Genomic DNA, 144179 nt, shown 5'->3' on the forward strand with positions numbered 1-144179 from the left:
GGCGTTCTCAGACAAGGCTAGCAGTGAGATAAAGCAGACTAGACAGACTGTCCGTCTGCCCCTCTGGTAGCGGTAGTGTTTAGAGAAGGAAACAGTCAAGTCATCATTGCGTGATCTGTGGATCGATTAGTAGCAGAAGAACACAGATAATAAACATGACGGGGAATCTATTCTTGCATCTGATAATCTTTAAGTCTGGCAACCCTCTCGTATGTGAACATGTTTAGAAAATGTCAGATCTATATTACCGGCAGCGCGTGACGATGTGATTAGTTTTTTCAATGGGGCATACAGTACATGGTTAAATTAGGCAGACGTGCTCAAAGTGGGATGAGCCCCTCAAAGTGGCGCCCAGGGAAACTCCACTAAATCGACCCTTACTGGTCTGCAACTCGGAGTGACCAAATGGACCCTTACAAGTCTATTTGAATACTCTGAGTTATGGGGCTCCTTGAGATTAAAGTGATCGTGGCATTACACAATGTTTCCACTGAATGTTCAAAGTTCAGGTTGTGTGGGTGTAATTGAGGTCATAAAACCTAAAAGAAAAAATAAATGTAAATGAATGTCATGAAACCTTTCAGACATTTGAGAACCACTGAGATAAGGGAAGGAAGAGTGACCTTGACCTATCTCTCTCTCTCTCTCTCTCTCGTCTTAGTCTCCCTCCCCCTCCCTGAATGTTGAGTCAGACAATGGTTTCTGTAGGTGAGGCCGTTCTTGCAATGATTTAAAGGGACACTTCACCCTTTTTGCAAAAGAATATGTGTTAATGACGTTTAGAAGCTTTAGAACACTTTCCTGGGGGTCTTTATGTGTGTAATATGTGGTTTTAGATATTTTAGATTGTAGCAGTGAGCCTGTTGTCTCTGATGTCATGGACACTGGGCTCACTTCCTTCCTGGACTACATGTTGTCTCAGTAAGACAGCTCTCCCCCCTATCCACAAGGAGGAGCAGTGCACCAAATAATTATGGGAATTGTAGTCCAGGAAGGTAGTGAGACCAGTGTCCATGACATCAGAGACAACAGGCTCACTGCTACAATCTAAAATATCTAAAACCACATATTACACACATAAATACCCCCAGGAAAGTGTTCTAAAGCTTCTAAACGTCATTAACATATATTTTTTTGCAAAAAGGGTGAAGTGTCCCTTTAAGATGCAACAGTGAGACAACCGCCGAGTTCGGCAGAGGTTGAAATATGTTCTCAGTCCCCATGATTACTCTCTACAGTAGGTTGAGCCTTCCAGTCATCCTGGTTCTCCTTACTGTACATCTGACTGATTTCACTCATTTGGATTTCATAGAAGCCAGCATTTATTCTATGAAAGCAATAGAAGCTTCATGTTGTTGTGCAGGCTATTTTCGGTTATTATTTTAAGATGAGAGTATTTTAAGTCGTCAAATTTTGCAATATGTTCAGAAGCATCTTCCATAAAACCCCCAATGATTTCTTCACAGCAGGAACAATATTGCTAAAACATCATCATTGTACATAGTGTGGGGGCCGGGGGGCTCCTTTCGCACTGATTGACAAATCGCACATTAGGACTTGTCAATGCAACATTTTTCGGTCGTGAGATTTTATTTTGCTTTAATCCATGCACTGCTCTCCTTTCTAACCTTTGCGTTGCTGCCTGTCTATAGGTGTGGATGCAGCTCGCGTGCGGCAGGCAGGTCAGATAGCTGGTCAGAGCAGCACCAGGCGGATCGGAGACTACAGGGTCAAGTTCAACTACACAGACATCGACCTGCTCAGGTGAGAGGAGAGGACAGAATTGGCAGATGTAGCCTGGAAACCAGACACATTTTCCAAACAGACAAAACAAAATGTAGTTTGACCCCGGCGCTCGGTTGTGATTGGATTTCGCTGCACCCGAAGTTGGCCCAATAGGCCCAGTATGTAAATATGGGTGGTGGGTTTTAAAATAATCCGCCCCTTGGAAATGCAGGTTCCACACACAGATTCCAGACTAATATGATCTACACAATGATATGTCTGACGCACATGCTCTCTCGCTCACACACACACTCACACATACAGTGTGTACCTTGTTTGTCTGTGTTAATGCTACAACAACAACAAGTGCAACATCTTCCTCAGTCTCTCCCTCTCTTCTGGCCTGTCCGTATTGTGTGTTTTTTGAGTGGGGTCCAGCTCTTCTATTACCGTTGCTGAGTCCCTTGAAATTCTATTATCCGGCCACACCCCCTCCCGTCTCATTTCCTGTTCCTGTGTATAGCCCGAGACAAGCACATGAGGCCCAAATCTTGAACCATCGTGATCCCTTCTATAAAATGCTCTTAACCCATTCTGACCTGAGATCAGATTCTAAAAAATGTCTTCTACATCCTGACAGTTTTCATTCTGACCTGAGATCAGATTAAAAAAATGTCTGTCAGTCGCTCTTCGATTTTTTCAAAAATAGCAGACCTACAAGCTCGTAGCGCGCCACTCGGTGGCGCGCTATGAGCTTGTAGATCTGCTATTTTTAAATAGCTGAAGCATGACGTAATGCTAACACCAAAAGGGGTTCCCGCCCAGAATGGGTTAATAGAATTTCCCCCTCAGCGCCTTGAAAGCAAAGCACAGGAAATTGGAAGTTGGAAAAAGGCGTTGAGATGGTTTTCGATCCGTCAGATGAAATAAAGGTTTGTCATGTTTGGGTTGTAGGCACTTATCTTATCTATTTCTTTCTGTCTCTCTTTTTCTTTCTGTCTCTCTCTCTCTATGCCTTTATCACTTTTTTATACTAGTCTACTGATCACTTTTTATAGGTCTAATCATGTCTCTTTATCCCATGAGGCCTGAGGCCAATTCTTCTAATGCCTTCTAAATCAATAGTTCACACACTTTCAAGATTTTTCAAAAATTAAGTTGAGGTGTTGTAATTTGTTGTTATTATTTCCATTTGGAATTGGAGACCAGCATAATTTGTTTAGATTGACCATTTTGGAAACAGTACAGCTTGGTTAAACCTTTTTTAGTTTTTTTTTTAGCTTAACATACATCTTCTGAAAGATAGGTTTAATTGTGTGTGTTATGTCGTTTATTGATATAGTAATTAAGCTAGTTAAGGCTTTACCCAACAAATGCATCATGGTGAATGTGCTATATACTAACATTTAATTTCATTCACATGTGAACTCTCCATTATTTATGTGGTGTTTGTTTTAGCTTTTTATTTTATGTCAACACATGAACAACAATCCTTCAGTGTTCCTTAATCATCCTGAAATGTGTAACCATGAACAGCTGCTCTCGCTGTTATTTTAGTGCAAGAATGATGATCAGAATGTAACAACATTGTTGTTTTCCACAAGCTTGTATTGTAATTGTATTGTAAGCTTGTCTATTTTCAGTGAAGACAATTAGTATAGTGGGGGGGGAAAAAGGAGAAGATCTTATGGAGCTCTGGGGGACTTGAAAAAGACTCCGGATATGGAACATAATACTATCAAAACAACTCTCCCACGAGTCCTTACTTAACTTAAGTTAACACAAGCGTCTAACAGCACAGCACACACAAATACAGATGTCCTTGTATGCTATAGTGAAAGCTTGTTGGAGGAACGCATTATACCATTTCCTATTGGCAAGGTAATGCTCAAATAAAGCTATTAAGAGAGGCACGCAGCAATCACACAAAAAATGTCTTTCTAGGCAGACGGACCATGTCAGGCAAAACAGCAGAGGCGAGGTGGGGATGCGTGGGAAATGTTAGTCATTTGAGTCAAGCCGTTTATGGAGCCCTTGCTCCACTTTTGGAAAATTAGGAATTGGGTTTATTGAGTTACAAACAAGCAGCAGGGAGGAATGCGACTGGCAAACGTCACATTTGGAGGGAGAACAAAAAGACATGGATATTAGGAAAATGTCTGGACGAGTGTACATTATGACGGCAACGTTAATAAAGGTCTCCGGCAGGGTTCACTTCATTAACAGGCGAGAAAGTCTGCATTCGGTGGAAAGTCTGCTTTCCTCATAGCATGGAAATGAAAACACTCGCCCATTTCAGACCTATCAGCTTATCTACAGTATGCCATGATCATTCGTTAACCAAATTTAAGCTGAATTTCCACTTAATGCTGAATACTTCTAAATGTATTCTAGTGTTTTAGGTCATATTTGGGCCATGAATCAAGTACAATATTCATTTCACTGAATGTGTATTAAAAGGGCCATGCATTTGTGTGTATGTTTAGCTCAACGTCTAGAAGTCATACTGTAGATACTTTATATACTTGACATTACCGCTCAGAATGTTCCATTGTCTCTGTCGACCTTCCAAGAAACCACTCATTTCCATTCAGTGCAGCATGGCATGCAAATCAATTTGCAGAGACTTGAAAATTGCTTGAGATAGATCAAATACAACACAGTGAACTTTACATGGCCTTTATTTTAATGAAATTCATATATCCATGACTTAATAATGGTGAATGAATATTAGCTGTAGAAGCAGATTATTTTAATGTGCGCTTATCACCTGGAAGTTTGAAGTTACAATATTAGGGAAGTATCAATATTACTCGGAACATATAATAAATAAATGTGTTACTTTGGAAAACAAAAGGTCAGTAATGTTAAGTATGCATAGCTCACTGGGCAATTTTAAATATCAATTATTCATTTTGGTTTAGACTTAAAGCAAATAATGGATTATCTCTTGAAGATTCTAAAACCCCATTGCCCCTGTTTCTTGTGCTGACTCCCACTGATCTAGCTGTACAATGAAATCACCATGGAATGGAATTGATCTCTTATTTTAAGTATGTCTGTCTGTCTTACCCCCCCCCCCCCCCCCCCCCCCTTCCAATCTTTCTTTATTGATTTTCGACCTGGTTCCCACTTGGTCATCCTCCCATCGTCCCACTGTATACTGTCATGCATGTGGCATCATCAGCATGGCCAAAGGTAAACCAATCATCGCAGAGCCAGAGATCCATGGCAGCCAGTCATTGGAAGGTGTGACGGGCTTCCTGTTGCTCATGTCAGAAGGACTCATCACTGCCCTGGAATCTGCCCTCGGCCCCGAACAAGCCAATCAGGTAAAGCTAGCTTCAGGGCTATTTATTCACCTCAGTCCAGTTTTCAGTCAATTGGTGAAACCACTGAAAAGTACAATAATATGACCTCACGGGTTGCTTTAACCTTCTTATATTAATTTGCTTTGTGCTTTTGCTAGTTTGCTTTCACCTCACAACAGCACTGTTGCCGGGATCCGTGATATAAAGTAGAATTGCACGCAGGTGATTTCATTCATTATGCTGGTTCAGGATCAGCAGCGTGTACCACGCAAGGCAAGCCCTGTCCTGGCTTGCGCTGATCCTGAACCAGCATAATGAGCAGCGGCACTCGGTGCCGCGCTACGAGCTCGTGGATCTGCTATTCTCGCAAAATCGTGAAAAATGTGGCGCAAATCTTTGAATAATATATATTCTTTCAGAGCAAACGTTTTTAACTCAAATCTTTGCTTCTGGGGGATCCCTCCCTGGAACAACATATTTTCAGATGGGGGTCGGTGGCGAATTACATATAATTTTTGGGGTCTTTGACATGAAATAGTTTGAAAACCACTGATAAAAAAAACAGTTTTTCTCTGAAAACTGCCATGATTTAGAATACATTTTGTAGAATCTGGTCTAGGTCCCAAGTGGTAAATCGTCAACTAAAATGTCTTTCTGTCCTCATGACAGCAATACTCCTGTATCGTCCTCTGGTACGTGTCCTTCTCACAACCGCCTGTTCCTGCTGTCCCACGTCTCTCTGTCCCCTGTTGCTCCTGTCCCCTGTCTCTCTGTCCTCTGTTGCTCCTGTCTCTCTGTCCTCTGTTGCTCCTGTCCCCTGTCTCTCTGTCCTCTGTTGCTCCTGTCCTCTGTCTCTCTGTCCTCTGTTGCTCCTGTCCTCTGTCTCTCTGTCCTCTGTTGCTCCTGTCCCCTGTCTCTCTGTCCTCTGTTGCTCCTGTCCTCTGTCTCTCTGTCCTCTGTTGCTCCTGTCCCCCGTCTCTCTGTCCTCTGTTGCTCCTGTCCTCTGTCTCTCTGTCCTCTGTTGCTCCTGTCCCCCGTCTCTCTGTTCTCTGTTGCTCCTGTCCCCTGTCTCTCTGTCCTCTGTTGCTCCTGTCCTCTGTCTCTGTCCTCTGTTGCTCCTGTCCCCTGTCTCTCTGTCCTCTGTTGCTCCTGTCCCCTGTCTCTCTGTCCTCTGTTGCTCCTGTCCTCTGTCTCTCTGTCCTCTGTTGCTCCTGTCCTCTGTCTCTCTGTTCTCTGTTGCTCCTGTCCCCTGTCTCTCTGTCCTCTGTTGCTCCTGTCCTCTGTCTCTCTGTTCTCTGTTGCTCCTGTCCCCTGTCTCTCTGTTCTCTGTTGCTCCTGTCCTCTGTCTCTCTGTCCTCTGTTGCTCCTGTCCCCTGTCTCTCTGTCCCCTGTCTCTCTGTCCTCTGTCTCTCTGTCCCCTGTTGCTCCTGTCCCCTGTCTCTCTGTCCTCTGTTGCTCCTGTCCCCTGTCTCTCTGTCCTCTGTTGCTCCTGTCCCCTGTCTCTCTGTCCTCTGTTGCTCCTGTCCTCTGTCTCTCTGTCCCCTGTTGCTCCTGTCCTCTGTCTCTCTGTCCCCTGTTGCTCCTGTCCCCTGTCTCTCTGTCCCCTGTTGCTCCTGTCCTCTGTCTCTCTGTCCTCTGTTGCTCCTGTCCTCTGTCTCTCTGTCCTCTGTTGCTCCTGTCCTCTGTCTCTCTGTCCTCTGTTGCTCCTGTCCTCTGTCTCTCTGTCCTCTGTCTCTCTGTCCTCTGTTGCTCCTGTCCTCTGTCTCTCTGTCCTCTGTTGCTCCTGTCCTCTGTCTCTCTGTCCTCTGTTGCTCCTGTCCTCTGTCTCTCTGTCCTCTGTTGCTCCTGTCCTCTGTCTCTCTGTCCTCTGTCTCTCTGTCCTCTGTTGCTCCTGTCCCCTGTATCTCTGTCCCCTGTTGCTCCTGTCCTCTGTCTCTCTGTCCCCTGTCTCTCTGTCCCCTGTTGCTCCTGTCCTCTGTTGCTCCTGTCCCCTGTCTCTCTGTCCCCTGTTGCTCCTGTCCTCTGTCTCTCTGTTCCCTGTCTCTCTGTCCCCTGTCTCTCTGTCCTCTGTTGCTCCTGTCCCCTGTCTCTCTGTCCCCTGTTGCTCCTGTCCTCTGTTGCTCCTGTCCCCTGTCTCTCTGTCCCCTGTTGCTCCTGTCCTCTGTCTCTCTGTCCCCTGTTGCTCCTGTCCCCTGTTGCTCCTGTCCCCTGTCTCTCTGTCCCCTGTTGCTCCTGTCCTCTGTCTCTCTGTCCTCTGTTGCTCCTGTCCTCTGTCTCTCTGTCCTCTGTTGCTCCTGTCCTCTGTCTCTCTGTCCCCTGTTGCTCCTGTCCCCTGTTGCTCCTGTCCCCTGTCTCTCTGTCCCCTGTTGCTCCTGTCCTCTGTCTCTCTGTCCTCTGTTGCTCCTGTCCTCTGTCTCTTTGTCCTCTGTTGCTCCTGTCCTCTGTCTCTCTGTCCCCTGTTGCTCCTGTCCTCTATCTCTCTGTTCTCTGTTGCTCCTGTCCTCTGTCTCTCTGTCCCCTGTCTCTCTGTCCCCTGTTGCTCCTGTCCCCTGTCTCTCTGTCCCCTGTCTCTCTGTCCTCTGTTGCTCCTGTCCTCTGTCTCTCTGTCCCCTGTTGCTCCTGTCCCCTGTCTCTCTGTCCCCTGTTGCTCCTGTCCCCTGTTGCTCCTGTCCCCTGTCTCTCTGTCCCCTGTTGCTCCTGTCCTCTGTCTCTCTGTCCCCTGTTGCTCCTGTCCTCTGTCTCTCTGTCCCCTGTCTCTCTGTCCCCTGTTGCTCCTGTCCCCTGTCTCTCTGTCCCCTGTCTCTCTGTCCCTGTCCTGTCCCAGGAGCTGGTTGCCATGGTGGCAGCAGAGCTGGCCCAGCAGAGCACCCTGGAGGCCGTGTCCCAGTCCGTGGTGGAGCGCGTCAAGCGGCTGCACCACGACGTGTACCTGGCCGGCCGCCAGAGGGCGCCCTACTGCTCCCGCCACGAGGACATGAGCCTGCTCATCCGCACGCTCAACTACACGCTGGCCGACGGCGCGCTCACGCCCACACAGGGTAGGATACGGATGGATAGGGGGCGCCATTTGGCAGATCACCGACCGGTGGGACTAATGCCCAATATAGTAACTGTAATTGCCGTCGGGTAGAAACCTTGGTATCTCCGTATTTCAACATTTGAATCAATGTCGTTTCGTAATTTAAAACCGTACTTCGCGAGAGAGTGTCATGGACAAGTACCAAAGGTAGCCTACAAGCTAGTGTTAAACTTGCTTTTTGAAAAATGTCCGAGTTCACTATCAGAGTTAAATAAACACTGAGCATTTGTTGATTGGGGTCCCAGAGATGAATACAAATTCTCAAATGGGGGTTCGTTCGGTGGACCAATGGTCTAAACTGGAGAGGTCCTTGGAAAAAATCTGGTTTTGAGACACTGCTGTGTGTCATGCAGGTGGTCGCATCTACCCGGTGTCGGTGCCCTACTCCAACAGCCAGAGCACCAGTAAGACCAGCGTCACCCTCTCTCTGGTCATGCCCTCCCAGGGGACCCTCACCAACGGGACCAACACCGCCTCCACCCTGGGGGACCCTGAAGGGACCCCCACGCCCGGGTAAGCTGTTCCCCTGTCCACGGGTTCCTTCTATTGCCTTCCAATGGGAATATTGCACAGATATTCCGGTCCGAAAACGCAGCAGTGTGCAGGGGACCCTTAGTGATATGTTTTGGTTTAAAATATTATGTAATCCTGGGGGCGCTACACTTCCTCTACCAACCTGGGGAGAGCAACGGACTGACCTCATGCTTCCTGCTATGCATGAGGAGTCCAAGGCGCTTCTTTACACCTGACGGGCGTAAAGATGCTTTTGTTCTCCTCCTAATTTCTTTTCTATAATAATGATTATCATTAAGCACTATTTTGGCTTAATGGTCACTGCTCAGTATTATTACTCTTAGACAGTACAGTACCTAAATGATGCCCTAAACCAGGGGTTCTCAACGTTTTGTGCTGGGGACCCCAGGACATGCTTTGGCCATGTCTCGTGACCCCTGCCCCGCCCCCTCCCCAATACAAATTGGCCGCTACACTAACCTGCTATAAGCAATAATATGCTTGGTATTCAGATAGCCAGCAATGGGTAGAACGGCAAACGCTCACAAAAATAATTTAGTCTCTGTGACACATCTAGGGGCCGCAATCTGCATTCAAAGATGTTCCTATAAGCTTTGTCATTGGTCGAAAGAAACCCGGTCGCAGTGACTAACCAATCAGGAAGCACACAGGCAAATCGACCAATGAGAATCAGCATGGTTCTGTTTACCGTACATACTGTCACTTTGTAATTTTCCACTGAGGAAGAGCTTGATACTTTAAATGTCACCTTTAAGTTTTGTGGTAATATAATAATATTTACTATGGGAGCATGATCCAGTTTGCAGACTCTGCCCACTTGCCCAGCACCTGTGATTTAACCCTTTCTGACCTGAGGTCAGATTCATACGAGGTTTTCACTGGACACACACTGGTCTGATTAACCCATTCTGACCTGAGATCAGATTCTAAAAATGTCAAGTCGTTCTTCGATTTTTCAAAAATAGCAGACCTACAAGCTCGTAGCGCGCCACTCGGTGGCGCGCTATGAGCTTGTAGATCTGCTATTTTTCAATAGCTAAAGCATGACATGATGCCGACACCAAAATGGGTTCCCGTTCAGAATGGGTTAATCATGTCGATGTGCATGCCTTTTATAAACCTTTTGTACAACGTTTAAGGTTGCGTACACATTGATCTGTTGTTGTAAAGGTCAAAAGATGTGCCTGTCTCCACCAGATTTATGTCCGTTTTGTCAAACAAAAGTTCAGAGGCTGAACCTTTTGAAATTGGATATGTTTCAGACTAGTTGCTGTGCTCTGAATAGGCTACGCATGAACAGACTGAGAGGGACAGCAATACTCTGTCCAATTTATGTCCGTTCTGTGATGGATCGTTGTTGTCGCAGCCCAACACAGAACCCAGAATCCTCCTGTGCAGCTAGAACATTTGACTCAAGCCAACCATCTGGTTTCCACCAATGTTTGTCCTGAATCAATGTTTGGTTTTGAAGCATGCGCGTGCTTCCAAGACTTCTTTGACCTCTTTTCTATAATCCATTATTGTGCTCCGTCTCTGTCATATGTCACAAGCCGGCCATTGTGCTCTTAGGGATAAGGGATATGGACATTGGACAAAATCAAATATCACATTAATTATGTTTGAATTACGTCTGCATCGATCATGTGATGATGTAGTACTAGTAGGGATGATTATTGGTGCTTTCACAAAATATTTACACTATAAGGTTTTAACCACCAGCAAAAGACTTAAAAAAGTCCCAGAGATTATATACGGTAGTTTCCTATCAAAATATTGATATAATATCCATATATTGCCCAGCCCTGCTTCATGCTCCACCCTATCGAGGACAAAGTATGGCCACCGTGTGAACGTGACATATTCAAGACTTCATTGCATGTCTGCTCTCTGCATTCATCCTCTGTCTCTCGTTTGGACCTGCCATGTTTTCCACATGGTGTCCCGCTGCGTTCCCTCCCTTCCCTTCCCTCTCCTCAGCTCGCTCCACGCCTCCGCCCGCCTCTCTCCCGTTGACGTCCTGCAGCCCATAATTGAATTGTCCCCCTTTCCCTCCCCGCTCCCCTCCTCCGCCTCTCTCTACTCTCTCTCCACCACGCCTCGTCCTCCCCTCCCTCCTCTATCCACCTCCCTCATGTGTTTCTCTACCCCTGACTTTGACATCGAACCTCCGACCCTCGCTCCTCCGGCCCTCCTCCCCGCCTACTCCCTCCCCGCTCTCGCCCCTCTCTGCTCCTCTTCATCCATCGCCCCGACCCTTCCCCTCCTCCCCTCCACCTCCACCCTTCTCCCCAGCAGCCAGAGCCCTACGGCCACCCTCCAGTCCACCAACACCCAGACACAGAGCTCCAGCTCCAGCTCGGGGGACGGCAGCCTGTTCCGGCAGAGGGGCAGCCAGGCGGCCCAGCCGGACGAGACAGGCAGGGTGCCGCCCTATGTGGACTTCAGCCAGTTCTACAGGCTGTGGGGAACGGACCACGATGGCCAGAGCACCCTGCAGGCGGGCCTGGGGCCCCAGTGATTGAGGAGGTGCATGGTGACTGGGTGGGGTATATGGGGTGGGGGGATGTCAGATGGAGCGTGGCAAAGGCTTGAAGACGGTGAGAGACGTGCTTTGGGTTACGAGGAGGAGTGACTGATGGATGCTGCTCTTAACCACGGAACGAGAAAGGGAAAAGTAGTATTTTTTTGGTCCCCGGGGGGGGGGGGGGGGGGATTGTGATTTTGATGAGCGCACGGCAGGAGCTGTTAGTTGTTAAGTGTCTCACTCGGGGACACTTTGACACGTATACTGGGTGAGCCCACTCAGCTGTGCCTGCCTCATCTATCATGTAATACGATTGCTATGAACCTGGACCCTGATCGTCTTAGATCTTCAACATGTCAGAGGAGCAGGAGGACAGACCAGGACAGAGGACAGACCAGGACAGAGGACAGACCAGGACAGAGGACAGACCAGGACAGAGGCCTAAACTGCGTCCTGGTTCTGCCGCGCCGACGGATAGCGAGCATCGGATGCCATGGCAGCAAACTCCATTCCTAAAACCCACCCAACTGGAAAAGTGCAATTGGCCATTATATGTTTAAGTTTCAGAATGATGGGTGGCTGGAGAGGGCAGAATGGATTACAGGTAGAGTGACTGAAAGAGGTAATGGCAGCATCAGTCATCCAAACGGAACCATCACTCCTTGATGTTTTTGCCCTCATTGTGCTCTCACGGCCGCTCCACAATAATGGCCAAGCACAATAAATGTACAGAAATGTCATCTTTTGGGACTGAACAGATGAAATATCCCAAAGACTAAAATAAATAAATAATATGAGCACCGTCAAAGAACAAATCAATATTATCCCGGTTAACGCCATACTGGTCTAAGCCCGTTCCGGATGCCATCAAGAAACACTACATACTAGTAAAATAAAATCTTCAGTGTTTACTAGACTATCGCGGACCATGCAACTATGTAAATCTGGAACACAATGTTGGGAAATGGGAATACATACATGCCCCGCCCACTTATGCAATACCCGTTGTACCTGTACTCACTTTGCCCGTGTACCCAAAGCGATACCCTTTATCACTGTTATGATGGGGCGCAGGCCTACCCTTTATTACTGTTATGATGGGGCGTAGGCCTACCCTTTATCACTGTTATGATGGGGCGCAGGCCTGCCCTTTATCACTGTTATGATGGGGCGCAGGCCTACCCTTTATTACTGTTATGATGGGGCGTAGGCCTACCCTTTATCACTGTTATGATGGGGCGTAGGCCTACCCTTTATCACTGTTATGATGGGGCGTAGGCCTACCCTTTATCACTGTTATGATGGGGCGCAGGCCTACCCTTTATCACTGTTATGATGGGGCGCAGGCCTACCCTTTATCACTGTTATGATGGGGCGCAGGCCTACCCTTTATCACTGTTATGATGGGGCGCAGGCCTACCCTTTATCACTGTTATGATGGGGCGCAGGCCTACCCTTTATCACTGTTATGATGGGGCGCAGGCCTACCCTTTATCACTGTTATGATGGGGCGCAGGCCTACCCTTTATCACTGTTATGATGGGGTGCAGGCCTACCCTTTATCACTGTTATGATGGGGCGCAGGCCTACCCTTTATCACTGTTATGATGGGGCGCAGGCCTGATACCCTTTATCACTGTTATGATGGGGCGCAGGCCTGCCCTTTATCACTGTTATGATGGGGCGCAGGCCTGCCCTTTATCACTGTTATGATGGGGCGCAGGCCTGCCCTTTATCACTGTTATGATGGGGCGCAGGCCTACCCTTTATCACTGTTATGATGGGGCGCAGGCCTACCCTTTATCACTGTTATGATGGGGCGCAGGCCTACCCTTTATCACTGTTATGATGGGGCGCAGGCCTACCCTTTATCACTGTTATGATGGGGCGCAGGCCTACCCTTTATCACTGTTATGATGGGGCGCAGGCCTACCCTTTATCACTGTTATGATGGGGTGCAGGCCTACCCTTTATCACTGTTATGATGGGGCGCAGGCCTACCCTTTATCACTGTTATGATGGGGCGCAGGCCTGATACCCTTTATAATATAACAAAATACATACATAAATGGATGCACCTGGGACGTATCCTCAGTGATGTATCCCAAGGTCATCGGGGTTTCGGGTCTCTCAACATCATACCCCTCACTCAGGTGACCCAGCCGGGGTGATCAAGTCCCGACTTACGTCCCAGTAGCTACCCTCGATAAGTCCCATTAGGGAAAAACCAGGGCCACACAATCCGTTCCTCCTGAACTACTCTGCTGGGACTGGGAGGTACCATTCTGGCGCATGGAAGGACTAGGCTCTGTGGGTTGACACCTGTCCGTGCCCCTCCTACGTCTCACCAGGTCCACTCCTGCTCTCACCAGGTCAGGCCCTGTGCGTTGCACCAGACTCCCAGCACCAGGCACTTCATGGTGCTTCATTTATCACTGTTATGATGGGGCGCAGGCCTACCCTTTATCACTGTTATGATGGGGCGCAGGCCTACCCTTTATCACTGTTATGATGGGGCGCAGGCCTACCCTTTATCACTGTTATGATGGGGCGCAGGCCTGCCCTTTATCACTGTTATGATGGGGAGCAGGCCTACCCTTTATCACTGTTATGATGGGGCGCAGGCCTACCCTTTATCACTGTTATGATGGGGCGCAGGCCTGCCCTTTATCACTGTTATGATGGGGCGCAGGCCTACCCTTTATCACTGTTATGATGGGGCGCAGGCCTACCCTTTATCACTGTTATGATGGGGCGCAGGCCTACCCTTTATCACTGTTATGATGGGGCGCAGGCCTACCCTTTATCACTGTTATGATGGGGCGCAGGCCTACCCTTTATCACTGTTATGATGGGGCGCAGGCCTACCCTTTATCACTGTTATGATGGGGCGCAGGCCTACCCTTTATCACTGTTATGATGGGGCGCAGGCCTGATACCCTTTATAATATAACAAAATACATACATAAATGGATGCACCTGGGACGTATCCTCAGTGATGTATCCCAAGGTCATCGGGGTTTCGGGTCTCTCAACATCATACCCCTCACTCAGGTGACCCAGCCGGGGTGATCAAGTCCCGACTTACGTCCCAGTAGCTACCCTCGATAAGTCCCATTAGGGAAAAACCAGGGCCACACAATCCGTTCCTCCTGAACTACTCTGCTGGGACTGGGAGGTACCATTCTGGCGCATGGAAGGACTAGGCTCTGTGGGTTGACACCTGTCCGTGCCCCTCCTACGTCTCACCAGGTCCACTCCTGCTCTCACCAGGTCAGGCCCTGTGCGTTGCACCAGACTCCCAGCACCAGGCACTTCATGGTGCTTCATTTATCACTATTATGATGGGGCGCAGGCCTGCTTGGAAACGATGAAAGTCTGGAAGCGTGCAAGTTCAACATGCACATGCCCCACCTGTTTATGCAAACCTGTTGTACTTGTTGTCAGAGTATACCCAGTATGGTACACATTTAATATTTGACTAAATATGAAGATAAGGGGGATCTCTGATGTCTGTCGTCAGAAACTGCTCACATTGTGTTGACGTGTGCATATGTGAATTGAGTTTTTCCGTTGGTCCAACCACATAGCCTTTGGCCCTGCACACCCTTGTGTCATACCAGGTCAGCTGGTTAGAAATGTCATACAGACAGACACAAATGTTTTGTGAATTTAAAGATGGACAACTGAGACTGTATAAATGTGACAAAATGGCCCTGGGTTCCAGATATTTTCATTCCATTTGTACAGTCCGAGTTACAATTGGATACATTAACAGTCAAACAGCGATCTCCCCGTTAGAAAATACTGAGGGTTTTGTATCCATAGTAATGGATATCCTCTTGAAAGGGGCAGAAAATGCCTGAAAATTGACATTCCTGGTGAATAACTGCATGTACCTCATGAACTTGGCTTGAGGAGACCAGTCCATAGCCATAATATTACAGGGAGTCGTATTCAGTAGGGGCATAGTTAAACATACATATGCAGCACATTGCTCATTTAGAGGGTATTTTCACCAGGTGGGTCTCTTCCTGAAGAGGAGATTCCATCCAATAAAGCTTATTTGTCCCTATAGAGAACTGAGGTGGAGTCAGGAATGCTAAGGGCAATGAGTGACTTGCAGTTCAACCATGTTACAGTACTTCCCTTCCCGCTCTCTCTCTCTGGTACAATTAATATACACAAATGGAAGTTTGCAATTTCTCCACTTGTCATGGAAAATACAGCATGTATCTATTCTGTATGTTTTATCATGTATTATGTATGTTGTTTTTTTTTAATCTTATATGTATGCTGGGAGATATAGTGCCTTGCTGAAGTAAACTATTCAATAATGTACAGTGTGTCTTGTGTTGTTGTGGTTGGTGGTCTAATGAATTAAGTGGAGGGGGACGGAAGGAATTGCTGAGGAAAAATGCTTTTCTCTTGCCTTGCTCATCGAATGTCCATGTGGGAAATTGAGACGTGATGAGACCAAATCGATTTAACGGTGTACTTTACTAAAGAAATTATAATAATTTAATTTCAAGCTCTTGTTGGTTGTATTAGGCAGTTCATTGTGCCATAGAAGATGTCAGCAAAATTATTTTATTTGCTCCCCCCCCCCCCCCTCATACATTAACAGGAAACCACCATGACTGCATATCTGCTTAAATCAAATCTTTGCCCGTTACTGGTGATGCCATGCTCCACTATTGAAGTATACACGTCCTGTAGCATGAGGTCAGTCCGTTGCTCTCCCCAGGTTGGCAGAGGGAGTATAGAGCCCAAGATTCCATTAGATAATTGACACTGGGTGCAAAAATGGGTTACAAAAACCATGGGATATTTATTTTATTTTTTAAGTACATGTCCAATGTGAGAAAAAAGCACTATAGCTATATCTAATGATAAGAGTTTTATCTATCACCATCATTATTTAGTACTTGGTTCAAGGTACAAGGTACTTCAAGGTGTGGAAAATATTATATATTAATAGCAGCAGTGACTGCTTGTCCTTTATGTGCAAGGGGTCAGCTCTATCTTCAACAGAAAATAGCTACATTTTCAGGTTGGGATACCAATTTTATCCATTCAGACGCATCTAAATTAATACTGTATTTGTCGTCTGCACGTAGGTAAATGACACTAGAAAATGCAATATGACAATTATATAGTTTAGCACTGAAGTGTGTATCAGCCCCTTCACCGTGCTTCGCCACCAGAGGGCAGTAGGGAGCTTGCTTCGTGGTTCTTTCCATCATCCAGGTCCCTTGCTGCCTGGGAATGCATCCACCTTCTATTTTAGGCAGATTCTCTGTAGCTTAATATTAAATACTACACCGCACCACTACCAAATGATGCAAGTGTCATTGGGCAACAAGCAGAACTGGTCGTGGTTGGAGAGTTTGACCAGTGGGCTCTAGCTAATATACCCAGGGGGTCTCAAGTTCAATGCCAAGGGACTGATAACAGCAGTGTCCTTGAACAATTCACTGCATCATCAGCTACGAGTGGCACACCCAGTGTTCTGACCACCCAGATGGAGGGCGTTTTGTCATGACCTGCAACCTCAGTTCAGTGGTTCTCAAAGTGGGGTCCTTGAGGGAGGGGTTCCAAAGGTCTCCAACAAAATTGGAATCTTTTTTAAACATTTTTACACACACAAATCTTGTAATCTTGGTCCCTGGGCACAATATATTTTAGATGGGGGGGGGGGGGGGTCCACGACCAAATACAATATATTATGTTAATTTGTGGTCCTTATTATGAAAAGGTTGCCACTGCTCTGGCCCAAACATAAAAGATGTAACTCATACTGAAGGTGTGACTGGCGTCTCAGATGACTAGACCTCACTGCTGTCCTGTTTTCCTCGCTATTATGGAACAATATGGGGCTCATATTATGAGCACAAATAGCCACTTAATGTACATACAGTAATAGGCCTCCTAGATGCTTTAGTGCTCTATGATGCTACCACTAGTGTCTATAACAGTAACCACTATCAGTGTTAAAGGGACACACACACGCAACTGATTCTGCTCATCATTGGCTGTGCCAGCCTGCCACTGCCAGGTTACATGCAACTTGCATGCAACTACAAATAATACTTAACTTAATCTAATTCTAAACTTCACATTAATGTGGTCTTGGAGATAAATAAACTGAAATAAAAAAACAAAATTGTACACAACAATCTGCAGTTTAATATTGCTAGCAGTATAGGCGGCCTACTTAAAAGTTCCCCCATCCCTCTCGTCTCAAGACCATTTCTCTATTTCTATCTCTCTGCAATTTCGCCTCCATTCTCCAGTCAGTCAGTGTTCAGTGTTCCCCCTGCCATGGTCGCCCCCATCGCGGCTGCTGGCGCGCCCCACTGATAAGCACTATAACGGGGAGGAGCTGTAATCTCCTGCGGTCCCTCCTCTCTCTCTCTCTCTCTCTCTCTCTCTCTCTACCCCCTTCTTCTTGTTGTTGCCCCACCACCAGACTCAGAGCCAGAGGTTAGCCTGAAAATAAGTGAGGGTGAGGGGAGAGTGGAGGGAGGGGGGGTCTTATTTTGATATGAGCGGAAAAGTCGTCACATTGGTTTGGTTGCAGAAAGGCTGTTGGAGGAGGATAGAGAGAGAATAGAGGCTGCCGCATCACACACGCACGCGCGCTGTACGTACACACACACGCGCACACACACACACACACGGAGAGCGAGAGAGGACGATCGAGCAGGGGGGTGGCGACAGGCTGCTCATAAAAACGTCAAACACGGTGTAGTAGGGGGGACGATACTAGCAACGCTTTCCCGTTGCACCTCTTCATCACAATGAGCACATCTCGACCGGCTGCGATGGATCCGGTCTGACCGATGATGGCGACTCGGCGCACCGGCGACACATCGTTTGGTTTCCCCTCTCGGTCCAAGAGAATGCTGTGCCGTGTGCTCGTTAGGATAAACAAGACCGAGGCTATTTGTTGAACCTGAACGCGCTGCTGCTGCTACGAGTCCACTGTAGACCTATTAGACCGTGGACGGTGGACCGTTCGTTCAACGGAACCGAGTCTCTGCAAAACAAAAACAAATAATCGTCTCTCATCTGGCGGAATAAACGGGGAGAGAGCTACACACTGCGGCCGCACAGCACAGCACAACACCAGAGAGCCGACTTCATCGCAGTGAGTGCTGCTGCGGTGGGATGACTGACCCCGGCCCGGTTATCAAACGTCAACGCACCGAGACTTGAGCATCGTCGGGACTCAGGGCGACTCGGAATGGCATAGCAGCCGATCATCTGCTGAAGTACACGACCATCACAACGGCTCGAATCCAACATGAACCTCTAAAGGACGCTCAACACAGGCGATGGGTAAGAGATGGGTTGTGTGCGTGCGTGTGAGTGCGTGTGTGTGCGTGTGTGTGTGTGTGTGTGTGTGTGTGTGTGTTGGATGTGGAAAACGAGGGGGCTTGTGCCGTGCGAATCTCTGCCATTGCACTTTGTATGTGTGACTGCAATGTAGCGCGGGTAGCATGTGTGTGAGAGAGATGCGGATCGCTTTAATTAAGTTGTTTATTATACTATGTCACAAACGTGTGGTGAAATGATGTGTGGTCTTTGGCCATAAATTCAAGCCTAACTATCAGGCTATTGTTCAGATGCAGCTGGGGTCCACTGCCACTATACCGTGATTTAGACAGACTATAGAGCCCTGAGTGAAATGCTATCCCAATGGCTTCTATTCAAATCTGCACATCTACTCTAGGCTTGTGATGTCTTTAATGATCTCTCTTGCCTATAAAGTAGTATTCCATGATTAGCCAATTCAGCTGGTCTACCAGTTCCAGTGGATTTGTCATGAGGTCCCTCTGGGGCATATTATATGCTGGTGAAATACTTGAGTGTACAAAGCTAAACCAAAATAAATTAACACATCATGTTACTCTTTAGTTTACAGCCAATGCCATGATACCACAGCCGTGGAATTACTGGAATATAGCATGGGACCACCACCACCAAGCTCCATATTATTTTCTCAATTACTTGTTGTCAAAATCCAAACCAGTAATCAACTATAGGCTGCAGTAATACATGTGTGTGTGTGTGTGTGTGTGTGTAAGCTCTGGCTTTCTCCCCCGTCTATAAGCTTACTTGAATGATTTATTCAGCCGCCAAACCCTCATTATTTTTGCATGTCATCTCCTCCCAGACAAATGTGAGTTGACGGCCCTGGGCTTCTTTGTGTTTTTCATTCAGTGGCCACATACATCAGCCCAGGGGATAGCCCTAGTTTACATGTTAACCCATTCTGACCTGAGATCAGATTCATACGAGGTTTCCACTGGACACACACTGGTCTGATTAACCCATTCTGACCTGAGATCAGATTCATACGAGGTTTCCACTGGACACGCACTGGTCTGATTAACCCATTCTGACCTGAGATCAGATTCTAAAAATGTCAGTCGTTCTTCGATTTTTCAAAAATAGCAGACCTACAAGCTCGTAGCGCGCCACTCGGTGGCGCGCTATGAGCTTGTAGATCTGCTATTTTTCAATAGCTAAAGCATAACATGATGCTAACACCAACATGGGTTCCCGTTCAGAATGGGTTAACTCACCTACAGACTCCCACAGACTGAATCATTCCCATTCTGTATGCAGTGGATGCCGGGCCCTTCCCCAGACAAAGCCCACTTTCATCTCATCTCTATTCAAAAGCTATAGTCAAAAACCTACAGTTTGCCCTGCAGCTCACTGGATCTTATTTTCCTTTCCCCACGGGGGTTACGCCTGGTTCCTGGCCCCGCTGATCAGGGGTCAGGTATTGATCGGAGCCCCATATGGCTAAGGATGCTAATATCAGATTGGTGGTTTAATTTAAAGCCAACCTTGGTTGGGGAGATAATAAATAATGTTGAGTAGCTTCTGGTAAGATGCATGTCGAGGGTAATTATTGGTACGGGGGAATTAGTCTGTTCTCAAGGGAGTGATAATGTTGCTTGATCCCCCCTGACTCCAGAACATTCTGATTGTTCTGTTGCACTGTGGAAATAATGAGTGAGGGGTAAAGTCCTTCATGTTAACCCATTCTGACCTGAGATCAGATTCATACGAGGTTTCCACTGGACACACACTGGTCTGATTAACCTCATTCTGACCTGAGATCAGATTCTAAAAATGTCAGTCGTTCTTCGATTTTTCAAAAAATAGCAGACCTACAAGCTCGTAGCGCGCCACTCGGTGGCGCGCTATGAGCTTGTAGATCTGCTATTTTTCAATAGTTAAAGCATAACATGATGCTAACACCAACATGGGTTCCCGTTCAGAATGGGTTAAAATGTATCTGAGCGTGTACAAATGTAACCAAATGGACCATTTGGTTACATTTGACAGGATCCTTGTGCTAGTTTTGGGCATCACTGATGCTCTGTAAGGGGTTGGGTGGAGTAGGAAGAGGGGGTTACTATTGGGGCTTTCTGCAAGTGATGTTGGACCAACAGCCCAAATCAGCAAGGCAGCATCAGGATGTGACACATTATAAGCAAGGGCAAGAAGAGGCGTTTGTAAGGAAGGGTGCTGGTATACTGTGCAATGGCCATGGATTTGAAATTGAATCTTGAGAGGCAAAGCACTCTCTTTGCTGAAATGATGCGTGGATGGGAGAGACCCATAGGGGGAAAAAAATGTAGAAAGAAAGAGTGGGCTTTTGGCGCAACAAGGATGAGAATTGAGTGTTATCCAGTCATTCCTTTTGAAAGTGTGTGCGTGCGTGCATGGCTGTGTGCGTGCATGTACTCCAGAGACCCACCTGAGCCCTGCATCTGAAGCCCAGTACTTTTGCCAGATTAGATTTGTAGTACATTCATATATATCTCTCTCTCTCTCTCATCTCACACACTCTTGCTCTCCCTTCTCATGCTTCTCACCTCTTTCCTTCACACTACCTTAAGCTGTATTTATATAGTTCGTTGTACGTCAGAGAATAAATTAGGCTTCATCGTACATTTTATTGTTTTGTTACTGAGCACCGCACCCTTGGTCATTCTCTAGTTCTTTCTTGCTGCATCTCTGTCTCTCGTTTCTCTCTCTCACACACACACACACACACACACACACACACACACACACACACACACACACTTTACAGTCCGCTTGCTCTTTTCAGTGCCTGCGACTCAAATTGCAAGACAGACACAAATGGCTTTTCTGGCACAGTGAGGCTGCTCGTTAGTATTGCCAGAGGTGAAAGCGGGACAGAGTGGAGCAGAGTCCTCTGTCTCTCTTCCTGTCCCATGTCAGCGTCCTGTTTTTGCACAATCCTCCTGGTGAAAGATGACCTACTTCACCTCAGGCAGCCGAACCTTTCACTATAGGGTGGGACACTGCTCACCGGTCATGTGAAAAAAGGACACAATTCATTAGATGGCATTGGCAATTGTGAGCAGTGTGTTTTTTTTTTTCTCCCTTGACTTCTTTATGTGCAGTCCTGTTGTCCGTAGGGCAGTCTGTTGGGGGACATTGATGGGACTGGGAGTGGTGGGAGTGTGCCAGCCCCAGAGTAAAGGGTGAAGCGAGGAATGCAGGCGTTGTTGTTGCCTGGATCAACACAGGTCTCCTCCAGGTCTGTTGAAGAGGGTGTAAAAGTGTAAAAAAAAAGAAGCTAAACAGAATCCAGCTCTGGTGAGTCGCGGGCGTGTGCACGGAACGAGCACGCGTGCAACAAATTCATGGGACCGCGCTCATGTAAATAATACGCTTGCGTTGTCGCTCCGCACGTTTTATCGCTCCCCGTTTGCAAGGCCCTTTAGGAACAATGCGAATTCGAAAATAATGAGTCACAATGACGTGTGGGATTTGAGATTTGTCTCTTGGATTTACTTGATATCGATCGATTTGATCACATGCAACACACATGCATATTATGCGTGTCCGCACACACACGCACACGCACACACACACACACACACATACACACACAGCCTACGTGACCAGTCCACAAAAATCTTAGAACTGATACTGAGATATTATAGCGACTCGAACCACAAATCTGATTATTTTTTCTTTTTTAATATACAAACATTTCCACATATGCAAGTAATTGCTGTACTTCCCAAGCCATCACATTTATAAATTGTCTTCCATGGTGTTGTTATCTAGTCCTGATAATAAGAAATATATAAAATAATTAAATTCCATCATGGAGACATTATTTGGCCCAAGGCCAGTGTAAATTCCACTATCTCGATGGTGTTGCGTTTAGCAGCAATGCATTCAGCATTATTCCAGTGCAAGTGGACAGACTGCAAGTATACTGTGCCAGAATAATGTTCAGGAGCCCCAATACTCGCCAACCAATCACAGTTGATAATGGAGTGGAGTGGAACTGTAGATATGGGTCAGCTGGGGATTTGGAACAAAGTCTGTTTATTTATTTGCTAAAGATTAGTATTTTGATCACAGTTTCTGAACGAATCCCTTTCACCCCTTAATTATCCGGTGTTCTGATTTTCTGATGCTTTGTTCCCTAATGACTGCCATTTTCCATATCCTATTTGTCATGTAACCACTTTCAACCTGACATCTGTTTTTACAAACATGAATTAGCAGCTCTGACAACAACTATTTTTGCTATTCATTGTACAAGGAGAAGGAACTTAAGAAAGTATACAATGCTTAATTGGTTAAGTGTCCAGGATGTGTTGGTCCCTACAGCTCCCCCTAAAGGTAACATTAAGACTAACGGCCTGCTGCTGCTGGGAATAAAGCTATGTTCCACCTCTGCTCTGGCATCTGTCAGGAGTACACACACAGCTCCAAGTTTGGGAGAGAGCAAGGCACACATAGAGACACTGCACTTTCTCAAAAAATGAAATCCTCATTCTCTGTTTCTCTTGCTGTGTCTCCCTTTCTCTCTCGCTCTCGGTGTCTCTCTCGCTCCCATCAGCGTAACATTCACCCCTCTGAGTCTGCCCACGCACGTTAGAGATCCTCTGCCTGAAGAGAGAGCCGAGAGTGGAGAAAGGAAGGGTTGAGGTGGGGGCGAGTGTGTGTGTGTGTGTGTGTGTGTGTGTGTGTGTGTGTGTGTGTGTGTGTGTGTGTGTGTGTGTGTGTGTCTTCCTCCACTGCTTGTTCTGATTGTTCAGAGTCCTCATTAGATGGGAGGCCCGAAATTGTTCAAAGTTCCACCGCCATTCACCTATTGCGTCCGGCAGCATAGCTAAAAATACTCTCCTCCAGCATGACACAAGACAAGCAGTGTGAGTGTTTCTCCTGTTCTAGTTTGACTGGAAGGAAGCTCGCATATAGTCAGACTCACCGTGGTTATGTGGTTACTAGTGTTTAGGGTACGCTTGCAATTTGCAAACAACCTTTCTTGCAGCACTATAAAGGAGTAAGGCATACAAGGGTCTTGTGCTCAGGAATCCCTCTGTGGTTAAGTTACATAATGGTGAACCCTGCAGAAGCACAATATCAGCCCTCAGTGAAAGGATAGGTGTAGGTGTGTGCTATTCTATTTACTGCTCTGTGCTCAGATCTGGTCCAGAGCCTGCCTACTGTATCATACTACTACTGTCATTTGCACGACAACAACACGCATACGTGCACGCACACAAGACCGTTTCTGTATCCCCCCCCCCCCCCCCCCCCCCCCCCCCTGCGAGTCGCGACCCAGAAAATAAGTAAATAAGCACATATCTGACATCTGAATGTCAATATAATGAATGAACGTTCAGGCCTGCTTTGGGCCAGCCCTAAACTGTATCGTGAAGGTAAAAGAAAAGCTTCTGACCTACAAGGGTGTTGCTTGTTTTCAGGCAGACGACATGCATCAAGCCGAGCATCACCTTTTTGTCTGATGATACTTAGTCACTGGGATAACGTACAGTACACAGACATGCAGTGCATGCACACTGGGTCAGGGTCTCTTGAGAGGACAACCATTGTGAGGAGGATAAAGTATGGATTCTCTAGTGTGTCAGGGTATGTCTGGCTCTGCTGTATACAGAGAGAGGGGTAGAATGGAGCTTGGAATAGACTGCTGCTGTTTGTCAGTGAGTGGAATGTCAAGAAATATTTTTTTGTCAAATAACTTGGCACCTTCTCCTCACTGCTCCACCCTCGCGTCTTGTGCATATGTATGCCTTTTGCACATTCACATTATTGTGGGCTCGCTGCGAGCCCACTTTATGCTGCACCATTTATCTACTATTATTCTCATTTATCCACTATATTCTCACACAAAAGAGAACTTGATTCAAACTGTACCCACAGGTTTGAAATCACTGGTCTACTACTCACTGTCCCCCTCTCCCTTTGGCTGGGTGGAAGTGATGTGCGCCTGCTTCAAGCCAGTCAGACTGAAAGCCTTACTGTTGGCAGGCACACCTGCCTTGTTCATGTGCACGTAAATCAGTGGTGGGGTCTTGGAAGACGTTCCAGGGGGTCCATAGCTAAGCCATATGGTTCATTTGCTGGTTATGGTGGTTCGTGGCCTGTAATGCATGGCAAACCGAGGTCCTCCATGAAATGAAATGGTTTGAGAATCACTGAGGTAAATTTCACAGGGATGGTCATTGGTTTGTGCATTTTGTCAGTGTAAAAAAAGCATACACACACTTGTTCCCTTCCGTTCCCCGCACTCTGCCTTTCACAGCCGTTCGGCGTGCTCCCCCCTTTTCTAAATAACGCAGTTGTTCCATCCCCCCCCCCCCCCACCCTGTCATCACTCCTCTCTCCCCCCCTCTCTCTCTCTCTCTCTCTCTGTAGCTACTGTGTAAAGGTTCTTGTCACAAGGCCAAGCAGAGTTTACTACCAGGCCAAAATAGAAACTGCCTGTCGTTGAGGAACACTCTCGCTTCTTTCATCATTTTTTCCCCCTCTCCCCCCCTCTGTCACCTCACTGTCACCCTACAGCTATGTCCCGCTGTGCCCCGCTGTGCCCCGTGCGGGAACCCCTCCAGCGGAGAATAGAAAATGGCCCTGACCTGTGCTCAACCCAGCATGTGTGTTTATGTAGGCTATACAGTGCCGGGGCGTACCACTATACAGTGCAGCTGGATGACGCTAACATAAGGCAGACTTGAGTCATATAATAATAATTATTATGGCCTTAATCATTTGTACCGTTTGTTTTTAGTGGGCCTTCAAGTAGTAGATGGGTTACTTAACATTTGACCACACAGGAGGGGTGTGAGAAATGTTTTGCGAAATCAATGTTGTGTTCTTCTCTGTGATGGTTGCTTCATGTGACATGAGGAACACGCGCTCTTTGTTTCAATATATTTTGTGAAAGAGAGAGGGTGTAAACTTTGTTGTCCCCAAGGGAGAATTTGTCTTCGACACTGTGCTCACAGTACTTCACATAATAAAACATCAACATCAAACAAAAACAGAAGAAGGTTTTGACACGACGCTAAACGGTTGCTTCACATAAAACCATAAGCATCTCAAAACGAGACTCTTGACTAAAACACTTTAAATTGACAACACATCGACTTAAACACTTTCAACGTGGCGTCCCTATTTGAGCTTGTAGATCGGATATTTTCTCTATTCGTGTATAAAGGGCAGATGTTTGTTCACCCACTTTAACCCATTAAGACTTAAGACCTTAGAAGAAGTAGGTCTAGAATGGCTTATTGTCGGTATCAGCTGGTAAATGGTAAATGGTGCATTTATATAGCGCCTTTATCCAAGGCGCTTTACATAGATTGTGCATTACATTCACCCATTCATACACCGATGGCAGCGGAAACCATGCAAGGCACCAACTAGCACATCGGGAGCAATTAGGGGTTCAGTGTCTTGCTCAAGGACACTTCGACAGTAACTCTGGGGGAGCCCGGGTTTGAACTGGCAACCTTGCGGTTCCCATCCAGGCACTCTACCCCTGAGCCACCGCCGCCGCCGCCGCCAGGAGTCTGTCCCTGTTACAGTGCGTTAGACCCCTGGGAGATGGATTGCTGAGGTGGAGCGCCACACGTACCATCAGCTCTCAGTACTTCCCGCACGACTTGCAACACCCATGCCGTAACACTGCGTTGGCGGTGCCTGGGATCGAACCCATACATTTGTGGTCCAAAAGACGAGGGGCTCCATTTTCGTCACCGCTAAGCCCCTTATCCCTAAACTTCTTTGCCTTTTTTTTTTTACTTTTTTGCAAAACATTTTTTTATTGATCAAATGGCCACAGTCTACAAGCTCACAACGTGTCAATGTAGATTGGCTATAGTTGAACTATTCAAAAATGTTTAAAAAAAAAAAGGCAAATAAATTTAGGGATATGAGGTTTAGCGGTGACGAAAATGGAGCCCGAGAACTCTACCGACTGTCTGAGCTACCCGGACACATTAAGACCGTAGGATTCTACTCATGCCCTCTAAATTGTAAGTTTTTGTGCCAAGAAGGACTCCCAAAATGATATTTGGCCATCTGAAAATGTTTTGTGTCAGGGAGTCAGGGACCCCCCCCCAGAAGTCAAGATTTGTGGCTTCCTACTGTATCTAAAATCTAAAATGACACGTGATGCTTTGCTAGTTTTCCCCGGTTTTAATGGGTTCAAATCATGAAAGCGCTCACGGGCCACCCATCTGATGTTTGAGCCCACCCATCTGATGTCTGAGCCCACCCATCTGATGTCTGAGCCCACCCATCTGATGTTTGAGCCCACCCATCTGATGTTTGAGCCCACCCATCTGATGTTTGAGCCCACCCATCTGATGTTTGAGCCCACCCATCTGATGTTTGAGCCCACCCATCTGATGTTTGAGCCCACCCATCTGATGTTTGAGCCCACCCATCTGATGTTTGAGCCCACCCATCTGATGTTTGAGCCCACCCATCTGATGTTTGAGCCCACCCATCTGATGTTTGAGCCCACCCATCTGATGTTTGAGCCCACCCATCTGATGTTTGAGCCCACCCATCTGATGTTTGGGCCCACCCATCTGATGTTTGGGCCCACCCATCTGATGTTTGGGCCCACCCATCTGATGTTTGAGCCCACCCATCTGATGTTTGAGCCCACCCATCTGATGTTTGAGCCCACCCATCTGATGTTTGAGCCCACCCATCTGATGTTTGAGCCCACCCATCTGATGTTTGAGCCCACCCATCTGATGTTTGAGCCCACCCATCTGATGTTTGAGCCCACCCATCTGATGTTTGAGCCCACCCATCTGATGTTTGAGCCCACCCATCTGATGTTTGAGCCCACCCATCTGATGTTTGAGCCCACCCATCTGATGTTTGAGCCCACCCATCTGATGTTTGAGCCCACCCATCTGATGTTTGAGCCCACCCATCTGATTTTTGGGCCACATGCATTTTCAGAGAACATTATAGGCCTACTTAAGTTCCTATTTATTTGTTATCCCAATGAAAACAACATTTTCAAGGTTTCAAAGAAAAATAAATATACCATGATTTATTTTTGTATACGGTATATATTTTTTTACATTATTTGTAATGTTACTAGCGTACAGTCGCTCTTTGCCAAGAAAGGGGGGCCCATACTGTAGATTGGGAATCGCTGCGTCTTAAGTGGTTAAAAAATATACCGTAAAGAATGTAAGTGCTAAATTGCTTGTGTTGTGTATTTACTGCACATTCATTGCTTTATTGCGCTAAGAGATTTAGGGCTGTATTTTGCGTGTCTTAAGTACCAGGTCTTATTACTTAATTTAAGACCTGGAGGCGTGGTCAATGCTCTTTGGCCACTCAGAATAGCCAAATGGCATTGATCACGCCTCCAGGTCTTTAGTTTACTCAAGTTAGGGAATAAGACCTGGTACTTAAGACACGCAAAGCTGTATTTTGCATGTCTTAAGTACCAGGTCTTATTACTTAACTTAAGACCTGGAGGCGTGGTCAATGCTCTTTGGCCACTCAGAATAGCCAAATGGCATTGATCACTCCTCCAGGTCTTAAGTGAAGTAATAAGACCTGGTACTTAAGACACGCAAAATACAGCCCTTAGCATCAGAGCTCCGCAGCGTGAAGGAGGCTGGAACAAGTGGTTTGAATTGCACCATGGCAAACGGCCTCTCCTTCCTGGTGGCAGGGATTCGTGTTCAGAGAAGAGGGGGGTCTTGGGGAATCTACAGTGACTTTTGTTGCTCAGTTTATGACTGTTTATGACAGTTTATGACAAAATAATATGAGTTCATATAGGGATGAACTCATATTATTTTCTCCCCTCTGTTACCTTTTATAGCAGTTTTGTGCATGCTGGTAAACATGATACATGCAGGACCACCGAGGTGTGAGTGGCTTTACAGGGTGATAAATGCGATGAAGTGAGAAGATCCTCATGACATCACATCACCGGGGATGCTGTGTGTGTGCGTATACGTGCGCGTGATTTCTTTTTTTTCATGGACAGCCTTCACGCTACGCTGAACACAATTTGAGTTGTTGCTTTACAAAGATGTCTGGTTACTTAGAAAAACTTATCTCAGAATGATACTAAACAATCAGTTTTGAGCGATCATCCGTGGCATGCCCTTGGTCCTCCAAGGCTGTTCCTCAGCATTATTCTATGTATAAGGCTGCCTGTCTGTCACAAGGAGAGAGATTTAAAAAACACAGCATGCTGCATGTGTACAAGAACACTGCATCCGCATGCTGTGGTCCAAAGGATTGTGAAAGGAGAGAAGCTTTAGGTTTTTTTGTCCTTCTTGTTTTTCGATTGGTTCTACTATAGCATTTGTTTTGAAAGTTAGTATGAATTAGTAGACTAGATTTATATCACTTTTTTTTAAAACATATATTTGATATATATAAGATATGCCCCTAATGATTGCTCATTTCCCATTACGTTACTTTATTATAAGTTAGTGATACTGATAATACATTACATAATACTATGCAGGATGGGCAATTAACCAAATTAAACCAAATTAACCATATCGAAACAGCCATTTAGAGCCAATAACCTAACTAATCAAAAACATCAAGAAGCGGTTTGTTTTATTAACCCATTCTGACCTGAGATCAGATTCATACGAGGTTTCCACTGGACACACACTGGTCTGATTAACCCATTCTGACCTGAGATCAGATTAAAAAAATGTCAGTCGCTCTTCGATTTTTCAAAAAATAGCAGACCTACAAGCTCGTAGCGCGCCACTCGGTGGCGCGCTATGAGCTTGTAGATCTGCTATTTTTCAATAGCTAAAGCATAACATGATGCCAGCACCAACATGGGTTCCCGTTCAGAATGGGTTAAACATATATTTGCACAAGATATGCCCCTAATGATTGCTCATTTCCCATTACGTTACTTTATTATAAGTTAGTGATACTGATAATACATTACATAATACTATGCAGGATGGGCAATTAACCAAATTAAACTAAATTATAACCATATCTAAACAGCCATTTAGAGCCAAATAACCAACTAATCAAAAACATCAAGAAGCGGTTTGTTTTATTAAACATGGGAATAGATTTTTATAATAGAGTAAATGGTAAATGGTGCATTTACCAGCTCAGTGGCCTTGTGGTTAGAGTGTCCGCCCTGAGACTGGGAGGTCGGGGTTCGATCCCCGGCCGGGTCATACCAAAGACTGTAAATAATGGGACCCAGTGCCTCCCTGCTTGACACTCAGCATCAAGGGTTGGATTGGGGGTGGGAAGTGAGGACGCTGGCGTCGACTGTTCGCCGCTTCACCTCCCAATGTATGAATGAATGAACCATTGTAAAGCACTTTGAGCGCTTGGAAAAGCGCTATAAAAATGCAATTCATTAATAGTGCTTTTATCCAAAGCACTTTACATAGATTGTGCATTACATTCACACATGCATTCATACACCGATGGCGGAGGTAACCATACAAGGCACATGGGGAGCTATTAGGGGGTTCAGAGTCTTGCTCAAGCACACTTGGACACTAGTGGACACTAGCACACTCTACCGCTAAGCCACTGCTGCCAACCCTGTATTATACCTAATGTATTATAATATACACTTTGTTGTGTAATGGTGACATACAAAATTTGTTACAAGGTCAACGTACCGCATCACAGCACATGTTTTTGTAATACTTCACTTTTTTTTATTTGTATTCTTTATGTGACCATTTATGGTGTTTGACAAATTCCTGCCATTTACTCTGATCTTGCTATTTGTATACTAGTCTCTGTGGATATTAGGGTGTCTGCTGAGTTCCTAAATACTGTACATTTCTGGAACACCATGCACACACATTTCTATCTCTTTTAGGAGACAGCTAGAGAGAGTGTGAAGGAGAAAGCATGTGTGAGTAGTAAGGACAGAGTGCAAGATATGGTGCAAAATGAGGAGGAACGGGGGTGGATTCATGATGAAAGCAAGCAGCTCAGTGATTCACTGCAGTTCTGCTTGTAACGATGCGTCATGGCTAGTTTAGACTTCACAGTGATCAGTGAACTGATGAGTGAAAAGCTTCCACGGAATTCTCGACGGGTGACACCACCGTATGATATGACGAAGTACGAGTTGGTGTGTTCTCACGCAGAGAACACACACACACACACACATTATATAGAGGTGACGAAGTGAATGGCAGGAGGAAGATGGAAGTCGACCGCTGTTTCTTCTTCTGCCAACTGCCTGTCTCTGGCTGGCTGGATGGATGGATGGATGGGAGGGAGAATGAGTGCAAGGGGAGGAAGAGCAAAGACATTTTCATCAGGATTATCCTCATGCAGCAGCGAATCTCATCTAGGGAAGTGGCCTCGTGCCTGTTAAACACACACTGCATGTGCAGAGCCCTTGGAGGCCCAAAAGCTGGATATTGGGTAGTTTCTGTGGACTGGTCACGTTATTTGTAGCCTAGGGGGTTGGTGTGCGTGTGTGTGTGTGTGTGTTTCCTTACAGCGTGTTCGTCCCTCTTGATTGCATTGTTTGTGCCGTTTGAAGCTTTCCACAAACACCGTGCCCCCTTACAGACGGAAGCACAAGAAGCCAGAGACGGCTTACAGCTTACAATAATCACTTAGAGTGGAAATCATTGTAAAGTATCTTGATATAGCATCATGGTTGTTTCGAATTAAGTAATCCTCGGCTGTGGCCCCTAAAGAGCTTTCCTCGACTTTAAGAGTGGCGACGACTGATGATCCTATAGTTGATTTACGAGCAGCAAAGCTCACAGAGAGCAAGTTGACACAAGTATCACACGCCACGTTCTGAAGCTTATTAAAAAACATAGAGAACATACTGTCGCTGTCGGGTGCATGTCCAAAAGCATTAATACTTTCCAGTGAATATTTATTCACAAGCTTTTTGTAATCCCTTTCATTGGTTAAATATTTATCACATAGACCGACTTAACCATTTTCAACTCAAGTTTCTACACTTTTATTGCGAACGCAGTGAGCACTTACTATGAGACCTAGCAGATCATGTCTGTCTGTCTGTCTGTCCCGCTATCCAAATATGGAGTGTGTTGCATCAGCAATCACTCAGCTCCATATATGGGCACAAAAGGGGCCAGGTCCACTCAGCTCCATATATGGGCACAAAAGGGGCACCATATAAGGAGTCCCCAAAGCAGCTATACGTCCAAAACCCAAATATGTACGAGCTGCGTTCGCTTCCCGCGTTTGCGCGTCTTACTCGTTATTACAAACTCGGTGTGTATACCGGACGGTATACGTATTATAAGTCACATTATGTGACCAGAAGATCTGTGAGTCAGATTTAAAGAAAGAAGTGGATGGAATATACGTGATGTTCCAGAAAGGCAGATTATACTTCAACATTTGCAGCTCTATCCTTGAGTCCATTCAGTGTCGCAATAAAACGGCTCATGGCAACACTAACATCAATAAAGCAGAGGTCATTAAGCACATCATCTAAAATCATCTAAAAAAACCCAATGGAGGGCTGTGAGGATAATGGAAGTGGCCTCCAAATAATTGGCAAAATGCTAAGATTGTAATGATGATGATAATAAATATTAATCATATTTATATAGTGCTTCTCTCAGTACCCAAAGTTGCTTTACATACTGTTGTGATTTTGGTTTACCAACCATGTAGTTCTTTAACACTTTCCCGACCTAATTGATAAAGACCTCTTTCTTTCCCTGCTGAACACACTAAACCCGACTTTATTTTTATTTGGTTTATTAACCATTTTTTTTAATAACTTTTAAGACATACATGGTTTCCCTCAGTGGCTCGGACACAACGTGATACGTCACATGTTTGGATCACGTGACCGGAGGAAAAAGGCCCAAAACAAATTCTGGGAAATGGAGGCTCAATGCGTTCCAGCGGTGAATCATGGCAGCCTCTGTGTGGCTCTTTGGTTGTTTGTTTTGGATGGTGGTTTTGGAATATATCTTTTTAATTATAATTATGAATACGAACGCAGGATTTTAACGTTAATGATCGCGAAAGGAAGCTACGTTGACTGTCGAGGTTAGTGAAAAACACCAGCAGTGAAGCCCATATTACGATAAAAAATAACGGCGGTCGGCCTGGGCCACGGTCCAGCGCCAGCCAGGCACCTAGGCTGGTAATCCAGCCTGAGGGCATGTCGCGGGTTCGAGTCCCGATCCCGACGACCTTGGCAGCATGTCTTCCACCCATCTCTCTCTCCCCCTTTCCTGTCATAATACTGTAAAAATCTTTCAATAAGGCAAAAAGCAAAAAAATAATCTTTAAAGTAAAAATATCAGCAGTATCACGCGACAAGTTCTCAAGTTTAATACACACCTGGACAATATTATACAGTATTGGACACAAGGCGTGACCAGAAGATATGAGGAATAGAACATGCATCTCGTATCATTGTGCACAGACAGTCAGTCTATCTTTCAAGTTTCAAGTTTATTGGTCATTTAAAATAAACACACCTTATACAATATATTCAGGGTTTCTTTTGTTGACCAAAAAGGAGTGCCAACTGCCATCTGATAAAGTAGTCGATTAGTCGTCCTATCAGTGATTTTATATAAGGCTGAAGGTTCCTCAGGCTCAGACAGCTCTTTCTGTCAATGGCCCAACCTCGTGGAATGAACTTCAAAACTCCTTAACCCATTCTGAACGGGAACCCATTTTGGTGTTAGCATCATGTTATGCTTTAGCCATTGAAAAATAGCAGATCTACAAGCTCATAGCGCGCCACCGAGTGGCGCGCTACGAGCTTGTAGGTCTGCTATTTTTTGAAAAATCGAAGAACGACTGACATTTTTTAGAATCTGATCTCAGGTCAGAATGGGTTAATCAGACCAGTGTGTGTCCAGTGGAAACCTCGTATGAATCTGATCTCGGGTCAGAATGGGTTAGAACTGAGCTCCCTGCCATCCTTCAGTCCTTCAGTCAGTTCAAAGGAATGCTCCAGAACATTTTTCACCGTGATTTGCTCCCGCTTCAATTGATTTATTTTACTGGTTGTTCTGCATTTAAGTTCCTTTGTAATTTATCCTGATGTATTATGTTGTGTTGATGTATTGTTTTGACTGAATTGTAACCTCGGCTACATTGAAAATGATGGCTTGCCCTCAACTGTATTTCTAAAGTATAAATAAAGGTGATGATGATGATATCGGGGTATCAATAAGGCGTATGCACGATTCACCACGTGTGTGACGTATGGGTCAAGCAGATAACGTTCATAATTCATACAAGGAAAAAGAAGGAACCAACATTATTGCTCTCTCCCCATGCGTTCGGCCTGGTGGAGACAATAAAAAAAGCTCTGCTATTTTCAGTATTTTTTGCCTATTGTGCGAATTAGTATAAAATAGTGCTTATGTTTTGAATTGATTCTTTGACACATAACATTTCTTTTAGAAACTATTTAAAACAACTCTCTCCTCAATTATCATCGAAAAAGTAATCTATACATAATATTCTACGAAAGTCATCAATAGCTGCAGCGCTTTGCAGGGAGAATCCTTTCCCTGTCACTGACATCAGATCGTTCTGATATAATCTATTATGTATTAAGTATCACATTAACACGGTTGAACAGGATACACGGGCGAAGTCTAGCTCGTCTTTGAACAAACACTGTACTGTAAGTGTATCTTTTAACCCCAACTTAAACCCTTTATACTTCGTTGACTGGGTTCCCCAGGGCTCCATGCTTGGTCCCTAAACCTTTATCCCTCTAGATCGGATTTCTTTGTTGAAAATGGCAGATCGACAGCTCACTACACGTCACACGGGACACTATAGGGTTCATGTGGTTAATGGTTTTTACACATTGAGTGTTGTCTATATAGTTTAATCCATAATAGTTTGGTTATTGTATGAAATTGGCTTTGGGAAAGGAATATAACCCATTCTGACCGGGAACCCATTTTGGTGTCGGCATCATGCTATGCTTTAGCTATTGAAAAATAGCAGATCTACAAGCTCGTAGCGCGCCACTCGGTGGCGCGCTACGAGCTTGTAGGTCTGCTATTTTTGAAAAAACGAAGAGCGACTGACATTTTTTTAATCTGATCTCAGGTCAGAATGGGTTAATCAGACCAGTGTGTGTCCAGTGGAAACCTCGTATGAATCTGATCTCAGGTCAGAATGGGATAAATGACACCTCTGCTCTAATCCATGTTCCTGTTCCTTGACTTTACAACCAGCTCCTTTTCTCTCCCCAGCCTGATGTGAGAATGTAGTGCTTCATCAGCAAGGATACATTTTAAGAATTCTCTCTAAATTCAGATAAACAAGACAATTGTTCCATCTCTGTGCAATCTGCGGGGGCATTTTAGTTGTTCTGTGAGTTGAACCAATATTCATGTAGACTCCCGGAATGTCTGGGAGAAGTACGGTGTCTATATATTATATCACGCTGTTGGCTTGAAAATCAGTCATTTCCAATTATCGACGAGGAGATATAAATTAGGCATTAGTGTTGTGCTCCACGCACTGTGATATACACGCGACCTTTGTCCGTTATGCTTAATCGAGGATGCTAAGCTGTCTTATTTGTCTTCCAGCCAATGGGGTGACACACAAAGGGGTGTCAGGTCCTGAATTTACACACCACTAGCCATCTCATTGTTCTGGTAAAGGTTGTGCAATCAGACACCGTCCCCATTAGCAAGCCACTCTTTTATTGGTTGTTCCTTGGTCCATTTCCTAGCTGCACACAATGGAAACCTGTGTAGGTGTCGCTGCATGGGCTGGAGCTGTGAAGTCACACGCTGCCATCGGGACAGGGCTGTGAGAAAAGGTCAGACGAGAGATCAGATGTGTTTTGACTGTTTAAGCCAGTAATAAATATTGGGGTCACACACACACAAAGCCCCTTGTACTGTTTATTCAACAGGATTGAAAAGCCCAATGTATCAAACGGGCTCATGATGTACAGGTTGAGGTCCGTCGTGTTCCTCGTGTGAGGACTGGGTGTCCATGCCGTTTTTTTCCCTTAATTTTTGGACAAATTCCCAGTTTTCCCTTTCACTTGTAGTTCCTGTCACTGTGACCAGTGGTATCAGGCTTCCTCCTTTTGTTCCTTATACAGGTCTGTAACTCAATTAAAATTAAAAGGTTTTAGGGGGGGGTCCCCAGATTATTTGACTATAATAAGGCTGGCTACATCAAAATTGAACTATTTTCACAATATTTGTGAAACCCGAGTCAAACTAAATCTAATACCTACAATTCCGAGCGCTTGTCAGGGTGCGGCGGGCGTCCCCAGTTCAAATATGATTGTTTTGGGGTGTAAAATATTATTTTGTGGGGTCACAGCATGAAGGATTTGGGGAACCTTTGGTGTAGACGACATCACATCCTCTGATACGCATGAATGAAGTCACACCAGCTGCTTCTTTTCACCAGCAGAATGTTGAGGAACACACTCTTCTTCTGGGTTCGGCTCCCTACTGAACGGGTGCAGTGTCGGAGAACAGCCTCCCCACCTGGCAGAAACGCAGTCTGTGGGTTCATTTTTAGCGTCTGTCCAATTCCATACATACTTTTCATCATTCTGCAGTAATTGGGCCACAGATATAATGTACCGGCGTAGGCCACATCTATTGAGATTATGATTCTTACTCTTGTTATGGACAAACGGGAACACCGTTGCCATGAATGAGGACACGATTTGCATTGTAATTGTCAAAATGGTGGTCAATTGACCACCACATGTCATTGGGGGGTTTTCATCTTTCAGTATCTTTTTTGATTATTGGGGGTCACGATATAATTGAAAATGATTCCAGTGACTTTCGGTTAATTTCCAGTTTCCGCTGCTTTGCAATCTAGAACCATCCATGTGTTGAATCTAGAACCATCCATGTGTTGAATCTAGAACCATCCATGTGTTGAATCTAGAACCATCCATGTGTTGAATCTAGAACCATCCATGTGTTGAATCTAGAACCATCCATGTGTTGAATCTAGAACCATCCATGTGTTGAATCTAGAACCATCCATGTGTTGAATCTAGAACCATCCATGTGTTGAATCTAGAACCATCCATGTGTTGGCGAAGAGCACAATCTATCAAATTCAACTGAAAAGACCACATGATGGAGATCTCCATCAACGGCAGGGAATGTGGTAAAGTAAAACCAAAAATAAAAGGACTGTAAAACCTTTGGGGACAATAGAACAATTTCTCTTTTTTCCTCTAGTGTTAAAGTTCATTATCTCAAAAGCCTACAACTGGTGCAAGTATGCATCCATGGCTTCAATAAATGTGTAATTAAATATTAATTGTAGCCTACATATCTTTGTGTGAACACAACTTCTAGTTGCACGTTTCATAATCCTATTATAATTTCAGGTATTCAGGCATATAGTGCTGCACTAGTCATACATGGAATTATGATTTTCATAAAGCCTCTAATTTGTAATTGACAATGACGTGAATTGTAATGCTCACAAGAAAATAATCTGTGCTTCAAATGTTGGCCCAGTGCCAGATGTATATGACTAGTACAAATTATTTCATGTTATTGTGATGCATTGGTATGTGTAATATGTAAGGGTAGGGTATTATAGACCATATCTGTTCAGTTCAGTTTTATTTTTCGGAATGGTGGACATACAGTTCACACATAAAACATTATTTCCATTTCTTTAAATACTTTTTGAGTGTCCGTTGCTAGGGAGAAGCCATAGGCTATCCATTATCTATATATAAATTAATATGATATAAATTATATGATATAGTACTTTATTGTCAGTTCACACTGAAATTTGTCTTGCGACCCAGCAGCCAAGTATGCAGAAACACATATACACACATTTGACATAACACAAAGAACAAGTCAATTTACATACATAAAGACATGACGACAAGAGCAATATCCACCGCCTAGATTACCCCGTGGCTACTACAACTCCTGATTAAGCCTCAAAGTCGACTGGTGGACAAAGGACCTCTTTAGTCTGACCTTATTGTATGCTGGTACACCATATCTCCTCCCTGAAGGCAGCAACCTATATTCTCCATACAACACATGCTTAGTATTAGAGGTGATATTCCTTGCTAACCTTAGGATGCTGTTATCATACGTGGATGTATAAAGTTTCTGAAGTGGTTGTCCAACAATCTTTGAACAAATGTTCAGTTGTTGCAGCAGTTGAGTTGATGAATGTTGTGGCCATTTATGTGTGTTATGTGATTTTCATAACAGTGGCACATTGACATTATCATAGTCATAATTCTCAGGTAGACTTTATTATATATATTTTTTTACTATTAAGTATTATTTACTTATCATGGTATTACATCAACATAATGACACTGTTTTAAAAACATCCATCGGTGTTGATGTGCATGACTTTCTGGAACTCAACAACAAGCGCTTGTGATACAGCACTCTTGTAGACACATGAGGTAGATGCAGAGTTGAATGGGTTCATTGTTCTCTACTGGCTGTGTCATGGAGACAGATAGGCGAGCCAGCATGGACACAGACATGCATGCACACACACACACACACACACACACACACACACACACACACACACACACACACACACACACACACACTTCATTCTCTGTGCACAGACACAGACTTATACTTGACCCCTCAACGCACTTGTGCGCTCTCGCACACACACACACACACACACACACACACACACACACACACACACACACACACACACACACACACACACACACACACACACACAATGTGAGGTACTGTTGAGTCAACAGGAGTCTTGTTTCTTAATAAGTCACACAGAGCAAGGTTCTATCTCCAGAAATGAGTTAATCCACAATAGCACAATGTGCTTGTCTTCTCCTCGCATTCTGTTCACCAGCGCGTTGGTACTCTCTGTATTGGATTTGGTTTAAATGCAATTAAAGTCACCCGCTCAAGTTATATGACTGAACACATTAGGAAGACACTATACATCACATTTATAACATTCTGTTGTGCTAGATATCATAATGGTAAAACTTACATCTGATATTTCATGCCTCATCGTTTAAGGAAGATGCGGCAGAATAGTGCTTTGTCTATGTTCTGATTGCACAGGAGTAACGATTATGTTACTCATTATGGTGATTGTTGCCAACAGGACGTATAGAAGCTACAAGCATCATAACCATCCATTGCACAGGCATGCATGGAGCCATTCTGTAGACCTGCTTTTATCTAAACATTACATTACATTACAATTATACCACCATCTATCTGTTCTCCTACTTTGATATACTTTAGTATCCATACAGTTCTATCTGTGATTGTTACCTACTGACCTAACTGACCCCTGTTTAAACCTGGTTGGTCTGATGGTTATAGATTGTGTTGGTCTGATGGTTAGGATTGTGTTGATGTCAGAAGCGTAGCGTCCATTGGGCCACTCAAGCACAGGCCCAGTCAATTGAGATCTTGCCCAGTCTAGCTTAAATACTGGGGCGAGGAATTAAGAAAAACAACAAAAGCTAGCCTAGATCAGTGGTTCCCAAACTTTTTCATGTCAAGGACCCCCAAATTGACACTTATCAGCGGACCCCCATTAGAAAATATCCCCCATAAGATTTTGATGGTTCTAGCAGTGATTTTCAACCATTTTAATTTCAATGACCCTCAGTTTGACATTCGTCTACGGACCCCCATTTAACCTGAGGTCGATTAAAAAAAAAGGCTTCTAATTCCTAAAGATTTTCAGAAAAACCCATGTTTATATGTCAGTGGTGCTCAACCTTTTTCATGTCAAGGACCCCCAGAATTATCTCTATCTCTAAATATGTAGTTCCAGGGACCCCCCCCAGAAGCAAATATTTTAGTTAAAAATGTTCGCTCTAAAATATATATTCAACGATTTGTGCCACATTCTCACGATTTTTCAAAAATAGCAGACCTACAAGCTCATAGCTGAGCTTTTAGATGTGCTATTTTCCAATAGCTAAAGTATAACATAATGCTTAAAATACCAAAAGGGGTTCCCGCCCAAAATGGATTAATGACATTTCTATCTCTGGGACCCCCAATTTATTATTGTAAAAATCAACGTTAATTTAACTCTGAGAGTTTACAAATGGAACCAAATGAACCCGTTAAAAGTAAACTATCATTTAGCTGGGGGACCCCCTGGAACTCCCTCAAGGACCCCTGGGGGTCCCGGACCCCACTTTTGGAACCACTGGCCTAGATTGGCGGTAACCTCGCGTCACCAGACTTTCTACCTCACCTCGGAGTGACCTCGTCAGCCCCTCACCCTGTGTCCCTCACCCTGTGTCCCTCACCCTGTGTCCCTCACCCTGTGCACATTTCCGTTGTAGCCAACGTGTCCAAAATCACACCAACTCCCACATTAGCAAGTCGGCAAAACCGGTTGCGCATCAGTCTGCCTGCTGTTTTAATTGTGGCGGGACGACGGAGCTAATACAAGTAGCCATTTGTAACTATATGTAACCAAGTGAACCCTTATGATACATTTGCTTACATGTGTTGTACACACTCTCAGAGTTAAATTAACATAATATATTTGTACACTGTAGCTAACAACTCCTTCCCCTGTGTGCTTGTCAATGTCACCTGAGCAGCCACAGTTGTGTTAAGCTGTAAAAGGGATTTCCCTCCACCAGAGAGCAGAAAATGCTCCCTTTCCCTTATGTTACACACATTGGCTCTCTTTCTCTGTCTTTCTCTGTCATACAAGCATACAGCATCCTCTTCTGGGCTATTATAGCCTACATACAATGCATAAACACCACAGATAAATCTATTCTATATCTCATTTCAATTGGAAGAATACTGCATACAGGTCCATATAAGCTGTTTATATATCTGGTTCCAAAGGCCACCAGCCCTAGAAAGAACATCACATGAATAGAACGTGTATACAGTATATACTATACATAGGGCATGCTCACATTCTTTTGCGCAAGATGACAAACACAAACATCCCACACACAGTATGCGGTCAGTCAGTTTGAGTCAATGTAATACACACTCACATTTCACTCAAGTCGAGCTCGAAGGTCCCAGCTTCCTGCTCAGCCATAACACCATGTCACCATGTTTTATTTTCACACAAACAAATACACATACTGTACACAAACAGGCGGAATGTATGTTTATTCGGCAAGTTTGCTGTATGTATTGTACGGTATGAATAACAATAATGCACTTCTCCTCATGAGAACATTGACACCTGGGGACTACCCACTAGTACCCAGTTCTGTTCTGTCACCTTCATGTTGTTGGCCACTAACTAGGACTGACTGACTACAGCATTGATGATGATAAATAGCAAGAGGGGCCAACTTTGCTTTACTTCCCGTATCTACGTGAGGTGGGCGGTATAACATTATTAGGAGACGGGAAGAATGTTGGAGTCTATTCATTTCCAATGGGAGAGTGAACGTGAACACAGCTTCTGAACCATTCCTTAACTCCATGGTCACTGAACTAAATACTGGACCCAATCATCACAAGGCACACAATATTTACAAGATATTCATAGTAAAATGGCTTCTTTTTTGCGAGACAAATCAGGAGAAAATCTACTTTGTTATCGACAAAGCAACAAACTCTTGCGAGATTTGAGAGGAGTCCGGAAGCCTCTCTCTGTCCATCTGGAATTTTGACGGACAACACATAGGGGGCTCTGGCCCCATATTTAAGATGACAATATGTGAATATTATAACGACAAGCATTGTCTTCCAATGCTTAATAATATAATTTTCCATAACTGTCTTAGACTCTTGGTTGATGGGGGCTGATTTGACTGAAATGGGAATCATGACATTTGCCATATAATGCTCTCAATGCTCATCCACATGACGTTGTCAGTGGTGTTGTCAGCCTGGGAGAGGGGAGGGGGAGGGCGAGGGTGGTGGGAAGGTCAGGGGAGAAGCAAACCATGTCTACTATATTTAGGAGACTATTTGTAGGCCATTTTGCCTCTAGTGGCTCCAATGAAGTTCGCCCATCTTCATATATAGACCATCTTTGGTACTCATTCACTTTCCTTGGCTGGTCTAGGATTTGAACTGCTGACCTTCTGCAGTCCCAAGCTAGCTCATTTTATTAACCGCATAAGCTCTATCAAAGACGATAGGACATGTGTGTATATATATATTTTTTTTATTACATTTATTGTCGCATATTCTACTGTGTATACTTAACCTCCATAAATTAACTTGTTTAATATACTTTTCATTTTTAGTTTTTTTTTGTTGCTACTGGTACAACTAGATACCGCAGGGTTGTGGCTCTTTCGGAGCGGGAACGTTGCGGGTGGGAGAGTTAACTAACATACAACACTTTATGTATTTATTATTTTGTATTTACATATAATATAACATAATTATGTTTTGTATGCTAATGTTTTATTGACCCTTGTTATTTGGAAAATATATATTAAAAAAAAAAAGATGATAGGAGAAACCAAGACTTCCCAGCTTGGATTGATTGGCTGTATCTGCAGTCACGTGGGTTTTGATTGGCTGTATCTGCAGTCACGTGGGTTTTGATTGGCTGTATCTGCAGTCACGTGGGTTTTGATTGGCTGTATCTGCAGTCACGTGGGTTTTGATTGGCTGTATCTGCAGTCACGTGGGTTTTGATTGGCTGTATCTGCAGTCACGTGGGTTTTGATTGGCTGTATCTGCAGTCACGTGGGTTTTGATTGGCTGTATCTGCAGTCACGTGGGTTTTGATTGGCTGTATCTGCAGTCACGTGGGTTTTGAAGACCAGAAGTCTCTTAACCCATTCTGAACGGGAACCCATTTTGGTGTTAGCATCATGTTATGCTTTAGCTATTGAAAAATAGCAGATCTACAAGCTCATAGCGCGCCACCGAGTGGCGCGCTACGAGCTTGTAGGTCTGCTATTTTTGAAGAATCGAAGAACGACTGACATTTTTAGAATCTGATCTCAGGTCAGAATGGGTTATAATCAGACCAGTGTGTGTCCAGTGGAAACCTCGTATGAATCTGATCTCAGGTCAGAATGGGTTAATTTCAAGAAGTGACCGTGAGCACAGCTTGCGGGCCAATCGGTTTGCCCCATAGATGGTAGACACTGATCAAGAAAATATGGGGTCCGACAAATCAGGAGGAATAGATCTTTGTTCAAGAAAGACCTGTCTCTGTGTCAGCAACGCACTCAACTCGAGATCAACCACTGATCAATTAAGAGCTGATCTTCCATTACGATTAAGAGCGTTTAGCTAAATGCCTAAATTCTAATCAATAGGACGAGATCTGACTGAGGTGGAATGACCAAGCACACTAAGGGCTGTATTTTGCGTGTCTTAAGTACCAGGTCTTATTCCCTAACTTGAGTAAACTAAAGACCTGGAGGCGTGATCAATGCCATTTGGCTATTCTGAGTGGCCAAAGAGCATTGGCCACGCCTCCAGGTCTTTAGTTTACTCAAGTTAGGTAATAAGACCTGGTAATAAGACACGCAAAATATACAGCCCTATGAATGTTGGCCCTATATATCCCTCATTGATGATGATGGGACAGGTAAATTAGAAGGCTATTTTAAAAAAACTATTTGACAATTTGTGACATATTTAGTCCGACATGCCAGGTTGAATGCGGTTAACCTTGGGCCAACTAGGTTTTCAGTTTCAAACCCATATCCTCTCAATTCCTGTCACGTTTGGTGTCCACAGTATCTCTCTATTTCTGTCGCCGCCTCTCATCCCTGCCTCCAGAGTCGCTCCAAGAGCATGGCGTACTGCCTTCTCAGCGGGTCTCCAGCCATTAGTGCCAATCTAGCATCTTAACATTTGCAGCGTGTGGGCGTGCAAAGTATTTTCTCTCTCTCGCACTGCGTCAGCGTCGCCTTATTGCTTCCTGGGCTGCTGTGCGGATGTTAAAGGAGAATTCCATGCTAGAAGGCTTTCTTACCTTTTATTTGTAGTCCAAAGAGGTCCTGGTGTTGTTTTGTGCAAAAGCGCATTTTTGGCTATTTCCCCTACCATGAGCCCTCAATGAATTGAATTGAATTGAATTGAATTGAATGGGGCATTGGGGTGTTGTGCTAATTTGCTTATTTCCATCGCTCAAAAATCAATTTTTATACCGGTATCCTCTCTTCATAATGTAAATAGTATCCCAAGCGGCACACTTTACTACTTATTTCGATGGAAATAAGCGAATTAGCACAAAAACCCAATCCCCATTGAGGGCTATAGGGGAAATAGCCAATTTTGCATAACATATAACGACTACAAATAAAGGTAAGAAAGCCTTCTAGCATGGAATTCTCCTTTAACTGTTAATAGTATTTGTGAGAGTTTGTAGATGCATGGTTTCAAAGACAATACGTGATCTGGATCAAAACCTTTCGTCGCAGCTCTATGAATATGAAATGTCTCTCTCTCTCACAACGCTCCGCATCCCAAAGCTATCCTGGATGGAGTAGTTCATTTGACTTTCAAAGGTTCAATTTGAAAGCAATTGTTTTCTTGGTGAATTTTATACAATTCATGCATTAACCCATTCTGAACGGGAACCCCTTTTGGTGTTGGCATCATGTTATGCTTTAGCTATTGAAAAATAGCAGATCTACAAGATCATAGCGCGCCACCGAGTGGCGCGCTACGAGCTTGTAGGTCTGCTATTTTTGAAAAACCGAAGAACAACTGACATAGAAACATAGCTTTTTCAGAAAACTGTCAGGATGTAGAAGACACTTTTAGAATCTGATCTCAGGTCAGAATGGGTTAAAGCAAGGCTTTGTTAAATGGTAGCCAATATTGTGTGTGCATGTATACTATTCCTGTGTGTACTATATGTAGGAGTGCATACTTGTGCATAATTTGTTCTCAAAGACCCATTGAAGAGGCCTTAGTTGCATGAATAATCCTCACTGTTAAAGCTTCCCTACATTATGTATTTTTCACAGAAAGAGAGACTGTTTGTGTAGAAACGCATACATTTTATTTTACCATCCATCTGGGTTTGTGTTGAAATTGCACATGAACAACAAAAAGGCCTGCATGCAGACAGACTGAAATATGAAAATGGAGGCTCTTTAGATCGTAAGCCTTGAATTTAGAGCGCAAAACTTATATCTTTCATGTTGAACTTGCACCACATTTCTTATTGTCACGTCTGTTCCATCGTTGTCAGCACTGCAACAGATAGTGGATTTGAAAACGGGCCCATTTGCTCATGGTGCAGTTGTTTGCTAGCCTGGCCCAGCCAGCGTGCTTTCAGGTCTAGAGGGGCTGGCGTGCATGGAGCAAGCGCTGGAGAAATATTGGTTTAGCGATCAGACCCCACGCTTTGGCATGGGGGGGGGGTCGAATCAACATATGGAATGAATTCTGTACTGGCCATATATGGAGCATATGTCTTGAGTGTACAGGGTTTGATGAGGTCAGATCAACATATGGAATGTCAGAACAGGTCAGCTCCATGTATGGAGATCTAAGGGTGGCCGCAGGGGAAGTGTCTTGAGTGTACAGGGTTTGATGAGGTCACTCTGGTCATATATGGAGCATGCTTTTGAGTGTACAGGCTTTTGTCTCGCGCCTTTCTGGGGGCTTGGGCTCCATATATGCAGATCTAGGTGATGATCAAGTCTTCTCCCTGTATGGCTATCCAGTGTTTGATGAGGTCAGTGTCGCGATCTTCATATATGGAGACGGCCATATATGGAGCATCGACCATAACGTTGGTGTGACATGTCACGAGGCGTAACAGGCTGACGGCCATATATGATGGCGTGACCTGACGGGAGAGACGATACGGACCGACAGACAGGTTTTTCAGGTTTTCATAGTAATCTGCGACCTACAGTCGCAATAATAACTTTATATATACGGATGTAGCTCAAGGTTCTTTATAGAAATTGCAAAAAGGTCAGCTGATGCTTTATAGCAGCTCTACTGCAGCTTCACAGCAGCAGCTAACTAAATTAACTGGAGAGCATAAACCTGTGTGTGGGTGTGGGTGTGGGTGTGGCTGGTGGTGTGTGGATGTGGGGGTGTGTGTGTGGCTGGATGATGGAAGCTGGTATAGTATGGGAACCATGGTTAGAGGAGGAGGAGGAGGAGGCCAGGGTTGGGGATTAGCCCACTTGCATTATGGACCCTTTTTAGAGTTTCCCTTAGAGGACATCATAACCGGTTCATATTGCCGCATGCGGAACACCACTCTGTGGTCACACTGGACAGGTCTCGTACACACATGCATGCACACACACACGTACATACATGCAGCAACAGCCACCATTGGTTGGGACAATTCTAAGCCCTGCTAGACTTAACATTACGTGTGTGTGTGTGTGTGTGTGTGTGTGTGTGTGTGTGTGTGTGTGTGTGTGTGTGTGTGTGTGTGTGTGTGTGTGTGTGTGTGTGTGTGTGTGTGTGTGTGTGTGTGTGTGTGTGTGTGTGTGTGTGTGTGTGTGTGTGTGTGTGTGTGTGTGTGTGTGTGTGTGTGTGTGTGTGTGTGTGTGTGTGTGTGTGTGTGTGTGTGTGTGTGTGTGTGTGTGTGTGTGTGTGTGTGTGTGTGTGTGTGTGTGTGTGTGTGTGTGTGTGTGTGTGTGTATTTTCTTCCCAAAAGGACTTTCAAACTAGGAAGGGTATATATATGGCCTGGTCAGCCTGCAATGGCATGCATAAGATCTGCTCATCCCAGTTTAGTAAGATGTTTAGGAGACATGGCTCTGAGACACGGACACTTTCAAAGAAATTAGAGAAACACTTACACCCGCCTTCTAATGAGAGCGTAAAATCTGTCTTGGAAGAGCCACCCATCGACTGATCTAATATACTGTAACAATCGGCCTTTTACATTGAAAGGATAATTATTGCTAAAGGAAAAAAACAACGGGATCGTCGGGTTAACTCTGTGGTATTTTATAGAAGCCACCAAAGGATGTTGTTTAGCAAACAGAATGGCAAGCAATATACACAGTTTACTTTGGGAAACGACAGAAATCACTACTCAAACCCCGTCCCCCTCCCAACCCAAATGAGTCCCATGCAACCCCTTAGGGCCACAACATCATATATAAACAATAAACAAGTTCAACTAAATAAAAGAGCAGTCGTGCGACTCACGTCGGTCCTCTTCTTGCTGTGCAGACACACTACCGTCTTTAACAGTTCCGCACGAAACGAAAAGTCCTCTCCAAACGGAGTAGCGAGCGCTCGGGGTGGTACCCCTATTATAATCCAACAAGGACAAGACATTTTGGAACGATCTCACCAGATAGTGACTCTGCCGGCGGGGGGATTGGGGCTTAAGAGGTTTTAACCCATTCTGACCGGGAACCCGTTTTGGTGTTGGCATCATGTTATGCTTTAGCTATTGAAAAATAGCAGATCTACAAGCTCATAGCGCGCCACCGAGTGGCGCGCTACGAGCTTGTAGGTCTGCTATTTTTGAAAAATCTGATCTCAGGTCAGAATGGGTTAATCAGACCAGTGTGTGTCCAGTGGAAACCTCGTTTGAATCTGATCTCAGGTCAGAATGGGTTAAGAGGTTTTAAGGAGGGTTAAACGGTATAGGCCTATCTGGCGCCACGGTGCTCCTCTCTGTCAAATGGTTCGTTTGTCCATTTGAGTTCCTATTCTCTGTGTCACTTCCTCTATAAATAAAGTTGGGTGACACCAACAATCATTCAATTACCCCCTGTATCAGACCCGTACCTCTCATGTGAACCAGAAATGTTATAATTAACTGTATAAAGTCACTCCACATGTGCATACATCACACGTACATGATAACATGCATAGGTCAAGCAAATAAATACAAAAACATTATGTGCATTTGTACGGCAATCTTCCCCGTGTTTCTTCACTAGTCCGATCGATCCAGAAGAACACAGTTTGCCGGCCACTGCTACAGAGCTGACAATTATGTTATCTTCCCTTCTCTGGAGTCCTGCCTCAATGCAGACCAGAGGTAGAAAACTGTCCCTGGGTCCTGGGTTCGATTCCCGCTCGGGGCACTGTGGGTGCTGGCGGCGTGTTTCCTCCTCCGCGTCATCAGTGCCCATACCCGAAGGCGGGGATGGCGAAAGGGCCTTTCTGTGTGGAGTTTGCATGTTCTCCCCGTGTCCCCTAGGGTAGGTACCCTCACAAAAACATGCAGTAATCCTGGTCTCTAAACTGCCTCCCCCTGGCCAGCCGGGGCGCCTGATGGAGGGGAAAGGAACTGGTTGGAATAACGTGTTCCTTCCACGCGCTACGTCCAACCAGGGAAACTCCCCCCTGTCAGGTGTAAAGGAGCAACTTGGACACTCAAGCATGAAGGAAGCATGAGTTAAGTCCGTTGCTCTCCCCAGGTTGGCGGAGGGTGTGTAGAGCCCAGGATCACAGTAGATGATTGGCACAGGGGTGAAAAATGGGTTACAAAATCGTGTGATAAAAAATATATATAAAAAAAAAAAAGAAAACTGTCTTTCCCTGATGTCATCGCGAGGGACACATGCATCAGTAAGCAGGAACTGGGGATGGCAATGAAGGACCGGAAAGTCTGGCAAACTGGCATTGTGAAATCCATGATCGCGGTCGAAAAATGATTTCGTTATTGAGTTATTGATTACTTGTTGATACTGTACATAAAAATAATAATATAAAAAAAATACACTTCTTGATTAATTGAGAAATTAAGTCAATAGAATATTCTCTATGACAATTAATCAATACTATCGAAAATGGTCAATAATAAGAAGTGATAGAAGGACGTGTGGTGGTGGAGTCTGAAGAGATGAGTTGTCAGACTGGAAAAGTACGATGGAGTCTGCACCGCAATCATGACTGGGGCGGGGGACATTTTTACACTCATCGTGTGTGTGTGTGTGTGTGTGTGTGTGTGTGTGTGTGTGTGTGTGTGTGTGTGTGCGCGTGTGTGTGCGTGTGCGTGTGCGTGTGTGTGTGTGTGTGTGTGTGTGTGTGTGTGCGTGCGTGCGTGCGTGCGTGCGTGTGACAGCTGTATGCAGTGTAATCACCACTATTCAGTACAGAGAGCACTAGGCCAGCATGCATCATTAACAAGTTGTCTTCCCAGGTTTAACGAGCTGCCATTAGCCAGACGTCTCTCTCAATCTGTCCTCCTCTGCCGTTCGCCTCCAAAGATAGCCAGCACCTCCTGATGAACCGCATGCAGCAGATGTGCTTCTTTATCCCATTCTGACCTGAGATCAGATTCTAAAAATGTCTTCTATACGTCCTGACAGTTTTCTGAAAAAGCTATATTTCTATGTCAGTCGCTCTTTGATTTTTTCAAAAATAGCTAAAGCATAACATATTGCTAACAACCAAAAGGGGTTCCCGCCCAAAATGGGTTATTACAGTAGTTCAGTCAGTGTTTCGCAAACTGTCGGTCAGGACCCATATGTAGGTCGCGGACCCATTTTTATCGGCCCTGAGCAAATACACTATTTTTTCCCCAAAAAAATCCTGCAGATTCAAACATTTCCACGAAAATAAAGAAAATGAAAAAAAATCCATGAATAGAGGGGAAGAACTACTTTTTAACCCATTCTGAACGGGAACCCATTTTTGTGTTTTAAGCCTTGTTATGCTTTAGCTATTGAAAAATAGCAGATCTACAAGCTCATAGCGCGCCACCGAGTGGCGCGCTACGAGCTTGTAGGTCTGCTATTTTTGAAAAATCGAAGAGCGACTGACATTTTTAGAATCTGATCTCAGGTCAGAATGGGTTCATCAGACCAGTGTGTGTCCCAGTGGAAACCTCGTATGAATCTGATCTCAGGTCAGAATGGGTTAAGAAGTAGTGAAAATAGCATAGCTACCACTTGTAGATCGGCCATTTTCACTAGTTTGTGTCCTGAGCTAAACATTTTGGAACCACTGCAGTAGTTCACCATCTTTGCCTGCAGGGAATTTGTCTTTTCTCCTTCTCTATGTTTACCTGCCAACTTTAACTTGCCAACTAAATTCTTCCAATGCAGGCCTCATGGTATGTGTTGGTACTAGTAGTTTGTGTGGTGTGCAGGATAGTGTTCCTGCTTGGACACCAGAGTATACCAACATGGCGACAGGCCCGGATTAACAATGGAATTTATACTGAAGCTTAAGCTCCAGGGCCCACAGTTTGCACAGGGCCCTGTCTGTGCGAGACCTATTTTACAAATCTGTTGCTTCCGTCGAAAAATGTAACGCAAAACACAGGAACCCCCGGCTAGTGTTTTTGGCCATCCAACAGTTTCTTAACCCATTCTGGTGTTAGCATCATGTTATGCTTTAGCTATTTAAAAATAGCAGACCTACAAGCTCATAGCGCGCCACCGAGTGGCGCGCTATGAGCTTGTAGGTCTGCTATTTTTGAAAAATCGAAGAGCGACTGACATTTTTAGAATCTGATCTCAGGTCAGAATGGGTTCATCAGACGAGTGTGTGTCCAGTGGAAACCTCGTATGAATCTGATCTCAGGTCAGAATGGGTTAACCACTCTGTGGGGGATCGAGGAGACTCAAATATAGCAGATCCAGCGTCATGGCGATCGTGCTGGCGTTGCGCTGAACGCACACACACGTTCATTCACTGGACGAAAAAAGTGTTGTTCTTGATTGTGTTATACGTGCACGCGGATCACATGCACACGCGTGTGAATTGCGCGTGCACGGGGCCTTTTGATTTGGTACGGCTCCAGAGCCCTCGGGGGGGGGGGGGGGGGGGGGGGGTGGATTCAGCGCTGCATGGCGATCCCGTGTTTATTTGTGCTTTGTGAAGAAATTGAGCTTCCCAAAGTTGTTTGTTTTTCTTCAAAGATCTTAAGATCTTCTCATCTTCATCTGTAAAGACGTGAGGTGTTCTTGGACCAGAACCGTTGTTAGAATAACATTACAGTTCCCAGGCAGTCACACCGATGATTCTTTAATGTGCATGCCATGTCTTCTTGAGGCTATAGGCCATTAATATTTTGCTCTCTTGCAAAAAATAAAAGGCTTTGAACAGCATAAGATAGGGATCCCTGTTGTGTTTGGGATTCTAGCCATAACAAAAAAAAAAAAAGCATTGCAAGGATCAGCAAATTAAGTTAATGCATAAGCGCATAAGTTATGGGCCCCAGCTGTCGGCTTAAGATAGGGAATACAAGTAAGAATTACACAACTTGTAAGAAAGAAAATCTGCTCAACTCTGAGCCCAAATACTGTAAGCCAATATGGCTGTGAGGTACTATAAAATGTCTAGTTGAAGTGAACCTGTACTACCTTTTTTATTTATTTCATTTTTCTCCCTAACTTAGTCAGGGACCGGGGTGGTCCCTCAGGGCTCTATACTTGGTCCGCTCCTTGTTTTCCCCTCTACACCACATCTCTCCGTCGAACGTATGACATCTGCACGTTTTCACCCATTGTTCCCCAAGTTCTATGACACATAGTAGGGACACCAGAGTTCATGTGGTTAACCCATTCTGAACGGGAACCCATTCTGGTGTTAGCATCATGTTATGCTTTAGCTATTGAAAAATAGCAGATCTACAAGCTCATAGCGCGCCACCGAGTGGCGCGCTACGAGCTTGTAGGTCTGCTATTTTTGAAAAATCGAAGAAAGACTGACATTTTTAGAATCTGATCTCAGGTCAGAATGGGTTCATCAGACCAGTGTGTGTCCAGTGGAAACCTCGTATGAATCTGATCTCAGGTCAGAATGGGTTAAACAATGCACTACATGCCATGGCCTCTGTTGCCGCTAGCCCCCACCCAGTATTGGGTGTGGACACAACCACCTGCCACGTACGGGCAACACACATGGAGTTATACCGACTGCTACTTGTGAGGGTTAGTTTCACAAGTGGAACTGCACACTCAATCAGCGTTGATGAAGGCTTACATTCATTGCATGCTGTATTCAATAAGCCTATTACACTTAAAGTGTTTTTGATTTTTCTCCTTTCAATGACGGAACAAGGCCATGCGGTGTCAAACACCTCCATAGAGTGGTTGAATAGAGGAAAGAGAAGCGCTGGCGTGGTCGTGGTCCTTGTAGTTGTGAACTGAAAACAGGTGCTCGTTGGCGAGGGTTCAAACGTAGGAAAAAATAAATAGAAAGAGGTCCAAGGCACTCTGTTCCAGTCAAGTGAAAAAAGCCTTTTTTCGTAACGGCATGGCAAAGATCATTAAAATAGACCAACGCGTTTCGGCTATACAAGCCTTTTTATTTGTCAGGACTCCATCACCTCTGGAGAGTGGATTCTCTTCAGATAGCTGCTGGGAGAAAGACTTATTATTATTTTAACCCATTCTGACCTGAGATCAGATTCATACGAGGTTTCCACTGGACACACACTGGTCTGATTAACCCATTCTGACCTGAGATCAGATTCTAAAAATGTCAGTCGCTCTTCGATTTTTCAAAAATAGCAGACCTACAAGCTCGTAGCGCGCCACTCGGTGGCGCGCTATGAGCTTGTAGATCTGCTATTTTTCAATAGCAAAAGCATAACATGATGCTAACACCAACATGGGTTCCCGTTCAGAATGGGTTAATCACCTGTATCGGTGGAGTCAGCCTTGGAGAACTATATGAAGCAAGCTCAACACAACAAGGAGATCCAATCGCAAACATGGGCAAACTCACTGAAAGCAGAGCAGCATATTTTTACAAATGAAAAGCAATACATCATATTCAATAATTATGAATAATTTACACACGTTATACAGGCTAAAAAGCAACACGGTTGCTGCTGCCAAATGCAGGAAGGACTTCTGGTAATTAAAAAAACTGTGTGAATGCATATTTCAAATTTTTATTTTAATTTCAATATTTCATAAGCCTTATAATAACACTGTGAATAAGGCACGATAAATGTCTGTGTGCACTTCCCTGCAGTGTCCACTTAAATAGGTGCTTGATAAGAAAAAAATACTTTGCAACTTAGGGTCTTAGGGTCAGAATCCTCATATCACTGCTCCGTCATTGAATTAATAGTTTATTTCGGTACTTAGATTTTCATGTTTAAAAGACAGTTGTGTTACATGATGAGGTTTAGCACCGAAAAGGTGCATTAATTAATTACACTTTAGATTAGACTTTCATCTAGAGGGAGATTTATTTTCACAACCCATTCAACACAGAAGCCCACTGACATAAACAGTAGCATACTAATAACATGCAAGTAAAGACAGTTCATCGAAACTACTGTCTAGTTAGCATTTTCAGTGAGACAGTTTGTACACAAAATTCCTGCTAAAGTGAGCTCATCTCCATTTTCAAGTCCTACCTACATGTACAGTATATCTGTGGAGACAAAACGGTACAGATTTGTGGTGTTGCAGCAGAGGATGGGAGCTGACTATAATTACATTTGTGTATTTAAATGAATGCGTCTCTTACATGTATTCATGTTATAATGTAAAGTCGCAGAACTGTGGCGTTCAGGGCGGCTAGCATACTGCGTCGTAAATGGAAGGTTGCTGCATACAAAATTAAATGTCATTATTAAAATGTAATTAGAACGATGAAATGTCGGACATGTAATGAGCAATGAAGCGTCTCTCCCTCCCTCTGTAGCGCTCTCTCTCTCTTCCCCCTATATATTTTATGTACAATAAGTACAATACTGTAGTGCTTCAATCATTGTCTTGTTGTAGGGTGAAACTTGAAAGGGTATTCATACAAAAACACATTGACATGGCTGTGATATTGCTTTGCTCAAACTGTCACAGATGACTCACTTCCTCTGATGAGAATCTGTGCTGTGTCCTCATCATATATATATATATATATATATATATATATATATATATATATGTACACACACACACACACACAGTATATTAGGGTTTTAACGATACATTCTAACAGCGATAATGGTACATGTCCCTCTAAGGGAATTCAATCGACTACTGAGAGAAAGGACCAGTCCAGTGATCCAGCCTGTCTACAAATACAAGACACCACACACTACGTAAATGGAAGGACACTCACACAACCTGTGAGTCACACAGAAAGGCACCAGATGTCGTTCCTCCTGAGAGTGCAAGCTTTACCAGAAGTAATAGAAACTTTTTAGCATTGTCTGATGGTTGGCGATATACGATACGATTCAATGATTTGAAAATCGATACAGTAACAATGTCGCAAAAATACATTAAATGTGAAACACTGGATAGTGCAGGTTTTTTTTTTATTGATTAAATTGATTATTCACATTGCAAAACGATTCGATGCCGAGTATTTCCATTGCGATACGTTACAAAGTCAAATGATACAATATGATAATCGCTGTTGCGTGGGGAGGCATACTATGGTTCGAAGGAGCATTGGTCCGAGGTGCGTTGGGGGTCGGGAGAGGGTTGGGTTTAGGTTTAGGTGTGCTGCCCCGGGGGAGGTTAGGGTTGGGGTGAGGGTTTGAGGTAGGTTGTCGTTCGGACCAAACACGTGTGTGTGTGTGTGTGTGTGTGTGTGTGTGTGTGTGTGTGTGTGTGTGTGTGTGTGTGTGTGTGTGTGTGTGTGTGTGTGTGTGTGTGTGTGTGTGTGTGTGTGTGTGTGTGTGTGTGTGTGTGTGTGTGTGTGTGTGTGTGTGTGTGTGTGTGTGTGTGTGTGTGTGTGTGTGTGTGTGTGTGTGTGTGTGTGTGTGTGTGTGTGTGTGTGTGTGTGTGTGTGTGTGTGTGTGTGTGTGTGTGTGTGTGTGTGTGTGTGTGTGTGTGTGAGCGAGCGAGCGAGCGAGCGAGCCAAATGAGAACTGATTGGTCAGTAGGCTGCTCTTTTACACTGTGTGCAGCATGTGGCTAACCAGCTCAGTGGCCTTTTGGTTGGAGTGTCCAGATGATGTGCTGATGCATAATGGCTGGGGGATGTACTTGTACACGTCAAGCCGCCTCATGATACAAAAAACTGAGATGGGCTCCTTCCCTATAATTATGGGAAGGAGCTCGGGAACTGTAGATTATATAAACTGTAGATTATATTCCCTATATGGGAAGGAGCTCGGGAACTGTAGATTATATGGGAAGGAGCTCGGGAACTGTAGATTATATGGGAAGGAGCTCGGGAACTGTAGATTCCCAATTCCATTTCTACTTACTGTGTGGAGAGAGAATGAGATGAATCAACTTTATTGTCCCATCACATATTCAGCATATAAAGGACTAGGTTTATTCTTGCGACTCAGCTCACAGTTACTATGAAATTGTACATTTCCCGTCAGTTGCTTGGTTGGTCACGCCCCATATACTGTATGGTCATGCCTTGTGACATCACGTGATGTCATCAATATTAAGCCCATATTATATGGAGATCCCTGATGTCATCAATATTGGCCAGGAATTCTACATCTTAACTCAAACCTCAAACCCTTAGATCTCCATATATGGACCATATACGTATTCCATTTAAACTCTAGACGGGCTAACCCAAAGTTCCCGCCCTCAGGCGTCTTACTGGTTTACACCTAGAAACGGGTGTATAAAATCACAGTCCTCGTAACTCTTAAAATCAGTGGTTAAACCAAGTCTCCAACTCACTAAACCCCAAATCAAGTCTCCTCCTCACTAAACCCCAAATCAAGTCTCCTCCTCACTAAACCCCAAATCAAGTCTCCTCCTCACTAAACCCCAAATCAAGTCTCCTCCTCACTAAGCCCCAAATCAAGTCTCCTCCTCACTAAACCCCAAATCAAGTATCCTCCTCACTAAACCCCAAATCAAGTCTCCTCCTCACTAAACCCCAAATCAAGTCTCCTCCTCACTAAAGCCCAAATCAAGTCTCCTCCTCACTAAACCCCAAATCAAGTCTCCTCCTCACTAAACCCCAAATCAAGTCTCCTCCTCACTAAACCCCAAATCAAGTCTCCTCCTCACTAAACCCCAAATCAAGTCTCCTCCTCACTAAACCCCAAATCAAGTCTCCTCCTCACTAAACCCCAAATCAAGTCTCCTCCTCACTAAACCCCAAATCAAGTCCTCCTCCTCACTAAACCCCAAATCAAGTCTCCTCCTCACTAAACCCCAAATCAAGTCTCCTCCTCACTAAACCCCAAATCAAGTCTCCTCCTCACTAAACCCCAAATCAAGTCTCCTCCTCACTAAACCCCAAATCAAGTCTCCTCCTCACTAAACCCCAAATCAAGTCTCCTCCTCACTAAACCCCAAATCAAGTCTCCTCCTCACTAAACCCCAAATCAAGTCCTCCTCCTCACTAAACCCCAAATCAAGTCCTCCTCCTCACTAAACCCCAAATCAAGTCTCCTCCTCACTAAACCCCAAATCAAGTCTCCTCCTCACTAAACCCCAAATCAAGTCTCCTCCTCACTAAACCCCAAATCAAGTCTCCTCCTCACTAAACCCCAAATCAAGTCTCCTCCTCACTAAACCCCAAATCAAGTCCTCCTCCTCACTAAACCCCAAATCAAGTCTCCTCCTCACTAAACCCCAAATCAAGTCTCCTCCTCACTAAACCCCAAATCAAGTCTCCTCCTCACTAAACCCCAAATCAAGTCCTCCTCCTCACTAAACCCCAAATCAAGTCTCCTCCTCACTAAACCCCAAATCAAGTCTCCTCCTCACTAAACCCCAAATCAAGTCTCCTCCTCACTAAACCCCAAATCAAGTCTCCTCCTCACTAAACCCCAAATCAAGTCTCCTCCTCACTAAACCCCAAATCAAGTCTCCTCCTCACTAAACCCCAAATCAAGTCTCCTCCTCACTAAACCCCAAATCAAGTCTCCTCCTCACTAAACCCCAAATCAAGTCTCCTCCTCACTAAACCCCAAACCAAGTCTCCTCCTCACTAAACCCCAAATCAAGTCTCCTCCTCACTAAACCCCAAATCAAGTCTCCAACTCACTAAACCCTCCTCACTAAACCCCAAATCAAGTCTCCTCCTCACTAAACCCCAAATCAAGTCTCCTCCTCACTAAACCCCAAATCAAGTCTCCAACTCACTAAACCCCAAATCAAGTCTCCTCCTCACTAAACCCCAAATCAAGTCTCCTCCTCACTAAACCCCAAATCAAGTCTCCTCCTCACTAAACCCCAAATCAAGTCTCCTCCTCACTAAACCCCAAATCAAGTCTCCTCCTCACTAAACCCCAAACCAAGTCTCCTCCTCACTAAACCCCAAATCAAGTCTCCTCCTCACTAAACCCCAAATCAAGTCTCCTCCTCACTAAACCCCAAATCAAGTCTCCTCCTCACTAAACCCCAAACCAAGTCTCCTCCTCACTAAACCCCAAATCAAGTCTCCTCCTCACTAAACCCCAAATCAAGTCTCCTCCTCACTAAACCCCAAATCAAGTCTCACTAAACCCCAAATCAAGCGTTGCAGTACAGGCCCGTGGTTAATAATATATAGTCCAGCATACACTTATTGTATATCCTCATTCCATCAAGAACAAGAAAGAGGCACCCTGGTGGTGGTTCATTGAGTACGGTCAGTGCATAGGCCATAAATAAGTCCTCCCGGCTGACCCCAATTTGAATCATACACGAGGGAGGCCATTGCTGCTGTCGTACCCCCTGTCCTGCCTGCCCTTCGTGTCTCTCAGTTCACTGCCTCTACTTAAAATAAGAAATAAGAAGAGGAATAACACTATATTTTGTAGATATTGTTTTGAAGGATGTTTAATCAGCCTACAGTAGTTGTAAAGCAAAATATCAACATGTAGACGGAGCCTCATAATGCAGTGAACACTGGCAAACAGTCACATACTGGTAGTCAGCTAAATGTTCTTTTTGTTTTCTGCAAAGTCATGCCAATATTCTTATCAAGACCTTATCAGTGGTGCCATTATTATTATCAGAATCACAAGACTTATGGATGTGATGCCCCCAGGAGTGGGGTGGAGTAAGCTTCTGTGAGCATGAAGTTGAAATTGTAAAACTTGTCTTGGATGATTTGCCTGATTTCACACTGTGAGGCTGTGCGTGGTGACCGTGGTCTGTTTACCCAACATGACTAGACAAGAGTTTTGGTAATTAGGCCTGCCAGTTCGTCTGTGAAAGACTCAGAGACCTTGGGTTTTCCATTTTATAGAAATAGAGGAGTTATTGTAGCATTAATACTATATTCACACAACTTTGAGTTGAAGTTATTATGGTTTACTTAAAAGTTATGGAAATGTATTGACTTGACACTTTATTAAGCTCACCTTCATCACAATGTACATTTCGGTTAATGATATGGCCATAAGAGTGACTGTTCTGGTGGTGATCTTTGTGCATGGGAAAGTGCATCTAGGGTGTGCAACTGTACCTAATAATAAAATAAAATAAATGGCTGTGATCATCTGTTATATATTTAGGTTTCCCCAGATCATGGGTGTGCCAGAATGCAAGATTCGGCTATTGCCTAATCCCAACATTATTGATTGCACATTGGCACACCTAAATCTAACACACCCATTGTTAAAGGTATAATCAGTGATGTCACTTAATTCAAATAGCACTTATCATATTTTTTGTTTTGTTGTGATAATCCCCCCCTATTGGAGTGTGCTTGACCATATAAGGAGTTCATCTCTGTCCCCAGTTAACCCAAACAAACCGGTTCCGTTTTTGGCTATAGGTGGCCCAGCCTTCATCCAATCAGGATAGAGAGGGGCCTTCCTCCAATCATGATCGAGCGGGGGCGGGCCTTGGTGTGTGTGTGCATGCTGTTGGCCTGTTGCGTGGCCCCCCACTGTAGTGTGTGCATGTTGTGCACATCTTGTTACCGGGTGGTTTTTCAAAATCACTGAATGCTCCTTTAACTGCTCTGCAGCAGCTGCGTGCCTTACATCATGGTGTACTGTAACGTCAGCCTATAGACATAACTACGTTGACACTGCGTTTTGGCCACTGGGGACGTACTTCAAGATCGCCGCCATATTGGCCACGGAGGGGACACTTCACACTTGCCATAACTCTCCTCAAGAAATATGCCTGAATTATAGTGTATCTAAAATCTTATTTGTTTTAGAATCATTGTTGGTACAGTCTCTATACTTAACCCTCTAAAACTGGGGAAGCATCTGTGTCATTTTCAATTTACTTTGCATTTACTATCCAAAAATAGCAGATGTACAATCTCACAGCACGTTACTTTGTGCCACACTGTGAGCTTTTTGACATTTATGAGCATTTTTTGAAAAATTGTAAACGTCCTCAGGTTAGAGTTAGGGTTATGTGTTTTGGTATGAAAACCATGCTATATCATAAACATATGTGACATTTCTAAATGCACATACTGTACAGTACCTATAGGGCATACTGTCACGCATTAGGAGGCATCGCTTGCATCGTGTAGACATGTCCTCATCTCATGAACAAAAACTGCCACAGAATGGTGAAAGCAATAATGATTTCAGGAGATTGGGAAAGCAAAAAGCTTGAAATGTAGCATCTAGTGTTGCATAACTACCTTTACTACTGTTGCAGCATTACTACATGCATTTCAGAACCACGCCTTCCTAAGTCCTGTAATGGGTCCGCATTTAGGACGGACATCTGTGATGTCTTTGCATTATCTAAACTTCATAATCATATGCTCATTCTCTTAGTTAGGTTCTTTATTTAAACCACCTATTTTTAAATCACTACATCTGTGTATATCCGTGTACTGCAGGCAGATCGTATTGGTCAAAGAAACATCCAGAATAAATTACAATAGCCTGGCTTACTGATTTGTATTTGTATATGTGCTCTGTTTAGAGAGTCCTATTGTACAGTGACTAAATGCTAACAGTGCATAACTCTCCAAAAACCCCAAAGTGTTTGACAAAGCTCTTTCCTGAGCGTATTGTGACAACCAACCACCATCATGAATTTGCTGCATAATGTATAGCCTCTGGTCGGGGACGGACCTTCATATATTTGTCATTTCTAATGGGCTGTGTTGATGTTGATGGGCTGCAAAAAAAAAAGAGAAAATGCATCCCGGAAGCTCTGTGCAGTCTTCTGCATACAGTATGTCTCAGTGTTGTTCCGAGTATAATGTAAGGCAAGGCCACAGTACTATTCCAGAAGCTTTAGAAATGTCAGCAAAACTGATGACTCTTAATAACTATTAGAGGCACACGTGTGGAAGATTCTTATTTTTGAGTGGTGCAACCACTCCTACAACCAGCAATGTCCGTGTACCTGTGTACCTAAATGAGCACGAGTATGTGACTTATTTATTTGTTCTTAAAGCAATGTGGAGCACAGGGAGAAACGGGAGAACAATTTGGGGGCTGGGATGGGGGCAGAGTGAATAAGCAGTATGGGGGGGAAAAAGGGTGACACAGATATTAATCTGTGTGTGTTGGGTCGGGGGGGGGGGGGTGCATGCATGGGTGGATGTGTGAACATGAGCGCTAGCAGGAAAGCCTGCAACACAAACAGCCTAGGGTTATTTACCAAACTCTCTGAGGGATTGGACAAAGTGTGGCCCAGGGCCCACTAGTACGACAATCTAATTATTCTAAATAGTTGAGTGGGTTCAAAGGGAAACTGTGATGGGTAAACATGACCATAACATAGAATTCAATACTAGTGTCACACTCTCCTCGCCTCCCTGACTTTGCCCCTCTGTTTCCTCCCTTCCCCTGGCTGATTGTGAGACTGTGTCCACCTGTGCTTCTTCTAAGCTGAAGAGACTTTGGTTAATGAGTATGGAGGTATATTAGGGACTTTGTGTTATTGGTTATAGGTTGCTCGATTATAATGCTGTGTTTCCCGAGATATTGTATGTTATGTTATATTGCCCTGGGAGGGCTTTCTGAGTTCATTAACAGGAGTGTTTGAGTGCAAGTCGGTGTTTCCTGGGTTATTCTGCATAAGGGTCCAAATACTGAGGTGTTCCTGACAAATAATATATGTTCCTGGCTGTGCTGGTGTTGCCACCCACCACCAGTTAAACGTTTAAAACTATGCATGGAGACGTAAAAGATGTGTGTGCGCTCCTCACCCCAGACGCACGTGAAAACATAATGCTTCTCCAGTTTGAGAAGCAGGAACAGGCTCACCGACAACACGCTGTGAACAAAAGCCATTGATGTGCCAAATGGTTGATTAGTTTGAGACGGGCATTTTGCCCACAGTGTAACCACACCCAGTAGGATCAGGATATAAGCAATATAGGCCTACAGATTAACCCATTCTGACCTGAGATCAGATTCATACGAGGTTTCCACTGGACACACACAGGTCTGATGAACCCATTCTGACCTGAGATCAGATTCTAAAAATGTCAGTCGTTCTTCGATTTTTCAAAGATAGCAGACCTACAAGCTCGTAGCGCGCCACTCGGTGGCGCGCTATGAGCTTGTAGATCTGCTATTTTTCAAAAGCTAAAGCATAACATAATGTGAACCCCAAAATGGGTTCCCGTTCAGAATGGGTTAAGAGAAATATGGTGTAAATGAACAATTTCATATTTCCCACTAAAGTTGTCATTGACTGACTCCTTCCAATGTAAGGCATTATGATCAATTGGTTCAAAATGAATTGCATATCCTGTATGGCGTACATGCCATCTCTGAATAGGAATAAGAAGTTGCAGCCACACTTTTCCCTGATGTAAGCCATTATTATCGCCCCATATTTTTACATACTGCCCCCATTATGTAAAAATACTAGTTCTGCTGCTCAATAGTTTCTTGAGTTTCTTGGTGAGTTGCTTCACCACAGAACAACACAATCTATACAGATTTGATGCAAATAGTTAAAATGAGCAATGCAGGTATATATAGAGGTCTTCATTATTCTTTTCCACTGAGCTAGAACAGTGTAAACAAAACATTCATCACATTTTAATGCCCTAGTTTGAGTATTTGTCTAGTTAATTTGTGCATAGCCTACATTACCTGAAACTCAAACACTGCATTCACCCATCCTAAGTATCTGGAGCCGTGGATGCCAGCCCATTGTTATGGCACACAGGAAGCAGTTAGGGGAGTTGCTCGAGGACACACAGACACATAATGGCTCTTATTTATCAACACTCAAATCATTTTGGGTGTACACCGCGTTGATAAATAAGGGCCCTAGACTGGGCTGAGCTCACAAGTGAGCTTGTAGTACTGTAGATCTGCTTTCACTATAGATTTGTTTGTTTTTATTATGTTTTTACAAATGTATTTATTGATTTTGCAACTTTAAAATGCCCAAACAGAAACATGCCCAAAGAAGGGATTAATAAGCAATTATATTGATCATTTGGATCAACTGTTGCACACCTAGTCAACTGTAAGGCAACTAACCAATTAAGTACCATGCTGTTCATTACATTACAATATTTGAGGTATGTTTACTTTTTTTTGTATTTACAATTTGCAATACTTTTATGTCTTGGTTTTTGAAATCACACTCTCCTGAGCATACAGTGTGCTTTCACACACACACACACACACACACACACACACACACACACACACACACACACACACACACACACGTCACACACTGACACACAGATATAAATGGACATAAACACAGCTGTAAATAGAAATACAAGACACACAGATGTACACACTCAAACACATGCACGCATATGCTGTTTCTATCGCTCCCCCACACATTTGTGTGTGCGTGTGCGTGTATGTCACAGTCGACTACCTCTGAATTCCCAGTGCGCACCACATTTCCTTGTGGATATCAGTAACCGAGACAGATAAGTGAGCTGTAGAGAGCAAAGTCAAGCCTGGCAATTGCAGTTGGCAGCAGACGTACCTGCTACGAGTCTGGACAACAGAGCCCAGACATCTGCCAAAGCCATTCTCACACCATTCTTTTCTTGCTCTTGAACTTGGTAACAACTGACAGTGAACGTGTATTTTTGCAGAGGAAACACAGGATTTGTGCATGTTCGTGTGTGCTTGAGTGTGTGCGCGTGTGCACGCATTCAGCTGTTATCCAGAGCAACTTACAAAGTGTGAGATCAGAGTAAATAGTGAATAGAGTAAATCAAACCACAGGCCAATTATGGTGGCGTGGCCTGACGGAGAGATGAGACGGACAGACAGGTTTTTCAGGTTTTCATAGTAATCTGTGACCTACAGTCGCAATAATAACTTTATATATAAGGATGTAGCTCAAGGTTCTTTATAGAAATTGAAAAAGGATCAGCTGATGCTTTATAGCAGCTTTACAGCAGCAGCTAACTAAATTAACTGGAGAGCGTGTGTGTGTGTGTGTGTGTGTGTGTGGGTGGTGGCGGGGCGGGGGGGGTGAGGGTGGTGGCGGGGGGGGTGAGGGTGTGTGTGTGTGTGGGCGGGGGGGGGGGGGGTGAGGGGGGGGGGGGTGAGGGGGTGTGTGTGTGTGTGTGTGTGTGTGTGTGGGCGGGGGGGGGGGGTGAGTGTGGGGGGGGCATGCGTGTGCGCGACAGACTGTGCCCCAGCCGCCAGGCAGGTTTTAGCATGCTATGTGGGGGTCATGTAAGGACTGTTATGCTCTTACTGTATGACTCAACTTGCCCTGAGCTACAGTAGGCTGTTCCAACACAGTAAAAAAAAAACCTGTGTTCATTTAAATGTAACCAAACAGACCCTCACAAGGCTCATTTGGTTCCATTTGTACATTCTCAAGAGTTAGAAATTAATCAAATCAACACTGGGGGCTTTTACTGTGTGAAGCATGTGTTGGAATCTGGGCCATGCAGCTTCAACGGTAAATGGAACACATCACTCACAAGCTATAGACAGAAGCTCTATGTAGGCCTTTGGATGTCAATAACGCTGCAGTAAATCTGTGTTGCAGTCAGTCTATAGACAAACACACATGCACATGTATAACGCCCATGTAATGGATTCAAACTCCGGTCCAACATCTTAACCACTAGACCAAAGGGACATCCCTATGGACCGGGGGAGATATTAGACTTTTGAGGTCGTCAGGCTGATTCTCTGAGCCACTCTGCTACACACACAAAAAGTCATGCACCCGATCTGACTGCTGTGTCAATCCATCCACAGTCATGCTAAACTGACTGAAAGTTCGACATTTAAGTGCCTGTACTGTACGTGCTCTGTGGTTTTCTAAGGTTATCTGTGTAGCGCTCATTTTCATACACGTTATCGTTGCTATTCATGTCACAAGCCTCGAGCACAGCGATTTGAATTTAGTACGTAGATTAATTTATCAGTGCTGCAGCGAACAAAGCCAAACATTGCATTATGGACAAGGACTTACAAGGTGGACGGCATCCAACTAAAGTTAAATAGTAATTTGTCTCTATGGAAATGTCTTCCACTCATGCCTTGCGGTTTCCTGTCAGCAGCACAGTATTGTACAAGGAACATTTCTATCAGTATATTACAACCAAGAACTGGTGTGTGTGTGTGTGTGTGTGTGTGTGTGTGTGTTACGGAAGTTCGCGGTGTGTTACGGAAGTTAACATCCTATACGCTCTTTGCGCAGTGAAATCAGACCCAACACGCAGACTACGCACGCTTCTATCCAAGCAACAACTGGTGTCACCTACGCTCTTTGCGCAGTGAAGTCCTTACAAACATAAACACCGCAACTTGCTTACAATACGCAGATCTGGAAACCATGCCTCCCGTCTTTCTATTGGCACCACGATTTTCAGTACACCACCACGCGACACTTCTGACCGGACTCCCGGAAGTTACACACACACACACACACACACACACACACACACACACACACACACACACACACACACACACACACAGAAAGAGTAGTGTACCCCACACACACACACACACATGCACCACAGCGATTTGGAATGGAATCTTGACACACACACACACACACACCGAGGTGACTGCAATTCAATCATGCCAGCCCTTTTCTTGAACAAAGTGAAACGCAAACTCGCTGGCTCAGGAAAGAAGTCAGTGCTGCTAAATGCACGCAGTGTGACACTACTGTGCTTCCCTATGACACGGCGAAGACCAGCATGTCTTCACTGAACAAACACTTTATCCAACCCTTTCTTTTTCTCTCCACTGTGTTGCACAGTCGGAGACTATGAGGCGGGGGGGCGGGGGACACTCCTATTATGAGCCTCAGTACAGTACACATACAATTTACCCTGGGTGTGTGTGTGTCTACGATGTGTGGCCATCCAGTACATCTACAATTTACCCTGGGTGTGTGTGTGTCTACGATGTGTGGCTCAGTATCCAGCTTTGGCCGGGTTATGGCGTGGCTAAAATACAAATTCCCCTCCCTCTCCATCCCTTTGCACATAATTTATTCAGCCAAATTTGCAACTTGTACATAGATTAACTGTTAACGTCATACTACACGCCGGATAATGCATATCCCATTTGGCATCCATAAACAAATGTCAAATAATGCTACATTCAAAGATTGTGCAATGTTTACCCTTTCTGTTGATAATAGTCTGTGGATTTAGTTGGGTGTTGTCTTAGTAAGTTTGATTTTTTTTTTGAAGCATTGCAAAGGCAGATAAGTCTGGCTACACGAGGCAAAGATTGATGCGTGTATAAAGTCAGTTCTCCCAGGCATCGTGGCATATGCGCCGTTGTTTTACAGAAGGCGACGACAAGATTCTTAATTTAAGCAACTTGTCGGGGATATCGGGATAATCTGGAGAGGCCTCCCTCATAATTCAGGTAACACAACATGCATAATGCTGAAGTATCTACTCGTGCCCTCAACACATGTAGACACTGTCTGACAGATGGTGTGTTGATCAGGGCTAATCTGGACATTTAAAAGTTTTGAATCCACAACTTCATTGATATACTGTAATATCATTCCCGGCCTCAAACTGGTGCTCTATGTACAGTAGGACTAGTAACGCTGCTAGACATGAGAAATGTTGCAAATCACTCGCCTCCTGTGCATGTTTGCCGTAGTAGTAGCATTATAAAAAGCAGAATGTAACTGCACAATAGCTGCTATAGCACAGACGACAAAGTCAGTAACGTCTGTTATTCCTTATCCATGTTAACCCATTCTGAACGGGAACCCATTTTGGTGTCAGCATCATGTTATGCTTTAGCTATTGAAAAATAGCAGATCTACAAGCTCATAGCGCGCCACCGAGTGGTGCGCTACGAGCTTGTAGGTCTGCTATTTTTTGAAAAATCGAAGAACGACTGACATTTTTAGAATCTGATCTCAGGTCAGAATGGGTTAATCAGACCCAGTGTGTGTCCAGTGGAAACCTCGTATGAATCTGATCTCAGGTCAGAATGGGTTAAGTAGACTTTGTGCATAACTGTAGTTCCCAGGTTTCAACAAGGTGGCATTACCTGTTCCTGTTGCCAATATACTGTAGCTTAATTTGATTTCCTCTGCAGTTGGTTTGAACTGTAAACACATGTGAACATGTCATATGTATTTGGAGCCAATCATATCAACCCTAATGCTGTACTGAGCCAATCACACAAAGCTATGGGGAAAAACAGGAAACGGATGCCACCTTCTGGAAACCCTTAACCCGGGATTACAGTGATGAACAGACAGAGCCCATTACCAACTGGTGACACTTATTTTCTTCCAGAAAAGGCTCACTTGAAACGTGATGGCTACGAATGCGCAGTCCGAGAATGCAACGCAAATTAGGGATGGGTCCGATTAATCGATTATCGTTAATAGGACCCGAAATTGATTATGAAAATTAATAATCGATAATCGTTTATTTTTTTGGAAAGGCAATATTGTCATCCAAACAGGACAGGGCTATAGGCCTACCAAAGTCTGCTTGGGATGTGTCTGTGTAGCTGCATGACTGAGAGGAGTGTGAGTGACTGAGTGTGAGTGGAGATTGATTCCAGATACAGGTTTGGAGGATTTAGCAGGTGTTGGGAATTTACCTAATCAGGCCTAGGCTGGGGTTGCTACGGTGATCAATTGGCTCAACACTGGTCCAGGGACCACCAGTGGTCCTCATTTAAAAGATGGAGTTAGTAACCAAATGAACCCTTATCAGGGGTTCCCAAACTTTTTTGACTTAGGTACCACTTGGGGGGAAGATTTTTATTTATTTGTAAATCGATTAATCGTTAATATTTGATTATACAAATCGATTTTCATTTTGGACACATTTACACATCCCTGACGCGAATATTTCATATAAAACTATTGTCTTGTACTTCTTAGCGTTGCCTCATTCATACAGGTTGATGCTTTTATTCTCGGTGGAAAAAAAACGCCCTTGTTTCGGAAAAATAATCGCGTCGCTTTATTGCCTTTGTTATAGGCAATGGATTTCTGCATTCATAATTAATGACTCATAAATTAATGTGAATTAATCACACAGAATAATAAGCGCTCCCATTGTGTGCGGACCTTAACCCATTCTGAACGGGAACACATTTTGGTGTTGGCATCATGTTATGCTTTAGCTATTGAAAAATAGCAGATCTACAAGCTCATAGCGCGCCACCGAGTGGCGCGCTACGAGCTTGTAGGTCTGCTATTTTTGAAAAAATCGAAGAACGACTGACATTTTTTCAAATCTGATCTCAGGTCAGAATGGGTTAATCAGACCAGTGTGTGTGTGTGTGTCCAGTGGAAACCTCGTATGAATCTGATCTCAGGTCAGAATGGGTTAAGATTAACGCTGTCCTTGTTTCACCTCTTTTTCGTTCACACTATACTGTATGTTTTCCCCCAATGTAAGATGTAGCTGTCGGTCTCTCCAGTCTCCATGTGTTATAACTATTTTGGTATAGTTATTCTTATTTCTTTTTCATAATGTTTATAAATATGTTTATTTGATAGTGTTATTATTTACAGTTTACAAAGATTTAAAAGACAGTTAAAAATAATTTGATTTCACTTAGAATAGCTGTTTCTGTGGCTATATACAATTTAACAGGGTTTTGCTTGAACTGCATTTCCCATGATGCTAGCGGGGGGATATCCGGTTTAGGAGCCGCGCTTTCTAGTTAGAGTTTGTTGTTTACGTCTGAGATACGAGCTAACTGCAGAGAGAAACCTCTTAAGCATTCTTTCACGATTCAATATCTGTGCCTTTTTCTTGTAACCTTTTTTTCCATATATAAATTGGAACACTGAAACTTCACCGACAACTCCTGTCAAGTCCTTTCGAAATAATAACTACATTATTTGGTGCCGAAACCCGGGAGCTTTGGATATATTTTTTTGTTGTTGTTTTTGAAGCTGAAGTTAACCTACGATGTCCGACGCAATGGAGCGTATGAAGAGAAAGCGGGGAACAATCCGCGCTTCAATATCAAAGACGCTGATGCGCATGGAAGAAGAAGCAAACAAGGAGGATAAAGACTATGATAAACTGCGTGAGTTGCTGTCTGTACTGACGACCAAGGAGGGGCAAGTAAGGGAACTGGACGGCGGAATTGAAGAGAAGACGCCGACGGAAGAAATCGAGTCTGAAATGGAATCAACGCTGGAATATCAGGACCGCATCATTACGTGGAAAACTCGCGCAAGCATGCTAATCCAGAAGGGACAGGTCGAGGACGAGTCTGTGAGACGTGTGAGTAATGGAAGTGCAAGCTCCGACCGCTCACTGAGTAGACAGACTGTTAAACTGCCCAGATTAGTAATTGAAAAGTTTCATGGAGAAATAAGCCAGTGGCAAGAATTCTGGAGTCAATATGACACTGCTATCCATTCAAATGATGCGCTGTGTAAGAAGGAAAAGTTCACTTATCTTAAATCCTACCTAATTGGAGCAGCAGCAAAGGCGGTGGCAGGGCTCACATTGACAGACAGTAATTATGATGCAGCCATTGACTTGTTGAAGAACAGATTTGGAAGAAAGGACATTGTAGTCAGTGCACACATGTCTAAATTGCTAACCTTGACACCTGTGAAAAGATCCTCAGATATTGCGTCACTGAGATTTCTTTATGATGAATGTGAAATTCAGATTCGCAGTTTAGAGTCCCTGGGTGTTCACAGTGACACTTATGGCAGCCTGCTATGCCCTGTATTATTGCAGTTGATACCAGATGACTTGGCATTAGGCTACACACGCACATTGGACACTGATGGTGAATGGAAGGTGCCTGAGCTAATCAAATTCCTACAAAACGAAGTGCAAAGCAGAGAGAGAGCACTACAACTGACCAGGTCAGGCAGCTCACAAAAGGAGAATCCCCAAAATAACAGACCATTCACGAAACCATCTAGTGAAAATAAATCCAAAACATGGACTATGCCTTCAGCAGCTGCATTGCACACAGCCAGTAATGCTCCCCAGACCTGTGTGTATTGCAACAGTCCTAGTCACAAGCCAGAAAACTGCCCAGACAGTTCAGTGACTGATAGAAAGGAAAAATTGAGAAGAATGGGAAGATGTTTTGTGTGCCTAGGCTCCAGACACATAGCAAAATTCTGCAAAGTTAAGGGTGTCTCATGTGCCTTGTGTGGTCGCAGACACCACCAGTCAGTCTGTGATCCAAAGGAAGCACATTCAGATGCTAACAGCACCAGTACAGATGCTGTGGTTTCTTCTGTGTCCAGCACAGTGAAACTGAAACCAAATGAACCCAACACAGTGCTACTCCAGACAGTGAAAGCCTGGACAGAGGGCCCAGCAGGTAGAAAAATAGTGCGTTGCCTATTGGATGGAGGCAGTCAAAGAAGCTTTGTGCACGAGAACCTGGCAAAGACACTGAAGCTGCCAGTATTAAAGCAAGAGACATTGAACCTCCACACCTTCGGATCTGCTGGTCCCGTGACTACAAAACGCAACATTGTCAAAGTGGTGCTAGAAAACGTGTGGGATGCACAGCAAAGGATTGAAATTACAGCAGTTGAGACCCCACAAGTGTGTACTGCAGTAATGAAAGTGCCTGGTGAGCACATCAGAGGAGAATTCAAGAGGAGAGGTCTGCAGCTGGCAGATTTCCAGTTAGACGGTGCTGATGACCCAGAGCTGTCAGTCTTAATTGGAGCTGACTTTTACTGGCAAGTGATGACTGGCAAGATGGAAAGGCTAACAGAGTCACTAGTGGGATTGGAAAGCACCTTTGGATGGACGATCCAAGGGCCAGTCTCTATGTCTAGTGTGACAGACACAGCCTGCATGCACATCAGTCTAGATGAGGACACTCAGATCTCAAAACAGTTGCATGCTTTTTGGGAGATAGAATCACTGGGCATTGTGAATGACAAAATTGAAAGCCCAGATGAAACAGGGGCTCTTCAGAGCTTCGAGCAGACGGTAACATTCAAGGATGGTCGCTACCAGGTTGAATTACCATGGCGACAGGACAACCCACCTCTACCAGACAACTTCAGAGTTGCAAAGAAAAGGTTTGAGAGCCTGAAGAGGAAGCTGAGTGCTGATGCCACGTTATACACAAGGTACAACGGTGTCATGAAGGATTATCTACAGCAGGGAATTTGTGAGGATGTCCCAGAGAATGACTCTGCAGCAGAGTCAACAGAGACTGTGAAATATTACCTACCTCATCATGCTGTACTTCGTTAGGAGAAAGCGACGACTAAGTTGAGAGTAGTGTTTGATGCCTCATCACACGAAGTGGGAAGTCCCTCACTCAACGACTGCCTGTTCACTGGGCCAAACCTGAACCCTGATCTGCTAGATGTGCTAATCAAATTCAGACTGCACAAGATAGCCTTCACTGCTGATATCACAAAGGCTTTCTTACAGATAGCTCTAGCAGACAAAGACAAGGATTCAGTCAGGTTTCTGTGGCTCCATGGACCCCCCACTAAGGACTGTGACAATGAGCTGCGGATCATGAGAATGAGTAGAGTGGTATTTGGAGTTTCACCAAGCCCTTTCCTCCTAGCCGCAACTATTAGGAAGCACATCCAACAGTATGAGGCAGCCCAACCCAAGGCAGTGGAGGCACTGAGAGAATCCTTATACGTTGATGACTTGATCTCAAGTTCATGCGATGTAGATGAGGCCTATTCAGTCACAACAGGAGCGAAGAACATTCTGGCTGCTGCCGGAATGAACCTGTGCAAATGGACTACAAATTCCCCAGAGCTCAAGGTAAAATGGACGGAAAATGGATTTGAGCAAGCGACAGAACCTGTCACTTGTGGGAATGTACTGAAAGTGCTAGGCCTAGTATGGAAACCGGAGCAAGACCACTTTGTGTTTGATTTAAATGGACTGCTGGACATTTTAAAGGGGAAACAAAACACAAAGAGAAGCGTGCTGCAAACTTCAGCTCGCATATTTGACCCTATTGGGTTCCTGACTCCGTTCACCATTAGGGTGAAGCACCTCTTCCAACAACTGTGGGAGAGAGGAATTGGCTGGGATGACCAGTTACCCCCAGACTTGACACAAGAATGGACCCAGTGGTGCTCAGAACTGCCACGACTCCACCTGTTGGCGATTCCCAGGTGGTATCAGATTGAAATCCAACCAGACATGCAGTCAGCACAATTGCACGTATACTGTGATGCTAGTGAAAAGGCGTACAGTGCTGTTGCATACATGCAAGGAAAGAACGAAGACGGGGAAATTATAACAAGCTTTGTAGCATCAAAGTCGAGAGTTGCCCCTCTAAAGAAACTGACCTTACCACGCTTGGAGTTGATGGGAGCATTGATTGGAGCAAGGCTGGGAACCAATCTACTGAAATCCCTAAATATGGAAAAGAATCAGCTCAAAATGTGGACAGACTCGATGATCACCTTGCACTGGATACGCAGCACAGCACAAAGATGGAAACCATTTGTGGAAAACAGAGTGACTGAAATCCAAAATCTGACCAACCCAGAGTCATGGTCACATATCAAAGGAAAAAACAATCCTGCTGACCTACCCACCAGAGGCCAGAGCGTTGACAATCTCATCCAGAGTCAGCTGTGGTGGAACGGGCCGACTGCTCCACTGCCAGTTGAATCAACAGACACTACGGAAGAGGACTGTATTGCTGATGTCACAAATGTTGAGCTTAGGACTAAGTTCACAGTAGCAGTGCAGTTTGCTAGCATTGACCCAGCAGAACCACTGTTGGACCTAGACAAGTACAGCAGACTGAGAACAGTGTTCAGAATAACTGCATGGGTGAAGAGGTTTGTGACAAATGCCCGCTCAAGCCAAAAGACCCACGGAGAGCTCACTGCGGAGGAGCTCACTGCAGCTGAGATGTACTGGGTAAAGGTGACACAGGAGGAAGGTTTCAGCGAAGAAATGAGTCTGCTGAAATCAGGACAAGAACTTGACAAATGCTCAAAAATCAAAGACTTGAAACCTTTCCTAGATGAGAACAGCCTTATTAGTGTAGGAGGAAGGCTGCAGCAGTCAGAGTTCAGTTTCAGAGAACAGCACCCTTGGGTGCTGCCCCCAAAACACAGATACACTGAACTCCTAGTTCAAAACTACCATGAAAAAGTGATGCATTCTGGGGTCAGGGATACTCTAGTGCAGATAAGGGAGAGCTACTGGATATTGAGAGGCAAACAGCTGGTTAAGCAGATTGTAGCACGCTGTTACATCTGTAAGAGACTAAAGGTGAAACCAGCTCAGCAAGTTACCGCCCCCTTACCTAGAGACAGGATTACAGAGTCCCCACCCTTTGAAGTCATGGGCATTGATTTTGCAGGCCCACTGTATGTCAAGTCAAACAGTCAGACAAAGAAGGCATACATTGCACTGTTCACGTGTGCTGTCACCAGGGCAGTACATTTAGAGCTTGTATCAGACATGTCCACAGAGAAATTTCTCTTAGCCCTAAAGAGATGCATTGCAAGACGAGGGCTATGTAAGGTCATTTATTCTGACAATGCCAAGACCTTTAAAAGAGCAGATCAAGATTTAAAGGAGCTATGGAAATCATTCAAGGAACCTGAGCTCACAGAGTTCTTTACTGAAAAGGGAATCTCCTGGAAGTTTATTGCTGAGAGAGCAGCTTGGTGGGGCGGCTTCTGGGAAAGACTTGTGAGGTCAGTGAAGACATGCCTAAAAACAGTCCTAGGAAAGGCCTCACTGAACTTCGAGGAACTGACCACCACCCTTGCAGAGGTGGAGGCTGTGCTTAATTCAAGGCCACTCTCATATGTGCACAACGATGCAGATGAGCCCACACCCCTGACACCCGCTCATTTCCTGGTCGGGAAAAGACTGACTTCCCTGCCACCAAAGACTATGATTCCAGAAACTCAGTCAGCCAACCTGAGCAGAGAGAACATGGGACGCAGATGGAAGTACCGCCAGAGACTTTTAAACAGCTTCTGGACTCGCTGGCGCAAAGACTATCTACTGGATCTGAAATCAGCCCACAGGGTTGACACACCGAAACCCACTGAGCTCAAGGTGGGAGACGTCGTGCTGATAGGAGAAGACAGGATGCCTCGACAGACCTGGAAAACAGGCAGAATTGAGGAACTGTTTCCAGGGCGAGATGGACTGACACGCTCATGCACAGTCCGCACTCATACAGGAACTCTATTGAGAAGACCCGTACAACTGTTATATCCCTTGGAATTAACTTGACTTGTTTAGTGCATTATGATTGATGAACTAATAGTTCTAATAGTTCATGGGTGGGAGGATGTTATAACTATTTTGGTATAGTTATTCTTATTTCTTTTTCATAATGTTTATAAATATGTTTATTTGATAGTGTTATTATTTACAGTTTACAAAGATTTAAAAGACAGTTAAAAATAATTTGATTTCACTTAGAATAGCTGTTTCTGTGGCTATATACAATTTAACAGGGTTTTGCTTGAACTGCATTTCCCATGATGCTAGCGGGGGGATATCCGGTTTAGGAGCCGCGCTTTCTAGTTAGAGTTTGTTGTTTACACCAGAGATACGAGCTAACTGCAGAGAGAAACCTCTTAAGCTTTCATTCACGATTCATTCAATATCTGTGCCTTTTTCTTGTAACCTTTTTTCCCTTATATAAATTGGAACACTGAAACTTCACCGACAACTCCTGTCAAGTCCTTTCGAAATAATAACTACATTACCATGTGTGTTTCTCTGTAAGATGTAGCTGTCAGTCTCTCCAGTCTCCATGTGTGTTTCTCTGTAAGATGTAGCTGTCGGTCTCTCCAGTCTCCATGTGTGTTTCTCTGTAAGATGTAGCTGTCAGTCTCTCCAGTCTCCATGTGTGTTTCTCTGTAAGATGTAGCTGTCGGTCTCTCCAGTCTCCATGTGTGTTTCTCTGTAAGATGTAGCTGTCGGTCTCTCCAGTCTCCATGTGTGTTTCTCTCGTTTTATGTTTTACTTCAGTCCTTAAAATCCATGGTCTGCCTCCTTCCCTCTCAGTATGTTTTCTATTGATGTCTCTCTCTCTCTCAAGTACTATAGTATGTACACATTTCAGATACTTTTACTTAACTTGAGTAATGATTTTTTTGATTTATATTTTATACGCCATATACTACTAGTTGCAGATTTTTTTTTGGATTATCATTATTACAAATCGTACAGCCCCAAAACCACCTCCTTGCAACATGCAACTATACTCACAACCATATTAATATAGTTGCAAGGAGTTGCATTGGTGTGACATAGCTTAAAGGGACACTTCACCCTTTTTGCAAAAAAAGATATGTTAATGATGTTTAGAAGCTTTAGATCACTTTCCTGGGGGTATTTATGTGTGTAATATGTGGTTTTAGATATTTTAGATTGTAGCAGTGAGCCTGTTGTCTCTGATGTCATGGACACTGGGCTCACTTCCTTCCTGGACTACATGTTGTCTCAGTAAGACAGCTCTCCCCCCTATCCACAAGGAGGAGCAGTGCACCAAAGAATTATGGGAATTGTAGTCCAGGAAGGAAGTGAGCCCAGTGTCCATGACATCAGAGACAACAGGCTCACTGCTACAATCTAAAATATCTAAAACCACATATTACACACATAAAGACCCCCAGGAAAGTGTTCTAAAGCTTCTAAACGTCATTAACATATATTTTTTTGCAAAAAGGGTGAAGTGTCCCTTTAAAAGTGTTTTTGCAAGGAGTTGTGACTATAGTTGCAAGGAGGTGCATGGCGCCGTTTGGGCTTTACACTACAGCAGTTCAAAGATACAAGTTCACAACATGGTGTGAGCTTGTATCATCTTTTTAACCCATTCTGACCTGAGATCAGATTCATACGAGGTTTCCACTGGACACACACTGGTCTGATGAACCCATTCTGACCTGAGATCAGATTCTAAAAATGTCAGTCGCTCTTCGATTTTTTCAAAAATAGCAGACCTACAAGCTCGTAGCGCGCCACTCGGTGGCGCGCTATGAGCTTGTAGATCTGCTATTTTTCAATAGGTAAAGCATAACATGATGCTAACACCAAAATGGGTTCCCGTTCAGAATGGGTTAAAGGTTTTTAAAGATTTTACTTTAAAACTGTAAGCTTATATGGATGCCATAAATACTTTTGTACTTTACTCAAGTTAAATGTACTTGTAACAGATCATTATTTTTTATTATTATTTTGGTATTGCTACTTTTACTCAAGTAAAATAATCTTCCACCACTTGAACTGCCAGCTAATGACACTGACACACTCACATTGCATTCAACACTTTGCACAGTTTCTCTCTTTCTCTCTCTGACTCTGTGTGAGTATTTCATCGACCTATAATTAAAAACGGTTGCTGAGGCTGAACAGGCGTTCGTTCAGGTTTAACGCTTACTGACGTTCCCTTTATTGTTCCTCGGTGTGCGACTCAGCAACGCTGTACCACGGCCACAGTACACCACCAACCAATCACCACTGCCACAGTACACCACCAACCAATCACCACTGCCACAGTACACCACCAACCAATCACCACTGCCACAGTACACCACCAACCAATCACCACTGCCACAGTTACAGTACACCACCAACCAATCGTGTGCCTCATTTACTTGCCACCCAAAACGGCTTGACTGAACACCCACTGCATGTAATGGGTGCGCGTACAGTTGTCAATTTCATTAGGGAGTTTTTTTACTTCGGGTAATGTCCTCTCAGCAGCCAGTGTGTGGTTCCTGTAATGTCCTCTCAGCAGCCAGTGTGTGGTTCCTGTAATGTCCTCTCAGCAGCCAGTGTGTGGTTCCTGTAATGTCCTCTCAGCAGCCAGTGTGTGGTTCCTGTAATGTCCTCTCAGCAGCCAGTGTGTGGTTCCTGTAATGTCCTCTCAGCAGCCAGTGTGTGGTTCCTGTAATGTCCTCTCAGCAGCCAGTGTGTGGTTCCTGTAAGCGTAACACATAAACAATACTGGACACAGCAGCGTCATTTTCCGGGAATTCTGGAAAGACAATCACCTAATTCTCTGTCTTACGCCGGCCCTGTGTCATGCACAGAAAGTTCCTTTCCATTTTCAAGTGAAAGCCCAACAATGCATCTGATGATGCGATGTGCCACGCTTATGACGAGCGACATGGTCATATAGGACAAAGCATAATTGAAGCTTTAAGCAAGTTGAAATAGATCCTTTTCTAATGGCTATCTTCCTGTTTCCTTCAGAACAATGGATCATCGTCATGCAGAATCTGCATGCATCATGAGAGCCTGTCGCCAAATATTAAACCTATACGTTCGAGTCCTGTATTTTGGTGCTGACCCACGTCATAGCGGTCACCCATGCCAAGTAAGGCGGACATTTTGTGACACATAGGGTTCACCTTGCGTAAGCCATTTTGATTGGAGCATTGAGGTAAAGCATTGAGGTAGAGCGGATTAGTGCCATGACCTTGCTGAGTGACGGCAGCATTGTCTGATGGATGTCGTGTATAACGTAATGCGATTTGCGATCTGATGTAATGACTTCAAACATGAGAGCAGGGAGGCTGGCTTTGGTAATAGGCCTGTTACAATTATTACTGATTGCAGTTACTATTTGATGTAATCGCAATTATTTGGCATAATCGTTTGTGTGTGTGTGCAAACGGGTATGTTTTCAAGGCAGGTTTTCTGATTTGTTGATATACACAGAACAGTATACACAACCGTCAAAACCCACTTGTCACGAATGTCACATTTCAAACCCATAATAAGCACTCGAGGACAACCTCTCAGAGAGACAAACTCACACACAGAAGGAACACAAGAAGTAATAACTTAAGTACTTCGGGCAGGAAGTGGTATGTCTTACAGAAAACCAATTCTCAGTCAATTCAGCAGGCGGCTATAGGACTGAGTGAGGCGACGCAGGAGGGAGGTAGACGGAGAAGATAGATTTGGTGTTGCCATCTGTCTGGGAAATAATGACACACCTGGGGAAGGAACTGTAATAAGCAATGCCTTTTTGTTTACTATCACGATGATCCGTCAAACATCGTCATGATCACTAATGTTATCCAAATGCTTGCACGACTCATGGCAGCAAATCTGCCATATTATTTGTAATATGCAGACTGTTAACCCATTCTGAACGGGAACCCATTCTGGTGTTAGCATCATGTTATGCTTTAGCTATTGAAAAATAGCAGATCTACAAGCTCATAGCGCGCCACCGAGTGGCGCGCTACGAGCTTGTAGGTCTGCTATTTTTGAAAAAATCGAAGAGCGAAGGACATTTTTTTAATCTGATCTCAGGTCAGAATGGGTTAATCAGACCAGTGTGTTTCCAGTGGAAACCTCGTATGAATCTGATCTCAGGTCAGAATGGGTTAATGAACCAGCGCTAGCCAAGATAAAGTGGCTTCACATTCAGTTCCTATAACGCACGAAAATGAAGGGACAAAAAGGCGCTATGCATGAGGGAGAAAATGTGTTCGTTGACTCGTTTCCATCCATACCCGAGTGAAGAACTCTCACAGTCACTGATCTGAAACGGGTTTAATTTGGTGTTCAATCACTGAGACTGGAAACGATACAACCCAATGATCCGTGTTGGCAGTTGAGCTCTTGTTAAGAGTCTCCTAGGAGATGGGATATTCCACATCTGTCACTCGGTACACTAATAACAGATGTCGCTAATGGAGACCACGACTCAAATTCACTGAAATCCTGGTGGCTGAATCTGACATACACAGATGCTACACAGAGCAGTTCCCAGCCTTTTCTGGATCAGGGCCCACATGGCATTTCTGGAAGCGTTCACACACAGGCCCACCCATCTGACCACACGTCGGCGGCCATCCATCCGGCTGCCGTGTTAATGATTATCATTATGATCAATCTATCAATCGATTGTGTTCCGGCTTGGATCGGTGGAACTAACACAATATATTAAGTGCTTATTTAATATTATGCACAATGAAAAGGTTTTAGAGAAAAACTAATACGATGCTTTTTTTTAATGGTCTATTTTATATTGATGTTTCAATAATAATTTAGTGTTTTTCCCAAATTATATGGAGTCTATTTTAATATTGCCAACGTATATGCGCAGGTTTAAAGTTCTCATGTAGCCTATAGTCGCTTATTTTGGGGCATGTTGCTCATAGACCTGCATGGTTGCTCATTTCTCTCGCAAAATCTGGCAACACCGGTTAGGAATGGCTGTGCTACACAACGGTAGAGTTCCAGTTCCAGCTCTGGACAAGCTGCATCATGGGATGCAGCTTGTCCATATTAGATGGAGAGGACGAGGCCAGTGTGTGTGGACTGCTTCAGGTCCTACTGAGCTACAGAGCTGAATTATAGATGAGATCGAGGAGTGAAGGGCATTCCTTTGGCTTTTCCCTGTTTTCCACCTCAATCCACCACACACATCAATGCATGTACACACACACACATGCACTTGTGTGAGCGGCTGTGCGCACGGACACACACACACACACACACACACACACACACACACACACACACACACACAGGGGTTTAAATTGGTATATTTTTCTCTTGCAGAGAGTTCCCCACACATGAAAACGGTGATCCATGCCCACTTCAAAATATACACACGCATAAACCATTTTGACACACTTATACATATTGCTCACTCTTGGTCTCATGCTCTCTCTCTCTCTCTCTCTCTCTCTCTCTCTCTCTCTCTCTCTCTCTCTCTATCCTTCTCTTTCACTGACTCTCTCACTTTCCGTCTATCGTCTCACTCTCACACACACACACACACACACACACACACACACACACACACAGTGTCACACACACGCACAGAGAGAGAGAGAAAGGAAAACAACCACAAACTTTCTCTCTGACACATAATACTCATAGGTGTGTTCACACATGCACGCACGCACACACACACGCACGCACACACACAAACACATACACTGACTCCCCCCCCGGGCTTCACCTCACCTCCATTATTGAAGCCCACTTAGCACTCTGGCTATCTCTTGATATCTAACCCACATAACCAGTGAATTGTAAGCCAAGAAGAAACGCTACACCTCGACGCTGCCACAGAGTATTCTCTCCGGTACTGCTACTGAAGAGGGCTGCAACGCTCCATTATGTTCTTAGCCATTATCATATAGCCTGGTTAATAAACCAGACCGAATCAGCCGTTGGCAGAAAGAAAATTGCCTGCCGGCGGATTACGGTCTGGAGAGGCTCAATTGTACGCCCATTTCCTACACCAGAGAAATGGGGCGGCCAATCGGGACACGGTATGCAATATGGGCGGGCTTTGGTACAGTGACTTTCAATGCTTGAGACCTTTGACTGACAGTAGCTCTGACCAATTGCGTCAAAGAGAAAATGTTTCAACCCGCCCCCCTGGAAATGAAATCCAAGCTGAGCCTCCCCAGACTAATATCCCGCGGTCCGTGCCATATTAGTCTGGTTTATTAACCAGGCTAATTATCATAGCCATTCGTTTTTTGATGAATCAAAAAGCATTGTTTTATTTCTTCGAACATTTTAATTGAATTTTCATAGTTGTCGATCGATTAGTCTTGTTATTGCGACCACAGGTCGCATTTACTATGAAAACGTGCATCTCCCGTCAGTCCATCCGTCCGTTAGTCACCCCACGCCTCCATATATGGTCATGCCTCGTGACATCACGTGACATCATCTCAGGGATCTCCATATATGTAGTCGCAACGTAGACGCCAATGCCAGAGGCCCCTCCCCATGTCAATATTGGCCATATCACGCCTCCATATATGGCCACGCCTCGTGACATCACGTGACATTATGGAGACCCTAGATCTTGTGCATTTCTTGGTCAAAGACGCTGACCTCATCTAACCCTCAATAACCACACATGAAGAAGACTGGATCATCACCTAGATCTGCATACTGTATAGTGTATATGGAGCCGGCCAGCTACTCTACATCTGACCTCAAACTCTTGTATCTCCATATATGGAGCTGACCTGTTCTGACGTTCCATGTGTTGATCCTTTCCCACCCACCCGTCATTCCTTTTTTTTTTTATCCCACGATTTTGTAACCCATTTTTCACCCGTGTGTCAATCATCTAATGTGATCCTGGGCTCTACACACCCTCCACCAACCTGGGGAGAGCAACGGACTTAACTCATGCTTCCTTCATGCCTGAGTGTCCAAGTTGCTCCTTTACACCTGACAGGGGGGAGTTTCCCTGGTTGGACGTAGCGCGTGGAAGGAACACGTTATTCCAACCAGTTCCTTTCCCCTCCATCAGGCATCCCGGCTGGCCAGGGGGAGGCAGTATAGAGACCAGTTCCTTTCCCCTCCATCAGGCGCCCCGGCTGGTCAGGGGGAGGCTGTTTAGAGATTATAGTGTGGTACGAGGCGTCAAAAAAACAGCTCCCGTAGGATTTTTGTGCTAAAATTGATTTTTTTTTTTACAGATCTTGGTTCTATAGAGTCCAAACTATGAGAAAATGATGGGGTTCAAATTTTCCAGACCCCCACCCCGTTTCTGGGGGGGTCATCTATTTGGGACCTCCCAGAACAGTATGCCAGCCAGTTAATGTCCGATTTTCATAATATTAGAATTATTTTGTATGTTTTAAAACATTCTGAGTTGATTTCTTAAACTTTTAAAGTGATCAGAATAATCTTTTTTTTACTTTTGGTAGGGGTGTTTCCTCACCTGGGACCTCCCGGACTGACCCCTGGGCCTATTCCAGTTCTCATTACATTCCTCGCTCTGCTCCTGCTCCAGAATATTGTCAAATTAGATCATAAATGAAGCATAAAAGTATTTGTAGCTGGGCTCTGATATAAAAAAAATGGTAGTAGCCAATACCAGGGGTCTTCCACAGGGGGCCCATGACCCCTAGGGGGTCCTCAGAGTTACTATACAGGGGCCCACCAAATCATTGTGGGATAGGAACTTTTTTTTAATTTTTTCCCGTGGGAGGTTAGGGTGTGGGTTTGAGATGGTTAACATCGGTAGACTGTAGACAACTTGACTGCGTGTACTGTACGTGCGTTTGATTTGTGAGTTCTCTTGGCACAGTACCATGGGTGTGTACGCATAACAAAACCATGATGCTTCTATGCAACGATTGGTATGAAAAACATCATTGAAGCTGAGAAATGTCGGCTATGTGGTTGACACGCACTGTGAGAAGATGAGTTCAGATATGTACCAGTGCCACTGTCTGCTATTTTGTTTAAAGCTGCATTACACCTCAAGCAGACTGAAATTATGAACCCTTTTGGGTGTTATTTTGTCCATAAAGTGATGCTATTCTTGTGTGATCCTCAAAACAGGATTTGATATATTCAGACTAAAATTATTAATATTGCCACCACCACCAATAACCATGATAATACAGCAGCTATCTGCACCCGGGGAAATCACTTTGCCAGCTTGTGAATGTGATGGACATTTCCATTAATATTTTATTTTTGCCACGGACATGCAAAACAAGTGATCAATGATATTACCAGAACACAAATGTATAGCCTGTAGTACTAATTGACTCTTGACGTGTCATAGTGTCTACTCTATTCCACTGCGCTACACATTTTAAAATAAGTCATTTATCAAAACTTATTTTTGGGGAAAAGCCGATCTACAAGCTCACAACACATTACGGCATCTTGTGACCTTGTAGATCAGCAATTGTCCTTTCTTCTTAGCCTATAATGACAGGCCCAAAATTGGGATTTCAGGGTAAAAATAGATATATAGTCACCCAACTTACCCAGAAAGACAGGGAAGTTATCCACTGTATACTGGCAGGTGGCCGTCCAGACAGGCATTATATGTGGCATAATGCATGGTCCAAGTATATTCCATGTTTGGGATTTCAATAAATGGGTCTTCCGTCTTATACAGTAAGTAGGCTACAGTTGCAGTCCGAGAAAGGGACACTTAGCTGCAAAGGTGAATGGGTGCGCACCGTGCGCAGTATACTTAATATTAGGTTATTGCAGATGGCCTTTCAGAGGACAGTGTTACTTGGGGACATGAGGAGACAGGATGTTCTACAAGCTAAACTAGTTTTGTGTTTGTCAACGTAGCTTAAATAGTTGGTGGCAGTTCATTAAGGTGTGTACTCTAGGTTGATGAGACAACTATGCAATGGAAACATACCTGAGATTCAAAACAGATAATTAAGTACTGTTTAAGGAATGTTTCACTGTTCACTGTTTCACTGTGTTGTTGTGGAGCATTTGCTATAACAAAGTAGATAGACTAGACCCCATGCAATAGTGTCATTGCTGTAACTTGGTATCTGTAATGTGTTCTGTTGCTGCAGGGTGAACTACTGTATGGGTAGCATTATAGTATAATCGATGCCTTACAGCCCCCCCCCCTCTGTTTTGGAATGAGGGAACATAGGGCTGAGGGAACATATAGGGCTGAGGGAACATATAGGCCTGAGGGAACATAGGGCTGAGGGAACTTGGGTACGGTTTTTGATTGATTGATTGATTGAAATCTTTATTAACAGTTTGCAGAATTACAGTACATTTCAAGCACAAACTCAATACAAAGACTGTTAACTGTGAGTGGACGACCCAATTAAGCCTTACACTTGTTTACAACAGGGTCCACATTGTTCAATTCATCAAAACATTTAGAGACAAACAAATAGACACTTCTATGTAGTTAAAGAACAGAACAGGAATTCATCATATAGGAAGCGAAAAGGGAAAAATATATATATACAGTGAGGGGAACAGGGGGATAAAAGAAAACGAAAGACAGAGTGTAGGGCGCCTGCACACAACACCATGCGTTGATGTCATGTGTGCATATGTGCAGGCACCCAACACCACGTCCATACAAAAACATAGTACAATCCATAGTACAAAGACAGAGTGTAGGGCGCCTGCACACAACACCATGCGTTGATGCCATGTGTGCATATGTGCAGGCACCCAACACCACGTCCATACAAAAACATAGTACAATCCAGATAAAAATTCAGCTTTTACAGAGGCCAGTAGGGAGGACATTCAAGATGATGATGATGATGATGACGAAGATGAATAGATCCTGCAAATAATGTATTGTAGGCATAATTGACCATGGGCTCTTTAAGAGGATAGGCGTGCGTGTGTGTGTGTGTGTGTGTGTGTGTGTGTGTGTGTGTGTGTGTGTGTGTGTGTGTGTGTGTGTGTGTGTGTGTGTGTGTGTGTGTGTGTGTGTGTGTGTGTGTGTGTGTGTGTGTGTGTGTGTGTGTGTGTGTGTGTGTGTGTGTGTGTGTGTGTGTGTGTGTGTGTGTGTGTGTGTGTGTGTGTGTGTGTGTGTGTGTGTGTGTGTGTGTGTGTGTGTGTGTGTGTGTGTGTGTGTGTGTGTGTGTGTGTGTGTGTGTGTGTGTGTGTGTGTAAAGTATAGGCTTTTACGTGTGGACTCGACTGGTGCCAGATCTGGCTTGGATCACCCCTGACCCTTTTTAGATGATTGAGTAGCCCTCCCTCTCCCCCTGTGTTTTTATTTGGACCCCAACCTAAAGTCAGAAAAGATTATTCTGGCTACTTTCAAAGTGTAATAATAATAAATCAACTCAAAAAAAACTTTAAAAACCTATAAAACAACCCTAATATTATGAAAATCGGACATTAATTGTCTGGCGTAATATTATGGGAGGTCCCAAAATATATGACCCCCCAAATAAGGGGTGGGGGTCGGGAAAATTTGAACCCCATCACTTTCTGACGGTTTGGTCCCTATGAAAGCAAAAAAAGCTAAAGAATCACTTTTAGCAAAAAAATCCTACGGAAATACACCTCGTACCACACTATATGGCCAATACAGAATTCATTCCATATGTTGATCCCCGAAGCGCCAGCGCTCGCCCAGCAGTCTGCCGTCACCCAGGCAGATGCGTGAAGGGGCGTGGTCAGGCGAGGCTTCTTGCCCTCAGGTCTTACTGGTTTTAACAACAATAGCTGATATTACAAGCTCACAATGAGTCACATCGCGTTGTAAAAAAGTAAGTTAGAAAAAGAAAGAGACATTTCAAATTTCCCTCCTAAAACGTATAATTATGTGGTCACATCGTCAAAGAATATGTAAAGGTTCCACCCCGTGTGTGTGTGTGTGTGTGTGTCTATTACCGGTATATAATTTACATAACATAACCTTTTTACATGACATCACATAACCTGCCCAGCAAGCTGTCATCATGATAAAATCAACATCCTTATTTGTAAGTATAAGCATATCCTCCTTATCCTCCACCTCTCATTCGAGGCAAACCTGACGTGACTGACTGTGCGGTCGCCGGTCATTGATGATGAACTTGGTTTGGAGAAGGCATAGTTATTGCTTTGGCAATGTATTAATGATCGCGTGTGTGTGTGTGTGTGTGTGTGTGTGTGTGTGTGTGTGTGCTATGCTACAATAATTTAATAACAAATCAGATGGATGGATATAGATGGATAGGTATATTAAAGAAGATTGTTAGATGTCTCAGGATAAGGCGGTGAGTATGAGCTAATTATGCTTCTTCTCATTCCTTAAATTACTTTATTTGAAATAAACATATCAAAATCATATCACGCCCAAAAACCGGCTTATTGAATTGAGTATTAAAACTAAAAAAAAACTAAAAAGATGTTTTTAGTTTTTGCTTGAAAAAGGAAAAAATATACAGAACATTGGCTTCTTAACCACTTCCTGATATACTTATCTACACAACAAAACTTCCCTATATACTTCTCTACACAACAAAATGTACAAGTGCGATCCGTTGTGAACTTGTCTGCTTTTTTTTTGCTACTTTTGAAAACGCATAAGAAGAATTGAACTATGGACTGCAGGGTGCATGTAAGGTAAGGTTAAGGCCTTTCAAAATAATCGTTACAAGGTGCTGTACAATAAAATGATAGAATAAAATGTGGTTAACCATTCGTTGGACTTCATCCATGCTTGGAGCAGAGTGCACGCGGTGGAAGGGAGAGATGAACAGAGCTGCTATTTCATCATAACTGCTGAATGTGTCAAATGGTGACTTGGTCTGATTCTGTACAGTATGTTGGGTTCGATAACGGCAGGGTATCCAATTTGTGACTGTCAGCATAGACAAGTCTGTGCGTGTGTGTGTGCGTGCGTGTGTGTTTGCATGCTGTGTTTGCATGCTGTGTGTGTGTGTGTGTGTGTGTGTGTGTGTGTGTGGCGCCTGTGTGTGTGTGTGTGTGTGTGTGTGTGTGTGTGTGTGTGTGTGTGTGTGTGTGTGTGTGTGTTTGCATGCAGTGTGTGTGTGTGTGTGTAAAGTATAGACTTTTACGTGCGGACTCGACTGCATGGTGCCAGATCTGGCTTGGATCACCCCTGACCCTTTTTAGATGATTGAGTATACCCCTCCCTCTCCCCCTGTGTTTTTTATGATGGCCAAATCAATTAAGACAATGGACTTTCATTTTGAGGCTAATCCCATCCCAGCCTGCCTGCCTGCTGTCTGTGCCCTCTTCATTTTATAATGATTACAATGAAACCTCCCAACGGCCATCAGGGAGGATAAGGCCTGCAGCTGCATAAGGCCATGCTGCCCTTTGGGTCTATTATACCATTCTGACCTGAGATCAGATTCATACGAGGTTTCCACTGGACTACACACTGGTCTGATGAACCCATTCTGACCTGAGATCAGATTCTAAAAAATGTCAGTCGTTCTTCGATTTTTCAAAAAATAGCAGACCTACAAGCTCGTAGCGCGCCACTCGGTGGCGCGCTATGAGCTTGTAGATCTGCTATTTTTCAATAGCTAAAGCATGACATGATGCTAAACACCAAAATGGGTTCCCGTTCAGAATGGGTTAAACAGTATCCCGCACTCCCACAGTTCCAGATCCTTTTGGACCCCCTGGTGGTCCCCGGACCCGGACATTGAGAAACCAGTGCATTAGTCATTCTGTAATGAGAACAGGGGGGGAGGGGGGGGGGGGGGGGGGGTTGGACATCTGATGACTTGCTACTAGATCAAAGGAGCGGGATAGCGTATAGTTAGTGATATTGGAGAGGGAAACCAGAGAGAACACTGCATGCCACGGGGCATTCACAGGATTTGTAATTTGAAGTGATTCTTTTCCTTGTTGTTGTTGTTGTTGTTGTGTTTCAACCACACACAGTAATTAAGGATGACTACTGTACATTTGCCCTTTGAAATTGAGACATCTACATGTTCACGGTGTCGTTCAAACGGTGACGGAGAACGCCAGCACATTGGCTGTTGTGTGGATCAGACCTGCTGGGATCTGTTGTGTGGATCAGACTTGGGACCTGAGCTCTCTCTCTGTTGTGTGGATCAGACCTGGGATCTGAGCTCTCTCTCTGTTGTGTGGATCAGACCTGGGATCTGAGCTCTCTCTCTGTTGTGTGGATCAGACCTGGGATCTGTTGTGTGGATCAGACCTGGGACCTGAGCTCTCTCTCTGTTGTGTTGATCAGACCTGGGATCTGTTGTGTGGATCAGACCTGGGACCTGAGCTCTCTCTCTCTGTTGTGTGGATCAGACCTGGGACCTGAGCTCTCTCTCTGTTGTGTTGATCAGACCTGGGATCTGTTGTGTGGATCAGACCTGGGATCTGTTGTGTGGATCAGACCTGGGACCTGAGCTCTCTCTCTGTTGTGTTGATCAGACCTGGGATCTGTTGTGTGGATCAGACCTGGGATCTGTTGTGTTGATCAGACCTGGGATCTGTTGTGTTGATCAGACCTGGGACCTGAGCTCTCTCTCTGTTGTGTTGATCAGACCTGGGATCTGTTGTGTGGATCAGACCTGGGACCTGAGCTCTCTCTCTGTTGTGTTGATCAGACCTGGGATCTGTTGTGTGGATCAGACCTGGGACCTGAGCTCTCTCTCGAAGATAGTGGTTCCAAAACGTCTTCGCCCGTGACCCAAAAAAGACATTTGATATCTCTGGCTGATCTACAAGCGAAGCGAGCTTGTAGATCGGCTATTATTGCCACTACTTCTTAAACATTTTCTAATTTGGAATTTCTTAGATTTTTCTTTTATTTCTTCCTAAAATTACTGAAGAAAATCATTGATTTTCTTTTTATTTATCTTTATTTTTGGGAATGTTTTTTGAAAATGTTTTGAAATATTATTAATCAAAAACAAAATGCAGGAAACCAATAATTAAGGGACCCATACAAATGTGTCCGTGACCCACAAATGGGCCCCAACCCAGTGTTTGGGAACCAATGCAAGACTAATGCATGTTCCTATAGTGAAGAATGACATAAAAACACACCCTCATTGCTGTGCCCCCTTTTTCTCCTGGAAGTGACATACAGTACGCCACGATTGCTGCTGTTTACATATCCCACGGCATTAGCTTAACCCATTCTGACCTGAGATCAGATTCATACGAGGTTGCCACTGGACACACACTGGTCTGATTAACCCATTCTGACCTGAGATCAGATTCTAAAAATGTCAGTCGTTCTTCGATTTTTCAAAAAAAGCTTGTAGATCTGCTATTTTTCAATAGCTAAAGCATAACATGATGCTAACACCAATATGGGTTCCCGTTCAGAATGGGTTAATGTGCACTGCACATCATTGTCAAGTATTATGAGTGACGAACATCGATAAGGGTCGATGTTTGCGGAATTCTTTCCATTGAATAACATGCATTCTTGTCAAAGTACCAGATCTCCCTGCCATCCAGAGTAGAGGTCGGGGTATTGCTTAGGAAGCTTTTTTTTGATCCCCTTCTTCCGCAGACCCGTGTTAGTAGTTCCAGGTCAATAGAGTTTCTAATGGCTCAATAAAAGAAGACACTGTAATTTGTAATGTGGCAGCAGTCAAGAATGCTGTCTGACATGTCTGGCATTCTAATGGCACTGAGAAGGTGTTTGCAATGTCTGAATTGGTTTCGGCTGAAGGGAAACTTGCTGAGGTGGAATCCATTTTCAGAAGGCATATACTGTATAAGGAGACTCATACCGTATGTGTGTCCACACAGTGCACGAGCATAATAGGCACGTGTGCTTTCACTGCTTGCTGTTGAACACACAGTAAATCTGGCCCCATTCCTATAACTGCATAGAGCTGTTTAACCCATTCTGACCTGAGATCAGATTCATACGAGGTTTCCACTGGACACACACTGGTCTGATTAACCCATTCTGACCTGGAGATCAGATTCTAAAAAATGTCAGTCGTTCTTCGATTTTTCAAAAATAGCAGACCTACAAGTGCGCGCTATGAGCTTGTAGATCTGCTATTTTTCAATAGCTAAAGCATAACATGATGCTGAACGCCAAAAACGGGTTCCCGGTCAGAATGGGTTAAGTACTTTGGAGACGCGATACATCTTTCATCACTGACTGCACCTATGAAGTGGTTCAGCTGAGAGGGCAATATTTTCAGGGTCATGAACAACAACCTAATGGAGTGTGCACGTGTATGCAGGCACACTCACAGGCAGCGTTCACCTCTTTCTACGGGATATGCTACATATAATATGCATTCAGCACGTGTGTGTGTGTGTGTGTGTGTGTGTGTGTGTATGGAGGAGGACAGTGCCATGTTGTCATTGTGGTGATCGATAACGATAATTGACTGTAACCCAGTTCGCCTGACATCGGTGCCACATCAACTGTCAATATCCTTTATTATTCTAATTTCCCATGCAGCCCCTCCCTATAGCAAACTTTACCACCAGTGTGTGCATATGTGCGCGCGGCGCGCGTGTATCAGTTAAATTGAAATAGAAATAGTGGTTCGCCAGTGACGGGACTGCACGTAATTCCCACAGTCCATACAGATTCATATACATACAAACACTTTCAAACCCAGCATTTGGGCAGTTTAACCCAATTAGAAGCATGCAGTTAGCTGGGATAGATTCTAGTCTCTGCCATGTTGTGTATTTTCCCTGCGGTTGTTTATCGCCTGGATCAGCCTCCCCGTCTCCAAACCAAATGTTTGGGCTGTGTTCATAAACTGGTGGTTCGAGCGTTTTTTCCAAACCCCACAGGGACACGGAGACAGACTGTGATTGAGTCCAACACAGGAGGCGGGCGGCTGGCGGGGGCTGCAGTATATACCCTCTGAAAATCTGCCATTTTTCTCACGCTCCAAAGTTAACCACTTAAACCCTATATTTCATACTTTTGCCATACGGTGGTGCGCGGGTGAGGGAGAAAATACAATCTACAGGCTCACAATGCGTCGCACGTGTTGCTATGTCTTGTGAGCTTGTAGATCTTGTGAGCTTGTAGATTTTTTGGGGAATCTTTGACGGTTGTCGCCTATTATTATGTCAGCCACGTCAGGTTGAAAAGTAGCTACAGTACAACAACACTGATTGTACATTGCAGTGCACTGATGTTTGCAGTGAACCAGAAAAAAAGTAGTTCAAGAGATGTTAACCCATTCTGAACGGGAACCCATTTTGGTGTTAGCATCATGTTATGCTTCAGCTATTGAAAAATAGCAGATCTACAAGCTCATAGCGCGCCACCGAGTGGCGCGCTACGAGCTTGTAGGTCTGCTATTTTTTGAAAAATCGAAGAACGACTGACATTTTTTTAAATCTGATCTCAGGTCAGAATGGGTTAATCAGACCAGTGTGTGTCCAGTGGAAACCTCGTATAGAATCTGATCTCAGGTCAGAATGGGTTAATATAAAGCATAGAAATGAGAGGGAGAGGAAGTCGGGGGCAGTCGGGGAGTGAGCTGAGAGAGCAGAGACGTGCTGTGTGTAATCTACCAGCAGCACTCGAACATAAACAGCGATGAAGGGGTGAGCACCGCTCCCTCTCCCCCATCCGCTTTTGATATCACAACTTCCACAAATAAAGCAACATTATTGCCTTCGCTTGTGTAAACACAGACCCCCCCCCCCCCCCCCCCCCCCCCCCCCATTAAGACAGGGGTTTTGGCTGGACATTCCTGCCCCCCTCCTCCTGTACACGTCACCACTGCAGCCTTGACCAGGTGCCATGTTTTAATTGGCAGACATGGGCTCTATCACCATGGAGACGGGCGCTATAGGCCATGTCTGGGTCATCATCATAGAGTTGACACTGAGAGCAAACGCAGTCAAGAGCATCGCTTCTAAGTTCTTTAACCCATTCTGACCTGAGATCAGATTCATGCGAGGTTTCCACTGGACACACACTGGTCTGATGAACCCATTCTGACCTGAGATCAGATTCTAAAAAATGTCAGTCGTTCTTCGATTTTTTTAAAATAGCAGACCTACAAGCTCGTAGCGCGCCACTCGGTGGCGCGCTATGAGCTTGTAGGTCTGCTATTTTTCAATAGCTAAAGCATAACATGATGCTAACACCAACATGGGTTCCCGGTCAGAATGGGTTAATGGTGTGCACAGCGTGCGTGCGTGCAGGCGACCGAGCGTGCGTGCGTGCGTGCGAGCGAGCGAGCAAGACGGGGAGACTATTCATCGGTGTCTATTGGTCACAAGCTCCCACACAACGAACCAGTTTCGTGTTCTGTGCGGTTTCAGCTGTAGTTTGATGTGGTTGTCGTCGTCTCGCATCTCGTCTTGACATTGTCTCAATCTTTTTTCAATTCCCTCTCTTTGATGTCCCTCCCTCTTATGTACAATTTGGGGTAGAAGAACATCATTTGAATTTGGGCTCACTCGTTAAAAAAAATACATCTAATGCCTCAATGGGATTTCATTTCACCCGTATAAATAAAGGTCAAATAAAAAACAATTTAGGCATTTAGCAGACTTGAGCGGCTTAGCGACCATGAGATACTGTAGGAATAAGCAGAGTAAGCAAGAACTCTATACTCAATAAATAAGGTAGATAGAGTTCAGAGAAAACAGTGCATTGCCTCAAAGAAATTAGGATACCAGGTAAACAATGAACCTTAGCGTCTGTCTAAACACCGTCTAAATCACATTCACATTCGCCAAGAAAACAAATCTAAGAAAAAAAAGTATGAAAAGAAAATGTGCATTCATGCAGCTGAGCTCATCTATTTTGGGCAGCAGGCGCAACACAACACACCTGTGATGCTATATATGCAGTTAAATGTGCCACACGTCTAAATTACTATTTTGCATTGAGAGGAGATGATCTGTTTACAGTGAGATCGGGGTCAGATTACTTTTCATTCTGGCAACACACCTGCGCAATCTGGCACCACGCCCACAGCTCGTTGGATAAACAGTATTTCAAACAGCATGTTCAAAAAGAGAGATAAAACGGAGATAATGATGTGTTTTGCCAGCGGATTTATCGGCCTTTTTCCTGCTCTGGGGATGCGTTTGGGTGTCATCATCCAGCAACAGGAAGATAATAGTTTGCTGAAGTAAGCCTTGGCACTGGGAGTTAGAGGATAAACAAGGAAATACATTTGGCACTACCAGGCTGTGTGTGTGCGTGTGACTGTGTGTGTGTGTGTGTGGGTGTGTGTGTGTGTGTGTGTGCAGCGAGACCTCAAGGTCTCGCTGTTGGCACACGCCTTTGATTTGTTGTAAAACCTTGCACATATGCAGGACGTGAAGCAAAATGAGACGACACCTTAGAGAGGAAGAGGAATAGGAGATTAAGTGGCGGCGGGGGGGCTCTCTCTCCTCTCCTCTCCTCCCATCTCATTCCAGGCTCCTGAGTTTTTATATCTCGTTTCCTTCACCGTATATGGTTGTGTGTGTGTGTGTGTGTTTGCGTGTGTGTGTGTGTGTGTGTTTGCGTGCGTGCCAAGTGCTGTATCGGACCTTGTTGTTGACGGAGATGGAAGAGAGGAGAGAGAGCGTGGGAGGAGGGCTTCCGTCCCGCGGCACGACCTACAACAAAGATGGTCACCATTCCTTCGCTCCGTGCAGTCCCTGCAGAGTCTCTCCGTCTCAGCCCCCCTAAAACGTTGTTGTGACTCGTGATGCAGTGCATGAACCGCCTCGAGTCCAACATGAGTCACATGCTGTTTTTAACAACATGCTGGTCGACGGCACAAAATTAGAACTCAGTGGTGGTTTAGGGGGGATGAGATCACTAGATCGGTGGTTCCCAAAGTGGGGTCCGGGACCCCCAGGGGTCCTTGAGGGAGTTCTAGGGAGTTCCCCAGCTAAATGATAGTTTGGAACCAAATGGGCCCTTATGGGTCTGTAACTCTGAGGGCTGTATTTTGCGTGTCTTAAGTACCAGGTCTTATTCCCTAACTTGAGTAAACTAAAGACCTGGAGGCGTGATCAATGCCATTTGGCTATTCTGAGTGGCCAAAGAGCATTGACCACGCCTCCAGGTCTTTAGTTTACTCAAGTTAGGTATTAAGACCTGGTACTTAAGACACGCAAAATACAGCCCTGAGAGTGTACAAATGGAACCAAATGGACCCTAGCTGGTCCATTTGGTTCCATTTGTACACTCTCAGAGTTAAATTAACATTGATTTTGTGATAAATTGGGGTCTCAGAGATGGGAATGCCATGAAATGGGGGTCCGTACGGTACGTCTAATGCATGTCAAACTGGGGAGTCCTTGAAATTAAATGGGTTGAGTCACTGCTAGAGCGGTACAAATCTTCTCTTATGGGGGTCCTTGGCATATATTTTCTAGTGGGGGGTCCGCAGGGCTAATTAGTGTCAATTTGGGGGTCCTTGACATGAAAAGGTTTGGGAACCAGTGCACCTGATAATGCAACTTTAGACACTGGGGGCTGTATTTTGCGTGTCTTAAGTACCAGGTCTTATTCCCTAACTTGAGTAAACTAAAGACCTGGAGGCGTGATCAATGCTCTTTGGCCACTCAGAATAGCCAAATGGCATTGATCACGCCTCCAGGTCTTTAATTTACTCAAGTTAGGGAATAAGACCTGGTACTTAAGACACGCAAAATACAGCCCTCTGTCTACTCTATATACGGTCTCTACACACAGAACAAACCCTTGTTGTTAAGTTATTAGTTTGTACGACATCAATACACTGTGATGGCACACAGTAATAAATCCCCTGTTTGTTTATCCATTTTGTGACCGTGAGAGGGTACAACAAATTGGTCCATTCGGTTACATTTGTACCCTCTTCCAGTTCCATGAACGCTCAGGGTTTTCCTGTGCACAGGTGTAAGCCTATCCCCGTGGCTGCGGACCATCATGGGAGTGTGTGAACAGAGTGATCTCACCCCCAGTAGAATCTCTCTGTTCTCGCTCCATCATCCTCCTACAGTATGTTCTCTGTACTCAACTTCTTTTCTTTCCTTCAGTTTTTTGGGCTATCCAGGCTTTCTCACCTGTCTCTCTCCCAGCGCACGCACACACACACACACACACACACATATCGTTTCATGTCATTTCAGTGGCAGCGGGGGGGGGGGGTCCCCATGGCCCTGCAGGCAGAACAAGGTAGTTGAGATTCAGCCCGATGAATGCATTGCTGTGCTGTTACTACTAGCAGTGGCAGACTTATTTTAATATTATTATTTTTATTTCGCCCGGCGAAAAAAGGAAATCCTACTCGGAGGAGGAGAGGGTTTTTTAGAAAGCCAGTGTCTAAAAGTCAAGTCATTGTTTTAGAGGGGAGCCAGCCCCTCCTATGCACAGCTGTGTGTGTGTGTGTGTGTGTGTGTGTGTGTGTGTGTGTGTGTGTGTGTGTGTGTGTCACTTCACACAAGGGTGATTTTTATATTTCACTCTTGTTTTTTTTTGTTTGTTTAATTCGTAACCCTATCCTGGGTATCTCATAATTATGGGGGACCGTTTGGCAAAAATAGCCAAATAAGATTGTATATTTTGTATTTTTTTTACATGATGGCAACAGTGTTCATTTTGTTGACTATAAGATTAAAAGACCAAATATTTTAATATAAGACTAAGACTAAGACTAAACAATTTCAGAAGACTAACTAACTAAGAAGAATAAAGGATCTGTCATTCAAAAAGACTAAGACAAAATAAACAATTTCAGACACATGGAGAAATGTAATTAACCCATTCTGACCGGGGTCCCATTTTGGTGTTGGCATCATGTTATGCTTTAGCTATTGAAAAATAGCAGATCTACAAGCTCATAGCGCGCCACCGAGTGGCGCGCTACGAGCTTGTAGGTCTGCTATTTTTGAAAAAACTACGATTTTTTTTTTAATCTGATCTCGGGTCAGAATGGGTTAATCAGACCAGTGTGTGTGTTCAGTGGAAACCTCGTATGAATCTGATCTCAGGTCAGAATGGGTTAAGGCAGTCGGGGTAACCTCGCCTCACCAGGCTTTCCACACGGCAGAAAGACTGGTTTCCATTCCTTCTTCCCAGCTATGATCTCCGGTCTGGCGCTACAATGTGTTATAGTTCCTCCACATGAATTTCCGAATCGAGTAGCCGAGCGGCGAGTGTCACCAGTCACTACAGAGAGATACTGCAGAATAAAACATGGACATTCCAAATGAATTATACCAAGCTGTATCTGAAGAAGATTTCAGGGGTTTGTGGATAGGTGCCCCTGTGACGCCCCTGTTTTTCCCAGTGAATTATATTTGGTAAGCGCAGATAATAAATAAACGTTTATATGCGCTGATTCTCACTAGAAGGAGCAGAACACGAGTTGATCACAGAGTCTACAATTGGGGACAAACAGGATTAGATTGGGACGGTTTGTGATTGGGCTACTATTGAAGATTATGCTAATCCCAGAATGAGGAATGATTGCATTTTTCTTTCCTCACTCTTCCTCAATCTTATCTACTCCCACACACAAACATCATTCTCTCTCTGTCCGCGTCTCTCCCTCTGTCTGTCTGTCTGTCTGTCTGTCTGTGTGTCTCTCTCTCTCTCTCTCTCTCTCTCTCTCTCTCTCTCTCTCTCTCTCTCTCCCCCCCTCCCTCCCTCCCCCCATTCATGCAACATTATACAGGATGAATAATGAAAGATGGAATATAACCCCTCTGCATCTCTCTCCGTTCCTTTTCTGTGCAATATGGCTGATCTTGGGCGACCTGCTAGCAAAGTGGTTATGGCACACACACCATATGCCTTGAGTCCCATTTCAATTTCCTTGACAATTTTCTGTACTGTAAGTCATTCCGCCATGCACTATCCCGGGGGAGAATGACCACCTACCAAAATGATCCTGGGGGGAAAACCGGCTAAATTTAGCCATTGACTCCTTCCCCACTGCCAGTGGAATGATTAAGCCTTTCGGCTTCAAAGTGATCATATCGTCTCTGTCGGGTGGAAAATTTTACTTTTCAGGATTCTAATTTAAAAATATATGCTACGCTACTTATGATGATTTTGCGTGGCGCTGTAGTATGATCAAGTAGGGCATTCATTTACAAAAAATGGCGGCACGGTGGCACAGTTGGTAGTGCTGTCGCCTCACAGCTAGAAGGTCCTGGGTTCGATTCCCGCTCGGGACGCTGTGGGTGCTGGCGGCGTGTTTCCTCCTCTGCGTCATCAGTGCCCATATCCGAGGCGGGGTTGGCAAAATGGCCTTTCTGTGTGGAGTTTGCATGTTCTCCCCGTGTCCCCTAGGGTAGGTACCCTCACAAAAAAACATGCAGTAATCCTGGTCTCTAAACAGCCGGGGCGCCTGATGGAGGGGAAAGGAACTGGTTGGAATAACGTGTTCCTTCCGCGCACTATGTCCAACCAGGGAAAGTCCCCCCTGTCAGGTGTAAAGGAGCAACTTGGACACTCAGGCATGAAGGTGTCATGGTCTGTCTCCCTACAGATCATGTCTCCATGTCAGCCACTCCCACATTCCTTTCCAGCTCTCAGTCCTTGCCACACACACCTGCTCACACACATAATCCCCACTGTGCCATGCCCCTTTCACACCTGAGGACATTTCTCCAATCAGCCTGCTCCCTATAAGACTGGGCTCATTCCACACACACACACACACACACACACACACAGACACTGCCATTATCTGTTCCTGAGATGTTTCCTTGCAGTTCTGTCATCGGCGTGTGCCTCTGTGAGATTTTGGCATTTTGGACATTACGCTTTGTGTAAGGTTTGCTTTTTGGACTTTTGAACTGTTTTGCATCCCTGCTTTGTGTTTGAACAGTTTAGCTTTTGCTTCCCTGCGTTTCTGCTTGCAACCTTTGTAATTTTTGTGTAAGCTTTACCTTTGTTGGAATTAATAAATAAGTTAATTTGAACTTTCCTGCTTGTGGCTTCTCCTGCCAATCGTGACAGAAGGAAGCATGAGTTCAAGTCCGTCACTCTCCCCATGTCCCCCATATATGGGGACTATAGGTTGGCGGAGGGTGTGTAGAGCCCAGGATCACATTAGATAATTGACACAGGGGTGAAAAATGGGTTACAAAATCGTGGGAAAAAGATTATAGAATTATTTTAAGTACAAATGACAGTGACGATATGATATGATCATATGTACATAATGAAAGCAACAGGAGTACTTTAACAAAGGGGGCACGGTGGCACAGTTGGTAGTGCTGTCGCCTCACAGCTAGAAGGTCCTGGGTTCGATTCCCGCTCGGGGCACTGTGGGTGCTGGCGGCGTGTTTCCTCCTCCGCGTCATCAGTGCCCATACCCGAAGGCGGGGTTGGCGAAAGGGCCTTTCTGTGTGGAGTTTGCATGTTCTCCCCGTGTCCCCTAGGGTAGGTACCCTCACAAAAACATGCAGTAATCCTGGTCTCTAAACTGCCTCCCCCTGGCCAGCCGGGGCGCCTGATGGAGGGGAAAGGAACTGGTTGGAATAACGTGTTCCTTCCACGCACTACGTCCAACCAGGGAAACTCCCCCCTGTCAGGTGTAAAGGAGCAACTTGGACACTCAAGCATGAAGGAAGCATGAGTTAAGTCCGTTGCTCTCCCCAGGTTGGCGGAGGGTGTGTAGAGCCCAGGATCACAGTAGATGATTGACACAGGGGTGAAAAATGGGTTACAAAATCGTGGGATAAAAAATATATTAAGAGGAGTACTTTAACAAATAAAGGATGTCTGTCATCTTAATAATCATGTTCATTTGCCTGAAATGAGTACGTTCCATAGACTGTACAAAATAAGTGTGTTTGTGAAGTACCTAAAAATAGGTCTCTCTCTCTCTCACTCCAAAACCAGCGACAATCATTGTTTTGTGATTATGAAAAGGCATTGTCCTTGGGATAATTAGGCATGACCTTTGATCTGCTTGACCCTGCAGTACACATATGTACATACAATGATGATGATGGGGATCATGACCTTTATCTGCACTACAGTGACTTCTGTATGTGGTCAATGATATGAGATTGGGTTAGGGTTAGGCTACAGTATGTGTGTTCTAAACTTCAGAACTTGTCGTGTGACACTGCCTGGTGTAGTCTTATTCTGTGGGCACACGACTCAACTGAAACATCCCCCCCCCTATACCACACTTAGTTAGATTGAGACTCGTAGGTGACCACATGGTTCGTCAACTAAAAATCACAACAATTTTGTGTCAGCGGCGGGATATACCAAACTGAGGTACGTCACTTGATGATTATTTTAAAGAAGTGCTTTACTCGTTTGGTATTGTACTTTTTGGTCCAAAAGCGAAAGCTCTACCGACTGAGTTACCCAGACAAACAAAACCTTTTCCTAATAGATCTACAAGCTCACAACGCGCCATTTGTTTATGAAATACTTTTGAAATATGCTGGAATTCATTTAATTGGTGAAAATCTGTGTTTGTTTTTAAATGATTGATCTATATATACAGTGTGTATATATATTTTAGTTACACCTCTGATGTATCTGTTAGGTATTTTTCTTTTGTAGATCTGTTATTTTGGTGGATGCCGGTTCTTGTGATCTATGACCCGGTGTCCCCGATGGTCTTGCCGAATTATGGATAATAAATTGCCCTGTGACTGACATTTGATGTCACACTGTCCCACTGACTGTAAAATAGTATGCTTCTGGCCCCGCCAGAGTTTAGATAGTAAAACTGCTCTCCTAGCTAGCGTAGGTACATAAGAATTGTTTTGTTTCCATTTGCCATAACACCCAGCTTCTGTGTTTCTGCCCTTGAAGTTAGTATTCTCTCTAACAGACTGGTAAACTGCACTCAATGACGTTATGCCTTGTCCCCCGGTTCCACTAACTGATATTGCATGTCCGGACTATCTCTGCCCCGTGAGATAGTTCCTGTATGCAATATTCATGACGTCTTGCATTATCCGTCCATTTGTAAACAAATATGTTTTTTGACCTTGTTGTTCAACACATTTTCCGGTGTATTGATTACGGTATGCTATATTAACCATGTTCAATTTGGACATGGTCAGAGATCCTTGTGGAAACGCTGTCCGGATTGCATGCCTTCTTCTCTCCCAATATGTGGTGAATATGAACATATCTGATTGAACCCCCTCCTAGCTCTGCTTGTCTGAAATTGTCTTCTTTGTGTCTGTCAAATTCATTCTAAGGTATTTTGATTAACTCTGTAATACTCTTGACTTTTACTCATTATAGTTCAAAAGGTTTTTTATAACCATTTCTGTAAAGTTACCAGCACTCTGCTTCTATTCTGGTGAAGAGTATTTTATTGTAATTAGATTACTTCCAAAAGTATTTATGGAGTTCCGGTGTTTCCGGAGCTCCAAGCTCTCTGCTATCCAAGCATTTCCTTATTTATCAGAGTCTTTATTTCAATACAGTCCTTTCAAGTATAATGGTTGAAATATTCCCATCAGTATCCTAGAGAGTGTTTAGTGTCACTGCAGAGGAACATATTCACACCTCTGTATCCTAGAGAGTGTTTAGTGTCACTGCAGAGGAACATATAGTCACACCTCTGTATCCTAGAGAGTGTTTAGTGTCACTGCAGAGGAACATATTCACACCTCTGTATCCTAGAGAGTGTTTAGTGTCACTGCAGAGGAACATATAGTCACACCTCTGTATCCTAGAGAGTGTTTAGTGTCACTGCAGAGGAACATATTCACACCTCTGTATCCTAGAGAGTGTTTAGTGTCACTGCAGAGGAACATATTCACACCTCTGTATCCTAGAGAGTGTTTAGTGTCACTGCAGAGGAACATATTCACACCTCTGTATCCTAGAGAGTGTTTAGTGTCACTGCAGAGGAACATATAGTCACACCTCTGTATCCTAGAGAGTGTTTAGTGTCACTGCAGAGGAACATATTCACACCTCTGTATCCTAGAGAGTGTTTAGTGTCACTGCAGAGGAACATAGTCACACCTCTGTATCCTAGAGTGTTTAGTGTCACTGCAGAGGAACATATTCACACCTCTGTATCCTAGAGAGTGTTTAGTGTCACTGCAGAGGAACATATAGTCACACCTCTGTGTACTAGAGAGTGTTTAGTGTCACTGCAGAGGGACATATTCACACCTCTGTATCCTAGAGAGTGTTTAGTGTCACTGCAGAGGAACATATTCACACCTCTGTATCCTAGAGAGTGTTTAGTGTCACTGCAGAGGAACATAGTCACACCTCTGTATCCTAGAGAGTGTTTAGTGTCACTGCAGAGGAACATATTCACACCTCTGTATCCTAGAGAGTGTTTAGTGTTACTGCAGAGGAACATATTCACACCTCTGTATCCTAGAGAGTGTTTAGTGTCACTGCAGAGGAACACAGTCACACCTCTGTATCCTAGAGAGTGTTTAGTGTTACTGCAGAGGAACATATTCACACCTCTGTATACTAGAGAGTGTTTAGTGTCACTGCAGAGGAACATATTCACACCTCTGTATCCTAGAGAGTGTTTAGTGTCACTGCAGAGGAACATAGTCACACCTCTGTATCCTAGAGAGTGTTTAGTGTCACTGCAGAGGAACATATTCACACCTCTGTATCCTAGAGAGTGTTTAGTGTCACTGCAGGGGAACATATTCACACCTCTGTATCCTAGAGAGTGTTTAGTGTCACTGCAGAGGAACATATTCACACCTCTGTATCCTAGAGAGTGTTTAGTGTCACTGCAGAGGAACATATTCACACCTCTGTATCCTAGAGAGTGTTTAGTGTCACTGCAGAGGAACATATTCACACCTCTGTATACTAGAGAGTGTTTAGTGTCACTGCAGAGGAACATATTCACACCTCTGTATCCTAGAGAGTGTTTAGTGTCACTGCAGAGGAACATATTCACACCTCTGTATACTAGAGAGTGTTTAGTGTCACTGCAGAGGAACATATTCACACCTCTGTATCCTAGAGAGTGTTTAGTGTCACTGCAGAGGAACATATTCACACCTCTGTATCCTAGAGAGTGTTTAGTGTCACTGCAGGGGAACATATTCACACCTCTGTATCCTAGAGAGTGTTTAGTGTCACTGCAGAGGAACATATTCACACCTCTGTATCCTAGAGAGTGTTTAGTGTCACTGCAGAGGAACATATTCACACCTCTGTATCCTAGAGAGTGTTTAGTGTCACTGCAGAGGAACATATTCACACCTCTGTATCCTAGAGAGTGTTTAGTGTCACTGCAGAGGAACATATTCACACCTCTGTATCCTAGAGAGTGTTTAGTGTCACTGCAGAGGAACATATTCACACCTCTGTATCCTAGAGAGTGTTTAGTGTCACTGCAGAGGAACATATTCACACCTCTGTATCCTAGAGAGTGTTTAGTGTCACTGCAGGGGAACATATTCACACCTCTGTATCCTAGAGAGTGTTTAGTGTCACTGCAGAGGAACATATTCACACCTCTGTATCCTAGAGAGTGTTTAGTGTCACTGCAGAGGAACATATTCACACCTCTGTATCCTAGAGAGTGTTTAGTGTCACTGCAGAGGAACATATTCACACCTCTGTATCCTAGAGAGTGTTTAGTGTCACTGCAGAGGAACATATTCACACCTCTGTATCCTAGAGAGTGTTTAGTGTCACTGCAGAGGAACATATTCACACCTCTGTATCCTAGAGAGTGTTTAGTGTCACTGCAGAGGAACATATTCACACCTCTGTATCCTAGAGAGTGTTTAGTGTCACTGCAGAGGAACATATTCACACCTCTGTATCCTAGAGAGTGTTTAGTGTCACTGCAGAGGAACATAGTCACACCTCTGTATCCTAGAGAGTGTTTAGTGTCACTGCAGAGGAACATATTCACACCTCTGTATCCTAGAGAGTGTTTAGTGTCACTGCAGAGGAACACAGTCACACCTCTGTATCCTAGAGAGTGTTTAGTGTCACTGCAGAGGAACATATTCACACCTCTGTATCCTAGAGAGTGTTTAGTGTCACTGCAGAGGGACATAGTCACACCTCTGTATCCTAGAGAGTGTTTAGTGTCACTGCAGAGGAACATAGTCACACCTCTGTATCCTAGAGAGTGTTTAGTGTCACTGCAGAGGAACATATTCACACCTCTGTATCCTAGAGAGTGTTTAGTGTCACTGCAGAGGAACATAATCACACCTCTGTGACCTAGAGAGTGTTTAGTGTCACTGCAGAGGAACATATTCACACCTCTGTGACCTAGAGAGTGTTTAGTGTCACTGCAGAGGAACATAGTCACACCTTTTGCGAGAACATCTAAAGCCAGACAAAGTGAATATGCCGACATTCTTGCACCGTAAAGTATCTTGAATCATTTTAATGTCCAACTCTGAGATCTGAAAGGATGCCGATGTTTTCCCGGCTGTAACGGGTTAAAGAACAGACTCAGTGTTGATCTTATATGCATGCAGGGGAGCCTATAATATATAATATATATATTATATTATAAATAATGTCTGACCACCTAATTTATTTGATATGTTTTCTAATCGTGACATGGCATTTTCATATCGTTCCATGCTGAGTTATAATAGAGGATTCCGATCCTCTGAAAAAGGAGCTCGTTTACTTTAAATTCGATTAAGGCTGCTTTCGTTATCTTTATTCGCACACTGCCGCTCATTAATCATTTTTTCCAGTTTCCACACATATCTATATTTAGGGGTAAATGCTAGTTCCCCAGGAGAAGCTGTCTCATATCAGCGAGCCAGAGAAAATGGGTGAAAATTAGCATGTCTACCAGCCTGTCTACCATGGTGCAACACCCTGGTATCACTGCTGGATGACTACTGCAGTCATTTGTCCCAAGAGAGTGAAGGGCGATTTTGCAAACCTTTCCAACCAAAGAGAAAAACTTGTCTTTTTGTCCAGTGAGAAAGGGGCTTACTCTCTCTCTCTGTGTGTGTGTGTGTGTGTGTGTGTGTGTGTGTGTGTGTGTGTGTGTGTGTGTGTGTGTGTGTGTGTGGTCATTGTTATCACAATGACATTACAGCTACTGTAAAGGCTCATACATATTCCAGTTTTAGGTGATCACCGTTTTAGGCGTTAACTTATCACCTAATGAGTCGAGGCCATCATACTCGCAGTGTTGTCCTTAAGCATGGACCAGCCCTCCCTCTGGTTTAGATGTGCAATTAACCCTCGTGCCCGCAAAACCAAGGGACCGCCCACCCAACTCCTAGACCAATCTGTGAACGGGGAGATGTCGGTCAGTAAAATCAGAGATGTGCCCTAGGGTGAGCGGTGATGAGTTATTCACTGCAGTGAGTGACCTAGTGATATTGTAGTTTTCTAACTTTTGAAAACACTGCAGTGATAAGCTATCACCCCAAACCATGAGTATGAATATAGGCTTTAAGATGTAATGTACACATATGCAGTATGTACTGCATTATGCCATATAGGAGCAGCTCCTCCTACACTTTTGACAGATGAAATGAGGAAATGACAAGCAAAACTAACCACAATAGCTAACGTAGCCTAACTACAAGCGCACACAGTGCATAGTTACAGTAGGCCTAGTTGTAGGTCTGCTATTTTCTACCGTTTTTGGGAACATTTGGCCTATAATGACATTGGGTACACCAGGTTGACTAATGACCTTCTTCCTCTCTGTCCTGTAGGATGAAAATGCGACGTCACAGGGTGTTCTTGCTGTGCACGGTGGGCCTGTGCGTCATCTCCTTCCTGCACTACTACAAGGCCCTCCACTATGTGTCACTGCTGCGCGAGCTGTCCGCGCCCTACCCCAACATCAAGTCCTTCATCATGGTCACCGGCTTCTTCTGGAGGGAGGGGAGGGGCGGGACGGCTACGACCCCGCTGAGCCCCGCCTCCCCGGAGGAGGCCCCTCCGCCGCCGGCGCTCCGGCCGTCCGACACCAAGCCCCGCGTGGCTGCGGGCGGCGGCGGTTTAGGCCCCCTGGGACTGGGGCCCAACGTGGTCATAGCGGGGCCAGGCGTCGTGGGCAGATCGGGGTTGGAGATGAGGTTGAGGGAAGAGCCGGCACCGCCGCATCCCTGGGAGAAGCCGGAAGAGCCTAGAGATGTTCCCACTGAGGTGAGAGGCCAGCTGCATGTGAAACGGGGGGGTCAGGTGCATGTGAAACGGGGGTCAGGTGCATGTGAAACGGGGGTCAGGTGCATGTGAAAAGGGGGGGTCGGGTGCATGTGAAACGGGGGTCAGCAGGTGCATGTGAAACGGGGGTCAGGTGCATGTGAAACGGGGGTCAGGTGCATGTGAAACGGGGGGGTCGGGTGCATGTGAAACGGGGGGGTCGGGTGCATGTGAAACGGGGGTCAGGTGCATGTGAAACGGGGGTCGGGTGCATGTGAAACGGGGGTCAGGTGCATGTGAAACGGGGGTCGGGTGCATGTGAAACGGGGGTCAGGTGCATGTGAAACGGGGGTCGGGTGCATGTGAAACGGGGGTCAGGTGCATGTGAAACGGGGGTCAGGTGCATGTGAAACGGGGGTCAGCAGGTGCATGTGAAACGGGGGTCAGCAGGTGCATGTGAAACGGGGGTCAGGTGCATGTGAAACGGAGGTCAGGTGCATGTGAAACGGGGGTCAGGTGCATGTGAAACGGCGGTCAGCAGGTGCATGTGAAACGGGGGTCGGGTGCATGTGAAACGGGGGTCAGCAGGTGCATGTGAAACGGGGGTCGGGTGCATGTGAAACGGGGGTCAGGTGCATGTGAAACGGGGGTCGGGTGCATGTGAAACGGGGGTCAGCAGGTGCATGTGAAACGGGGGTCAGGTGCATGTGAAACGGGGGTCAGGTGCATGTGAAACGGGGGTCGGGTGCATGTGAAACGGGGGGTCAGGTGCATGTGAAACGGGGGTCGGGTGCAATGCGGTTAACATCTTTGGGGGGCTACTTTAGAATAGTAGTCGACGATTATAATGGGTTTCCATTCTTTGGCAGTAACCCTGCCTGTCAGCATCTGCTTTTGGTAGGAGGGAAGGGCTCTTGTCTCATCAGAGCAACCAAATATCGCCAAGAAAGAATCTGATTGAATTTCACTTTCCCATTATCTAGACAGAAACAGATTGAATGTGTCCCCAGAAAATGTGCTATTACTTTGACGTTGCCAAAATAGTTGTGACGCAGAACCTTCTGCAGTACTAAGATTTAGTTTAGCCTTTGGATATTATTATTATTCTTGCTTTATAAAACATCAAGAGAAGCGTAATGTCGAAGTGCAGTTTTATTCTGTTATACTGTATAGTTCAGCCAGGACAACTCGTAGAACAGTATTATATAATGGGTGTGTTGACGGTTATAGCACAGAACAGGTGGAGCTGTGGAGGAGAAGACTTGTGACACACACAGCAGCAGCACAGGGTGTGCCACTGATGATGGGTGGGCTTGTAAATGTGTGCTGTTGAGTGGTCCAGATCCAGCTTAACATGCGTATATATGTTCTCAAACCTTTTAATTTCTAGGATCCCCAGTTTGTTTCCGCATCAAAGGACGATATCCCCAATTTTAAACCTATCTTCATATAATAGGTTGTCCCGTATGCTCATTATAAAAGGGTACCATTTTTGTCTACCCACTATGTGTCTCAGAGTGGACCCCCCGAAACCAAACAACGTACTAAACCCCCCTGAAACCAAACAACGTACTAAACCCAGCCTGAAACCAAACAACGTACTAAACCCCCTGAAACCAAACAACGTACTAAACCCCCCCTGAAACCAAACAACGTACTAAACCCCCTGAAACCAAACAACGTACTAAACCCCCTGAAACCAAACAACGTACTAAACCCCCCTGAAACCAAACAACGTACTAAACCCCCTGAAACCAAACAACGTACTAAACCCCCTGAAACCAAACAACGTACTAAACCCCCTGAAACCAAACAACGTACTAAACCCCCCCCTGAAACCAAACAACGTACTAAACCCCCCTGAAACCAAACAACGTACTAAACCCCCTGAAACCAAACAACGTACTAAACCCCCCTGAAACCAAACAACGTACTAAACCCCCCTGAAACCAAACAACGTACTAAACCCCCCTGAAACCAAACAACGTACTAAACCCCCTGAAACCAAACAACGTACTAAACCCCCTGAAACCAAACAACGTACTAAACCCCCTGAAACCAAACAACGTACTAAACCCCCTGAAACCAAACAACGTACTAAACCCCCTGAAACCAAACAACGTACTAAACCCCCCTGAAACCAAACAACGTACTAAACCCCCTGAAACCAAACAACGTACTAAACCCCCTGAAACCAAACAACGTACTAAACCCCCTGAAACCAAACAACGTACTAAACCCCCTGAAACCAAACAACGTACTAAACCCCCTGAAACCAAACAACGTACTAAACCCCCTGAAACCAAACAACGTACTAAACCCCCCTGAAACCAAACAACGTACTAAACCCCCTGAAACCAAACAACGTACTAAACCCAGCCTGAAACCAAACAACGTACTAAACCCCCTGAAACCAAACAACGTACTAAACCCCCCCCCCCCCCGAAACCATCACTCGTGAACAAGACCCCGAGTGTGTGGCACATCTATACACGAAATGTCTATGTTCACAGGCTTCTGTGTGCGGCCTAGAGGAGCATCTGATCATGTGCAGCACTAGTACAAGTCTTACACCGCATGCGTTTGGGAAACTGGGCCAATAACCATTACCAGAAACACAACAGATCTATAACAAATGGAACTAAATGGACCCTTATGGGTCAATTTGGTTCCATTTGTACACTCTCAGAATTATGGGGGTCCTTGCAAATAAAACATTTGAGAACCACTAGTACTAATGTGCCATAGTGTCGTAGTATTGGTAAATAAGTGTCGTACATATTCTAAAGAAAACCTGGAGACTTTACATTCAGTAATCGGGTCTTAGAACATTATAATGGTGTGTATAATCTAAAATTAGCCACGGACAAGACCATGTCTTACCACGGACACATTTGTACGTGCATGGACACACTGATGACCCTGGTGTCCACTGGCTTAAGCCAGGTTGCTCATAGGTTACATTCTGATGGTTTGATTCAGTTAATCATTGCTTTACTGTGTTTGGGAAGGTTGAAGGATTTCAGGTCAACAGCACCATACTCTGCCGTCATATTTTCTTTATCAAAAGGCAGCTTTTCTTCATCTCTAATTTCAGGACCGAAGTGAAGATCAGTTCAACTCGTGGATCCCCAGCCACCCAGCCCAGCCTGCTAGACCTGAACCCCCAGCCCAGATGATCTTAGCAGGAGAAGAAGAGAAGCAAGTGTTGTTCCCAAAGGTTCTTAAACCAGACCCCCTAGAGTCCATGGGAGACCTCCACACCCGAACTCACAAGCTTCAGGATGACAAAACGCACTACTTTGTCCGAACCAAAGCTGGGGCCCTCTGCTTCAGGCAGGGGACCGAGGTGGCAACCCCGAGGGAGGACCCCGGGAAAGCGGGGGGCTCCGTGGCCACCGGAGCGGGCTCCAGGTCCGTCGCCCCCGGGCAACGTAAACCACTGGAGGTCCAGCAGCCCTCCTCCGCTCCTCCCAAAGCTAAGCCCAGGCCCAGAGGCGGGAAGCGGCTGGTGAAGTGCGTGTGTCGCCCGGGCTGGCACGGGCCGTACTGCGGCGTGCCCACCATGGTGTACCACTCCAACCTGCCCACCAAGGAGCGGCTGACGCCCAGGGAGACGCCGCGGAGGGTCATCAACGCCATCAACGTCAACCACGAGTTCGATCTACTGCACGTCCGCTTCCACGAGCTGAACCAAGCTGTGGACCTCTTCCTGGTGTGTGAGTCCAACTTCACCGCCTACGGGGAGAGACGTCCGTTACGGTGAGTCATATGATGCAGTATGATGCTTACGGGGAGAGACGTCCGTTACGGTGAGTCATATGATGCAGTATGATGCTTACGGGGAGAGACGTCCGTTACGGTGAGTCATATGATGCAGTATGATGCTTACGGGGAGAGACGTCCGTTACGGTGAGTCATATGATGCAGTATGATGCTTACGGGGAGAGACGTCCGTTACGGTGAGTCATATGATACCGTATGATGCTTACGGGGAGAGACGTCCGTTACGGTGAGTCATATGATACCGTATGATGCTTGAGAGACGTCCGTTACGGTGAGTCATATGATACAGTATATATGATGCTGGAGCAAAGCACTCGTTCCACCTCTGCTCCAGTGGCACACCTCAGTGGTCAACAATAAACAGAAGTGTGATTCATACTTAACTTGTGTGCGAAAATAGCCAAAAAATAGGCAATCTACACATGAGCTTTAGTCAACGACACAGCACGCAACCAAGTATAAATCATGCATGAGGTATGTATGTACAGTACAGTACAGTACAGTACAGTACAGTACAGTACAGTACAGTACAGTACAGTACAGTACAGTATGTATATGTTCTGTATGTATAATAAAATATCACAGATTCTCAGCAAATATCTCAGAGATACAGTTTCTTTCTTAAATGCAGTACAAATAAGATTCAGAGAATAGACACACTGATGTTGTGTTTGACTTTATCGATTCGTGTCTATAGCTCACAAATATAATATTACATCCTATTACCTCCACGGCATTGCAAGTGTCGTTCCTGGAGAAACAGTGTATGACAGTAGTGATAAGCAGACAGTTTAACCCATTCTGAACGGGAACCCATGTTGGTGTTGGCATCATGTTATGCTTTAGCTATTGAAAAATAGCAGATCTACAAGCTCGTAGCGCGCCACCGAGTGGCGCGCTACGAGCTTGTAGGTCTGCTATTTTAGAAAAATCAAAGAACGACTGACATTTTTTAGAATCTGATCTCAGGTCAGAATGCGTTAATCAGACCAGTGTGTGTCCAGTGGAAACCTCGTATGAATCTGATCTCAGGTCAGAATGGGTTAACAAGCAGTTTGACTGTAGTTTATGACCATAGAGGGTGATTGTCGATCCTCGGATGACATGATTGACACACATAATGACACTGTTCGACACCGCGTGAACACTGAGATGGTTGCAGTCAGAATTTTATTTTTCTATGCACGCAAACGGCTTCATTGACACGGCTTCGTGGTCATAACCATGATGTGCTGTCTGTGTGTGGGATATGGCTGATAATGGGATTGTTATGTGTATGTAAACTAGGTGTGCGTGGGTGGGTGAGCGAGCGAGCGAGCGATACAGAGTGTAACGGGTGATTTATATTTAGTCGCACGGCACTCGCAGCGTGCCGTGCGCCGCATTGTGATCTGCTGTTTTATGTGCACAGCGTGGCGCACAAACGAGTATAAATAAAGCCATTGTGTGTTTATCCTCCTTTTCTCTATTATTTGTAATTTCTCCACAATACCCTTCTGGTACCTCAGGCTACTGTATAGAAACTGCTTACTATCCATTTTGGAAATGTACTGTTCGATAATTTGTAATGACATACAAATAAATGCTGGACTTGGTCTGAATGTCCTGAATTATTCAGTTGAGGGCATCGTCTTGCTTGTGTCACCGTTTTAGTTTTGTTTTGTTTCTTATAGCAACCTCTTAAACCCTATTTAATTTGCAAATGTTTGGGAAACATTTGAAGACGGGTTTAATATCCTTAAAAGCCTCTAAAAATCCTGCAGAAATGACAATGAATTATTGCCCCATGCATCCTCTCCCGACATTCCCAGTTTCCTGCAGCTGCTCATCAACGGTACATACGATTACGTGCGCCACAAGATCCTGTACGTGTTCCTGGACCACTTCCCGGAGGGCGGGCGTCAGGACGGCTGGATCGCAGACGACTACCTACGCACCTATCTGACGCGCAACGGCATGGCCCGGGTCACGGGCATGCGGCCGGACGACGTCTTCGTCATTAACGACGCGGACGAGATCCCCGCGCGCGAGGGCCTCCTCTTCCTCAAGCTGTTCGACGGCTGGACGGAGCCCTTTGCCATCCATATGCGCAAGGTGTGTGTGTGTGTGTGTGTGTGGGGGTGGCAGCCATCTGTATGCATAAAACATAATGAATATATCATCAAATGTACGATAATATATATACTGCATGAGTGGTTTTAGTGATAAACATCGGATGGATTGGTGACGCATCAAACTGAACTGGTGAATTAATTGAATGGTGCCTTATTGTATTAACTTATTCCGTTCCCTGCTCTCTCTCTCATGCCACTCATTAACACTTTCACAGGAAAACAGCAGATGGGGAAATGATGCAATAAATGAACTGCATTGACTTTCATCCCTTCGGCGTCATGATTAATTCCATTTCCCCTCTCCGTGTCTCTCTCTCTCTCTCTCTCTCTCTCTCTCTCTCTCTCTCTATCTGTCTCTTTGTTTCTCTCTCTCACTGTCCGTCTCGCCCCACACGTCCCAGACTATTCTCCCTTCTGGCTCCAAAACTATGGAATGGACTTCCCGTTGCAATCAGAACAGAAGACTCACTCCCAATCTTCCGCTGTAGCCCGTAGTCTGATATCTTACCTCTTCAGACTCCATCTAAGCCTGTAGCACTTGCCATAGCACTTGTACTAGCCTTGGCAACCTTGCAAAGGCTAAACTTATGTCATTTAGATAGCATTTTATGTAGACAGTAGACATAGTAGTTTCACTACAGATATTCTGCTGTTGGATAGATGCTACTGTAGGTTTATATTCTGCTGTTGGATAGATGCTACTGTAGGTTTATATTCTGCTGTTGGATAGATGCTACTGTAGGTTTATATTCTGCTGTTGGATAGATGCTATACTGTAGGTTTCTTAGCTTGCTTATGATTCTTAACCCATTCTGAACGGGAACCCATGTTGGTGCTATTGAAAAATAGCAGATGTACAAGCTCGTAGCGCGCCACCGAGTGGCGCGCTACGAGCTTGTAGGTCTGCTATTTTTTGAAAAACTGAAGAGCGACTGACATTTTTAGAATCTGATCTCAGGTCAGAATGGGTTAATCAGACCAGTGTGTGTCCAGTGGAAACCTCGTACTATGAATCTGATCTCAGGTCAGAATGGGTTAATGACTATGTATTTGGTGTATTACCATGTGGTGTAAATAGTAAATTGTCTCCCTGTTGTTGTGTTCCTCTCATTCCCCCCCCCCCCCCCCCCACGGCGCCTCAGTCGCTGTACGGGTTCTTCTGGAAGCAGCTGGGCTCTCTGGAGGTGGTGTCGGGCTGCACGGCGGGCATGCTCCACGACGTCTACGACAACGACGGCATCCGCCTCCGCCGCCGCGAGTACTACACCATGCCGGGCTTCCGCAAGTACGAGAACGACACGGGGCACATCCTGGTGCAGTGGGCCGTGGGCAGCCCCTTCCACTTCGCCGGCTGGCACTGCTCCTGGTGCTTCATGCCCGAGGGCATCCACTTCAAGCTGGTGTCGGCGCAGAACGGCGACTTCCCGCGCTGGGGAGACTACGAGGACAAGCGCGACCTCGGCTACATCCGGGACCTGATCCGGACGGGCGGCTGGTTCGACGGCTCCCTCCAGGAGTACCCGCCCACGGACCCCAAAGAGCACATGTACGCCCCCAGGTACATGCTGGAGCACTATGACAGGTACAGCTACCTCCTAGAGAACCCCTATACAAACACAGCCAGACTCGACAGCGAGGGGTAAGGAGCCCCCCCCCCCCCCTTACCCCTGGGGGGTGGTGGTGGGGGGGGGGGGGGGGTGGTGGAGGCTCAGTTTGTGTCTCCCACCAGGGCCAGGTAGCAACTGATATTTCAGGAATATATAAGGTCCCCTTGGAAAGAAAAGAAATAAATATCATCAGTTTTGATTTAAAAAAGGGAATTGTGGATTTTGCTTCCACCATGATTTATTGGAGACTTATTTCAACAGGATCTAACCACTGGATAAATGAGTCAATTAATTCCTTGTGACACCTTTTTCTGTCAGAGTGAGGAGTAAAACTGTCCTTTTCTGTCAGAGTGAGGAGTTAAAACTGTCCTTTTCTGTCAGAGTGAGGAGTTAAAACTCTCCCCCATCCGTCCCTCCTTCCTCCTCCTCCTCCTCCTCCTCCCATCTCGCTTTGCTCTGGTTTGAGAGACCTGCTGTCTGGGGGTGTGGGGCGGGGGGGCTCTGCTACGGTGGTGGGTTAGGATTGGAAGGACATTTTTTGCGGGTGTGTTTGAATCCTGTGGAGAAAAAAAGGAAAATATGAAGAAGAAAAGAAAAACACACGGGATGCAAAAGAATATTGTCTTTTTTTTGGTATTGTTTCTGTCAATGTTTACTTTGTGCAGACCGTCCAGCATCCCTGCTCTAATTTCACTCACCTATTGGATTATCCTCCCTAGAGCGAGCCACTTTATTGCATTTTATGACTTCCCTCTAGAATCACACACACACACACACACACACACACACACACACACACACAGCCATACATGTCTCTGCTTCCCAGTGGAGTATTAATCATATTTATATCCTCGCATAACCAGACGCCAAAATGGAAAAAGACTAAACAGAGATGTGTCAAGCTCTTCACACACAGTGACTTCCCAAACAACACACCCTCATCCCCTTTGTGCCTGTGTGCGTGTGTGTGTCCGTGTGCGTGTGTGTGCGTGCACGCGTGTGTGTGTGTGTGTGTGTGTGTGTGTGTGTGTGGTCTCTCTTTGTAACATAATTGAGCGAACAGTTGGGCCACAGAGGAGACGAGATCAGAGAGAGGGAAGACTAAAGATGAGGGAGGGAGCGCAGAGTCAGACCACTAGGGAAGAGGTGTGAAGGAAAGGGAGAGAAAGGGTGAGAGAGGACCAGCATGCAGGAGAGAGAAGCCTCCGTGGGGGAGAGAGAGCAGGAGAGACTAAGGGGGTGGGGTGGACGGCTATAGAGAGGGAGAAACTGAGTACAGATGAAAATGAGCTTCTCTCATATCTGCTCTCCCACGGTGTCTGTGAAGCAGAACTGGCTGAGTGCGCAGAAACTGACTCTTGTGTGTGTGTGCACTCGCTCACACACGCACCCGCGCGCGTGTGTGTGTGTGTGTGTGTGTGTGTGTGTGTGTGTGTGTGTGCACGAGCGCGTGACAGTGTGCACGTGACAGACTGCTCTGAATAAATAATATGCTGTCAATAACTCAGAAGCACACACACACACACACACACACACACACACACACACACACACACACACACACACACACACACACGCTCACACACGCTCACACACGCCACACCACATGGCTCTATCTCCCATAAGCAAAAGGAGAAGTGTTTGGCAATAAAAGTCCGGAAATAGACGGGCTGGGCGGAGCTACAACAAACTAAGGAAGTGGGCGGGGTCACATTGGGGGAGGAAGAATGGCTGTTGCGTTCAGCTGAGGTCAACTGAGGCTTTGAATTCAGAGAGGGGTCCATTTGGTTACATTTATACCGTCCCAGAGTTACACATGGACATTATGAACACTGAGAATTTTACTAGGATTTTTTCCATGTTCCATTCTATAGGCCCTTTGTTTCTTTCTTGCTTGCTTTCTCTGTCTTTCTCTTTGTCTCAGAATAGCATGCCTCTGTGTTTGTGGTTAACGCCTTTGCACATTTAGCCCATTTAGTCTCTCTCCCTCGCACGCACGCACGCACCCACACGCACACGCACACACGCACGCACGCACACACACGCACACGCACACACGCACGCACGCACGCACACACACACACTGCTGAGTCCATTTTTGTATCAATTTCCTCTTCATCAACGAAAGACTGATCGCTGCCGCCAATAAAAAGCAGTTTTTTTTATGCTGCCTCTTTCTCTCTCTGGCCTGTAGGGGGCAGGGCAGTTGTTGTTACCATGGCAATGCCTTTCATTTGCCCTGCACAGATCACTATCAACCCTAACATTTAGGCATGATGAGTTAATGTACCATGTCTCCACACCAGGCATTTACACAATTACAAAGAATAGAGGGAACACACGTGTATACTGTATGTCTGAAACAATACACTGATTTATTTTCATTCTCCTATTTTCCGTTAATTGCCCATGCAGCCCTACTGCATATAAAGAGCTGAGTTGGACGCTTGTGGGCGTGTCGCATAGAAAAGTGTTGATGAGCTGCACTCTCTCTCCAAGAATGTTGCTATTTGAAAGTATCCAGGGCGCCACGCCAGACAATGCTGGATGGCAAGAGCCTTAACCCATTCTGACTTGAGATCAGATTCATACGAGGTTTCCACTGGACACACACTGGTCTGATTAACCCATTCTGACCTGAGATCAGATTCTAAAAAAATGTCAGTCGTTCTTCGATTTTTTCAAAAATAGCAGACCTACAAGCTCGTAGCGCGCCACTCGGTGGCGCGCTATGAGCTTGTAGATCTGCTGTTTTTCAATAGCTAAAGCATAACATGATGCTAACACCAAAATGGGTTCCCGTTCAGAATGGGTTAAATGTGGTGTGTGACATTTGGGAAGAGGAGCACATCTTTATCATAGAAATTTGCATGGCAGAAAAAGCACTGGCAGCTGAAGAAGGAAAAATAAAAGTGCTTTACATAAACAGCCTGTCTCAATCCCAACTTGGCCAGATAGAAGCTGGAAATGAATTTACATGCACAGGCGGATGCTAAATTACTGTCAAGAAACAGCAACCAATCTACAGAGAAATGCAAACAATAAGGTCTATCACCGCTGCACTAATTGGTTCCTCAGTCGCGGTGTCCCCCAAGGTGAGCTTTCTGATCTTATACCAGTCTGCTGTTTATAGACTAGAGAGATGCTTCTCTGTAAATACAGCTTTGATCCCTACAGTAACCAACGTGTCGTGTATTCAAAGATGAGCTGTTTCTGCACTGCAGAAATGCTCATTGGTTGTTACTGTGGATGCAATCTGACTATCTGAGAACCCCTCGTCAGTCAGTCGGTCTCCAGAGACTACTGTGTGAATGAGACCATCAGCGAAATACCTAAAGGAAAAATGTAAACGTTTAAGGCACTGGAAGCGTTTTTCCCATAATTATGTCACTGAGTCAGAGTGTTTAGAGTGTGCATCCTAAACACCCTGGCTTGTTATGGCTTCCCGGGGCTATTAAGTCATGCTTGGTGAGGCTGGATGAAGCTGTTGACAGCTGTGTCAGGTCTGTCTTATTGGCTAGCATAAAGAACATGGTCTGTGTGGCGGCAGCTTCTACGCCTGGGCGTTGAGAACCGTGGCCCCTGCTAAGGCAGTGAACTGACTGCTTTAACACGGCCTTAAGTAGCATTACAGGATTTTAGTGCAAATTAAGAAGGCTAGATTGTTTACTTTGTTTTGTCGGCTGTTGAGTGGAAACCTTGTATGTCCAAAACCGTTACTTTGCTTCTTGTTCTTGTTAATTCTTGTTAAGTTCGACATTTATAAAACTCTACAGACACACTTAACTTCTTTCACTTTCAAAATGGTTAAATTATAACGAAAATAGCAGATCGGCAAGCTCTCTTGTGCTTTGGTGCAAGGAAGAAGGCTAATAAAGAAAAACAAAGTCATTTTATTTAAGTGTCAAATCACAACAAGTTGTCTCAAGACAACACTTACATATAAAGCTGAAAACCAACAAACCAACCCAGAGCATGAAGCAATATTGCGACAGTGGTAACGAAAAACTCCCCTTTAGGACGAAACGTCAGGCAGAACCCGACTCTGAATTACAGAGATAAGAGGTTTCGGCCTGACGGCGTCGATTTGCTGGATACAGCATCAGTTTTGCCAATTATTTCAGAGTACATTGCTTGTTGAATTCACAACACAAACTACTTAGGACCATCTAATTGCCATATAATTGTCTGGATTTTCCATGCTAGAATGGTCCGATGAAGAGCCTTCATTTGACATAATGTTCTCATTGTTATCCCATTCTGAACGGGAACCCATTTTGGTGTTAGCATCATGTTATGCTTTAGCTATTGAAAAATAGCAGATCTACAAGCTCATAGCGCGCCACCGAGTGGCGCGCTACGAGCTTGTAGGTCTGCTATTTTTGAAAAATCGAAGAACGACTGACATTTTTAGAATCTGATCTCAGGTCAGAATGGGTTCATCAGACCAGTGTGTGTCCAGAGGAAACCTCGTATGAATCTGATCTCAGGTCAGAATGGGTTATACACACAGCACACGTCCCTCAGTCAGACCTCGGAGAGTTGAACTGCAGAACTGGGAGCTCATTGTTTTTGTCTGCTACAGTGTGGGTGTAACCCGCTTGTTTCTCAACGTCTGCCCCGGGGCCCGGCAGGGGGTCCAAATGGACCATTATGGTTCTGTAACTCTGTGAGAGAGGGTACATGTTTATTATGCATATCGACTTGGATAACAAAGACATGTTATGACTAAGTTATGGTTGTTGTGCTGTGCTGTTCCACTGAGCTTGTAATACATTATGACCAGCACTTCATAAAACTTAGTGGCCGAAATGGAGAAATTAGTTTTCTTCACCGGGTGTCTGGCATCTCGACCCGACTACGGATAAGCGTTGAAGTGAAGATGGATGGACTTCATAAAACTTGTTATAAATGTTTATAATTATGCATAACACCTATAACAAGTGGTATACTATAATGCCTTATGAGTGCATTATAATGCATTATAGACCCAACCGTTTTTGTTTGGGAGCCCAAATCTGTTCACACATGCTCAGTTGTTGTTGTTGTTGTTGTTGTTTGCATAGACAGCCATTAGATTCAATCTGTGGACTCGTGCTTGTCTGTTCCAATTCCCAGGGGTGAGGGTGTTGTGTACATAAGCCCCAGTGAGAGGCTTGTAATCGGGGGTTAGCTAACAGCCCTATAGCCTGCTGCAAGGAGGCTGCACATCTGGTAAAGCGTGCACGCTTGTGTGTGTGTGTGTGCGCGTGTGTACGTGTGATTTCTTACTATACTTGCAAAGAGCCAAATTCTTCCCCACAAGAATATAGTGGAATATGAGAAACCAGTATTGTGAGGATAGTTTAGGCTTTATTTATACTTGGTTGTGCCTATGCTGTCTGTCGCACACCCAAAATAGCTGTGACACGTTTTGAGAGATCTTGCAAGTCAGCTATTTAGGGTGTGTGACACCAGTGCACAATTCAAATAAGGCTTTAGGGTTGAAGGCTTTAGGGTTGAAATGGCATTTGTACAATTACTGTACAAAAATGTTGGTCCTCAACTGTGTGTGTGTGTGTGTGTGTGTGTGTGTGTGTGTGTGTGTGTGTGTGTGTGTGTGTGTGTGTGTGTGTGTGTGTGTGTGTGTGTCAAACGGAGTGAGTCATGGCAGATAAGGGTGTCTGCCCGGCGAACGAAAGCCAAGGCAGAGTTACCTCACTCAGTCTGTTACCACTGTATTATCACCATGGCGACGAATCCTCCTGATGAATTCCTGAGAAGCTGACGTCGTGAGGTCAGTGGCGCGGTCAGGAGATAACACAGCGGAGGTTGGAAAGGGAATGGAATATGAGAGAGAGAGCAAAAAAAAAAATCAATTACTGATTTGTATATTAAAATATATGAATTTACACAGCTTGAATCCTTGAGTGAAAAGAGAGAACATTGAAACTGTCAACTGCATAATGTTTTAGTTTTTCCACGAGGGAAGATAAACAGAAAATCAATGTACACACAAAGTTTTGCCCCATTAACTAGACTTGTTTTTTTAGATTTGTTTTTTTAATGTCTTTTTTTTATGCCTATATTTATAGGACAGTACACTGACAGGACAATGGAGAGAGAAAGATGGGGAGTGACAGCGCTATAGGCCAGCGGGCCGCCCGGCCTGGCCAAGACTTGTTTTTTGTCATGAGACAAGCTGCCATGGTCCAAGACAACACAATTTGCCTGAGTTAGGTTCACTATGAGTTCAGTGAGTGCTAATATAACGCTGAATGTATAAATGGATTCAGTTGTATATACTCTCACAACACACACACACACACACACACACACACAGTGCCGTGTATAGATGTGAATCCTGTTGTGGTTTCATTATCAACCAAGCAGGAGAAAGGAGTGAGTTTTGGATTAAGAAAAAAGATAAAAAGAAACAGGAAGTGTGGCAGAGATCCATGTCTCAGAGAACAAGCCTGTTTGACACAATGCCAACTATAACGGAACGACAACGACATGGAAAATAGACATCTGGCTATGCAGCTATCACTGTGACATTTTGTATTTGTGAAGATGTGTTTTTTTTCATGACACGAGATGATGGACTAATACCTTGAATTGCTTTGATTTTTCACTCCTCAGCGAGTGAAAGAACTCTCTTTCGGGGAAGGAATTAATGGTGAGAAGGTGGAGCCACCTTATCATCCCCATAAAAAAAAAAGGAAATATATATCAAGGCGTTGAGTCAGCTAATGTGAAAACCAGATTGCAACGGTTGAAAAGAGAGTGGCGTGTTTAACATTCCGGGCGTTTAGGGCGATGTTGTTATCCAGTGTTTGAGAATTAGTGAGCACGTACTGTAGGGATTGGATGTCTAGACTCTAGCAGCTGAAGGGCTGTCGCTGAGACACAGACGACACGACACACGACCGGCATCTCTAACACCATTCCTTAAAACCTTTAACCTCTAAATGTTTAATTCCAACGCTCTTTTTCTATTGGTAAACCTAACCCAAAACATATATTATTTTTTACCATGAAACAATCATTTCACTTGTTTTGCGAGGACCAGGAAAATGGTCCTCGCGTGTCTATTTCTTCAATTCTACTATACTTTTGGCCCCCAACAAGTATTGGTAATACACGCGCGGCTGGATGGTGCAGGGTCTGAACCTGTGGTCTCGAGGCTTTGTCGTGGACTCTCCCAGTGTTATTGACAGAAGATAATGCAGTAGTCACATCCACAGGTGTTTTACTGCGATGTGTTATTTCAAAGATGAGGGTTTTTGAAGTATTTTATACTCTCTTGCTGTAGCTGTTAACAGTCAAGTATTTCTTCATGTCGCTGCATGGATCTCTGCCCTCCTCATACCTAGATGGGCATTTCATCAATAAGTGAGAGATCGACACTCCTCGTGTTTAGATTGTCTTTATTGAAAGTAGGCTCGATGTTACAGGCTCTCCCTCTGGTCTAGACACCACTACTACTTCCAGAATGTAGTAGTACTTAGTAGGTCGGAGGCTTATTGTCAGTATCAGGCAGGGCGTGGGAGTTTATCCCTGTTTTGCAACACGCTGGACACAGTTAAACACAAAATGATATACAAATGATATAAACATATCTGAAAGATAATCATTGACATGCTTGTCCTACTGGCGGCCTGCACAAGAAGTTTGGCACTGATCGATCCAGTGGTTTGGGAGACTATAGCACAGACACAGCCATCTTCTAAACGGCTCACCACATACCGTAGGAGCCATGCCGTGAAAAATGATGTGCCCCGTGTTCAAAATATGCCGCAGTTCGTCTCAAACTACACACATGGATATGATGAAAACGACATATCCCATTTTAAGGGAGCGTGCGCACGCGTGTGTAGTACTTGACGTGTGCACGTGCGTGCATGCCGTACCCTCAGCGTGTGTACAGTGAGTTTCAAGGCTCTCCAGTGTGTCCCTGTATTGTGCTTGCAGAGTGGCTGGCTTCAGGACCAGCATGCCTGCACGACTCTGGCAGCCTGCCAGCTCCGTGTGGCTTCCACCGATTGATCTTTTCCATGAAACGTTCGTGGGCAGGCAGGAAATCGAGGGGGCGGGCAGATTGGAGACGAGCATGTTACTTACAGGGGTCTCCTTTCTTTCTTTCTTAACCCATTCTGACCTGAGATCAGATTCTAAAAATGTCTTCTACATTCTGACAGTTCTCCATTCTGACCTGAGATCAGATTCTAAAAATGTCTTCTACGTCAGTCGTTCTTCGATTTTTTAAAAATAGCAGATCTACAAGCTCATAGCGCGCCACTGGCGCGCTATGAGCTTGTAGATCTGCTATTTTTCAATAGCTAAAGCATAACATAATGCTAACACCAAAAGGGGTTCCCGTCCAAAATGGATTAATTTCATTCTTGCTTGCTTTTTCCTCTTTCTCTTCCCTTCATCTCTCCTTACCACCCTGTCGGGCTGTGGTAATGAAGCCTGATTTATACTTGGTTGCACACCAGTGTCTGGCAAACGGAAATAGCCCATCTATACCAGCTCAGAGCGTATTGCAGCGCGGCACGTTGTGAGCTTCTTGTACAGCGGACGTTTGTAGCGTGCGGCTCCGTGCACTACTAAGTATAAGTGGTACTATGAAGCTTAAGTCTTTGTCTGTGTTATAGACTGTCCTCTTTGTATATTGTGAAGGAAATGGGTTTCGCATTAGCATATGTGTTTCATATGTGTACTACACGAGTGTATGCGTATTGCATAATGCATCCTATACAAGCTGAAAGATCATATCAGCCCCTGTGGCTGTCATGATCACTGTATCGCACTGCACTATATCGGTCTTTATGCGTCACAGCTCACGTTTCATGAAGTATATGTTGGCCAATTCAAGGACGGCGACACGAGATGATGTAGGTTCATTGTGTTCAGCTGAAAGGTATCATCTTAACACATGACCGATTTGTACCGGCATACAATGTTTCTTTGACATCAATATCAACGTATTGATCATGATACTCTTCAGAGCCAGTAGGATTGTAGGAAAACATACTCTGAAAAGCGATCCAGTCCTAGGTGGAGCCGACATGTTTGTGTCCATATCAACATCACTGGGATGCTTGGGCTATAATTTCACTTCCTCTTCTGTAAACATCTCATGATTGCCTGATGAATGTGTCTGGTAGTAATTGCGTGTGTGTGTGTGTGTGTGTGTGTGTCTGTGTGTGTGTGTGTGTGTGTGTGTGAGAGAGAGAGAGACACTGCACTTCAAACACACTGGAGCAGTGGCGTGCACAGACATTTAGAGGGGCAGGTGCTCAAGTGAAAAAAAAGGGCACCTTGTGCAGCACATTTTGGGGCGGGAACCCATTTTGGTGCTTTAGCTATTGAAAAATAGCAGACCTACAAGCTCATAGCGCGCGCTACGAGCTTGTAGGTCTGCTATTATCTTTTTTTATCGAAGAACCACTGACATAGAAACATATAGCTTTAGATTGTGGGGGCCTAAATAATATAGTAGAAGCGTTTTATCAAGAATTGATCAATGTCACCATGGTCCACACACTACAAATTAAGAAAAATAAGTATTTTTTTTCTTTATTATTATTTTTTTTTTAAAGAGCACATTGCCAAAAGGTCTATCTGTGCACGCCACTGCACTGGAGCATCATAGAAGACAGATGGACTCCTCTCTGTCTTTCTATACACACACACACACACACACACACACACACCCTTCTCATGGCATTTGATCTACGTCCAGGTGACTCTCTTTGTGTGTGTGTGTGTGTGTGTGTGTGTGTGTGTGTGTGTGTGTGTGTGTGTGTGTGTGTACACAGTGTGCGTCTCACCCTGTAACTCTAGCTTGCCTGTAATTGGCTGCTTACTCACCCCAGCAACTTCTTAGAAACGCACAGTCCCTCAGAGCCCGGACCTTCTGTAGTGTGTGTGTGTGTGTGTGTGTGTGTGTGTGTTTATGTGTGCGTGCGTGCGTGCGTGTGTTTGCGTGTGTGTGCAAAAGGATGGAGGAAGGATGGAGAGGGGGGAGATATGGAGTGCCTCCAGAGGAGAGGGGGGTGTACTGTGTAGTGTGTGTGAAAGACCAGAGAGACTGATGGAGTGGAGAGCGAGGGGGTGGTGTGTGATGATGGGAACATTTAAATGAGTTTGTTTGGTCAAAACAACAGCTGACATCGTCCCCAATCACGCACCTCACGAAGAAGCCAACAAGCCGTTCACTGTTGCGCCCCTTTGCTTCTTGTTTTGCACTTGTTCTATCGTGTGAAGTCGATGTGACTTTCCTGTATATTGTTTTAGAGCAGTCAAGTCTGGAGGAGGTAGCTGTCTTTAGCCCTTGTTTTCCTCTTCTAAAAAAAAAAAAAAAACTTCATCCACTTGGCAGCTTGATGTAATGTCTTTTTAAGAGTGTGTGTGTGTGTGTGTGTGTGTGTGTGTGTGTGTGTGTGTGTGTGTGTGTGTGTGTGTGTGTGTGTGTGTGTGTGTGTGTGTGTGTGTGTGTGTGTGTGTGTGTGTGTGTGTGTGTGTGTGTGTGTGTGTGTGTGTGTGTGTGTGTGTGTGTGTGTGTGTGTGTGTGTGTGTGTGTGTGTGTGTGCGTGCGTGCGTGCGTGCGTGCGTGCGTGCGCGAGCGCGTGTTCTTACATTCTTTGCCACTGTCTCAGCCTACTGCTATTAGCATAGCATTCTATACCACACCACTTACAGTAAATGAAATATACCTCCTCCAAAGACCTGAGGGGGATTTGATGGTGATGGTGGCCATTTTGTTTGGAGTAAACCATTCCACAACGCCAATCCTTTGGACATATAGTTGTCTTTTTCCAGTGACCTTAACGATATGAAATAGCCACTTATTGCTTTTTATGGCGTTGTTTTTGTTTTGAGGGTTTGACATGGGCTCAACATTTGCCGCACTTCCCACACATGCACACGCAGACACACAAACACACATTCAGACACACTCGCATACATACAAATGCTGATGCACACACATACCACACACAGAGACACACAGTGTGGCCTCTGTTTTTTTTTGTTTTTTTTTACTGTGGCCTGATTGTGGCTCTGTCCTCTGCCAGTCTAACAGTCAGACTACTGTAGCTGCTTTGTTCCGTGCCCAAGCCGTTATGCGATAGCCATGAAGGCTCACCATTGTGTTTCAGAACCCATTTTGTCCTCACTCAGCCACTCCGGTTTAGGCCAGAGTTCTGGACCAGGAGGAACCCAGGAAAACCAGAAACCTCTCCCCTCTGCCATTTGCTCAACGTGATCTGTCTGGTACCAAAGTGGTGCTGGTGTGGCCTTTATTTTATTTCATGTTTTATTTCCCTTTCCTATTTATTATATCCTTCATTCCTTTTGCAAAATGTTCAAAGATGTCAAAAGAAGAAGAAAGAAAATAGACTATTATTTGTTTCTAAAAGAGCTTTTTATTTGAGTTGCATGCTGAATTGCAGATGGCTGTCCTGTCTGTGAAACTCTGAATTGCACCTTATATTGAGAGATGTGGTTTTGTGACTTAGTTTTGGTTCCTTTTATATGTTTTCATTATGTATATGTTGTTGTTTTTTGTTTGTTTGGTCTGTTTGTGTTGATAACACAACTGTTAGCTAGCCAGACAGTGCTACCTGTATGCTAAACAGGGTTAAAGTTTTATTTTCTTGTTATTTTTATTTTTAAAGTTTGGTTTATTGTTTATATGCTATCGCCTGTTCTTCATCCTGTGCTTCTAATGGTATAGTGTCAGTCACTGGGCTTTTATTGGGGTTACTTCTCAAAGCAGGCTCACCAGAACCCAAAGAGATCCAGAACACGGACCATATGGTGTCACTGACAATCTTATCAGCTTCTCAGTTTGAATCCAGAACACTAGACCAGGCCGGGTTGTCAAACCTTTACATACGCAGCCCTCTAATTGTGGCTTCGAGTGCATTAAAATGTAGCCTACAGTACATAAAACGGCTGATCATGCTGAGGTCTGTGACCTGTTTTTTTTATCCTAAACCACAGTTTAGGAAATCAAGATGTGATTTCCAAAATACTAACCGTACTTTTGGGGGATTACAATGTCATAATATAATGTCTAAAAGAAATGGGAAATGTATTTTTTTTTTCTATCAATCATTTTGTAAGAACATGTCACTTAGTTATTAGATGGTGGATGTCTCATTTTGAAACAAATCTCTTGTAATGCTGACCTGATTCACTGATTGACTGCTGGCCAACTGCTACTGATTTGTGTGCATCATGGCTAACCACTGCTGTTGTGTGGACACTACTCCCGTTTAAACCCCATTTAGGAGGCCAGATACTACAAAATGTCTTCTAAATCATGACAGTTTTCTGAAAAACTTGTGTTTCTATGTCGGTGGTTCTCAAAGTATTTCATGTCAAGGACCCCAAAAATGATTGGCCGCCGACCCCCATCTGAAAATATGTTGTTCGAGGGAGTCTGGGACCCCCCAGAAGCAAAGGTTTTGAATTAAAAACGTTCGCTCTGAAAGAAAGATTTGTGCCACATTTTCACGATCTACAAGCTTGATCTGCTTGATTTTCAATAGCTGAAGTATAACATAATGCATAAAACACCAAAAGGGGTTCCCGTCCTGAATGGGTTAAAGACAGACATACAATGCACAGTACCACCTAACCCTCCCACTAAGTTATCCTGTAATATTACATAATGGCCACCGGGAGGCGTCCTGTTCTCCCTCTCCACAGAGCACGTGTGTGTGTTGGGGGGCTTAGAGTATAATACTCTAAGGTTGGGGGGGACAGAGCGAAGGATTTCCAGGGTGGCATCAAGGACTATTAAAAGAGGACAGGAAGCGAAGACCGTACGGTGGACTCCATGTTGCTCCCTGGAAGGAAAGAAACATGGGCAATTGAGACCAAGGAAGCTGAACGCGGAAGTGTTGGCTGCATATAGCACATTGAAGTGTTGGCTGCATATAGCACATTGAAGTGTTGGCTGCATATAGCACATTGAAGTGTTGGCTGCATATAGCACATTGAAGTGTTGGCTGCATATAGCACATTGAAGTGTTGGCTGCATATAGCACATTGAAGTGTTGGCTGCATATAGCACATTGAAGTGTTGGCTGCATATAGCACATTGAAGTGTTGGCTGCATATAGCACATTGAAGTGTTGGCTGCATATAGCACATTGAAGTGTTGGCTGCATATCGCACATTGCGCATGTTTCTTTCCTTCCAGGGAGCAACACGGAGTCCACCGTACGTATGGTCTTCGCTTCCTGTCCTCTTTTAATAGTCCTTGGGTAGCATCTGGTTCAACCATAGATTATATCAGGGACAGGGCGGTTCCTTAGATGCATTCATTTGACCTCTGGCCATCTTTCCCTTAAACAGGATAGGCCTAGCAGGCAAATGACTGGCTAACACACACACACACACACACACACACACACACACACACACAAGGTTCCATGCACACAGAGTGGCCTTGGCAGCTGACAGGCACTAGGTACAGAGCTGCCACCCAGTGCCATGTCCTCGAGGCAGTCGAGTGCTGTCTGCAGCCAATTAACCAGCAGGGCCGGTTGCCAGGTCCACTGCCATCTAATGCTCTCCTATCGGCTTGCCAGATATCGGGTTGCCAGATATATAGCCTCACCTACTTTATTATCCTAAAATTGAAACACTAAAAAATGTGGGTGTAGCGGACTAACACATGTACATACAGATGGTTTGGTGGTGGTGGTGGTAACTGGTATACCGTCGCCCCAAAATCCAGGTGTTTGTGTTTATAGGCGAGCCCCGGTTATAATGTAGTCATGATGCTTAAATTGTACTATAGTCGTATGACTGTCGCTCCTCAAAAATGGCCGATCGTGCGAAGCGTGAGCTTGTGTATAGATCGACTATTCTCTGAAGTAGAAATCGGGGCTTCACGTATAGTGTTGACTAGGGAGCGCATACAGCAGCATTCCCACAATCCATTGCAAATTAACCCAAAGATGGATGTGGGAACACCAAACCAAGCAATCTCAAACAAGCCTGCAGTTCATGTCATGTCCAACAATTGGAATGGTTTTGTACACTCACTGTGTACAGTACACTGAATGGGTTCACTGAAGATGAGCACAAACACAATTTATAGTTCCCTCTGCCCATCAGGCGACCTGCAGTCACAGTCATAATGTCAACACAAAACCTTAACGCTGCAGTCCTGAACGTTTTTACCAATCTGTGTGGTATAGAGTATGTCAATACAGTAGAACTAGTACTGTATAACTTGGGAGGTGGTCTCCCTACTCTTCATTGAGAACTGCATGCAGAGTGTCTGGTATAGGAACGGCACGCCTTGCAGGTTGACAAATAGCACTGCCTGAAGCTTAGTCCGATATCTCCCCCCAAGGCCAAAGCAGGGGGGGATTCCGTCTTTGAAGAGCGGTAGGAGTGTTGGTCTCCCCATGAATGCATGAAGGCACGAGGCCCGGATTCAAACCTCGGTTCGTACGGATTGCAGCTTTAACCCATTCTGACCTGAGATCAGATTCATACGAGGTTTCCACTGGACACACACACTGGTCTGATGAACCCATTCTGACCTGAGATCAGATTCTAAAAATGTCAGCCGTTCTTCGATTTTTCAAAAATAGCAGACCTACAAGCTCTTAGCGCGCCACTCGGTGGCGCGCTATGAGCTTGTAGATCTGCTTTTTTTCAATAGCTAAATCATAACATGATGCCAACACCAAAATGGGTTCCCGTTCAGAATGGGTTAAGCCTCGGTCGCCGCCTGTCCACTGAAATTGAACAGGGTCAAAGTTGCTGTCCGGCATTAATGTCAACGAACGCTGTCGGAAAAAAGCCCCATTACACGTACACTGTCCCACTGAGAATACAGGAAAAAAACTGTATTAAAGAAAAGGCTTATCTTCGTGCGGTGGTATTACACTTACCACAAGATGGTGACATTTTTGTACAGCAATATATACTGTATCACACTCATGCCCCAGCTGGCGTCGTTTTGGTCCCATGCACTGATGATTGTATATGATGATATAGTTTATTTTTTATTTTTTTACACCATTATTTTTGAGGGTTTTCATTGGGGGTTTTTATTTTATACTTGCCTGTTTTATTCTTTTGTGATGCTATTTCAAAATGGTTTGATGGTCTGTCTGTAATGCGGGATGTGTGTGTGTGTGTGTGTGTGTGTGTGTGTGTGTGTGTGTGTGTGTGTGTGTGTGTGTGTGTGTGTGTGTGTGTGTGTGTGTGTGTGTGTGTGTGTGTGTGTGTGTGCGAGAGAGAGAGAGAGAGAGATTGTAATGATCAGAGGCTTGCTGTTCAGCAACCAGTTCATCAGCTCTTTGCCTCTGTTCATCATTATTGTGCCAGTGTGTGTGTGTTCAGGTTTTCCCACCCTTTGCATCCATTCATCCCAAACGGAGAGAAAGAGAGAGAATTACATTTGTGGAGGATGAGGAGACAGAGAGTGAGTTTTCCTCCAGGGGGGGAAAGAGAGAGAGAGAGAAAATATACTTTTGAAAGAAAAATAATAGAGATTTTTCTCCTCTGCGCGGTCACAAAGAATAAGAAGAAAAAAAGCTAATTTGTTCTCTATATGAATGGTTGTATGTTATAACAATGAACAAAAAGTAATGACTTCTATGACAAAGAAATATAATAAATTAATTTTAAAATTTTATCACCTCGACTTGTGTCTCTATTGAAAATGTGTGGATGGAAAATGAGAGTGTGTGCATTAAGAAGTAAATTGCATTGCAATGATTTGCATCATCTGTCCCTGATCCCACTAGAGGGCAGCACTGTAGCAGACATTATTACTGCTGATTATCACTATGTAACAAGTCTTCACATTAGACCAGTGATACTCAACCTCAGACCATTATGACTGGCCCACCAATGAAAATCTAAAAAAAAAGAAGAAAAAAAAATCTGGAAAATGAAATAAAAATAAATAAATCTGAATGAAGTTATCTTTAATTACATTATTATAAGTAATACTATTAGAGTTGTACTATTACTCGAACGAAAATAAAAGGGGGGGGGGGGGGTGGGGAGATGCAATGCAAATGAAAGACATATACTGTGTATCCTATTCCCTGACATAATTTTATAGCTAAACGGACAGAATTCTATTTTATTTGAATGATGAAACCCAGCTGCCATTAATAGTTGGAAATGGAAATGGTAATTGCGGAAATTGCGGAAATGGTGGAAATTTGCGGAAATTGTAATTGCGGAAATGGTGGAAATGGAAATTGCGGAAATGGAAATTGAGGAAATTGCGGAAATGGAAATTGCGGAAATTGAGGATATGGAAATTGCGGAAATGGTAATTGCGGAAATTGCTCTTCACTTATAGCTATCTATTTTCAGGTTGTTTTATTTTACTCAGCCAGCCATATCACTACTCATTTTTTTTCATGAAAAAGGTCATAGCTGGGTAATCTATTTTCACTTTTTCAGGCAAATTGTGTTTATTGTATTTTATTTTACTCAGCCATAACAATGTATTTTCTGTTAACCAACTTGCTGGCTGGCAGGCAGGCAGACAGCTACTCATAGACAGGCAGACAGACAGACAGCTACTCATGGAGAATTGGACAGGCAGGCAGTCAGACAGCTATACTCATAGACAGGCAGACAGACAGCTACTCATGGAGAATTGGACAGGCAGGCAGACAGCTACTCATGGACAATTGGACAGGCAGGAAGGCAGACAGCTACTCATAGACAGACAGACAGCTACTCATGGACAATTGGAAAGGAAGGCAGACAGCTACTCATAGACAATTGGGCAGGCAGGCAGACAGCTACTCATAGACAGACAGACAGCTACTCATGGACAATTGGACAGGCAGGAAGGCAGACAGCTACTCATAGACAGGCAGACAGACAGCTACTCATGGACAATTGGACAGGCAGGAAGGCAGACAGTTAGTTTATGGAACCATATAGCCTATGCACCCAGGCTTTGGCTTTGTCTCTTTTTTTCCGGCTCAAAAATAAAAATGGAACAGTGACTCATGTCCTGCACCACAGAGTAAAGTTGTGACAACTTGGCTCCATAGGATTTAGAAAACTATGAAATCACACAACAGGTTGCGAGCTTGTAGCTAAACTAATTTATTAAACGTGTGTGTGTGTGTGTGTGTGTGTGTGTGTGTGTGTGTGTGTGTGTGTGTGTGTGTGTGTGTGTGTGTGTGTGTGTGTGTGTGTGTGTGTGTGTGTGTGTGTGTGTGTGTGTGTGTGTGTGTGTGTGTGTGAATCCTACAGTACATGTCCGGGGTCCACCAGGGGTCTATATTGTGTCCCTTATGTGCAGTAGTTCACACTTAATCGGTTCTTACGCACACACTTCTGTTAAAGATTAGACCCAGATATAAACTTGGAAAACATCATTGGATTTTAACCAATTTTCTTGAACCAGGGACTTTGTGTTTCCTGGACACCACCTTATCTCCAGTACCAAAGAGACTTGGACCTGGTGGGTGTGCAAATGCAAATGTACCCTTTGGTTCAGAGTAAACCACACAATTAGCTATAGTCATTGCAGTAGCTGCATTAGTTCATCAGTTATGCTCATCATAGCTTAAAGCATCAGGAATGATTACAAGAGAATACTGACTGTTGACTGTGTAGTGTACATACTGTATTGTGCATACCGACACAGGGTTGGAGCCCAATATAGTGGTAGACATAACATTACATCCAATCAGTAAGTCTGTCTATTTGGAGCATCCAGAACGTTAGAATTCAATCTTTGGGAAACCACGAGGAGAAGAATGGTAACATCTGGGGCCACAACACCACTGCACTCTCTGGCACATCCAGTGGTGGTGAGAATGATGTAGGCCTACTGCATGTATAAATGTCCACTGTGGTTTTCTGTCTAGTGTAAGTAACAGGTTAGCCCTGGTCCAATGCTTACAGCGCTGTAAGCATTGGACCAGGGCTAGTAACAGGTCAGCCACACAGTGGACAGGAGACGGAACAGCCACGGAGCTGCCCGGGTCGCAGTGACCCCATCGCATGGCTGTAGCTGGCGTGGACTCATGCAGCAATAGATCTTTAATACTCTTTACATATCGTTGCTGTTGTGCAGAAACCTCCTATCTCTATAATTATTATTCTCCATATTATTCAAACTTTTTGTGTTTTTTTAGTAAATGACTTCGCCCGACAGGCAAACTGAATCACACACACACACACACACACACACACACACACACACACACACACACACACACGCACACGCACACGCACACACACACACACACACACACACACACACACACACACACACACACACACACACAGCTGTATCACTTTACAGCTAACCTCCCTGTTATGTTATTTCAGAGATTTTGTGTTGAATAGCATTGTTACTGTTCAGCTCACTTAAACCCCACTTTAGACACCTCCATTGTGGACATGGCTGGTATTACGTATCATAGCTGTTACTATGGCTTAAAGGGTATTTTTTGGTCTCGTACTTCATTCAACCTCTTTCGAGTACACCCTTCACCAGACGTCCTCATAAATCTCTAGAACTAGAGATGTCCCGATACTGTATCGGTATCGGTCCTTTTTGGTCATAATTATCGGCGAATATGCCAGTCTAACCACCATTCCGATACAGGGGTAAGCGGTCGACACTATGGCAGGTAAATACAATGTTGGGGCATCATGTGGAGTTATAGCTTTCAAGTTGCCCAAACTGCAAGTGCACATTTGAGTGAGGATTCTGCTATTAACAACACGAGATAAAATAAATCATTTTTTTATTATTATTATATTATTATAAATATTATTCTCTGGTATCGGTATTCGGTATATATCGGTATGGGCTCTATCGGGATCGGATCGGGAACGAAAAACGTGTATCGGGACATCCCCATCTAGAACCATAATTCACCACAGCAGTGAGGTGAGGTTTGCGGGGAGAACACAAAACATAGCTTTATTGTATTTTGATAATAAAACTTTGATCAATAACTGCCACCAAGAAGGAGCATGTAGGTTACTGTATAAAGCCAGAAGCACAAGGGGTTTGCATTCAGTTCAGAAAATTGTAATATCTTGTAAGCAATCATAGGGAGGTGAGAGACCATGTTTTATTCCCATCTTCACAAAGTAGAGTATATATACACAGGCAGCTAAACCCCTGAAAATATGGAGACTATAACAATCCTGTTGGCTGGGTGAGTCAGTCCATTTGTAATATAGTAGGTCATGCTGCGGCCATGCTTTCAACACTTTCTGGAGGAAAAGCAGAGTGCATTCATTTTGTTTTATTTTATTTTATTCTAACCCCTGATCCAACAATCGATGACTCACCCAGAACACTTCAACCCTGTATAGTTCAATGACTGGAGTCCCCGCTAGGGAGGTGGTTCTAAAACCTTTTCATGTCATAGACCCCCAAAGTGATATGTATTTGGCCACGGATCTCCATTTGAAAATTGTTTGTTTCCAAAATATTCAAGATTTTCCACAGTTTAGGTATTTTTCAAATATGTTCAAAAAAAGCAGATGTGCAAGCTCACTTCTGTGAGCTGTGAGCTTGTAGACCTGCTATTTTTGAACTCCTTTTTTTATCTTTCTGCTACACTAAATAGCCAATCTACAAGCTCACAACAGGTAAAGAACATGACAGTTTAGTAAATTGGCTATGTTCGCCAAAGGTTCCCCCCAGAATAGCGATGCATATGGCTCATGTGGTGAAGTATGAGTCAATTAACTCAAGTAGCTTCAGGTGTGTCAGTATACTCATCTGTTATCCCATTCTGAACGGGAACCCATTTTGGTGTTGGCATCATGTTATGCTTTAGCTATTGAAAAATAGCAGATCTACAAGCTCATAGCGCGCCACCGAGTGGCGCGCTACGAGCTTGTAGGTCTGCTATTTTTGGAAAAATCGAAGAACGACTGACATTTTTAGAATCTGATCTCAGGTCAGAATGGGTTCATCAGACCAGTGTGTGTCCAGTGGAAACCTCGTATGAATCTGATCTCAGGTCAGAATGGGTTAAGCAGTGGTGGAAAGTAACATAGAGCATGTAGTGAGATACAGTACAGTACATCTCAGAATTATTTTAAAACTTTTGTTACTAATTTAGTTTCTTTGCAGATTGTAGGCTATTATTAATAGAAATACGCCCCTATTCTATATACTTCAGCTATTCGAAAATAGCCAATATACAAGCTCACAACGCATCAGGATGTGATGCGTTGTGAGCTTGTAGATCAACTATTTTCACACACAAAAAGTCACATATTTTGGAATGTCTTCAAAGAAATGACCACTTCCACTTTTGGTATTCTAAATGTATTTATTCTTTCGCAGAAGATAGCCAATCGGCACGCTCATTGAGACACGTGGTGAGCTTGTTGATCTGCTATTTTCCGCACAGTACAGAGTTTAAGTGGTTAAGTGAAAGATCAAAGTACTTACCACTGCTGTTATAATAATGACATCATCTCACAGGCCATGGAACTCTGCCCCTGGACAGGATAAGAGCATCATCCAATGGCATTACTTGTGCAGTCTTGCTAAACAGACTGACAATGACCTCAGTAGGAAATTACCTTTCAAATAAAGGGTATTCTTTTTGTCTAATTATAGACTACTGTACATATAGAATAGAGCCAGTCTACTTTAAACACTAATAGAATCTCGTTATTCCAAGCTCACAATATTCTTTGTTCAGAGCCTGTCATTGCAAGTAAACGCTAGTTTTATTGAGGTGCCTGGCTGCTAGGAAAAATAAAGTTGAAATAAATGAAACGCACACAGCCTCCTTGGAGGAGACTCATTCATGAAATCAGTTATATTAGTTTATATTCACAGTTGTGAATAGTAACTGTTGGAGCCAAAATGCTTTTTGTTTATTTTGTTTTGTTTATTTTAAATGAATGATGAAGTTAACGTGTCCTTCATTACGATGACGTCATGGCTATCAGTCAGTCAGAATCATAGGTCAGAATGGTGGGTGGTTGTCATAGAAACACTCATTACCTGTCAGTGTGATGTCACTCAGGTGCGACAGGGGAAGACGACACAGTTTTCGACCGTGGGTGGTCGATAGGTTCAGTTGTTTGTTTGTTTGTTTGTTTAAAGTTTACACAGTTTATTTACGTTTGAATACTACTGCTTAAACTATACCAATAAATGGATTGACATATCCGAAAGTAACACAACTCTCTGGACATTGAATTAATCACTGCACGCGTCAAACTCAGTTCATTAACCCAGTTGCCCTGCTGTTTAGCCTAGCGGTACAGGCTTCACCATGGCAAGACCTGCTTTCAATGGCAAAGAATATTGTTTGGTCCGTATCCCGGTCCCCGGACCAGAAGGTGGCGGTAATGCACCATAAACTGGTGCCAACTGCCGTAAAACAACAAAAAGAAGAAGAGGCCTCATGTTTGTCCAGAAGCCTGATTTGAGTGTTTGTTGGTTAACCATAATATCAAAGAAGAAGAAGAGTGTTTGTTGGGGACCTGGAGGCATGAGATGAGATGTACAGCCTACTACTTGGTAAGAATTAAGAAAACCTCAAACAAATATTGATGCTTTGATAATTCCTTTTGATTATATGGGGATATATTTTAATTAGTGACACTTTATATTCTATTTACAGAGTTCAGCAGGTGTGATGGTTTGTGAGGGCCTGGATGCTGCCGGACTCAGTAAAGGGTAAGGGGGATGTTTTCTTTTTTACATGGGGACAATGTTAGTCAACTGTTAAAAGCTTGTGGTCAGACAGGATCCATATAGGTGGGGCTCAGTGATATAAAGTGGTGCTAGTCCATTTAGGGTTTTAAAAACAACTTAAAATCAGGTCTTATTGTCTTGCTGTCAGACAAAGAATGGAGGTCAGTATGGGGGTAATGTCATCCTACTTACGGAGGCCAGTCAGAATACTCTGTTAAGTACAATAACTGTATTGGCAATTCATTTATACAAGTTAATTTTTTTCAACTTTTGTATACATTTATATAGGCTGCCATCCGGCTGCATTGTCAGACCGGTGGGCCGCGAACACTTTTGTGATTTTCAAGTGGCCGCTGGGAACCGCTTGCCTAGGTGGTTTATTTTTGCAATGATGTTAAGCAGGACATTAGGACTGTGTTGTGTTGTTATAAATGGCTGTCAGGTTGGCTGACTAATGGCTGGTCAGCAGGTGTGATGGTTTGTGAGGGGGATGCTGCCGGACTCAGTAAAGGGTAAGGGGGATGTTTTTTTTTTTACATGGGGACAATGTTAGTCAACTGTTAAAAGCTTGTGGTCAGACAGGATCCATATAGGTGGGGCTCAGTGATATAAAGTGGTGCTAGTCCATTTAGGGTTTTAAAAACAACTTAAAATCAGGTCTTATTGTCTTGCTGTCAGACAAAGAATGGAGGTCAGTATGGGGGTAATGTCATCCTACTTACGGAGGCCAGTCAGGAGTCCAGCGTAGCATTCTGGACAAGCTGCAGAAGGGCATAGTGCAGACGGGATGAAAACAGCATGAATCACTTTCTCCGTCCAGATCTGAGATCATGGACAGATGGAAAGTACTTTAATTGGAAACAGCTAGCTTCCCTTTTTGAGTGGTGCAACCACTCCTACAACCAGCAATGTCCATGTACCTGTGTACCTGTGTACCTGTGTGTGTGTGTGTGTGTGTTTGAGCACGAGTATGTTACTTATTTATACCAGTAGAGGTCGCCAGAAACAGAGAGAGGGGTAGTGCTGTGTCTCTAATGAGAGAGAGAGAGAGAGAGAGAGAGAGAGAGAGGGGGGGGGGGGGGGAAATTGCACCACTCAGTTCACACGTGTGTGATTTTTTTAAAGAGTTGATCTGCTTGTGAAGAAGGCAGACTCGAACAACATAAACCTGGGGGTTCGATTCCCGGACGTTAAAATGGTGCCATCAGTTTCCTGCTGGAGGAGGTCAAAAGGGGGTGAGTGTAACAGTAGTGTCTCAGAGCCATCTGCCTGATGACCAAAAAGTCTAATATCTCCTCTGGCCAATGGGGAATTCCCATTTAGACGGGCCTAGTAGAGGGTAACGTGTTGGCTTTCCACGCGGGAGACCTGGATTAAATTCCTGGATGATACGTAGCCTTGGTCCCAGCCTTACTCATCTGCCAGAGAGAGCATAGCCGGAAGTGTGAGGCCGGCATTTTGTCAGATGCATTTCCCCCCGAATATGAAAATTTCCGACAAATCATAACACTTAATTGTTTCATCAGAGAATGTAAACACATTTGTAAAGCGTCAACGTCATTTCCTTGTGCGGTACAAATTCCAGCAATGTGCTCTACAGCATAGGTCTTGCCTAGCCCCTTTTGGGACCCGTTTCTGAAGTTTGGTCGACGGTATAGGGTCCCTCAGTACTTATTCCACTCTCCATGGGAGACAGATGTACATAGCCTCCGTTCACTCCGCTTGAGTGTTGGTGAGATGTTTCAAAGATGCATGAAGACTTGAAGAGGCTATAGGACAGGGGTAGCCAACCTTGGCACAAAGGAGGGTGATCACTGGCACACTGGCATGAAAATAAAATAAAATACCGGTAAATAAACAATTAAAAAAATTTAGTCAAATAAATGAATTCACTCATATTTGTATGTAAATTACATCCTGCACATCATTGTACATTAATTAAAACTGTGAACTTTGACTGGGGGAGGGAGATAGGAGGGCTCTGCTCAGAGTCTAATGATCATTATAACAATGTGAAAGAATATTTAACAAGGGAAAAAGTTATATTCGTGGACAATCAAAACATGTTGTGTCATTAAAGTAACACACTCACTGACTATCTAGAAACTAAAAACATGGCACTTTGTTTCAAAAAGGTTGCAGACCCCTGCTATAGGAGACCGCCGCAACGTGTATGAAATGGCATTAACCGCCGATGCCGTTAAGTATTCTTAATCTTTTTTTTAGTTTTGGCTGCTCTGAAATTCTCTCTTCCTCACTTCCTGATTGACTTCCCATTGTACCGCCTCCCGCACCGAGACTGGCCTCTGATTGGCCGACCGCGTGCATGCCAGGATGTTTATAATGCTGTTGTGTCGTGGGAGGCGGGACATGGGAAGTGAGGAAGAGAGAATGTTCTAAACCCAGATGGGAGCACTTCTGGGGATGCAATCAGGAAAGCATTGATTGTAGTTGGAGAAATACAACCTTTTAGATGAAGCTTTAACAAGAAAGATAATTTAGAGATCAGTTTAAAATTGGTATGGACTGTGCCAGGTTATGGTTTGTTTTAGGGTTAGCCTATAGGCTAACACTAACTGGCTGAATCACATCGTGCTTAATATACGATGGGGCATAACCTGACTGCTGTTTATCATTGACAGGATTCTCCGTTGCAAACGGTCAAAAGCCTATTTATCCATCGAAAATAGCTTATGTACAAGCTCGCATTGTGTTGCAGCGATCGGCTATTTTGGATTGTTATTGTACAGTGAATACGGGATTGAGGGGCCTACAGTATAGTCTATAGCAGGGGTCTGCAACCTTTTTGAAATAAAAGTCCCATGTTTTTAGTTTCTGGATAGTCAGTGTGTCACTTTAATGCCACCACCACACCACAATTTCAACATGTTTTGATTGTCCACGAATATAACCTTTTCCCTTGTTAAATATTCTTTCACATTGTTATGATCATTAGACTCGGAGCATAGGCCTCTTATCTCCCTCCCCCAGTCAGAGTTCAGAGTTTTAATGAATGTAGAATGATGTGCAGGATGTAATTTACATACAAATATGAGTGAATTAATTTATTTGACTACATTTTTTTTATTGTTTATTTACCGGTAATTGTTTTTCTTTTCATGCCAGTGTGCCAGTGATCACCCTCCTTTGTGCCAAGGTTGGCACCAGTGCCAAAGGTTGCCTACTCCTGGTCTATAGCCCTGGGGGTCTAGAGTGCACACAAAGCAGCTACCGTATAGGTTTTAAGTGGTTGAGTAGGCGTGAGGGGAACAATGTGGAGGGAGCAGGTTATGGGTTTCATAATTATGGGAGACTACATTCAGCAAACAAAAGAGGGAAGCATGTGTGCGTGCATATACAGTACATACAGTAATGTATGGTACTGTGTGCGTCAGGCTGCTGCCCTGAGACGCACTGGGTGGGGCCATTGTGGTGAGACTGTATGTAATTTGGAGTTAAAGTTGTGTGTGTGTGTGTGTGTGTGTGTGTGTGTGTGTGTGTGTGTGTGTGTGTGTGGTTGTAAGAGGCTTCCAACAACTTGGGATGCCAAAAAAAGCAGCCAAACGGCTTGCGAAATTCTGTGCAATATCTTCCACTATCGGTAGCCGCCAAATATGGCGAAGACGCTGTTACTTGTACCCCTGAAGGGTGTGTGGGTATTTGTTCGGGATTTGCTGATTGCATTCTGTGCGGCACCTTGTAAATATTTGTGTCCTTGTATTTGTATCTCTTATGTGGACATAAATAAATGATTAATGTGTGTGTGTGTGTGTGTGTGTGTGTGTGTGTGTGTGTGTGTGTGTGTCACAATGCAGGAATACTCTGTTAAGTACAATAACTGTATTCAACATATTGCTTGTCGTAAAAGTATTGGCAATTCATTTATACAAGTTAATTTTTTTTCAACTTTTGTATACATTTATATAGGCTGCCATCCGGCTGCATTGTCAGACTGGTGGGCCGCGAACACTTTTGTGATTTTCAAGTGGCCGCTGGGAACCGCTTGCCTAGGTGGTTTATTTTTGCAATGATGTTAAGCAGGACATTAGGACTGTGTTGTGTTGTTATAAATGGCTGTCAGGTTGGCTGACTAATGGCTGGTCAGGAGAACTTGACCTGGAAACTTCAACTCCATTGCCTCGCCTCATTTGCCTGACTCGACATAATATAGCCAGAGAGGAAAAATAAAAGGACATTCAAGTACACTGTGAAGTCCAGAGTGTTAATTTGACTCTCATTTGTACACTGGGCCATTTGAGTTAAGTGAACATTTTACTGCGTACGAACTGTAGCTGTTACTACTTTTGATGTTAGTGTAGCCCCCGCCAAGACCCAGCCTGCAACAGCCCTGCCAAGCGTTGGTCTGGCGAGTGGGAGCGCCCAGGCCCTTTTTGAAACCGCCTCCTCGCCGCCACTCGCCCTACACACTTGCACTCGGTATGTGCGTTCACACGAGGCTGCGCCATATTAAGTGTCGATCGAAACCAAGCAGCCTTGAGTGGAAGTGGCTTATAAAGCCCTCAAGGGCGAATCTATGCCGATCTAAACTCGATTGCCTTGTGCAGCCCTGCTCTCTGTCCGCATGGAAACCGCGACCTACAAGTACCACCACAAATACATGATAAATAAACTGCTCCTAGACAATCTTCATCTGATGCAGAATAGACAACGCTCTTTATTTACCCCACCGTGAAAATGTATAAATTAAACCACACAAACAAAACACCTTTAACACAATGATTTATAAACACCATGGATGTATATGAAATGTCCTTTTTGACAATCGTGCTGTAATTCCTTTTAAATGTCCATAATGAAATCCACATGTCACACAAACACAAGATACAATATAACTGTACAAACAAAATAGCAGGTAACACAATGGCATGATGGTAACCATGGCAACGAATGGTGCCTGTTTCTGCACAAGGACTGTTTTTTATACCCAGCACCCTAATCAAGGGAACTTGATTCAGCGAGTGGGAGCCCCGGGTTCAATCCCTGCTTCCGTGCAATGCTACATTAGCAATACGGTCACATTGGAAGAGCCCCAGCTAAATCGGCCCAACTTAAAAGTAGCTACAAATCAAATGTATGTGAACAGGTAAAATAGTACACCCAATTAATTTAAACCACTGGTCCTTTACTGTGGCATTCATTAGCAAGCAATAATGCACAATGTCCGGTACTGGAAATGTAAAATTAGGGGAGGCGATATTGTTCACAAAATTGTTGTGTAATGGCGAGGCAGCCAGCTCTCTTCCCACACTGGGGAAATCCCAACAGGACTATTATTTAATTTGCATGTTTGATAATTGATAATTGATGCAAGAAAATGAAATGCTATTTTCTAATAGCTTTCCTGAGGTTGGATACCAAGGGCAACAACAAATGCCTTGATAACCCAAAGCTATGACTCAGTGTTGTGTCCCATTAGTGCCTCTCCTTTCTACAAATATCAAATGTTTATTTATGTATCTGTAAAACATACTGTACCTGAAACCTTTACTTTTTTAAAACATTATTTGTTGGTTGCTTTATTGCATGCTTTTTGCTTACAAATATGCAACTGCCGTTGCATACAGAAATGCTAATCTTCTTCTTTTCCTTTTGGCTTTTCCCTTCTAACTCCTCTTCTCTCACACCAACTAACTTCATGTCCTCTTTCACTACATCCATAAATCTTCTCTTTGGTCTTCCTGTAGGCCTCCTGCTTGGCAGTTCCAACCTCAACATCCTTCTACCGATAAACTCACCCGTCCTCTGTACGTGTCCAAACCATCTCAGTCTGGCCTCTCTGGTTTTATCTCTAAAACGCTGTGCCTCTGATCAGTCTGATGTACTTGTGGAACTCGTGGAATGACCTACAGTCCAGACTGAAATTGGCTTTGAAAGTTCCTTTGAGAAGTTTCAAAAGGATCAGATGTACTGTCCAACACCTGCACATGTTCATATTTTGTACATTGTGTATTTTGCCCTGCCACTAAAAGATTAGCACTTTGGTGATTTGTTGTATGTATTTCATAGGTACTTTGAGGTGTATCATGGAAATACTCGTTCCTGATCCTATCCATCCTTGTTACTCCCAGCGAGAACCTCAGTCATTTTAGTCCTCAGTGTGACTGTCTCAAGTCTAAACCATACAACATGGCTGGTCTCACCAATCCCCACAGTGTTGTACACCTGCACTTTCATTCTTGCTGATACTTTCCTATCACACCTGACACATTTCTCCACCCATTCCAACCTGCTTGCACTCGTTTCTTCACCTCTTTTCCACACTCATTTTTGCATATAGGTGGATTTAGCTTTGTTCCATTAGATGAATGAGTAAAATTATTAGCCGTTGCAATGGAAGTGGCCATTTAACCTACACGTAAATGTGCACGTGTGCACACACACACACACACACACACACACACACACACACACACACACACACTATGAGCACGTAGAAGATGTCTTTAGATCATAAACCCAGAATATGATTTCACAGTGTGCTGCAGGGTTCAGATGAGGGAGTTTTTTATAGGAGTCAAACGTTTGTTCTAGCTCACCCAGAGCCTGCGGGCAGATCACAGCCTGGATAAAAAGAAAGTCCCCATCTATGTCCTCATGGTCGGGCCTATCAACCAGTCCTCTCCTCTCAGAACAAAGGGCTCATATTAGTCTCTAGAGAGATATAAGGCAGAGTATAAGGCAGTGCAGTGTCCTGTCTTTATGTAACGCTACCCAGGAACTGTCTGAGTTATGCTTGGCTTTTTGTGAGCATGTTGTGAGCTTGTAGAGCTCTTGTTAATACCGGTACTTCATTGGTTAAATATTTATAAAACCCACAGGCACTTTCAAAATGTTTCCATTAACTTTATAACTTTATAATATTGTGTGATATTTGTATGAGTGGGGCAGTAATTTACAACAAACTGTTTAAAAATAGATACTAATGAATGAAATAAAGCATCTTTATTGCATTATTTTTTTTTACAATAATGCACTACCATTTAAGAAACATCGTACAACTAATTTGACATTTGTGTGCAATGTTAAAGCACCTTGCATTTTTCATATAAAGAAATTAACAGCACTATAGTCTGTAGCGCCATACTGTACAGTACAGCCAAACAAACCAAATTAACTTCTGAAGTTCTCATATCCAGTCCAAATTCCTTATCAGCTGATAAGCAAATGACAGTTGTGAGAAAGATTTTGCATTGCTTAATGTGAAATTGTGAATATACACTTTCAAGTCAGACCAGAATATTTGTTTCCCTGACGGATTACATTTCCATGAACTGTAATGTGCAACAGATTACAGGTACTGTAAACAGTCACAGATGCCTTTCCAACCTTGGACGTTGTGTTATTGAGACAGTCTGGAGGCAATGCCGGAAGCGTTTTCCTGGATGAAAGATAGTCCAGCGGAGAGTTACAGTGGCTGCATATTACGAAGCACTGCCGATAACAAAACATACTGAACATGTAATTCTACACTTTGCATCTTGCATCTTTTTTTTTTTTTACAGTCTATGGTTGCATCGCAGACTGAAGTATAGTAGGCTATAGGTGCTGAAGACAGAAATGCCCCCCTCAAAGTCTGCCTGGTTGCCACTACCGTCACTGAGTGGATACATTTAATGCATATTGTAAAGCACTTTGGGTAAAAGATACCGTACTATAGACCTTTCACATATACAATGTGTTTTGGCAGTTCTCTTTACTTGCCCCATGCACCACCGTGTAAAACTGTAGCCTACACACATAATACAAATAAAATACATTCTGCTCTCTGTCTCTACAGGCCCTGTGTGTGTGTGTGTGTGTGTGTGTGTGTGTGATTGATTGATTGATTGAAATCTTTATTAACAGTTTGCAGAATTACAGTACATTTCAAGCACAAACTCAATACAAAGACTGTTAACTGTGAGTGGACGACCCAATTAAGCCTTACACTTGTTTACAACAGGGTCCACATTGTTCAATTCATCAAAACATTTAGAGACAAACAAATAGACACTTCTATGTAGTTAAAGAACAGAACAGGAATTCATCATATAGGAAGCGAAAAGGGAAAAAAAGTATATATACAGTGAGGGGAACAGGGGGATAAAAGAAAAGAAAACGAAAGACAGAGTGTAGGGCGCCTGCACACAACACCATGCGTTGATGCCATGTGTGCATATGTGCAGGCACCCAACACCACGTCCATACAAAAACATAGTACAATCCATAGTACAAAGACAGAGTGTAGGGCGCCTGCACACAACACCATGCGTTGATGCCATGTGTGCATATGTGCAGGCACCCAACACCACGTCCATACAAAAACATAGTACAATCCAGATACAAATTCAGCTTTTACAGAGGCCAGTTTCGAATTGCAGCCATCCGTAGGTGCCCTTTGAGAGCAGTTTTGAAGGAGCCAAGGGATTCACATGTCTTAATGACTGTTGGTAGGGCGTTCCACATTTTGGTCGCATAGGAGCGAAAAGAATTTAGTCCCTTGTTTGTGCCGAATCTGGGTTGTACATGGTTTGTTGCACTCCCTCTGGTGTTGTGGGTGTGGACTTCGTTTACATTAAGGAAGTATTTAGACAGGTACATGGGTATCTTGGTGGTGTATCTAATCTTGTGGACCAGACCCATTGCAAGATGCTGTACTCTGTCGTCGACCCTAAGCCATCCCAGCCTGTCAAAGTGGGCAGGGGTGAGGTGGGTTCGGGGGGTGAGGCCAAGTAGGAGCCTGACCAGTTTGTTTTGGGAGGTCTGGAGCCTTGTTTTAAGGGCCTTTGAGGTGCTGTGGTACCAGGAGGTGGATGCATAGTCAAAGAAACCTTGTACAAGGGCTCCTGTTAAGGTCTTCAAGGTGTTTTTGTCGACCAGTGAGGAGATCCTGTAGAGGAATCTTGTTCTTTGATTGACTTTTTTGATTACGTTGGTGGCCATCTTATCACCGGAAAGATTGGCCTCCAGGATGGAACCTAGGTAGGTAATTTGATCCTTCCGTGTGATAATATCATCACCAACTCTAACCAAGAAGCCATCTGCCTTTTTGAGATTACTATTTGATCCGAAGAGAATGGATTCAGTTTTTCCCAGGTGTAAGGATAGTTTGTTATCAGCGAGCCAGGTGCAGATTCTACCGAGTTCAGAGCTGAGGGTCTTTTCAACCTGCAGTTTGTTCCTGTCCGAGACCAGCAGTGCTGAGTCTTCTGCGAACAGGAACAAGTTGCAGTCACAAGCTGAAGTCATGTCGTTTACATATATTAGGAACAGTAAAGGCCCTAGTATGCTTCCTTGTGGGACGCCACAGCTCACTGGGAGGGGGGGGGGACAGTGTTCCGTTCACTTCCACCATCTGTGTGTGTGTGTGCGCGCGTGTGTGTGTGTGTGTGTGTCTGTGTGTTTACACTGGCAACAATTTATCAACAGTGGTAAAATCTCTGCTCTTGTCCAGCTTGCCAGAAAGGCATTGCTCACCTCTAAGACTTGGGTGAAGGCACTGAAATGACCCTGCCTGTAGACTCCTGGGTGAAGGCACTGAAATGACCCTGCCTGTAGACTCCTGGGTGAAGGCACTGAAATGACCCTGCCTGTAGACTCCTGGGTGAAGGCACTGAAATGACCCTGCCTGTAGACTCCTGGGTGAAGGCACTGAAATGACCCTGCCTGTAGACTCCTGGGTGAAGGCACTGAAATGACCCTGCCTGTAGACTCCTGGGTGAAGGCACTGAAATGACCCTGCCTGTAGACTCCTGGGTGAAGGCACTGAAATGACCCTGCCTGTAGACTCCTGGGTGAAGGCACTGAAATGACCCTGCCTGTAGACTCCTGGGTGAAGGCACTGAAATGACCCTGCCTGTAGACTCCTGGGTGAAGGCACTGAAATGACCCTGCCTGTAGACTCCTGGGTGAAGGCACTGAAATGACCCTGCCTGTAGACTCCTGCCAACCTCAAACACAATACCAGGATCACAAATGTGCACGTGCATAGCATGCACTCACACGCACTCATACACAGTAACTCTGTAACCGGTGGTAATATAAACACTGTCCAGAAGGGGTATAATTCAAAAAATGCTTGGAAATGATGTTGTTTACTTTAGAGAGGCTAAATCCAAGTGCAGTTTTCTCTTTTTTTCAGCTTTGCTTCCTGGCTGTGTTTATACAGCAAAAGTAAACTGTAGATCTAGAAACGGTAGATTCTGCAGATTTATATCTCGGTGCTTTCGTTTTTTAGAATAGAATTTACTGCAAAAGAAGTATACTGTTGTAGGCCACTGAGTTCAAAGAGTGGGACAGATATCGGGTACATTCTTAGACTTACTGTATATTCTTAGTATTATCTCTGTTTCGGCAGACCATGTAACGTTTTTTTTTTTTAGGCGATCTACAGTACAAGCTCACAATGCAGCACATCGCGATGAGTTGTGAGCTTAATTGTAATGCAGATCCGCTGGGGGGGGGGGGGGGTTTGTTTTTATAAATATTTAATGAATGGGACACAAGTTTCTGCAAGAGCTTCTGCAAGAGCTTGTGACAAATTAATTATAAACCACATTGGATCCACTGGAACACAGGTTGGTTATTTCTTTCCATTTCTTGAAAAGGACCTTTTGGACATACAAGGTTTCTGGCCGATAATAATAATTCTTCTCTCTACATCAAACGTTCACCATCTGTCCTCTGCACAATCGTTTTCTCTATTTGCCCCCTCGCCACTCCTACAGTATGCCTCTGCCTCCCCATTTCACTCTTTTTGACAGATGTGTGTGTGTGTGGTCAGAGGTCATCTGGTTGTAATTGGGAGTGAACTGACCCAGCGTGGCCAGCATCCTGTTTCTGATCTGAAGAATAACAGCCAGAGGGGAGGTAAGGCTGAGGAGGGAGAGAGAGGAGAGAGTAGAGAGAGAACGTACGTACGTAAGAGAAGCAAAGAAAAAATAACGAGGGGCAGAAAACATGAGCGAGACAGCCAGAAAGAGACATGCATCGGAGAGATCATATAGTAAGAATGTCCTTCCAACCTTCAACCTTCCGCCTCCTTCCCTAAATAAACCCGTCATTTACTGCCTCATAATACACGCCATAACCTTTCCACCGCCAACAGACTCTACACCTCCATCTCTTTCTCTACGTAATAAAGAAAAGCCGTAGCAGAGATTTTCCACACAGTAACTTTGGAATGGATCCTTTAATGGGGGGCAAAAGGTCCAATGACCAATGATGAACACATCAACCAGGTCTGTGGCGCTAAGTGAAGGCAATGAATTGGATCGACACAGAACTACATAAAATTGCATTCCCCGAACCCGTGTCACTGAGTTGAGTTGCTTTGCTTTCCAGGAATCCCTGTGATGCCTCCCATTCATTTTATTTGCCAGCATTTTACACGCAACAGTGGTAATGGGAGGGCAATTAAAGCTACTTAATTGTTTATGTACATAGGATTAGCTATAATGGCATCAACTGGCTGGATGTCTTGTAAGAGAATTTAACTACATCAGGCTGATAACTGCTACTGACTGTGTGAAGCCGTGTGGTTAAACGCTCCAGTCGCCTCACAGTATTTAATGAGCGGCATACAGACTGCAACTGAGTTCAGGTTCTGAGCTGTTATGAAGTCCTGAGAACAGATACTACTGGGATGAGGTTCTTTAGCAGTGAGCCACAACAGCAGGCAGCATCCAATATCTCTGCTCTCGCTGGCGAGGAAGCGGGGAAGCATTCTACTGACGTCCCGCTTACTTTCCCCTGGGAAATGTTTAGATCTGAACCATGGCTTAAAGTATTTACAGCGGCACCACAGTGTTTTCCTCTAGCGAGCTTCCCTGAGGATGGCAATGCAACTAATGGGAGCGATATGGCCAAGCAGATGGCATTGGCATGCAACAGATGCACCCACTGCTTCTGGAAGCTTTGGTTGTATGTTTCCAAAGAAAGACAGCCAATATTTGGAGGGGGTACAGTTTGCCCCATAGGTGTAGTCTGTAGTGGCTTGGATTTACATTTGAAGACATTTTTTTATGGTTTCCTTTTTCACACAAGTTATCTTTAGTTACTCAGTCATCCACAATAAAGACACATTTGTAGAGGATTACTTTAAAGCAGTAAAGATAAAACGACACACGCATCAACTTTTCTTTTGCCACAATATC

At 44.4% G+C, this 144179-nt stretch overlaps 3 protein-coding genes across 5 annotated transcripts in view; 2 read left to right on the forward strand and 1 right to left on the reverse strand.

Moving 5' to 3' along the window:
* The window catches only part of tab1 (TGF-beta activated kinase 1/MAP3K7 binding protein 1), a 29184-nt gene extending 13670 nt beyond the window's left edge, over nt 1–15514 (forward strand). The window contains exons 7-12 of one of the 2 annotated variants that reach the window (XM_080759411.1): nt 1653–1764; nt 4913–5057; nt 7861–8074; nt 8469–8628; nt 10942–12247; nt 14529–15514. In XM_080759411.1, the coding sequence (XP_080615537.1) occupies nt 1653–1764; nt 4913–5057; nt 7861–8074; nt 8469–8628; nt 10942–11167 (857 nt within the window). In that variant the 3' untranslated portion in view covers nt 11168–12247; nt 14529–15514. The remainder of the gene's footprint in view (nt 1–1652; nt 1765–4912; nt 5058–7860; nt 8075–8468; nt 8629–10941; nt 12248–14528) is intronic. The other variant, XM_080759412.1, reaches the window with a different exon arrangement.
* A 2245-nt stretch (nt 15515–17759) lies between these two features.
* Nucleotides 17760–110360, forward strand: mgat3b (beta-1,4-mannosyl-glycoprotein 4-beta-N-acetylglucosaminyltransferase b; the record flags this gene model as incomplete). Its single annotated transcript, XM_080760084.1, has 5 exons — nt 17760–18517; nt 102385–102820; nt 105915–106579; nt 108415–108697; nt 109860–110360. Exons 2-5 carry the CDS (start codon nt 102386–102388, stop codon nt 110358–110360), a joined length of 1884 nt encoding a protein of 627 aa, XP_080616210.1. The 5' UTR covers nt 17760–18517; nt 102385.
* A 32831-nt stretch (nt 110361–143191) lies between these two features.
* Nucleotides 143192–144179, reverse strand: part of c1qtnf6b (C1q and TNF related 6b) — a 15644-nt gene continuing 14656 nt past the window's right edge. For both annotated transcript variants that reach the window (XM_080759869.1, XM_080759868.1), the window contains exon 3: nt 143192–144179. This exon is cut by the window's right edge and continues 1026 nt beyond it. The gene's annotated coding sequence lies outside the window, so the exon portion shown is untranslated.

Source organism: Protomyctophum bolini (assembly GCF_963924005.1).
Source record: "Protomyctophum bolini genome assembly, chromosome: 3".
Classification (NCBI taxonomy): domain Eukaryota; kingdom Metazoa; phylum Chordata; class Actinopteri; order Myctophiformes; family Myctophidae; genus Protomyctophum; species Protomyctophum bolini.